The 121,896-nt window shown below is 32.4% G+C and overlaps 3 protein-coding genes, 1 long non-coding RNA gene and 1 other non-coding gene across 9 annotated transcripts; 4 read left to right on the top strand and 1 right to left on the bottom strand.

The window, feature by feature from the left end:
- Nucleotides 1-3,831: 3,831 nt before the first annotated feature.
- On the bottom strand, nt 3,832-25,269 carry LOC127702718 (RNA-binding protein NOB1-like). The gene is made up of 8 exons (XM_052207023.1): nt 25,141-25,269; nt 12,889-13,021; nt 12,131-12,264; nt 9,891-9,962; nt 6,604-7,113; nt 5,150-5,247; nt 4,390-4,531; nt 3,832-4,129 (listed from the first exon to the last, which is right to left on the bottom strand). The coding sequence occupies exons 1-8, from the start codon at nt 25,207-25,209 to the stop codon at nt 3,863-3,865; spliced, it is 1,425 nt and encodes a 474-aa protein (XP_052062983.1). The 5' UTR covers nt 25,210-25,269; the 3' UTR covers nt 3,832-3,862.
- A 191-nt stretch (nt 25,270-25,460) lies between these two features.
- Nucleotides 25,461-77,429, top strand: LOC127702713 (NEDD4-like E3 ubiquitin-protein ligase WWP1). 4 transcript variants are annotated; one of them, XR_007982549.1, is made up of 21 exons: nt 25,461-25,525; nt 34,784-34,868; nt 38,995-39,142; nt 40,107-40,231; nt 42,265-42,411; nt 42,989-43,147; nt 44,411-44,633; nt 45,510-45,605; nt 46,247-46,476; nt 48,647-48,731; nt 50,614-50,742; nt 55,845-55,998; nt 59,945-60,033; nt 60,563-60,722; nt 61,829-61,962; nt 63,651-63,791; nt 64,629-64,749; nt 65,944-66,048; nt 68,893-68,989; nt 71,383-72,941; nt 73,053-77,429. XR_007982549.1 is itself a non-coding variant. In XM_052207005.1 (20 exons), the coding sequence occupies exons 2-20, from the start codon at nt 34,808-34,810 to the stop codon at nt 71,553-71,555; spliced, it is 2,577 nt and encodes an 858-aa protein (XP_052062965.1). In that variant the 5' UTR covers nt 25,461-25,525; nt 34,784-34,807; the 3' UTR covers nt 71,556-77,429. The 4 variants fall into 4 exon arrangements, 1 of the variants encoding a protein (XP_052062965.1); XR_007982548.1 differs by having other exon boundaries at nt 72,998-77,429; XR_007982547.1 differs by having other exon boundaries at nt 71,383-72,997.
- Nucleotides 54,887-54,959, top strand: Trnat-cgu (transfer RNA threonine (anticodon CGU)). Its single transcript has one exon. It is a non-coding gene; the product is annotated as a tRNA-Thr (tRNA).
- A 58-nt stretch (nt 77,430-77,487) lies between the features above and the next one.
- Nucleotides 77,488-80,479, top strand: LOC127702728 (uncharacterized). Its single transcript, XR_007982557.1, has 2 exons — nt 77,488-79,534; nt 79,932-80,479. It is a non-coding gene; the product is annotated as an uncharacterized LOC127702728 (long non-coding RNA).
- Nucleotides 80,480-92,770: 12,291 nt separating this feature from the next.
- Nucleotides 92,771-107,100, top strand: LOC127702717 (solute carrier family 52, riboflavin transporter, member 3-B-like). Of its 2 annotated transcripts, none has more exons than XM_052207021.1 (3): nt 92,771-92,853; nt 102,549-103,819; nt 105,480-107,100. In XM_052207021.1, the coding sequence occupies exons 2-3, from the start codon at nt 102,566-102,568 to the stop codon at nt 105,678-105,680; spliced, it is 1,455 nt and encodes a 484-aa protein (XP_052062981.1). In that variant the 5' UTR covers nt 92,771-92,853; nt 102,549-102,565; the 3' UTR covers nt 105,681-107,100. The 2 variants fall into 2 exon arrangements, with proteins under 2 accessions (XP_052062981.1, XP_052062982.1); XM_052207022.1 differs by lacking the exon at nt 105,480-107,100 and adding an exon at nt 104,110-104,211 and having other exon boundaries at nt 102,549-103,745.
- The last annotated feature ends 14,796 nt before the right edge of the window (nt 107,101-121,896 follow it).

Below are 121,896 nucleotides of genomic sequence, written 5' to 3'. Positions count from 1 at the left end.
TGAATGGGTCTATGAATACATATGCTACAGAAATTTACCCAAAGGAACTTACTTTAAATAAATAAAATATAAACAGTTATAACGGTCCTTTCTTAGATTTAGATATTTAGTTTTACGCAAGAAACTCTACACTAAAATTTTCGACAAAAGGGACGATTTTTCGTTCCCTATTATTTTTTTCCTTTTTTGGACAGTGATGTTCCTTTGGCACCATCTTACGGTGTTTATATATCACAACTAGTTCGCTATGCCCGTGTCTGTTGTGACGTTTTGGATTTCAATGAACGTTATCTATGTATTACTGGTAAATTATTAAGTCATGGATGTCGTTACCACAGATTACTTAAAACCTTTATTAAATTTTTCCATAGATATAAAGATTTGGTTTGGAAGTTTGGTTGTACCTGTCGAAAACTTATTTCAAACGGGATAGCACATCCTAATTTTCACGGAGATGTTGTTTACCGAGCCCGAAAATTTAGATACGATCAGGGTAAAATTATCGAACCTTTAAATAATCTTATTCTAAAAGGATACCAATTCAACACTATAATCAGAGCTTTGAATATTGTTTTTATTGGTATTAATATTGATTTTGTTATAAGAAAATCAGTAACTTAAAATCAAACAATCATTTTGGGGCCCTTTATAGCTTGCTGTTCGGTGTGAGCCAAGGCTCCGTGTTGAAGGCCGTACTTTGACCTATAATTGTTTACTTTTTACACATTGTGACTTGGATGGAGAGTTGTCTCATTGGCACTCATACCACATCTTCTTATTTCTAAATATCCTTTTTATATACATATGCACATTCATGGCTCTACAATACCTGTATATTGGCATTGCACAAAGTCATGTTTTTCTCTGACTGTTAATGACATCTTAACACTAAATCCATTGGATGTTGGATGTGTACTGATTGATATTTTAGTCTTGGATGCATGATCTTTTTTATTAGTTGTTATTGGCTTTGAACTAGCTACCGGTAACTGCAAGTACTCTCAGATCCGTACTTTAAAGTCTTTTTGTTGTGGGAATGTATAAGTACCCTGCCGCGTCCATTCTTTGTTTTTATGCTTTGTATCCGTCTGAAGAGTTGAGCCCTTTTCAACTGATTTTAATAGTTTGTTCTTATGTTGTACATTTACTCCACTGTCCGAGGTTAGGGGAGGGTTGGCGCCTTCAAACTAGGTTAACCCTGCACATTCTATATGTGCCTGTCTCAAAGTCAGGAGCCTGTAATTGATTGGTTGTGGTTTTTTGCTGTTTATCATATTTGTTTTTCGTTCATTATTTTGTACATAAATAAGGCCGTTAGTTTTCTCGTTTGAATTGTTGTACACTTGTCATTTTATAGCTGACTATGCTCATATTTGTTATTCGTTTATTGTTTTGCATAGTTTGTTCTTATGTTGTGCCGTTGCACCACTGTCCCAGGTTAGGGGAGGGTTTGGCTCCAACAAACTAGTTTAACCCTGCGACAATCTGTTTGGCGTCTCAAGACAGGAGCCTGTAATTCAGTGGTTGTTCTTTGTTGCTGTTTATCATATTTGTTTTTCGTTCATTATTTTGTACATAAATAAGGCCGTTAGTTTTCTCGTTTGAATTGTTGTACATTTGTCATTTTATAGCTGACTATGCGAAATGGGTTTTACTCATTGTTGAAGGCCGTACCGTGACCTATAGTTGTAATTTTCTGTGTCATTTGGTCTCTTATGGAGAGTTGTATCATTGGCAATCATACCACATCTTCCTATATTTAAATATATATAGCCCAGTTGATACGATATTCCAGAGCTTGCATTTTTCCTTGATAGAGGGTTGCTCTTTACAAGGAAGCTATTATAAAACCAAGAGTTCCTAGTGGTCTCATCTCTTTGAAAATTGACGGACACCATCACATCACCTCACATAACATAGTTTTGTTAATAAGGGGTTCGTGTTTCTCTTGTTTTTCTTTGTGCTTTTTACTTTTTGAAAGTATGTGATGTTTATAGCAGTAACAGACTTGTCTACCCTTTGTCGTGAAAAAGTTAATTTTTTATTAAATTTTCACATTTGAGTAAGTTTCAGGGTTAGAAAATTTAAATGAACAATGGTTTATGAATTTGGTGCTGTCTTAGGGTTAGCTATGAGTCAATCACCAATCTGCTATTTACTGATGCCTAATCACTTGATAGAATGTATCAACATATTTTATAGAAGTAGTATAGCAGGTGTAACATGTGGAGCAGGATCTATTTACCTTTCCAGAGCACCTGAGATCACCCCCAGTTTTTGGTGGGGTTCGTGTTGCTCAGTCTTTGATTTTCTATGTTGTTTTGTATATTGTTGTTTGTCTTTTGATCGTTTTTAGGTTTTTTGCCATGACATTGTCAGCTTGTGTTCAACTAACAAGTTTGAATGCATGTCCCTTTGGTATCTTTTGCCTCTCTTTTAATAGTCAATCAAAATTGAAGAAAACTGTGAGAACTATCTATCACTTCAGATTACCTAAAATTTATTTTTAAATTAAAATTATTTTTTATCACGTTGCAGATTTTACCGTGTTTATTTAAAAGGTGGTTCCATTAGGTATAATGTTAAAAATAGCAAGTTTAATGAAAAGAAATGGTGTGAATTAATTGACTATGACAGCAGCTGGTCTGGTTCATAATTCATTTTAAACAACCATACTTTAAAAGAGAATTAAGGCCATCATTGTCAAGGGTCTTTTATTAGGCTCAATGACACAATTATCTACCTTTGATTTTAATCTACAAATATAGTCCCTAGTGTGGACAGTGTATTACTTGCAAATATTTTTTCATACACCTTTCTAATCTAATTCTTCATGTTTTATGCCTAAAATAGGGGGAAGCAATTACAGTGTTAAAAATGAATTTTAAGATAAAATAGTGATTTGGTCAGTTGAAAAAGGTCAAAAGTTAGTATGCCTGAAGCTGTCAAACAGAATTCAAGACCCCCCTCAACATAAAATTGTCTATATTTTGAGTAAGAGATGACGAAGTTTTTTATCATTTTGATATTATTTGTCCTAAGAGTAGTACAATACACTGTTAAATATTTTTGAAAAAGCGCAGGTGCGAATTTTTTTAATATGCATTTATTGTTCAATGATGCACTACAACTAATTGTGTTAGCAGGCCATTATATTTGTATGTGAGTAAATTGTATTGTTAATGTCAAATGAATGGCTGTTGTAGTCATAAACTGTGCCTCCCTCTATAAAGGCATAAATCATTTAAAGATGAATACCGGTAAAGGTAATAGATATGGAAATAGGGCTGGTAAATTTTGCAAAGGTAATGGTTAAGTGTCTCCTGCTTTGCCTGCATGAACTGCCATGTGAACCTAGACTATTGTAAATAATATCAAGATAGGGAATAAGACACAATAAAATTTACAGATATGATGACTGTATCTTCGGGTCTAAAACCATAGTAACATGTGTGTTGTGTTAAGGGCATGAAGTATTTCAAAATTTACATTTTCATGGTCATTGCATCTTGGTGATAACTCAGATATCCTCTGACCCCATTACCATAAATATTGATTTTCCAATATTCATTGTTTATTTGCACTTAATGTATACTTTATAAATGAGTACCGGTATAAAGAGAGAAAATCTATATGCTTCTGTCCTATTGTCATATTCATGATGGTGATTAAAGGTGAATCTTAAAATCATTTCCACAGAAAATTATTCACAATCTCAAAATGTATTTCCTACCTATTTTATTTTCAATAGAAAAGGCCCAACTGATTGTTCTTAGGACAAATCTGATAATACAGGCTTACACTTTGAATGGTAGGAATTTAAAACTATAATACCATAGGTAAATATTTTAATTACATTCGATTATTTTCTCCGTCCATAATTTTTCCTGACTTCATTAGGATTCCTCTTGTTAAACTGTCCAGTTCTACCACTTCTGATTCCCAGTTGTGATGCTCTACTAGTAATGTCAGTAACAGCAAAGGGAGAATACCCCGCCACATAATCTGGGTCGAACACATCAAGTTTCTGCTTTGACTTTTTTGTTGTTCGCTGCTGTGGAAATGGTTGATCAGCACACAATATAGGATTCTGGGAATGCTTACCTCCCTTTGGTAGTGGTAATGCATACTGAAAATATATTGAAATTTTTTTTGAAATTAAAATGTATTTTTTTAAAAGTGTTTCAAAGACTGTAATATACATGTATACTTTTTTATTTACAAGAAAGACAGGACAGTCTAACTTAAATTAAACATTATTTTACAATATAGGCACTTCTTATATAGTAAAGAAAAAAGAATCACACTTTTAATTTAGAAGTTGTATTTCAAAAACATTTTCAATTTAAAAAGTTTCCTTTTTTCAAACTAAGATGAGTAAAATTTTACCTTCAAACCTCGAGTGTTTGCAGGTTTCCGTCTGGATAGAAAATATCTTATACTGCCATCTTCTTCTACTATCATGGAAACCTTTCTTAATGCATTGTTACCACAAAAGGGACAGAACTCCTTCAGCACGTTGGTCGTCACCCTGTAAATATAGAACAAGTATACACTGTAACACTTCATAATATACATGTCAAAAATAGTGTGCTTTCTCAAGCTAATAAAAATGAAAGGATGCACATCTTATAGACATATTCTAATAAAAATTATGCTTTGTAGTTCTTGCTTGTTAACAAAATAAAATCTGTGGAGAAAATGTTTGGTCATACTTGTATTAAAATTTGCAAATTTAGATGCCAATTTTGCCAAACACAGACTTTTATCAGTAATATACAAGCAATTTGATAAAATGTAACAAGTTAACATCAAACAGGTATTTTTTTCCTGTATACAATACTTGATATAACTGGCCATTCTATCAATTTCAAACAAATCAAATCTACGGGACGAGTGAAATTTGACCACATTCTAACTTAAAAAATTAGACTTTTGGAATTAAGGTTATTTCCAGGAAAAGGGAGAAAAATTATTGTTTTGAAGTTGGTACTTCTCAGTCGTTTTAGTGCTCCTGTTTTAATTGAAGTTTTACATTTTTAACTTTCATTTCTAACAATGGGCTGTAAAAGAAAACTCTTAATTTGTAAGAAAAAAAACACCTACAAAACTAAGAAAAATTCTTTCATTTTATTGCACATATACTTACTTCATACAAGCACTGCATCTAAGTACATAACTTTTTGCTCTTTTTATCAAAAGGCCATCTACTGATATAACATTGAGTCCCATCTGAATCAAAACATTCTGAAATATAAACAACCTTATGTTAAAATATAAACACATGTAAAAATCAAATCATAGACTAATACATTTGTACATAATTTGAAATAATTCAATACTGATGAAGAATATCTGTTATCCAAAATATTTATTGATATTTGTATTTATTTACATTTTCCTTTTTTGATATTGGTTTTGTTATACACTTTTTAGATGTGTACTAAATTTATTTGTTGTGTAAAGTATCGTTTTTCATTATGATCCTATGCCCTTGTAAGATAGATTGTTAAAGTCACATGATCATGATGATAGTCTAAGCACATTTTTGGGTACTAAATATATCCTGTATGTAATATTCTAATGGATTCTTTTTTAACGAAAATCTCTTAACAATATGCAAGACTTTCCTACTTAATAATTTTTATAACAATAGAAAAACATTGACATGGTATATCTACAAGATGGAGACGTCTTATTTCCACAACAACCACTAACTGGATTCAGACTATTTTTGATAATTGACTTGTCATTGTGCATATCTTATTTTTGTTTTGATTATTCAAATAATATTTGGGTGGTCCATTTAATAAAATGCCTTGGCAAAAGTATGGAATTATCATCTACACATGTGCAAAGGTAGTAGGCATATCTTGTATCCTCAACCGATCTTTAACTAGTGGTTTAATTTTAAAGAAGCTTTTAAAGAATCTTTAAAGTGTGGGTGCGTGGTTCAGTGGTTAAGACCTTTGGCTAGAGTACTGAGAGTCCCGGGGTTCAATCCGGAGTCTGGGTGTTGGAAATTTCAGTACATTAGAAGGGTGATTTTCATCTTCCCACACACATCTCTTGTACCTAGACCAGAATTTAAACCAGCTTTGACCTGGAGATCAATCTGTAGATATCTCTTTGATATGTCTGTTTCCGCCCAGGAGCCTGGTGCTCTCCAAGAACTTTGGCTTCCTCCACCATAATAAGACTTCACGGTGTCCTAATGCTCCTTTGGTGTTGGGTTGGGTTTGTCCGTGGTGGTGGGTTGTATATAAGTTAGTAACACATTTCAATTTATCCTTATAGGGAGTGTACACGGATTCCACTGTACCCTCGTAGCTCTTGAGGGGTGCTTCGCATATCTGAGGAATTTACGTAAATACATACAATACCTAATCTTTGCATATCATATTCTATTTTCTGATCGGAGTGGTATTTGGGGTTTCCCATACCAAAACGTGGCCTTTGTGAAATCTAAACAAATGGAAGTGTGTTTTATCACTTTGTTAGCTCTACTCACAGTTTTTCATGGGTCAAATCATTAATTTAAAAAGTATTGAAAACATGTTTGCTTTATATGCCAATCATACTAATGTACAGTAATTTGCCAACCTGAATAGCAAAATCCATGGTGAGACATCCAACCATGACATCAGCTTCTTCTGAGGGTACTTCTCCCATCTTCTGTTTAACTTCTTGTATATTACATGGTGTTATCCAACCATCATCATCGTCATCACTATCATCCTCATCACTCGGTTCCTCTTCTTCCTCTGAATCCCCTTCCAACAATGTGCCCTGAATTATCTCCCCTTCAGATGGAAAAGCTTGCACTTCCTCTTTATCCTGTACATTGTCTAAATTCTCACTTACATTTGTGCTTTCTGATAAATCAGAATTGTTAATGTCTTTTGCATCTTTAATTTGTACTGTCACGTTTTCTTTTAAATCTGGTTCAGAATTTTCTTGATTTGATCTGTTGTCATCTGACTCATTATGTAAATCTGATTCATTATTTCTCTTTACTGTATCACATGACTCCTGGTCTAGACTTTCTTTAGGAAGACTTGACTGTGTAGATTTTTCAGAAACTGATGTTGTTCTTGAATTACCAGCACTTTTCTGGAGAAAAAAATTTATGTTCTGAACATACATAGTTTACTTTGGAATCAGTTAAATCAACGGTTACAAATATCTAGTAGCAATAAGTGATCATGCAAATAAAGTAGTATACTACAACTTTCAGAACTATTTACATTTTATTTGCCTTTGCTATATTTTATCCATATTTCATTAACAGACATGATCATTTCAATATCCCAATATTTTAAGTAGAAATACAGCTAATAATCTACAATTTGTACATTTTCCTATTGCTCTTATTGCCTAATATTTTTTCAGATCCTGGACAGCACCTGATACTGGAAAATACAAGGCAATGACATCAAGTAGAAGTGCAGCAACGTCACATGTCAATCCACTTCACTTCATCAATGAAATGTATGTGACTTCATTCATACAATCATTCAACTATCACAATGTTTTGTACGCATAAAAAAGTTTTACTACCTATTTCATTTTATTTCATATTCTCAACACAAAAAACATATTGTTAAAACAATTTGCTGATAAAAAATATGGATTTTTTTTTGTATACCGACTTCCATCAGCTCACCCTAGCGTGCTCACTTGTTATTCTTGTTGATAAAGTTAGTATCAAAAGCAAAAGCACTGTTTTTCTATACATCTCCTGCGTAAGCTGTATACATCTCAGCGTCAATTTTCTGTGCAGTTTCCTTGACAGAGTGAAACAAACTACTCTGTCAGGGTTGTATCATCACTGAAGAAGTTTTATAGTTGTCTTCACCAGTTAACTACAGGACTTTATTAATGAGATAACAGAAGATATTTTTCCTTAATGTTTCTATATTGGATTTGACTTGTTAACAGTTCTGACTACAGGGCAATATAACAGATACTATGAGTAAGTTAGGTTATTTGTGGGAGTTTGTTTTGCCTAAAATCTTTACATGATTAACTTGAGCTAATCTTGATCTCTTTTAGTCACTTTATTACCCTTCTTGTCGCTACTCAAAGTATGCTACCATTGGTTAATTTACTTGAAGGTGTTCATACAAAATGTCAAGCTCTAAAACATTCAGTCTAGAGTAATTAAACAACTATCAAAGTTCTATCATAAACATTAAAATCTGACATAAGACAATTACCGACAATATTCCTGACTTGGGCCAGGAACAAAAATATATATAATAGGTTTAACTCAGTTTATTTAATCTCTCAGCCTTCTTGAGCTCCTGATATCATAAGAGTTTGTTTTGCCAAAGCTTTTGTTTGCAATGTTCTCTGTGCTAGATATAAGAAGATGTGGTATGAGTGCCAATGAGACATCTCTCCATCCAAGTCACAATTTGTAAAAGTAAACCATTATAGGTCAAAGTACGGTCTTCAACACGGAGCCTTGGCTCACACCGAACAGCAAGCTATAAAGGGCCCCAAAATTGACTAGTGTAAAACCATTCAAACGGGAAAACCAACAGTCTAATCTATATAAAATAAATGTGGATAGTGTCCACATGTGGACACAGATGATGCCCCCGCTTGCATATCATATAGTTATAAAGGGACATAACTGAAGAACGGTAAAAGTGACGCTAACCAAATTTGAACATGATCTGAGTTTTGTGGTAATAAGCATTGTGTGTAAGTCTCATAACATTTGGTTGAGGCTAACTTAAGAAGTAAAACAGAAACTAAAAATTCAGCAATTTTTCTATTTTTAAACAGGCATAACTCTAGAACGGTTGTGTATAAGTTTTATAACATTTGGTTGAGACAAACTAAAGTTAAGAGAACGGAAACGAAAAATTCAGCAATTTTTATGTTTATAAAGGGACATAACTCAAGAATGGTAAAAGTGTAGCCACCAAATTTTGTACTTAATCTGTATTATGTATTAATAAGCATTGTGTATAAGTTTCATAACATTTGATTGAGGCAAACTAAACTTAGAAAACGGAAACAAAAAATTTGTTCTTGATCTTAGTTTTGTGGTTATGAATATTGTGTATAAGTTTCATAATGTTTGGTTGGGGCAAACTTAAGTTAATGAATGGAAACAAAAAATGTTGCAATCTTTCGATTTATAAAGGGGCATAACTCAATAATGATTAAAGTGACACTACCCAAATTCAACTTGATCTGTGTTTTATCAGTGAAAATCAAAATTAAACATTGCATTATATAAAGCATTGATTGTAGTTGATTTTCCGTAGAAAAGAGAGAAAATTTATCAATAGAAGTTGTAAGGATTTTTATTCATTAGGAAATCCAGGCCGTCCGTTTGGGAGTCCGGGATATACACATACGCAGTCACGTTCGGTCAGAATATGGACGTTAAGTCTGATGCCTCGCATAGAGAGAGTGTCATGCAAACTTTCAATTAAACAATCAATCAATCAACCAACCAACCAACCAACCAACCAACCAATCAATCAATATGTTTAATACGTGGTCCATGATCTCATTTGTTTCTTTTTCGCTGGTTCCAAGAGACCCTATCCCATGTGTTTAATTAGTATATCAGTCAACCAACCAACCAACCAATCAATCAAGCAATCAATGTTTCGGAGGGGAAAGACTGTTAACAATTGTTTTTAAAACAATTGATTTATATTTTTATAAATATACCCAAGTTTGAAGAGACCAACAACTGTACAGAAGACATGAATAAAATAAGATCTTCAGATGTATAAAAACATATTCCAGTAATATTTGGATTACAAGTACATGTGGTCAAGGGCAGTGACGGTACTGATGAAAATCTGTAGTTAGTATTGTTTTAAATATGACTAATGCTGCTATCTAATAATATTTCTTACTGTTTTAGACAAATAAAAGCCTGCTATGTCTGTAGGTTTCTCCAACATCTTTGTTGTGGCATTCCACTCAATCTGGAAAAGAAAGCAATCATCACCTGAAGCTAGTTATTTGCATTACAATTCACTATTATTGGTGATTAATATTAACCTTATTTTGAGATTTCTACAGCAAATCCACTTATTAATTAATAAAGTAATTTCAAGTTTACAAAGGAGTTGGTTCACTAACTCATTAGTTTGGACCTAAAAATCTGAAAATTTCTAATTGTGATAATGTTGTGAAAATTTGATGAAAACATATCTTAAAGTGTCTTATTATTACAGTTAAAGAAGATTTTAACCAATTAAGTCACCAGTGATGTATTTGTGACTTCATAAATGCAGGTGAATTTCTTTTAAAACTTATTCTTTGCATAGTTTTGAAAAATCGATGATAGTTTTCTAAAAAATTAAGTGACACCTTGCCAACAATTATTCATGCTGAAATATTCTTTTTATATACCATATTCCTTACTTTTTAAACAAAATTTCAATGGGCGAGGGGTGGCAACACATTCGAAATCATGTAAAAAAATGTCAATAGGGTGACATACTTTTATAATCAAAGTGCTTGTGAGCACTAAAGGGTAAAGATTGTTTTCATTTTGCAGTTGGAACTTAAAATTATATTATGCATTGAATGCAATCCTATGAATTGGTTCAACTGCAATTATGGACAAAGGAAGATAACTGCAATCTTAAATGTTACTTTAACAATGACATGGTTGATGTTTATAGAACTAATGAAAAAGGTGCTATTATTAAAAGTGTGAAACTAAAATTTTAAAGTGCGTTAAATAAGAGAATATTAATCTCTTTCTCTTAAAGTGGTTCATATTTGCATACTTAATTTAATCATTAAGGCAGAATATGAAAAAATGCTGACATCTTGTAAAATATGAAATTGCCCGCCCTTGACCCTTCACCATACATGCCATCATTTGACAGATATTGCACCATACGAATATTTGACAACCAGGCAAAAAAGATAGTACAGATGATATGCTTTGGAATGATATATGATTTAGCCATAAATTAGGTGAGTGCATTAAAGTCTAATTTTATATAATGAAATGTTATGGTTAAAACTTGTCTAATACATACACATTAGATTAACATAAAAAAATTAAGTTTAAAAATACACCTTTACAGGGTGTTTGTTTAATCAAGTTTAGTATATTTTCTTCTCTTGAGTCATTAATACCATAAAGCTCCATTATAGAAATAATGAATCTCTCCAAATAGCATAAATAGAGATTAATGAACTTTAGGCATAAGTTAAAAAGGTCACTGTAAAATGACATTATGAACATAGCTGTAAAAAAATTGTTTAAAAGATAGAACTTCATCAAATTTGTTCTTATTCATGTAATTTTGGACTACTGTTAACTTTTTAAAAACTTGTTCATGGTACTATTTTTTAAGCTTTTACATGTATTACAACAATGGTGGAAACAGAAAATCCATATCAACCTCTACGCAGTTAGCAATAATTTCAATTTGCAACCACTTCTTCATTCAATTATTTATAGAATAACTAATCGAAGAATTCAAATAGAGAAAAATATTCGAGTGACCGAACAACACATTAATTCACGAATGCGCATAGCGCATGAGTTAATTATCAGTGTTGTTCGGTCACGAGTTGAATATTTTTCGATATTTGAATTCTTTGATTAGTTATTCTTTTTATTACATTGGAAAATGGCTTTTTGTGAAATTAAAGTAGAAAATGTAAGGAACTATATCGTTTTCTACGCATTCACAATTTGTTTTGATCCGATGTTATAGACGTCTTGACAACGCCTATTGTTGTATGACGTCAGAGGAGTGAAATAACCACGTTTATTTCACATGTGAAATTATCGGTTTTTATTTCACTGGGTAATCAATGTAATTCATTGCAACCAATGTAATAATTTGTTTTTAATTACAAACTACTTTTTAGGTGTAAAAAATGTTGTCTTATGTATTCGATGTCAGTTTTAATGATAGTGTCTCATAAGCCGTTTTCCGCTTGCATCTTTTTAGGTTTTTATGATATTGTGTATATATATAAATATTGTGAAGGATGGTGACACTTTAATAAAAATAAATTATCTATCTTATCTACATGCTTTTTCCATTTTGTTTTGTAATTAAGGCATAATTTTTTTTAAGAAACAATAAAAAACATTAAAAAAATCTAAATTAATATATACCTTTCTTTCTGGAACAGTTTTGATATGCTCTGATCCAACATGTTCTTTTTCTAACTGATAAGTCAAAGCCATCACTTTGATATCAACTGCTGACAAACTTTTATAATCACCAGTCTTCTTGGAAAAATTACTTACTGAAAAAAATTAAATGACAGATGTGTCTCAGATTCCCTGATGGCCTGTCTTTACAGCATAACACAATGAATATAAATGGAAGACATAATAAAATAAACTGCTTCGCTGAGCACAGCTGGATACGACCGCAGAGGTCCAACCCTGAACAGTTGGGGTAAAAATGGACACAATATTCAAGCTTGATACAGGTCTGAATTTGGATTGTAATTAAATATTTTACACATTATATGTTATACATGTTATAGGTTTCTGACACAGAATAAATGTAGTCAAAGAACTTGAAATTGGTTATATGATTTGAATTTATATTCAATTGAAGATTTCTTGCTGTTGTGCAATACACTATGCTGTTGCGCAATATTTAGTAAATCTGTTTTCAGACTATATACAAAGAATTAGCAAAATAAATTGTGACCCACAATTTTTTTTTGGAAAATTGACAATCCAAACCTTTCTTAAGTGGTATTGAACCTTTTGGTAAAATTTCATAGAGATCCATACACTGAAACTTAAGTTATTGTCCGGAAACCAAATGTCTTCGGACGACGACGACATGATAGCAATATACGACCCCAAAATTTTTTTGCGGTCATATAAAAATAAATCTACAAAATAAAACCTACCAATCTGTAAGCTTTCCTGTGATGGTGTTCTGTACTCTATTTTGTATGGCAGGACCTGTAATCTTTGAAGTGTAGCTTTATCCTTGATTTCCTTTACCACCTCTGGTATTGTGTAAATGTGCTCACCAATGCTCTGTTTAAAATACACACAAAGAGTTTTAATCATCAAGTTTATCAGTAAATTAAACCTTTAACCTTAAATATATATATAGATGTACACAAGGTTGGGTACCATCCCATGTATTTACCCATTAGCCACTAGTCCAATGCCCCAGAACATTAAAATTTTATGACGGTGACCTAAATGTATAGTTGTTAATTTCTGTGTCATTTGGTCTCTTGTGGAGAGTTGTCTCATTGGCAATCATACCACATCTTCTTTTTTATAGTAAGTTTTGGAAAATTTGTTTAGACACATAAGAAAAATGTCGGAATATTGGTCTTCAGACTAGTAGTCGGAAAAGATTTTGCTGCAGACTGCAGACTGCCCCGGGAAATGGTACATGTATTTACCGCCCCAGTCAATACTTCTTAAGTGTTCAATACTGACCATGCTGACAAATACTGGTCAATTAAAATCTTATTGTTCTTTTAACAGACGTTACAATATATTATTAAATTTATAATTAAGATCCATTTATTACATCGGTGATCCATTTATTTGGCAATCGCCAATGGCAGTCAGCAGGGTTTAAGAACATTTGTTGTTCGACCTGTTAGTCAAATGCGTTTTGTTAAAATATACTTTTTCACTTTTTTGGTCTTTTGGAAAATGTTGTTTGTGCTGTATTTAGACCCCTCTAACAAGAAATTTGTTTTGCATGCACACGTATAAAAATTGCGGTTTTTATCCAACGCAATCATAGGTTTGAACGTTGTTTTCAATTTAGACTTGTATATATATATATATTTATATATATTTAATAAAATGCTCCGCAGGGCGCAGCTTGATACGACCGCAGAGGTCGAACCCTGAACAGTTGGGGCAAGTATGGACACAACATTCAAGCTTGATACAGCTCTGAATTTGGATTGTGATTAAATATTTGACACAGCATAGGTTTCTGACACAGAATGAATGTGGTCTAAGAACTTAAAAATTTTAAATTGGACATTCACCTATTATGGTCCAACATCCAAAATCTAAATATATGGTTAGATTCAGCATATCAAAGAACCCCAAGAATTCAATTTTTGATGAAATCAAACAAAGTTTAATTTTGGACCCTTTTGACCGCAATGTGAACAAAGTTGATAACGGGGCCCAAAAATCAAAAATCTAAATACATGGTTAGATTCAGCATATCAAAGAACCCTAAGAATTCAATTTTTGTTAAAATCAAACTAAGTTTAATTTTGGACCCTTTTGACCTTAATGTAGACCAATTTGAAAACGGAACCAAAAATTAAGAATCTAAATACACGGTTAGATTCAGCATATCAAAGAACCCCAAGAATTCAATTTTTGATGAAATCAAACAAAGTTTAATTTTGGACCCTTTGGACCTCAATGTGGACCAATTTAAAAACGGGGCCAAAAAACCTCATTGAAATTGGTCAAGAAATAAGCAATTTATACGAAGTATCTTTTTTTGCACAATACTGTGCAATTGAATATTTCTTGCTATTGTGCAATACTGTACAATTGACAATTTATTGCTATTGCGCAAAATTGTGCTATTGGATATTTCTTGCTATTGCGCAATACTGTGCAATTGAAGATTTCTTGCTATTGCGCAATACTGTGCAATTGAAGATTTCTTGCTATTGTGCAATACTGTGCAGTTGAAAATTTCTTGCTATTGCACAATACTTATTATATAATAATTTACACATCCTGTTTGGTGTGTATCTCCTACCATATCATTATTATTTGCTTTTAAATATAAATCAGAAATAACCAACTTAAAATGGAAAATTTTAAAAGAAAAAAAAAAAAAAAAAAAAAAAGAAAAAAAAGGAAAAAAATAAAATCCCCCCCCCCCAAATTTTTTGAACCCCCTTATGATTCATCACCCCCAAACTCAATCTCAGCCTTCCCTTTGTGGTATGGTACCTTGCAGTACAATTTCAGAGAGATCCATACGCTTGAACACAAGTTATTGTCTGGAAACTAGAAAAATGTGTTTTTTGGCCCCTTTTTGGCCACAAATTCCTAAACTTTTAGGGCAATTACCCCAAAACTCAAACCAGCTTTCCCTTTGTGATATGGAACCTTGTAGTACAATTTCAGAAAGATCCATACACTTACACACCAGTTTTTTTTCCTGAAACTAGAAAAATGCTTGTTTTTTGCCCCTTTTAGCTCCCTAATTCCTAAAATTTTGAGGCAATTACCCCCAAAATCAATCCCACCATTCCCTATGTGAAATGGAACCTTGTGGTACAATGTCAGAGAGATCCATACACTAACACACAAGTAATTGTCTGGAAACTAGAAAAATTCGTAAGGGTTCCGCGGAACCCAGTGTCTTGCCTACTTTTGCTGTTAATCGCAGGCTCAACAAAAATGAGGAAAAAAATCAATAAAAATATTCCTTTAGATAGTATCTTTTGATTGTAAGAAGCTTCTGTCAAAGTTTGGTATAAATCCAGGATAGTTTATGAATATAATAAATGTTTTAAAAACTTTAACTGCAAACTGTATTTAATGTTAACTGGAAGAAAAACTAAGTCCATTTATAAGTAAAATACGGATAAACAGGTACTAATTTTAACAAAATTTCCTTCTAGATACTAGCTTTTGATCATAAACAAGCTTCTGTCCAAATTTGGTACAAATCCAGGATAGTTTAAGAAAGTTATTAAAATTTTAAAAACTTTAACCACAGAGTGAATGTATTGTTTCCTGGCAGAAAAACTAAGTCCATTTATAAGTAAAATACGGAAAAAATTAAATTTTTTTTTTAACAAATTTACTTCTGGATACTATCTTTTGATCATAAACAAGCTTCTGTCCAAGTTTGGTACAAATCCAGGATAGTTTAAGAAAGTTATTAAAATTTTAAAAACTTTAACCACAGAGTGAATGTATTGTTTCCTGGCAGAAAAACTAAGTCCATTTATAACATGTATAAGTTAAATACGGAAAAAATGAAATTTTTTTTTTTACCAAATTTACTTCTGGATACTATCTTATGATCATAAACAAGCTTCTGTCCAAGTTTGGTACAAATCCAGGATAATTTAAGAAAGTTATTAAAATTTTAAAAACTTTAACCACAGAGTGAATGTAATGTTTCCTGGCAGAAAAACTAAGTCCATTTACAAGTAAAATACGGAAAAACAGGAATTTTATTTTTACAAAATTTACTTCTGGATACTATCTTATGATCATAAACAAGCTTCTGTCCAAGTTTGGTACAAACCCAGGATAGTTTAAGAAAGTTATTAAAATTTTAAAAACTTTAACCAGAGTGAATGTAATATTTCCTGGCAGAAAAACTAAGTCCATTTATAAGTAAAATACGGAAAAAATGGAATTTTATTTTTACAAAATTTACTTCTGGATACTATCTTATGATCATAAACAAGCTTCTGTCCAAGTTTGGTAGAAATCCAGGATAGTTTAAGAAAGTTATTAAAATTTCAAAAACTTTAACCACAGAGTGAATATTTGTGGACGCCGCCGACGACAACGACGCCGGAATGTAGGATCGCTATGTCTCGCTTTTTCGACTAAAGTCAAAGGCTCGACAAAAATGCTTATTTTTGGCCCCTTTTTCCTAAACGTCTTGGGCAATTACCCCCAAACTCAATTCCAGCTTTCCCTTTGTGATAATGAACCTTGTAGTACAATTTCAGAAAGATCCATACACTTACACACAACTTATTGTCATGAAACTAGGAAAATGCTTGTTTTTTGCCCCTTTTTTGGCCCCTTATTCCTAATATTTTGAGGCAATTACCCCCAAAATCAATCCCAGCTTTCCCTGTGTGATATGGAACGTTGTGGTACAATGTCAGAGAGATCCATACACTAACACACAAGTTATGTCTGGAAGTTACAAAAATGCTTATTTTTGGCCCCTAATTCCTTAACTGTTGGTACCAAAACCCCCAAAATCAATCCCAACCTTCCTTTTGTGGTATTGAACCTTGTGGTAAAATCTCATAGAGATCCATTCACTTAAACTAAAGTTAGAGTGCGAAAACCAATGTGTCTTCGGACAACGCCGGACGACGACGCCAACGTCATACCAATATACGACCGCAAAAATTTTTGCGGTCATATAAAAATTATAGTAAAGATTTATAGATGGGTTTAGTTTTATAAACTATATTCCTTTGGCGCGCATTATTCATTTAATAAAAATTCGTAAGGGTTCCGTGGAACCCAGTGTCTCGCCTACTTTTTCTGTTAATTGCAGGCTCAACAAAAATGAGGAAGTAAATCAATAAAAATATTCCACTTGATACTATCTTTTGATTGTAAGAAGCTTCTGTCCAAGTTTGGTAAAAATCAAGGATACTTTATGAATCTAATAAATGTTTAAAAACTTTTAACTGCAGACTGAATGTAATGTTAACTGGGAGAAAACAAAATTTCCTTCTAGATACTAGCTTTTGATCATAAACAAGCTTCTGTCCAAGTTTGGTACAAATCCAAAATAGTATAAGAAAGTTATTAAAATTTTAAAAACTTTAACCACAGAGTGAATGTGTTGTTTCCTGGCAGAAAATCTAAGTCCATTAAAAAGTAAAATAAGGAAAAAATGGATTTATTTTTTTACAAAATTTACTTCTGGATACTATCTTATGATCATAAACAAGCTTCTGTCCAAGTTTGGTACAAACCCAGGATAGTTTAAGAAAGTTATTAAAATTTTAAAAACTTTAACCAGAGTGAATGTAATATTTCCTGGCAGAAAAACTAAGTCCATTTATAAGTAAAATACGGAAAAAATGGAATTTTATTTTTACAAAATTTACTTCTGGATACTATCTTGTGATCATAAACAAGCTTCTGTCCAAGTTTGGTAGAAATCCAGGATAGTTTAAGAAAGTTATTAAAATTTCAAAAACTTTAACCACAGAGTGAATATTTGTGGACGCCGCAGACGACAACGACGCCGACGGAATGTAGGATCGCTATGTCTCGCTTTTTCGACTAAAGTCGAAGGCTCGACAAAAATGAATGATATTTGTATGATTTATTATCAACTAAGATGAATATTTACTAATATTTAATTCTAGAGGTAGTGATATTGCATACTTTAGATGATATATATACATTGATATAATTGCTATAGTAATTATTTTAACATTTATAAATAAAGATATATATTTTCTTGAATGTTTTACAGGTTAAAAGAATTAAGTGACTAGATAACCTGTGCATTAACTATGGCTAACAAGTGTCAAAATTTAATTTCTATAATCAGGGAAAGTGTGATAAAAAAGATTTTTGGAGACTGCTTAATAAATTATTTCCTGACTTTTTTTAACAGCACGATAAAAATATTCTAAATTCAGGAAATGGAACGCTTGAAGAAATTATACCCTTCTGTTTTTATCTTTTACTTCAGGATTTTATTCCTATAAGTCATTGTCCATTATGCATGCCATGTGTCCATATAGAATTTCAATTAATATAAGAAAAGAGAAGATTTTTAAAAAAAAGTGTCTAATATTGACTTCAACACCTTCACAATTTTTTTTATTAAGTCAATATGTGTATTTTTTGAAACTATTACCAATATTATATATTTTGTTTACATGTACAGCTATCATGGCTATTGTGAAAATAAATACATGAGTTATCAACTCTTTTATTTTGTTAGTTGTAATATCATTATGTCACCTCAAATAACTCTAAACATGCTAAAGGGCAACATTAATTCTTCAACAATAGACTTTATATGTATAATAAACAGCTATTTTCAGGTAAGGGCTCCAAATCATCCATTTAAATTTTTAATGGATGCCATTGTGATTTGGTCGACTGTTATATGTGTCACTGATTGTCATATGTGTCACTGATTCTCATATAAAAGAAGTTCTTTCATTATATAAGTTCCAAGTGGAAGAAATATTCTGTAATTATTGTGTAATATAAGTTCCAAGTGGAAGAAATATTCTGTAATTATTGTGTAATATAAGTTCCAAGTGGAAGAAATATTCTGTAATATTATTTCCACTGGAATTAATATTACAGCATTTTTTCTAAAGGAATAAAGGATATTGAATATGTGTTCCAACTGGAACAGATATCATGGCACTGTTATAACAAAGATTCCAGGGTCACTTCTGTTGAACAGAACAAATATACTTGGACATAACGAGTCATCCATCTCAACTTATAAGCGACAAGCAGAAAGAAACAAAGACAACTTGTCGATCAGATCGTTTTTCAACTAGGACTCAACTCCGTATTTTTTAATTTATAAATTATAATATATTTCTAACCACTGACAACTTTTATTAGAAAATCTGATGATTATTTTGGGAAAGTTAAAGAATGTATAACATAACCACTGTAATTATGACCTTTAACAGATCTAAAAATAGATACAAGTTCTTAACTTAATGTAACTGTGGCACAATTCAATTTTGCATCTTTATTGGACCTATCTATTGAATTATCTAATTTGGAAACCGAATATAAGCTCAATTAAAATAAGACCAATTTATTTGTGGAATAGTTGTATAAACATAATTTATTTAAAAGATAGATTGACTAAAATTCGAATCGTTTATAAGTTAGAAAGTATGCCGATGTAAATGTTATCTAAATTGAAAGCAGATTTTATGCTACAATGTACAGTTAAAGTGCCTAACATGATTTTGTGAGATAGACGAATCTTGTCTTAAAATGATCAAATTGACTTTTTATGTACAAAAATAGGCAGATCAGATTTTGACTTTATTAACTCGTAAACTGCTTTCATTTGGATTAAATTGGACTGATAACAGTTAATGAGACTTAAAAATGCTATTTTCTGTTAAAACAAACAAGCTTTTTACCTTGTGTAGACGTGCGTAAAATATATTTCAATGTCTTTCTTCAAAATAATATATTTTTCAAAGAATGAAAACGCATGCTCTGTAAAGTTTTTCAAATTTCTGAAGAACGTGCTATTTCAATAATGTAAAAATTCACTGTATTACAAAAAATCGTAAAAAAGTAAGAATTGCAAAATCTAACCTTTCATACCTGTTATTTCATTCACAAAAATATCATGAACTCGTCCAGAGTAGAGTTTGATGGTCAATTATTTGAACCACACACATGTGTGTGTAAAAGAAGTGTGAATTAACCAGTTTTCAGATATACAGAATATAATTATACTTTAACATGTTTAAAGGCATTCAGATTAGGAATGTCCAGCAAAGTTAAATTGTGACTTATTAAGTATGAAGGTCTGGATGGGAATCTTCATTTCTAATATATATTCTTCAATTTTTAAGACATTTTTCTTTTTTCTTCACTGATGTTGCCCATTATTCTCAAGACTGACTATAACATATACAGGCTCTAGTTAAAGAACATTGGTTTCATCGTTTTTATTAAAAAAAATAATAATTAAAGTTCGACTTGACCTTTTAGTACAATATTAAGACAGAAAACTACAGACAAACCATAACTATAATTGTATATATATCAACAAACAAGAGTAATTTTATAATTTCTTAAAAGATTTTTTAACTTCGGAATTAGAGTTGCCATCCTTGTCTTCATAAACAATAATTATTGTTACATGTACGTAATAAAATTTTGTGTGCTCAGGACAAATTTGAACAGATAACAAGTAAAGATGAAGCAATAATAACTTTATCCAATCAAATTGCAAACAATTTAATAACAATTACCAGTCCATATCAAATTAAGTGTTAGGGGTAAATTGGGAAGGGAGAAAATGAGAGATTTTTTAATACAGTTTCTTGTTAATACTGCAAAACACTCATTGCCCAAATTTTTGTTAAAAATTCAAAAACCTATATGTCTATATTGGCATCGTTTTTATCGATCTCTCCTTAGTGTATTTAAAGCAATAGAAAGTTTGGGCTTCAAAAGTCAACAAAATTATTGACATTATACAGAAAATTAACCTTCTTCAAGCATTAATTTATTAACATATAAAACACAGGTACATAGCAAAGTCGTTTTTGAAAATACTGCAAAAAATCATTCTGATTTATTCAGCAGTATTGTCATGAAGTGCGTTTAAGCCATCATGGTATGGCAATGTAGAAAACATCGAATTCCCTCACAAAATCTTACAACACACTATAAATAAAATAAGATATTTTTACGGGAAAGTTAAGGAATTGTATAAACTTTATTAAAAAGAAAAGAAATTTTCTTCCAACCACACAGTTTGCAACTTTTAGCATAGATTCATGATGAAAGCATATTTGACAGAAAGACATAAACTAAATGAACTTATTTTAAAAACATTGTTTTACTCGAATTCTGTTAAAATTGTTAAATTAAGACGTATTTTGTCTTTGGCTGTCCTCACTTCTGATATTAAAATAACACAAGAGGGCACATGCTGAAATGTCTCGCCTGCTTTACAAATAATTGATTTTATGTTGATAGTCCTAAATATAAAGCTTTACTACAAGTATCACATAAATTTAACATGATTCAAGAAAATGAGGACAAGGTCAGATAAACCAAACCAGAAATACATGCACAGTCACCTTACAATCATCCATACACAAATTATAGTTGACCTATTGCTTAAATAGTTTCTAAGAAACAAACTTAACCAGGAAAATTTAACATCGACCAATGAACCATGAAAATGAGGTCAAGGTCAGATGAACCATGTCAGACAGACATGTACACCTTACTATCAATCTATGCATTAAATATAGTTGACCTATTCCTTATGGTTTAAGAAAAACAGACCAAAACAAAAAAACTTGACACTGAGCAATGAACAGTAAAAATGAGGTAAAGGTCAAATAAAACCTGCCAGACTGACATGTACATTGTAAAATATTTACATACACCAAATATAGTTGATCTATTGCATATAGTATTAGAAAAAAAACGACCAAAACACAAAAACTGAACTTTAACCACTGAACCATGAAAATGAGGTCGTCAGATGACACCTGCCAGTTGGACATGCACACCTTACAATCATTCCATACACCAAATGTAGTAGACCTATTGCTTATAGTATCTGATATATGGACTTCATCACGAAAACTTAACCTTGTTTACTGATCCATGAAATGAGGTCAAGATCAGATGAAAACTGTCTGACAGACATGAGGACCTTGCAAGGTACGCACATACTAAGTATAGTTATCCTATTACTCATAATAAGAGAGAAATTGACATTACAAAAAAATCTTTTTTCCAAGTAGTCAATGAACCATGAAAATGAGGTCAAGGACAATGGACATATGATAGCATCTATATACAAAGTATGAAGCATCCAGGTCTTCAACCTTCTAAAATATAAAGCTTTTAAGTAGTTAAAGCAGCCACTGCAGCCGCCGGATCACTATCCCTATGTTGAACTTTCTGCGACAGAAATCGCAGGCTCGACAAAAATAGGCAGACATAGCATTCACTTCTACCATGTCTACTCTTTACAATCCACTGTATAATCCTCCGAAGTAGGAGCAATCCCATATACAATAACGATAACTCAATTATAATTTTTCCTAGTATTGAAATACTTACTCAAGATCAGTCTGCATACTTGTAACCTTTAGAACTTTTGCGTCTAGGTCTTTTGGATAATGGTGCAAAGTTAAGAGGGTCTTGGTAGGGGTCGGGTGAGGGGCTTGGGTCATCATTTTCTGTATTCTTTATTTACATACAAGTTTTCTATATTCTGTATATTTGAGCACCCATTATTTTTTCTTCTTAATTTTTTTGGCCCATTTTTTCTCAATTCTTTATTCTAATTTTTAAACATTTTCTCTATTCAGTAGTATATACATCAGTGTTCTCCCCAGACCATTAAAGGACCACGGGCCCGCGATGTATAATTTTTTACCGCGGTGGTATCGTTCTTACCGCGATGTATAATTTTTCTCCGTGGTGCTAAAATTTTCAGTTAAAAAATCGTAAATCGGTAAAGTGTTAAACGACTTGTTTAATCTTTTCCGTGCGGTATAAAATTCCAGGTGAAATTTGACCAGTTCAAACCAGTTCAACACGGATTGTTTACACCACGTGATCGATTTACTTTTATGAAGTTAACCTTTGTTGATTGGATTTAATCGATGTAATTAACACTTTTTACATGATTCTTTTGTGTTTTAATTTAGAAATCATAACTTTATGATCATAGATAACTATTTTAAGGCTTCACTCACCACCTGACAAGTCGGCAAATACTTTGTACACAAACCGTGTTGACCCGATAGTTGTACACACGACGGTACATATTTTGTACATTATAAAGTTAGCTCAATACTTATATTATAGTTTTATATGTCTCTGATTAAACCATGGCCAAAATTATCTTTAATTATGACATAGTTATTGCATGATATTCCGGTTTCAAACTGTCAACAAGTAATTCAAAGGGGAAGGATCCCACGACCCAGTTAGTTCATGTAGAATATTCAAAATTATTTACAATTAACTGCAATCTATTCTATTTTATAAATAAAATGCATGACTGTACCTTCAAACTGGATATCTATATCCATATGATCATTAATGAATAACAGAAGTGATCTTGCAATTTTAATCCATAAGCACATGTTAAATCTATTTATATCTACTTCCTGTCATTTAGGCGGGAAAATAGGGAGACTTTGTTGTTGACATTGAATATGTTACTTATAGATCTATAGACCTAAGATAAATTTATAGATTTAGGAATTCTTTTTAAATGGATCATGACAAATAAAGATTTAGATTTCAGTGCAGTATTAAGTCTGTATCTATGTTTGATCATCACCAAAGACAAGAAAGGTTAATATTTACATGTACATGAAATCTATGGCAAAATGTTTTAAAATTTGTGAAAAATTTCTTTTTATTTTAAATTGAACATTTTTGTTCTCTTTTGAATCTGGGAACAGTATATCTAACAATATATATGTTCCTGTTTGAATGATATTTTATTTTTATTGATCATGGATAAAAGAATTAATTACTTTAAATTTAGATGAATATTATGTAATGAATCATGTTTTATTTATTTTCAAAAAATATTAAAAAGAATACAAACTGTTTTATTGATCTTTTTAACCAATAATATTCTGACATAACACAGTACCACAGTATTAAAACAAAACAAGAGACATAAAAACTGCAGTAACTAGAAATATAGCGACGCCACGCGACACAACTGATTGTATGAATCATTTCACCAAGCTGTTCACACGCGTTACCCTGGTGCTATCCAAAAATCCTGGGGAGAACACTGTACATGATATACAGACCATAAGCTAATTTTAAGGACAGGAACATTGGGCAACATAACCAACTTACTGATCATGAGCAAGTTTCAGAAACAGTTACAAACAACGTTAAAGCATGTTTTGCAGATTTTATAATATAATATATAATCAACAACAACTTGAGCAATATTTATTGTCATCATATACAGAAAAACACATTGTGAACATGTGATAAATAGCCACAATGAAAACACACAGAAGCATAGACAACAAGTAAAACTGTGAGCTACTGCTCACTGATGATACCCCCGCTGTAATATTTTGGTAAACAGGAAGTTGTTTCTGAAAACGCTTCACACAGTAAAGCTGACTTATATAAACCCTGAAACCATGTGTAAAATAATACAAGTGTTCGGTAAACAGGAAGTTGTTGAGTGATGAATCTGAAAACGCATCACACGGTTTAATTTACTTATATAAACCCTGAAACCAAATTTCAGAAATCCTTGTCAAGTAGTTCCTGAGAAAAATGCGATGAAAATATTCATGGGACGGACGGATGGACTGACGGATGGACTGACGACAGGACAGACAGAGGTAAAACAGTATACCCCCCTTTTTTAAAGCGGGGGTATAAAAAAATTGAGAAGTGCACTTTCCAAACCTTAAAAAGTGCCCTGCCCTCCACTGACACCTTGCCCCTTTAAATTTCTAGCTGGAGCACTGTCTATCTTAAAATATCTTTAGCACCATGATACTATAAGGCAAGAACACTGCTGGAATCTGGTATTATAAACCGAAAAGGAGAAGGCAATATAGGGAACTTCAGGTGTTTCCTTTATTTTTTTGGCAATTCCGTGTGTAGAGTTAAAAAACAAACATCCTGGTAGATATAAATTAATCGTAATTGTTTATTGTTTGTACCTGTAATGGGGCATTTCGTATGAAAGCCCCAGCATCAGCTATCACATGCTTTACACTTTTATGTGACATTTCTCAATTTGTCGTCCACATGAGATTCAATGTCAAAAGACAACTTTGTTTTAGACATTATGTGCTATATTTTAAAACGTTTGAATGATTTTAATTTTTAACAAAATATCTGAATATAAAATTTTAAAGTAGAAATAGATATTTGTTGCAAAAAGCAATTTCTTTAAAACAAAAAAGTGGAAATAAGTATAATATTTTTTAAAGAATATAAAATCACAGATGCATATTACAACTTTATACGTCATTGATCACATGACCAATAAGAAATGGTGGACATCAAACTGTTTTGACAGTGCTCGTTCGTAACCAAATACAGGTCAATATTGTCAAAATGCACATTACAGGGATGTCCCAATACAAATTCTCACACATATCAAAAAGTTTTGTGTAAAAAAATATATCAAATACTTCGGTCGAAAAAAAGAAAACACAGCAAATCGTCAAAGTTGTCACAGCAAACTTAACAACATCCTGCTTTACTGACACAACCGTTAATAGTTCATGTAAAATGTTGTCATTAACGTTTAATCTGTTAATCATTGGACATGTACTGTATAACTTCATGTATTAGGGTGACAATTGAATAACTTTAGTTCAAAATATTCCTTATAGTTATAGACTGTTAATGTTATATATGAAAGCTTTTCCCATTACATCATGTGACATATTTCACAAGTATTAATAACATGGCTAAGGTAGATTATAAGACAATTTTAGGGGGGAATCATAATTTTCCTAGTTACAGTTTACAGTATGAAGTTAAATAGATATCATGAGCATTTTTGATATCGTAAAAATATATCTGTATTTATTAATCAGTGACACATCTTTTGAAGCAAATAAAATGTTTTCCAGCAATATCAAGTGTCACAACAAAACAATCTATGTCATATATTTTAAGTGATAGTTGTGCAAATGTAATTTGGTCAAGTGAGATGAAATCCAAGAACAATCAAAATCAGATATTGAATATTTTTCATTCATGGTTCAAGACTAGTTATTTTTGTGTGTGGAAAGTTGAAGCAAAAAATTTCCAATGTTCTTTTAACTCTAAGCCAAAAGTCTAAAACAAAAAAATGTCCATCTTAAAGCCCCAAAACACCCAGTGTCAGTAGTTCATTCTTTGTGAGGGGGGGAGGGTGACTAAAGTGTAACTAGCCAAAAAACAGAATATTAATGGGTCTTCACTGAATACATATCCAGCATTGTACATATATTTCTCAACATTAAGTTTTGCCTTGCAATTTTGTCCACGTTTTATAACAAATGACCTAATTATGTATACGTAAAATCCTGCATTCTAGCATTTCAAAGCATTCTTTTCACTTTTCCTTCAGGGTATCTTTTCATAATTGTTTGAAATTTCTGTTGTTTCTGAATTTTGGGGTAAGATTTTGTTTTTAATATATAGAGTTATACATGTAGCTTTTACACACAGCAGCCAGATTGTCTGAAGCTGAAGTCATCTTACTTGCAAGTCTGATAAGATTGTGAAGCATTACAAGTGAGACTGACACTAAATTTTTAAAAACAACTATTTTCTATAACCCTATTCAGCAATTGTTTTGATATATTTATATTGCATGTGTTTGAAGTCATAAATGTAAGGCAAGTCAAATGATCTTGAGCCATGTTAACCAATCAGCACCAAAGTACCGTTAAAAGGCTTGTATAGTCTGCGGTTTTATTCTCCAAAATTGACCCTGACAGCAGGGGTGCGAACTTTAGAGTACAATAAGCAAGAAATAAGAGAGAAAATTTCAATTCCGCGATGTGGTTTGTTTACGTTCTGCCATGTTTGTTATTGACATTGTAGAGGGCACTCATCATTTTTCAAACCAATAATTTTACCCAATCCATATAAGTTATTTTTATTTAATATCAAATTAATCCTGATAAATTTAAAAATTAAATGTTTCATTACAAAATTCTCGTTTCTTTTCAATGCATTGCTAAATATAAACTGGTATTAGTAAAAAAGAAAAAGTAAAAAAAGACGACCGTAAACCAGCTTACAATGTGCAGTCAGGGGACTTACTTAAATGAGTGATTTTCTAAATCACTGATTCAATTAACATTATGTCCATAAAGGTTTGAAGTAAGAGTTGTCTTTCTTTAATAATCACCTATTTAAGTAGTACAAATTAATCACTAGACTAAGTGATTTAATTTTATTGTAGCTTTAAATATAGAATACTAATGATCCAGGGACTAATTATGTTGCTAAAATTATCAGAACCAACATTTGTGTTGATAGGATGACCGGGTCATGTCAGGTGATGACCTTGTACTAAATCTAGGATAATGACATAAAAATCACTTGTTTAAGTATCGTACCTCAATTTACTTCCGAAAAATCACTTCTTTAAGTATCATTATTTTAATAACCCCACTAATTTCAACACCCCGAACAGTGAAATTTTGATCGCGAACAGTCATGACAGTAGAATTTTATTACTAATTACACCTTATGTAAGAATCCTGGGTTTTGATTGGTTGATAGCCAGTGTATTTTTCACCAATTTACTGTTATCAAATGAATATCGTTCATTTTTTAATGCCGCCGGGGTATATGCAAAAAGGATATGCCTTTTTTACCCTCTCTGCCGGGGTATTTGCCAAAAAATACTCTATCCGACTGGACGCTTGTAACGTCACGATCATCAATGCGTTTTTGAACATTAACATTCGGTATAATTAAACAGATATAGCATGTTCTTGAGGGGTATTTGCGAAAAATACCAGTCTTGAGAATGAATTTCCCTCGCCTTACGGCTCTCGAAATTTAACATTCTCTCGACTGGTATTTTTCGCAAATACCCCTCCTTAACATGATATATCTGTTCAATAATCTATAAGATGAAACCTTGAATTTTACAGGAAAAATACTCCCACTGCTGGGAAAAATCTGTTTAGAAAGTATCAGTTCATTATGTAAAGCCATTTTTATAGCATTTTTTCAACTAAAATAGAATTTGCAGCTAAATGATTGCATCAAAGGCATAAACCTTGCAGTTTAAAAGAGCAAAAAGTTCATTTTTTTCAATTTTACTAATGAAAAGATATTATCTAAACCTATATGTTTAAAATTTTGGTAAAACTACAAAATCACAATTAGTGACAAAACTTCGAATTTGCTACTTAAATAAGTGATTTAAAAATCACTTATTTCAATAAGTCCCCTGACTGATGTGTAAACTACAAAACGTAATCGGTTATTATTCGTTCCGTTTTGGTGTTTCCTATTGACAAATATGTTTTGTATTAGCTTAAGACCCTTCAAACATTAATGTGATAGATATATTAAACACTGTTTTACATAAGGAGGGAACTGTTTTACTTTGAAAGTCGTATTATAGTGATATCTATTATGTACGGATTTCGACTCTCACCGGGTTTTTTCATCTTTTACACGTGCTTTTCAAACTTCCAGTTTAAACATACATAAGTTTCTTAATTGTTTTTTGTGTGATTTAGACTTATTTTAACCAGCGTGAAGTGTTTTAGAACCATTTTCAAGCAGTTTCAGCTTCTGTTTGGTGATGGAAAATAGGTTTTTCCAAGAAAATACCGCAAACGACCACACACGATTTAAAATTACCGGAGTTTCATTAGATCTTTTTTAACAGTTACAAAAAGTTTTTTTACCTGAAATTTCGTGGGGGGAAGGGGGTGCGGACTATGTACCAGTGCGAACTATACAAGCCCGATTACGGTACTAACATATTGAAGAAACTCGGTAAGCAAATATAAAAATAAGATGCAGTATAATTGCCAATGAGACAACTCTCCATCAGAGACCAATGGTGTGGAAGTTAGCAACTAAACTAAAAGGTCCTCAGAAGGCCTTCACCAATGAGCAAAAACCATAAGGCATGACAACCTATATAAGCCCTGAAATGACAAATGTAAAACAATTCAAACTAGAAAACTTAAGGCCTGATATGTACAAAACAATAAATGAAAAACATATATATAATATACAGCAACAAATAACAACCACTGAATTACAGGCTCCTGACTTGGGACAGGCACATACAGAATGTGGCAGGGTTAAACATATTCATGATATTAGTGTTCACCAACCCTCCCAGAACTATCGACAGTGGTGCAACAACACAATAACAAACTAATTAAAATAATAAACATGATAGACAGCATCATAGAACAGCCACTCAATTAAAGGTTCCTGACTTTGGACAGACACACATAGCATGGGACTAGGTTAAACATGTTTGCAGGTATCCAACCCTACCCCTAAAGGGTATCTAAGACTAAAATATCAACCACTGCACATCCAACATCAAATCGATTTAGTTTGGTAAACTTTTAGAAAAAGTTTATTTAAATGGATAGATAAGTCTACAGGATTGTATCTAGATTTACAGACTCAATAAACACAACATAACTGTTAAAATTAGTATGTGCTTTAAACATGTTAAATGTAAAAAGAACTTGACAAACTATATAGACACATGTTGATGTTTAAGACTACAAATATGTAGACCTTAAATGCCTTCCTTTTATTTGTAGAAGGCATTGTTGTCTTGTTGACATTTTGTACCCTACACCTCCTTTTAATCATATTTTAATATTAGTAAATAATACATTATAGAATATTTTGAATTATGATTTTAAGGACAATATTTTCATGATTTTGTGGAAAGAAAAAATATATTTTTATACACCCGTTTACGGGACGTATTATGGTATACCTCTGTCCGTCGTCAACATGTCGGACATTAATTCAAAAACACTTTAACCAATATGCATGAAACTTTGGTGAATTGTTCATATCTATTGACCTGAGCTCCCTTTCGTTTTTTATAAATTTCGGATGTACCGTTTTCGAGTTTTGGGGTTTTTTTCATTAAAAAAGGGGTGATTTTCCAGTTTTCAGACAATAACTCAAAAAATATATCACCAATTTGCATGAAACTTTTATGAATTGTTTATATCTATTGACATGAGCTCCCTTTTGTTTTTTATAAATTTCGGATTTACCGTTTTTGAGTTTTGGGGTTTTATTCATTAAAAAAGGGGTGATTTTCCAGTTTTCAGACAATAACTCAAAAACAATTTCACCAATTTGCAAGAAACTTTGGTGAATTGTCTATTTCTATCGACATGAGCTCCCTTTTGATCTTTATGAATTTCAGGTAATACGTTTCTGATTTATGGGGTTTTATTCATTACAAAAAGGGGGGATTTTCCAGTTTTCAGACAATAACTCAAAAATGCTTTCAGCATTTTTTTATGAAACTTTTATAAATTGTTTATATCTATTTTTGTAAGCTCCCTTTTGATTTTAAAAATTTTTGATTTTGCGTTTCCAAGTTATAAGATTTTATTTGTTTATAGTCTGACAACAGATTTACTAAGTATTGCGCAACAGCACAGTGTATTGCACAACAGCAAGAAATCTTTCATATAACCAATTTCAAGTTCTTTGACTACAGTTATTCAGAAACCTATAATATATCAAATATTTAATTACAATCCAAATTCAGACCTGTATCAAGCTTGAATATTGTGTCCATTTTTGCCCCAACTGTTCAGGGTTGGACCTCTGCGGGCGTATCCAGCTGCGCTCAGCGAAGCAGATTATTAAGTTAGCTACCCGGTTACAGTAATACATTGTCATAAGCATTGATAAGACTATCAATTTTTTATACGACCGCAAAAAAATTTTTGTGGTCGTATATTGGTATGACGTTGGCGTCGTCGTCTGCGTCGTCCAAAGACACATTAGTTTTCGCACTCTAACTTAAGTTGAAGTGAATGGATCTCTATGAAATTTTACCACAAGGGTCAATACCACAAAAGGAAGGTTGGGATTGATTTTGGGGGTTATGGTACCAACAGTAAAGGAATTAGGGGCCAAAAATAAGCATTTTTGTAACTTCCAGACATAACTTGTGTGTTAGTGTATGGATCTCTCTGACATTGTACCTCAAGGTTCCATATCACAAGAGGAATGCTGGGATTGATTTTGGGGGTAATTGCCTCAAAATTTAAGGAATTAGGGGGCAAAAAACAAGCATTTTTCTAGTTTTATGACAATAACTTGTGTGTAAGTGTATGGATCTTTCTGAAATTGTACTACAAGGTTCCATATCACAAAGGGAAAGCTGGAATTGAGTTTGGGGGTAATTGCCGAAACGTTTAGGAATTGGGGGCCAAATGGGGCCAAAAAACACATTTTTCGAGTTTCCAGACAATAACTTGTGTTCAAGTGTATGGATCTCTCTGAAATTGTACTGCAAGGTATCATACCAAAAAGGGAAGGCTGGGGGTGATGATGGGGGTAATTGCCTCAATATTTTAGGAATTAGGTGCCAAAAAGGGGCAAAAAACAAGCATTTTTCTAGTTTCAGGACAATAACTTGTGTGTAAGTGTATGGATCTTTCTGAAATTGTACTACAAGGTTCCATATCACAAAGGGAAAGCTGGGTTTGAGTTTGGGGGTAATTGCCCTAAACATTTAGGAATTTATGGCCAAAAAACACATTTTTCTAGTTTCCAGACAATAACTTGTGTTCAAGTGTATGGATCTCTCTGAAATTGTACTGCAAGGTACCATACCACAAAGGGAAGGCTGGGATTGAGTTTGGGGGTGATGAATCATAAGGGGGTTCAGAAAAATTTTTGGGGGGGATTTTTTTTTTTCCTTTTTTTTCTTTTTTTCCTTTTTTTTTTCTTTTAAAATTTTCCATTTTAAGTTGGTTATTTCTGATTTATATTTAAAAGCAAATAATAATGATATGGTAGGAGATACACACCAAACAGGATGTGTAAATTATTATATAATAAGTATTGTGGAATAGCAAGAAATTTTCAATTGCACAGTATTGCACAATACAGTAGACTCCACCTAATCGGATATCGGCTAAACGAATATATCGGCTATTGTAATATTATTTCAAAACACAAAACCCTTCCCTATATGTTTAATGTTAATTGTATCGTGTAATCGAATATCGGATATAAGAATATATCGGCAAATCGGATAAGAATATTCAGGTCATTTTGTTCAAAACCATGCACAATCGGATATTTTCAATGTTTTTCTGACAGGAAATGGACCCGGAAGTTACAAATTTACAATCTTGCAGACAAGAAGATTTTGTTTATACTAAATAAAAGGAACTATTCCTTAATAAATTGTTGTCTTTAATCATTGTCTTCCTTTGTCATGTGAATTAGATGCCCTTTTACTTCAAATGGTTTGAATTCATTTATAAAATATGCAAGACTCAGTTGACAAGTTGACGTTGCTGTTTGGAGAATTTTGATTAAACTCTAAATGTTCACAGAATAAGAAATATAATCTAAACTGAATGTACCTCCTTCTGAATAATTTATTGCAATATAAATATAAATCCCTTTTGACAAGAGAAATCTGACTTTTGTCAGATATATTTTTTTCACATGTGCAAAAGTAACCACGTCATGGATGCCATTTTGGATGTTTACAAATTTGTGAGGAAGCCTCTAGAACTATGACCTAAATATAAATAGTCTTCAGAAAACGTAAACTTTATGCAATAATATTTTATCAATCATGATTATTTTCATAAATTTAAATTTGATTATTTAAAGAAATAAAATTATAACAAATACGATTTTAGTTTGGAGATTCTACACAGACATGCTTAAATCTATTTATAGCCAAATTTGTTTACCTGTGTGATAATGTAAATGATGGATATTAATTTGCTTACAAAACAAATAAAGACAAACTATGGATGGTAGATAATAATTCACATAAATATTTCAGGATATTTGATTTATTTTAATAAATAAAGGATTTAAAAACTGCAAACAAATTTAATCATTACATAATCAGCTGATCATTTTTTACACAAACATCGTGGTGATGTAACTGATAAAAATCACTCCATCAATCCTCCAGCCCTTTCACATATTTAGCAATTGTCAGGGTTAGTAACATCTCAGGATTATATCTACTCATTATTGCAGAATATTCAATGAATATACATTCATCGTCTAATTGAATATATCGGGTAATCGGATATTTTTAGCTGACATTTTGGGTATCCGATTTGCCGGAGTCTACTGTAGCAAGAAATCTTCAATTGCACAGTATTGCGCAATAGCAAGAAATCTTCAATTGCACAGTATTGCGCAATAGCAAGAAATATCTTATAGCACAATATAGCGCAATAGCAAGAAATTGTCAATTGTACAGTATTGCGCAATAGCAAGAAATATTTAATTGCACAGTATTGTGCAAAAGAAGATACTTCGTGTAAATTGCTTATTTCTTGACCAATTTCAATGGGGTTTTATTCTTGAATTCATTGGGTTCTTTAATATGCTGAATCTAACCGTGTATTTAGTTTTTGGATTTTGGGCCCCGTTTTTAAATTGGTCCACATTGAGGTCCAAAGGGTCCAAAATTAAACTTTGTTTGATTTCATCAAAAATTGAATTATTGGGGTTCTTTGATATGCCGAATCTAACCGTGTATTTAGATTCTTAATTTTTGGTTCCGTTTTCAAATTGGTCTACATTAAGGTCCAAAGGGTCCAAAATTAAACTTAGTTTGATTTTAACAAAAATTGAATTCTGAGGGTTCTTTGATAAGCTGAATCTAAACATGTATTTAGATTTTTGATTATGGGCCCAGTTTTCAAGTTGGTCCAAGTCAGGGTCCAAAATTAAACTTTGTTTGATTTCAACAAAAATTGAATATATGGGGTTCTTTGATATGCTGAATCTAACCATGTATTTAGATTTTTGATTTTTGGGCCCCGTTATCAACTTTGTCCACATTGAGGTCAAAAGGGTCCAAAATTAAACTTTGTTTGATTTCATCAAAAATTGAATTCTTGGGGTTCTTTGATATGCTGAATCTAACCATGTATTTAGATTTTGGATATTGGACCATAATAGGTGAATGTCCAATTTAAAATTTTTAAGTTCTTAGACCACATTCATTCTGTGTCAGAAACCTATGCTGTGTCAAATATTTAATCACAATCCAAATGCAAAGCTGTATCAAGCTTGAATGTTGTGTCCATACTTGCCCCAACTGTTCAGGGTTCGACCTCTGCGGTCGTATCAAGCTGCGCCCTGCGGAGCATTTTATTGCCAAATGAATTGGAATTCACATGTACAACTAACCAGAACAAATTATGTTATAAAAAATAATTTTCAAAGGAAACTGTATGTTTATTGTTTAACACATCAGACACATTTAGTAAAGAATAATGCATAGAAAGGGATAACACCAGTCTACATTCACAGCACAGTAAAACAGACAAATCAACCATGGATTTGGATACAAAAAGCAGTAATGGAAAATCATTTGTGTTCATGTTTTCCAAAATAAACTTGTAAATTGTAATAAAAAACAAACAATTTTATCCTGTTTATTGACATGATTGTAGACTTGCTGAAAATTTGTTTTGTAATCATTTTCTCTATAATTGGTTACCGATCGTGACCTTCTGCATCTACAAATGAAATTGTAACACTATAAATATTGATAAACAGTCGCTTTATTTGTATTTTTGAGATGATGAATGTGGTTAAATTTTATTACAGGTGTACATGTGACACTTCCAAATAATGGGAGAAGCAGCCTCTGCAGCACAAGGAAATGCTCAGTTCTCACAGTTACAAGTAACTGGTAAATGTTTTATAGTATTCATGTTTATTGTTTTACCCTATAAATCTGTTGTCAAATCTACAAAAGGAATATGAGTAAATTCAACATGTACATTGTGATTCAGTTAAAGAATGTTCTCATGGTGAAGTTTCACAAAGAATGTAGTGATTGGCAAGATATATCTCTGTAGGGCTCACACTATATCAGAATCTTGAAGAAATGACTATTTGTATAACTGATAAGGAGAAGTGGTGAGACCTAAAAGAGAATTGATAGGTGACTTGCAGTGCTGTAATGTTTGTTTTTGTACTGTATGTATCTTGTTAATGATATCTGTATTCTTGTTTGTACTGTACAAATCCAATAATGTTTGTTTTGCCCTGAGAATAACATTACCATGATTACAGTGAGTTGTCTCAGTTTATGTCTTGAATTGTAATTTATAGATTAATAGGCCAAATAAAAATATATGAATAGTTCAAGTTACCTTACTGTGTCTAGAATTTTTTTTTGCACTTCTGAATAATAAATTTTGAATGATCCCATTTTGTGGAATGTGAAATTCAATTATTATTATTAAACATTTAAATAATACTCAAAATTGACAACAACACTTCAAATGGTCTGCAATTTTATTTGCTATGGTCTACATGTTATACCTGCAGGGCAGGCGTCATCAGGACAATTTTCATACAGAAATTAATTACTGAAGTACTCAAAGTGGTACATTGAATTTTGGCGTTGTCATGGTGAGAGAAACAATGAAAAGTGAAAGTAGCAATAAAGAGTTATAAACAGATAATATAAATATAGAAAAATAAGGTTTGTTTACAATGTACATGATGTAAATTGAGTTCGTTTTACTTTTATATGATACATGACATTGTTCTAAAGGCTTGGTATCTAAATGGACGATCTTCCCATGGTTCCTACCACTTCGCATTAGGCTTCTCTTCCAACCTGGCCATTGTTGGATGTTACTACTTCCTGGCGCGTCGGCAACAATGGGAAGATTTTGGTCGCCGCTAATGGAAAATGTAATTGTCAAAAATTGTTCCCTTGTTAATTATTTGGTATATATATAATTTTTGATCGTCTGCTGTAGTTAGTCTGTTTATCGGCATGGTTGTAAATTTATAGTTCATTTATGATCGGCACCCGCGTGGTGTGTGGTCCATTTCTTCTGCTATCAATTTATAGATGTACATGTATGTAAGGTGGTATCGGAAATCTTGGTAATCTTGGTTCAGTTGTTGTTTTGTCGCACATATGGAATAATCCTTGGTCCATGTATACGCTGGTGGCCTGTAGATCGGCGCTTGTAGCAAGGCAGTTCCTTTCGGATGCAGGGGTTTATTATTAAACATGTTAAATTGACAGACTTCTGTCATCTGCATGACTGAATTCCCATCAGAAGTATCTACTACGGCTAAAATGCAACAAATCTTAAACTAAAAATGTAACACATCTTTTTATTTTACAGCCAAACAGCTATATAAAATAAAATATAAAATGCTGAACATTGGGTAGGGGCATGTATATTACCGTAACCAAACTTGGTGAAGATACAATTTGTTCCAGATTTTGACAATCCCCTGTGAGCCCTGTCTCGGTATGTTCAATAGGTTATCAGGAAATATATGGAAGAGCCATATTATCATGATTATTCTGATTGTTATCATATTCAATTACCAGCAACCCCAGAGATTTACTCAACACTTTCAAAGGCTTTTTGTCTCGCCTGCCATTCAGTGACAAAATGGGAGACATAAGAATGCTAATCCAGGGGCTTGACAGCATAAACAATTGTTGTAAGGCTTTATATTTCAGAAGATAGAACATAGAAGACCTAGGTTCTTTATATCTGTATACAGATGCCTTCTGTTAGGAAGTATCTTTCTGTCATATGTCTGTTGTTCTTTTCATGGTTCTATAAGAAATAAATCAAATATATATTTGATGAATGGAATAATTTTAAGGTGACCATGTCTATCTGCCAGGGTTTATCTGACCTTGACCCAGTATACATAGATCATCGATAATTTTTAGTTCATGTCATACTGGTAGTAAAACCGGTATCTTAAAGATTTTCAAATAATTATGATCACTATCAGTAAAGAAGTTGAGACATTTCAACATGTGCATTCTTGTTTAACTTACACCTTGTGTGTAATGTATTGCAGTCTTCCAAGAATTATATGCTAACGGTCCATTCTGTGTCCAGTATACCCTTTCAATCAAAATTCAGTCAAGTTATTCCATAGTCAATATTTTCAGAAAATTCCATTTCCAGACATTATCGCTTTGATCCATAAAACAGATCTTAACCAATCTTTGGTTAATAATGTGCTGAAGGGGTAAAAAAAGGCCACTATTTATTTTAATGTCAGACTCACTGAAATAAGCAATAAAGCAGCTGCTCTTAATTTTTGGTCAACAAGGATCAACTCAAACTTATAGAAAAAGACTGTCAATACTCAAACAAGTTCTTCATATTCCTTTACAAAAACTGCTAATTTCTTAAAACATTTTCTTTAACAAAAACTGCTTATTGTATATAGTATATATATACATGTACTAGAAATGAATAATTAATTCCTTTTATTAATAGTTAACGGCTAATGAAGAGATTCATATGATTACATCATATTTATTGATAATCAATCAGTAATTGAAATATAGGTATGAACATACCATTCATGTAATTGATTATATTTAAATGGAAATTTATTGTAATTCACATATTTTATTCAAAATACAAACATACAGGACAAAAGAAGCTCACTTTTAGAATTTTCTGAATTGTAAGAGAGAACAACATTTCCCTGTTTGGTATCATTTACATACCGACCAGGAAATGTTGCCTCACACCATGTGTAATTGAACTGTGTATTGTTGATACGAGAAGAATAATTGTTTTTAACAGTACTATAGCAACATTACAGCACACAGGCAAAAGTTATTATTCTTTCAGTTTTCCCACATATTTCAATTAAATCAATAGGTTTAACTAAAAATTATTAACTCATATATGCTTTAGGCTTTTATCATGTTTATTGTCATGATTGTAACTATCACAGACTTTTCTAAATTTTGATTTTCATGAATTAATTATTGAATTACAAACTTCAATTTTAACATTTAATTACAAACTTCAATTTTAACATTTAATTACAAACTTCAATTCTAACATTTAATTACAAACTTCAATTTTAACATTAGAATTTTGCTACATTAAGAATTGTGTTAGCAAAAATAAAGTTAATGTTAACTTATGAATATTTTGGAAACTCAACGTTAAAGAAAGACATTTCATAAGAAACCATGTTTTTTTTTTGAATAAATCTGAGTTTAATGGTATGAAAATATTGTTACATACAATTTTATTGTCATTAATATATATGTGCATGTGCATTTTTCAAGGAAAAGTGTTGTCATGGTTATAATCACATTGATTTAAACAAAAGTCATGCTTTAGTACTCTCTTCCTTTAGATTTTGAACTGTTATTTTGGATTTACTGAGTAATGCCTTATTTAGTTTTTGAATTGTAACTTTATTTGATTGGGTAATGTCTTCATTTACATGATCTAGGCTTGAAAAGTAACTTTGATTGATTGGGTAATGTCTTCATTTACATGATCTAGGCTTGAAAAGTAACTTTGTTTGATTGGGTAATGTCTTCATTTACATGATCTAGGCTTGAAAAGTAACTTTGTTTGATTGGGAAATGTCTTCATTTACATGATCTAGGCTTGAAAAGTAACTTTGATTGATTGGGTAATGTCTTCATTTACATGATCTAGGCTTGAAAAGTAACTTTGATTGATTGGGTAATGTTTTCATTTACATGATCTAGGCTTGAAAAGTAACTTTGTTTGATTGGGTAATGTCTTCATTTACATGATCTAGGCTTGAAAAGTAACTTTGATTGATTAGGTAATATCTGTATACAGGCTTGAACTGTAATTTTGATTGATTGAGTTATGTCTTTATTTTGGTTTGAATTGTAATTTTGAGAAGTTGGCTAGCTAAAATTAAACAATTCTCTGCGTCAACAGCATTGCAGATAGTATAATCATGATAAATGACCAGGATGACTGCAAAATTTTTACACTTAATATGATTTTTTTTATATCTTTTAACAGTTTTATCTTCAAAGCTTTCTACAGTTGGTGGACTTGTTCCTTCAAAACCTGATCCATATGCAGAAATTAGTGTTGATAGTCAGCCTCCAAGGAAAACAGAAATCTTAAAGAAAACATTAACACCAAAATGGGATGAAGATTTTACATTGTAAGCTATAAATAAAGATTACTGTAAACATGAAAATTTTCATGTGGGGTTATTTTCTTTTATTTGTCCTGATCACATACAATGCACAAAAATATCCCCAGCGCAAATAGTTTATAGAAAGCAACAAAAACATTGCAAAGTCTGAACTTATTGTTGATGCAAAAATTTAAACACCTGTGTGAAGGGTTTATCATGTTTATGTATTGAAATAAAAAAATAATAACCCCAAAAAATATTCACATTTACAGTATTAAGAAAAATAATTCAGTCTATCTTCTAAAGATGGCACAACTGCTTTTCAAAACAATTTCTAAGATACTTCAGAAACATTTCTTTGTATAAAGATAGAGATCTTAATATATATAATCATGATGGTTACCCTCCGAATATGCAGGAACTAACTAAGAAGTGAAATATCAGAACGGAAAATAACATTTTAATCAATAGAATCCTGGCAAATAAGTTTATTGAAAGTACATGTATGAGTGGTGATGTGTTTTCAGAGAAAATCATATGCATCAGATTTAATTACCATATTATTATGAACCAGAAGATTACAGAATATGAAAATAAGAGGTGTGGTATGATTGCAAATGAGACAATTCTCTGCAGAGACCAAATGACATAGAACTTGTAGAAGTTAGCAACTATAGGTCACTGTATAGCCTTCAACAATGAGCAAAACCCACACCACATAGCAACCTAATAAAGGTCCTGAAATGACAAATGAGAAAACTAACTTTATGTTATAAGATAAAAATAGTGGTAACCTAAACAAAAAAGATACAGAAATACAAATTTTTGTCATACTGAGTAAAACATATATTTTACAGCGTGGCCATTATTTTTGTCTATTCGTAGTAAAAAGAGTAGTAAGAAGACCTAAATTTGAATAGGAGTTATATGTACGCATATATGTAAATTGTTTTTGGTTAGTTAATAAAATATGTGTTTTTATCTTCAGGTTGGTTACACCTTATTCCAAGTTAGATATAAAAGTTTTTAGCAACAACACATTCAGAGCAGCTACCTTAGTCGGTACAGCATCAGTTGAATTGCATGGAATACTTCTAGAAAATCGGGGCAAATGTAAGTTCACTAAACATTCTAAAGACTTTGGGACTTCTATGTCCTAAATATGGAGTATTTTTAGAATACCTCTTAAAAACATTGTTCTTATGCATAGAGTTATTCTGTTCTCTTTTCATTAGTATCACATAGTTTTTAGACAACCAGAAATTTCTACTAGACAAACCTAACACAATACAGTATATGTTTGATTCAGGAAACCATGTTGGTTGCAAAATGATTTTCTTACAGAGATTTTATGTCTGCAGGCAGATAGTCTACCAATGTCCATCAAACTATCAATTTGAAGTAGTACAACAGCTAGCTATCCTGTATTGTTCTTGTGCCTGAAGTACTTATAAATTGTGGTCGACAATCACAAACTCATATTCTTTTTTGCTGCACCTCTGGATATTCAGTTATTTCTGTTTATGTAGGTGTACATGATGATATAAGAAGTGACAATGCATGCTGTTTTACCCTCTTTATTGGAGTTGTTGGCCTTGTTCACATTTTATTTGCAGTGAACTGGGACATTCCTCATTGCTCCTTTTGTATGATCATGATAGTTTATCACATAGAAGCAATGGTTTTGTTGTATCACAAAATTTTTATGCCCCATCTACGATGGTAGAGGGGCATTATGTTTTTCGGTCTGTGTGTCTGTCTGTTCGTCCGTCCGTCTGTCCCGTTCAGATTAAATTTTTTGGTCAAGGTAGTTTTTGAAGAAGTTGAAGTCCAATCACCTTGAAACTTAGTGCACATGTTCCCTATGATATGATCTTTCTAATTTTAATGCCAAATTAGAGTTTTGACCCCAATTTCACGGTCCACTGAACATAGAAAATGATAGTGCGAGTAAAGTTTTTGGTCAAGGTAGTTTTTGATGAAGTTGAAGTCCAATCAACTTGAAACTTAGTACACATGTTCCCTATGATATGATCTTTCTAATTTTAATGCCAAATTAGAGTTTAGACCCCAATTTCACGGTCCAATGAACATAGAAAATGATAGTGAGAGTGGGGTATCAGTGTACTATGGACACATTCTTGTTTATCTGTTGGTTTTTATACGAACGCCAAAAATGGTTGCAAACTCCATTGGAAATTTGAATTGAAATTATGACCATGACTGAGGGAAAGAATTTTTTTGGGGGGGTGGGGAGGTTAAAAAAAATTGGAGGGGGGGGGGGGGGTAAAAAAACTGGTGGTGGGGGGGACAATTTTTTCTCCTCAAGATTTCAGAAATCAAAAAGAAAATCCTTCAAATTTTTTTTTTGAAAAAAAAGGGGGGGGGGGGGGGGGAGAGGTCAATTCGCAACAGCATAGTGTATTGCACAAAAGCAAAAAATTGAATATAAATTCAAATCATATGACCAATTCTAGTTCTTTGACTACAGTTATTCTGTGTTAGAAACTTTTTATGTGTCAAATATTGAATTACAATCCAAATTCAGACCTGTATCAAGCGCGAATATTGTGTCCATTTTTGCCCCAACTGTTCAGGGTTGGACCTCTGAGGTCGTATCCAGCTGAGCTCGGCGAAGCAATTTATTCAGTATTTTTTTAATGAATTTTGATTGGGTTCTCATCCAGATTTGGTGGTTATGTAAATTTTATTCTTCTGGTCAGCCATTCAAGTTTGTACTATGAATGCATCTTTCATGTGATCACATTTAGAAATGTCTGCTACTGGCTAATTTGTGCCTAAACTGAAGTATTTTCTACAATATATTGATGGTCATGGATGATTGGCTACCCTCTAAGTATAGTTAGGTTGTTGATTTTAATGCTTGGGTGTCAAACATGTCTGTAGACAATACCAGCTGGTCAGTATATTTCCGTCTAAGAATAAAGAAATGTATGGATAGATAAAAATTGAACTGTGACTTTTGTTCCATAAATTTAACCCATTGATGTTAGGTGTATAATTTCAGTCCCAATATTAAAACTCTCTAGTGTCTTCATGCCATACAATTATATTCCATAGACATGATAGAGTCCAATATCAACATTTGAAAAATAATTTCTGATATGGTGATTTTTTTCTTGCAGTGGAACATGTTACAAAATCAACAGAACTTACTTTGGAAGGGAAAGGGAAAACAGGGGAGATTACTCTTACTCTACATGGCATGAATGTCAATATGACAAAGTTTCCAAAGAAAAACCAGAGCAGACATTCACAGTCTCAATCCAATGGTTTGTATATAAACAACTTCATGATTACTCTGACATACTTAAAACAAGTAAAATATAATTATTAGATGCATCAAGCTTGTGATAGACAAAAAGAGATGCAAAGTAGACATTAATGAAACAGCAACCGAGTAAAAACCTAAAAGATATATAGAGGTTCAATGATACATGTTCTTAACATAACTATAAAATATGTGAACGAAATCAATCGACACATATATCGCCAAATATAATGGGAAAAGACACACAAAAATACAAAATTGTATTATAGATGAGTAAAGCTAAATACTATAGTCATGACTCAAATATGCTACTAAATAATAATTATCAGAAGTAGAAAATTTCTCTGAGGTGACTTTTTGAAAAGGTCTTGTTTTAAGTACTTTTTAAGAGATATCTTTATTCACATTGATAGACAATTCTTATCAACCTTATTCACAAGTTTAAATCTACAAAAATTTAAGGTTTTAGGCTTAAAATGTATTCATCTGTGTTTTGACAGTTCTGGAAATTTGTGTTAAAATGACTATGATCTAGAATTGAGCACTGTCTTATATTTGCACTATTGGTTGAATTTTAGGTCAAGTTGCCAGTGGAAGTAGTACTAGTAGTGGCAATACCCCCAGACGCCCAGCCAATGCTGAAGCTGGTAGACCTTCAAATAGAAGAGCTCCACCAGTTCCGCCACCACCCAACAGAAATAAAACAACCAGTTCTGGGGCAGCCTCAGGGTCAGCTAGTAAGTACAATTTTAGAGCACTTTACATAAAACCATATCATAACTACAAGATTGTAGATTCTCCAATAAACTCTATTATCGCTATTTTGTGAATTTTTCCTTTGATATTTTTTTTGTGATAATTTTTATACGCCCGTTATGGTATACCGTTGTACGTCCGTCTGTCCGTCCGTCTGTCCGTCCGTCCGTCCGTCGTCAACATGTCGGACATTAACTCAAAAACGCTTTAACCAATTTGCTTAAAACTTTGGTGAATTGTTTATATCTATTGACATGAGCTCCCTTTCGTTTTTTATAAATTTTAGATTTTACGTTTCCGAGTTATGGGGTTTTATTCATTAAAAAAAGGGGGATTTTCCAGTTTTCGGACAATAACTCGAGAATGCTTTCACCAACTTGCAAGAAATTTTGGTTAATTGTTTATATCTATTGACATGAGCTCCCTTTGGATTTTTATAAATTTTAGATTTTACGTTTCCGAGTTATGGGGTTTTATTCATAAAAAAAAGAGGGATTTTCCAGTTTTGGGACAATAACTCAAAAATGCTTTCAGCAGTTCTCATGAAACTTTGATGAAACGTTGATATCTATTGATGTAAGCTCCCTTTAGAATTTTTTAAATTTTAGATTTTACATTTCTGAATTATGGGGTTTATTCATTAAAAAAGGGGGGATTTTCCAGTTTTCAGACAAAAACTCAAAAATGCTTTCAGCAATTCGTATGAAACTTTGGTGAACTGTTTATATCTATTGATGTAAGCTCCCTTTAGAATTTTATAAATTTTATTTGTTTATAGTCTGACAACAGATTTACTAAGTATTGCGCAACAGCACAGTGTATTGCACAACAGCAAGAAATCTTTAATTGAATATAAATTCAATTCATATAACCAACTTCAAGTTCTTTGACTACATTTATTCAGAAACCTATGATAGATGTATGTCAAATATTTAATTACAATCCAAATTCAGACCTGTATCAAGCTTGAATATTGTGTCCATTTTTGCCCCAACTGTTCAGGGTTAGACCTCTGCGGGCGTATCCAGCTGCGCTCAGCGAAGCAGTTTATTCATATTATGCTCCTCGCTTGAGATACTAAGTGGAAGAGTTAAAGGGTCCTTTATAGCTTCAAAAACCTCACAAGTTTAAAAAGCTTGAAAACTCAGAATTTCCATGAAAAGTATTATGCATGTATATGTGTAACAGGTTTAGAAGAAAAACCTTGAAAAGTTAATAGATCTTATGTTGTTATGTTCTTTTAGATACAACACCGTCCACAACAAATAGTCCGTCATCAAGACCACAACAGAATGGTGACGTCCATGGAGCAGGAGCATCTGATGGTACTGCTGGTGCAGCACTTGCCCCTCCACCAGGGAATCCTCCACCACCGTCTGCAGGCAATCTACCTCCGCCAGCAGGGGACCCTCCATCACAGTTGCCAGCTACCAATAATAACAATGAGGAAGAACCACTTCCTGCTGGGTATGTATATTGTTCAAAAGCATGGGAAAGACCCATATAAAAAACCCTGGTTATTGGGATAAGGGAATTTAAGCAAAATACACAGATAATAGATATAAGAAGATAAGACAACAGATTTTGGCTGACCTTTGCATATTCAAATCCTAATTTTAAATAAATAAACACCTATTTAAATGTATGAATATTCTTTTCAGCATCAATGTTTCAAGGTAATCTTGAAATGTCTGTTACTTTGACACCAGAGACTTTTGTACAAAATAGGCATATTTTGAAGAAGGAAAATAATTTGTTTTAGCAATTGTAAACCAAGTTATTTTCGTGGATACTTTATTTAGCGGTTAATCCTTCCCAATCGACTTCACGTTGATTTTTTTCACGATTTTTATACGCCCGTTTACGGGATGTATTATGGTATACCGTTGTCCGTCAGTCGTCAACATGTCGGACAATAACTCAAAAACGCTTTAACCTATTTTGCATGAAACATTGGTGAATTGTTTATATCTATTGACGTGAGCTCCCTTTCGATTTTTATAAATTTTAGATTTTATGTTTTCAGGTTGTGGAGTTTTTTTCCCAGCTTTCAGACAATAACTCAAAAATGCTTTGAACAGTTTTTATGAAACTGGTGAATTGTTTATAGCTCTTTATTCTAATTTTCGTCATCTAATTACATAAAGGAAGACATACATTTTAATTATTCACAACGATTTATATCCCCCTTATTTTCCTACTTGCGAAAGAAATGTTCACAAAAAATTAGTTGATTTACAGTATTTTAAAGTAAAAAAAGTTATTTTTAGATCCATGCAAGTTATTAGAGTTATTTACATGTATATGGTATCACAATGGTCTCTTATTTTCTTTTAATTTTAGTTGGGAAGAGAGATCAGATGGCCATGGAAGAAAATATTATGTTGATCATAATACACGAACTACAACATGGGAAAGACCACAACCATTACCTCCAGGGTAAGACTGTATCAAGCAAAACTATTTTTCCAAATGATGTTTTGAATAATTAGGATAATTATATTTTTATTAATGTATCTGTTCTCTATAATTCTGGAAAGAACAGGGAAAAATGGCATCAATAAAATTAAGATTTCATCAAAATTTTTATGACACTATCCTAATATAGCAAATGAAGGCAAATTTCAAACATTGAAACTTGTCAAAGGAAGAGCTGGAACCCTATTTAATTACAGAAATTTAATGTTTAAATATGACCAAAGAGGTAAATGTATTTCGGGAAGGCAAGATCTCTAAGTCTTGCACTTTATTAAGCATCATGGCATTGTATAAAGATTGAATCCAATTTAGTTTTGAGTTCAAATTTCAAGTTTATATGATTTAAGAGGTTAATGATGATGGCATTTTAGAACTCCAGTCTTGCACCCATTTACAGCGAAAACCGTTGAAGGCTTTTCAAACATCAGAATTTTATAATTGGATTAAGGAGAAATAACCTTTCAAAGTAAGGGGGGTTATGAGGGGATGCTCTGCTGTGCCATTGACATGACCATTTTCCTCAATCTTCAGTAATCCAATGTTAACAGTTAAACTCACAGTATATGAACTTTTACTAATTGCATTGAAACCTATATTTACAGATGGGAAAGGCGAGTGGACAACAGAGGTAGAGTATACTATGTAGATCACAACAGTCGAACAACAACATGGCAGCGACCTACTACAGACATTATCAGTAATTATAATCAATGGGATTCATGGAGGAATCAAAGAAATATGGCATTGGAAAATTTACAAAACAGATTTTTGTTTCCTAATCCAGCTACAATGGTACAGGATGATCCTTTAGGAACACTACCAGAAGGCTGGGGTAAGCTTAAAGTATACAATGAGAGGAGATATGGAGTGTACATCAAAGAGAAAACCCAAAACGAACAACAAATAAAAAACAATTTAGAGCTCAACAAAGATGGTCTACACAATATGTCAACTTCTATCTCTAACAAATTTAACAGAGACTATCAAAGTTCTTCAATCCTAAATGACAAAATAACATTTCAAAATTCTGCAATCCTAAATGACAAAATAACATTTCAAAGCTGCAATCCTAAATGACAAAATAACATTTCAAAGTTCTGAAATCCTAAATGACAAAACAACATTTCAAAGGTCTGCAATCCTAAATGACAAAGTAACATTTCAAAGGTCTGCAATCATAAATGACAAAACAATATTTCAAAGTTCTGCAATCCTAAATGACAAAATAATATTTCAAAGTTCTGCAATCATAATTGACAAAATAACATTTCAAAGTTCTGCAATCCTAAATGACAAAGTAACATTTCAAAGTTCTGCAATCCTAAATGACAAAACAACATTTCAAAGATCTGCAATCCTAAATGACAAAACAACATTTCAAAGGTCTGCAATCCTAAATGACAAAATAATATTTCAAAGTTCTGCAATCCTAAATGACAAAATAATATCTCAAAGATCTGCAATCCTAAATGACAAAATAACATTTCAAAGTTCTGAAATCCTAAATGACAAAACAACATTTCAAAGGTCTGCAATCCTAAATGACAAAGTAACATTTCAAAGGTCTGCAATCATAAATGACAAAACAATATTTCAAAGTTCTGCAATCCTAAATGACAAAATAATATTTCAAAGTTCTGCAATCATAATTGACAAAATAACATTTCAAAGTTCTGCAATCCTAAATGACAAAGTAACATTTCAAAGTTCTGCAATCCTAAATGACAAAACAACATTTCAAAGATCTGCAATCCTAAATGACAAAACAACATTTCAAAGGTCTGCAATCCTAAATGACAAAATAATATTTCAAAGTTCTGCAATCCTAAATGACAAAATAATATCTCAAAGATCTGCAATCCTAAATGACAAAACAATATTTCAAAGATCTGAAATCCTAAATGACAAAACAACATTTCAAAGGTCTGCAATCCTAAATGACAAAGTAACATTTCAAAGGTCTGCAATCATAAATGACAAAACAATATTTCAAAGTTCTGCAATCCTAAATGACAAAATAATATTTCAAAGTTCTGCAATCATAATTGACAAAATAACATTTCAAAGTTCTGCAATCCTAAATGACAAAGTAACATTTCAAAGTTCTGCAATCCTAAATGACAAAACAACATTTCAAAGATCTGCAATCCTAAATGACAAAACAACATTTCAAAGGTCTGCAATCCTAAATGACGAAATAATATTTCAAAGTTCTGCAATCCTAAATGACAAAATAATATCTCAAAGATCTGCAATCCTAAATGACAAAACAATATTTCAAAGATCTGCAATCCTAAATGACAAAACAACATTTCAAAGGTCTGCAATCCTAAATGACAAAATAACATTTCAAAGATCTGCAATCCTAAATGACAAAATAATATTAAGATATAACTGTAGACAACTGCTTCCTACTTTGGACAGGATAATGAACATTTGGCAGGGTTAAACTAGTTTTTTGAAAATTCAACCCCCCCCCCCCTCCCTTTACATCTAAATCGCTGAAAAACAAACAGTGCATAAAAGAACGTATGTATCTAGTATTATTAAAAGTTCTGTAAATAATTGCAAAAATTAAATGTTGAAATGTGCAAATAAACTGAAATAAATTTTATAGATGGAATAATATATCTTGGTTATTGATTCAGAAGAAAAAACAAACTATTTGGCAACTGTTTACATAACATGATAGAAAATAACATTTAAATTCATGAGTGTTATTTCAATTGATTAAGTATTTTCTTAATGAAAACAGGTCAAATTGTAAGCATAAATGATGTGTTGATATAATATATAGAGGATATTTAGTGGACATGCAAACAATTTTAGAGTCATTCTGGTATCAAGGTAGAGTACTTTAAAAACTTTATACGTCATGTTACAATTTTATTATGAGTATTTTTAGACAGTAATCTCCTTCAATTAGATCTCAAACTTTCTATGTTTAAGCAGGCACATTCGTAGGATCATGTTTAAAGTATAATATTTTGTTTTGTTTACAGAAAAGAGGGTTGATCCTAATGGAAGAGTATATTTTGTTAACCATAAAAATAGAACAACACAGTGGGAAGATCCGAGAACCCAAGGGTAAGTTTATCAAATCACTTGAATCTAGATCCTACTATTATTTATGGTTTAGTAAATCATTGTACTTGTAAAAGTTATTTTATAATGATATCTGGGTGTCCTTTGTTGTTTTCCCTTGACTGTGTAAGTAGTGGCAGAGGGAGAAGGTATTTGTTTATTGAATGAAAGAAACTATAGAAAATGCTGAGAATTATGTTAAATTAGTATGTTTTGTGCTTGCTGTATTTCCTTGCAAATTTTCATTCACTGCATACCATTATTTTCAAATGCAAGGTAATGGTTGTTCCAAAATTTATAAGGTGGGGGGGGGGGGGGGGATTGGAAACACTCAAATTAAATAAATACAAGTGCTTCTATTTTTATACGCCCGTTTACGGGACGTATTATGGTTGACCGTCCGTCGTCAACATGTCGGACATTAATTCAAAAACGCTTTAACCAATATGCATGAAACTTTGGTGAATTGTTTATATCTATTGACGTGAGCTCCCTTTCGTTTTTTATAAATTTCAGATTTACCATTTCCGAGTTTTGGGGTTTTATTCATTAAAAAAGGGGGGATTTTCCTGTTTTCGGACAATAACTCAAAAATAATTTCACCAATTTGCATGAAACTGTTGTGAATTGTTCATATCTATTGATGTGAGCTCCCTTTCATTTTTTTATAAATTTTGGATTTACCGTTTCCGAGTTTTGGGGTTTTATTCATTAAAAAAGGGGGGATTTTCCAGTTTTCAGACAATAACTCAAAAACAATTTCACCAATTTGCAAGAAACTTTGGTGAATTGTTTATTTCCATCGACATGAGCTTCCTTTTGATTTTTATAAATTTCTGACTATAAGTTTCCGATTTATGGGGTTTTATTCATTACAAAAAGGGAGATTTTCCAGTTTTTGGACAATAACTCAAAAATGCTTTTAGCATTTTTTATAAAACTTTGGTAAATTGTTTATATCTATTTTTGTAAGCTCCCTTTTGATTTCTATAAAATATAGATTTTATGTTTGAGTTATAAGATTTTATTTAAGGAATGACTGTAATATTTTTTCTGTCTATGAAGAAATAACATTAAAAATGTGGTGCACACTGAATAACCCGCATAGTGAGTTTTTTTAAAGTGTGCACCACATTTTTTATGTTATTTCGAATAGACAGAAAAAATATTACAGTCATTTCTTATAATTTAATTCTTAATTCCATTTAAACCGGAGTAAACCATGAAAAAACGTTGATGACGTCACGGTCACATGACAAAATTATGTCTATGAGCTGATTAACAAAACAACGTCAGCCAATCAGAGGACGCGTTACATCCAAAATTAAATTATTTGTTTATAGTCATAAGATTTTATTTGTTTATAGTCTGACAACAGATTTACTAAGTATTACACAACAGCACAGTGTATTGCACAACAGCAAGAAATCTTTCATATAACCAATTTCAAGTTCTTTGACTACATTTATTCAGAAACCTATAATATATCAAATATTTAATTACAATCCAAATTCAGACCTGTATCAAGTTTGAATATTGTGTCCATTTTTGCCCAAACTGTTCAGGGTTGGACCTCTGCGGGCGTATCCAGCTGCGCTCAGCGAAGCAGGTTTTTTTTTTAAGAAGTTTGTAAGAATTTCAAGTAAAATGAAAATTTTTATTTTATTGGTGGTCAGGGTCTAAAAAAATGCCTCCATTCCCCCTTACATTTAATTCTTGAAAAGCCCTTATTTTCAAATATCATCCTATTTTGAATAAAAATTACATGTAATATATCCCACCTCTCCAATATGTTTTCTGTCGGGGCAAATCTTATTTACATGACCCTTTTAGTTAAAAGCAACATTGTACAACTTAAAATCAATAAATATATTGTTTGTTACAGTATTATACAAGAGGATCCTTTACCTGAAGGATGGGAGATGAGATACACTTCAGACGGCGTCAGATACTTTGTGGATCACAACACAAAAACTACCACATTCCAAGATCCACGAGGAGGCCAGTCTAAAGGGTGAGTAGATTAGTTTAATTAATAAGGAGAGGAATATACAGTATGGATCTCTATGAAATTGTACCACAAGGTTCCATATCACAAAAGGACAGATTTTTGGGTTTATTGTCCAAACTGTTTAGGAATTAGGGGCCAAAAAGCATTTTTATTCTTTCAGGACAGCAACTTGTGAATAAGTGTATGTATCTCTATGAAATTGTACCAGAAGGTTCAATATCTCAAAAGGAAAGGTTGGGATTTATTTTTGGGGTTATGGCCCAAATGGTTCAGGAATTATTGGTCAAAAAGCAAGGATTTTCTGGTTTCTGAACAATAAATTGAGTATAAGTCTATGGATCTCCATGAAATTGTATCACAAGGTTCCATACCAATAAAAGGAAGAATGAGATCGATTTTGGGAGTATTGGCCATAACTATTTAGGAACTAGGGGCCAAAAACAATACTTTTCTAATACTTCTGAATTGCTTACTTCTTGACCAATTTCAATTGTGTTTAATTCAAAGTCTTGAATTCTTGGGGTTCGATATGCTGAATTTAGCTATGTATTTAGATTTTGTATTTTGGGCCTAGTTATCAAATTGGTCCACATTTAGATCCAAAAGGTTCAAAATTAAACTTTGTGTGATTCATCAAAAGCTGAATTTTTGAGGTTCTTTAATTTTGATATATATGCTGAATCTAACCATGTATTTAGATTTTGGATATTGAACCGTAATAGGTAAATGTCCAATTTCAAGTTTTTAAGTTCTTAAACCACATTCATTCTGTGTCAGAAACCTATGCTGTGTCAAATATTTAATCACAATCCAAGTTCAGAGCTGTATCAAGATTGAATGTTGTTTCCATACTTGCCCCACCTGTTCAGGGTTCGACCTCTGCTGTCATATCAAGCTGCACCCTGCAGAGCATTTTATTCTGTCATGGTTGTGTATATGTAAAATTGATTTTAGAGTTGTGAACATTGGTTAATTCCTATTGCCAAGATGTATCTTTTATGTATTAAATAATAAATTAAGAAAGTGTGAAAAAAATTATGCTGCAGTTCATCAATTAAAATTATCCATATAAAAATGAGAGGATGTGGTATGATGTAGACCTAATAAGTAAATATGCCACCTCCATCCTCCTAGGTTTTATCATTCTTTAAACGAAATGCCAACTCAAAAATAGTAAATGCAAATCATGTGAATGGAATTAATGTATATTTGGTTGTACGAGTAACACGCTTAATCATCTCAAATTGAAACATCTGAGACACCAGAGAAAATCTTTAAAAAATCAATGGTTTCAGACAATGTCAACTTGTTGAGATAAAGAAGATTTTCATCTTCTCAATCTGAAGTTACATACTTCGTAGTAGATACGGTAATTATTAAAAGTAAACTTCACCAGGAATGCTCAAAGCCTAGCCTTATAATGCCCAAGGATAAACTTCAGTTTGTCGTATCATAAAAATGTATGTGTGAAGGGTACTATAGATATTGTCTTTAAACATCAACTTAACTATCGGTTAACCGTTCGAAAGATTATCTGAGTAACAGGTTATGCAAACCTGTTCGATTTGACAACACAAATATAAACAAAATGGAAGTAATTTCATGTCAAAACAATACTTAAGCCTGGCTTGTGCTGAAGGAATCATCATACGTTAAATTGAATATAAGAGTTCAGAAGAAACTAGAAATGGCAACAAGAACTTGCTTGGAAGATTGAATACTCAAGTGAAAACTTCATACTCAGATACTTAAATATAATTTGATATTTTCATCTCAACAATATTTCCATCTGAGTGTACATACAATGAATACATGGTTTGTATTTTCCCTTAATCATGTTAATCATAACATGAAAAGATTTCACTGTTGACTTTGATTGCAAGACAATAAGTTCATTAAAATTGCAGTCAAAATGTCTCAATGACCTCCTTCTTTGTGAATCTCTACTAAACAGATAAGCAGGACGAGTTGGAATTGAAAAATTTATACTAGATTAGGACAACTTATATCCTGATAAGAGTTCCTGTCAATGTTGGTGTGATAAAACCACAAAAAATCAGTGACTATGACTTATTTAAAGATGTCTGTTTGCAGTATCTGTGACATCCGTTCCTTCCAAGAAGATTTTGTTATCTCCTGAATTCATTAAAACTAAGCTACCTAATAGATGAAGTAGTCAAAATTGTCTTCTTGAATAAGAACAGAATAAACTATGATGAGCCTCATTGGACTGATCATTAGACACTGTGTCTAACTCTGATGTACAAAGATTGATGGTTCATGAGTCGTTACCTTTTGTAAATATCTTTGATTGTGGATGTAATAAAGTGATTAACTAAAATATTGTTTTATTGCTCAAAGTGAAGTAATTAGATGATCTGAATGTACATGTAATAAAAGAGACAACAAAATAAAAAGGCAACTTTACAGGATATTATCGAGTAAAGAGTACTTGAGTATTGATTCCCCAAAAAATTCCCATCCCTAGCAAAAACAGGTACTTATGATCTGAGCAACAGGCAAATATAGCCTTCTCTTTTTCAGATAAATTTTTTATCATACAAAACAAATATTCAACAAGGATTCAACAGTGATTACAGGTGCTAAAGCTTTTATTTCACATCAAAATAACCCAAATATTTCCCATATTTTAAATATTAGAGCTATGCATAGGAACTATTTTGTTTAGAATATGCTCTACTTTCTTTATGTTCTGCCTGACCAGGCTGAATTAGTGGTTCTGGTTCTGGTATTTTGCTAAAGTAATTTTCAGGAGTTCCATGTCTGATCTTTTAAACTGTTTATCTGACAGTATACGCCAGTGTATATTATGAACACAACCTCTCTGATCTCTACCCAGTATTACTTGATAGAATATTTAGAGAGCAGATAAATGTTAATTCAACTTATTACCTATAACCATTATTTTTCAAAAGTTATTTTTCATGAATTTAGGATCATGACATCAGTTATACAAATAACAATTTTACTATTCTACAAATCTGCCTTAGACAATTTATCAGTTACTAATAATGTACACAAAGAATATTTAATACAGACTATTATTACAGTTAGTTAACTTATTTGTCTATGGAGTTTTTAAGGCTAAAAACTTATTTCGTTACTTCCTCTTGTTGCAGTACAAAAATTTAAAGTTGATGCAAAAGTATACTTGCTTTATTGGTTTTACAGTAATTTTTATGAGTCATAGCCATTTTATTAATTTTCTATTGATTGGAGTATTGTTTTAACTAACTGTCTAGTTTATGTTACATGGTTTGTATTAAAACGTTATTGTAATGTGGAACGTATATGATATGTGATAATTAAACTAGCAACCAGAAAATATTGTCCTTTCTGTAAATAGTGATCACAGAAGTGGTCCTACTTTTTGCACCCAAAATGTTAATGTTATTGCATATTTCATGTCACATAGAACACTAAAATTGAATAAACTGTTCTCTTGAACACTTTGAATAAATTTACCTCTTCTTAACTTGTATCTTACCATTTTCTTACTGAATAAAAATTATTTACAAAAAGGTGGTACATGATTTCATTTTCCTCAATGAAATCATGACAGTTATTAAGGATGACATTATGTTTTATTGTGAAATTACATCCAATGTTTTTTTTAAAGATTTCATTAAACCCTTGCGGTTTAAATGTTAGTAGTGGCAAGGAAAACATAATTGAAAATATAACTGTTGTGTAAATTATAGAATAGTTGTTGTAATTAAAAAAACGTTTTTTCTCCCATTACTTGAAATTTACATTTTATGTTTTTAGTTATGAAATCAATACTTCCTGTCCTATACATAACAATTACATTGGACTTTTGACTTATCCTGGTTTATGTAAACTTCTTGGTTGGCTAATTGCCAAATGAGGTTATTTGTATGTTAATAAATCGTGACTAAAGGTAGAGGCTTAAGACTAGTTTAAAATGTAGAACTAATAAACCAATGACCCTTTTTCTGCATGACAAAATTTAAATGCTTTAAAAATTGATATAATGAAACAGACTATAGAATTAATGTCATACTCATCATAGCTCTGAAATGAACTATATGTAGATAAATATAGATTTAATCAATAATCTATTATAAATGTATGTATAGCCTTGATAAGCTTGGCATACATAACTGCCCCTATAGCTCAGTGGTTAGAGCACTGGTCTCGTAAACCAGGGGTCTTGAGTTCGACTCTCAATGGGGGCACATTATTTTTGGGTGTGGTTTTTGTTTTTGGAATTGATTACAAGGTTGAAATAATCAATAAAAATCGATAAAACTATGTATTAGGTAATGAATTACAATGTACAATAAAATCTGAAAATTGATTTTCAAATCACTATCAGAAATGTTTTGAATGCCGAGGTATAAGTCGTGTTAGTTAACATAATTGAAAAAAAAAGTGAAATGGCATAATTTCAGTACACAATGGATGAGAGAGTTGGAAATCAATTAAGTCCTATACAATCATTGATTTTAAACAGGAAAGGAAGAATTTCAGTATTGCATTTGTTCAGTGTTTTCCTAACTGGTAGTATATTTGTAAATGTGACCTTTGTCTTTGAACAATAGTCAGCACTACAAAAATTTGATATTAATATATGCCTGGGCATCCAAGAATATATGCCTGGGCATCCAAGAATGAATTAGTAAACAGTTTGTAAAGCCTAATTATAATGCATGTTTCAATGAACAAGATTTTTGATGAAATTTAGAACACCATTTCTAGCATATGTCATCCACAATGTGATGACCAATATGGACTCTAGTCTTGAAGGTGACAACAAATTACTGGTAATTCCTGTCAACATTTATATTAGATCATATTTCATACTCTTTTAAAAGTTTTAAGAATACAATTTTGCACATCTAATTTCCTCAGTTTTTGCGGTAATTTGGAGGAAAGAATTTTAATATTCTGTAATGACTGTATCAAATACATTAACCATGTTAACTGCAGTTCAAAAAATATTTTAGGATGACACTGAAATCTACCAAAACACTGTCCATTTTTAGAGATTTAAAATTGAATTAAAATACAGTTTTCTTCTAGGTACTATGAATATAATGTTATTCATCTTCTCTTTTTAGTCCCAAAGGTGCATATGGTGTTCCAATTCAGTATGAGAGAAGTTTCCGCTGGAAGTTAGGACAATTTAGATACTTATGTCAATCCAATGCTTTACCAGGACATGTTAAAATTACAGTTTCTAGAGACAATCTGTTTGAAGATTCTTTTGCTCAGGTATGTAAGCTGCCACTAAGGGGTATAAAAACAAAAACATGCATGATTAAAGTTCGATTTCACAATGAAAGCAGTTTTTATACGACCGCAAAAAAATTTTGAGGTCGTATATTGGTATGACGTTGGCGTCCTCGTCGTCGTCGCCATCGTCGTCCGGCGTCGTCGTCCGAATACACAATGGTTTTCGCACTCTAACTTTAGTTTAAGTGAATGGATCTCTATGAAATTTCACCATAAGGTTCAATACCACAATAGGAAGGTGGGGATTGATTTTGGGGGTTATGGTACCAACAGTTAAGGAATTAGGGGCCAAAAAGGGGCCTGAAAATAAGCATTTTTGTAACTTCCAGACATAACTTGTGTGTTAGCATATGGATCTCTTTGACATTGTACCACAAGATTCCATATCACAAAGGGTCAATGCTGGGATTGATTTTGGGGTTAATTGCCTCAAAATTTTAGGAATAAGGGGCCAAAAGGGGGCAAAAAACAAGCATTTTTCTAGTTTCATGACAATAACTTGTGTGTAAGTGTATGGATCTTTCTGAAATTTTACTACAAGGTTCCATTTCACAAAGGGAAAGCTGGAATTGAGTGTTGTGGTAATTGCCCAAAACGTTTAGTAATAAGGGGCCTAAAAAGGGGTTTAAAATAAGCATTTTTTAGTTTCTAGACAATAACTTGTGTTCAAGTGTATGGATCTCTCTAAAATTGTATTACAAGGTACCATACCTCAAAGGCAAGGCTGTTATTGAGCTTGGTTTGGGGGGAAAGGGGGGTGGGGGTGATGAATCATAAGGGGGGCAGGGGTCAAAAAAGGGGTAATTTTTTTTTTTCATTTTTTTTTTGTTTAAAATTTACATTTTAAGTTAGTTATTTTTTATCACGAAGAGAAAGTAGGAATTGAGTTTTGGGGTTAATTGCTCAAACATTTATGAATAAGGGGCCAAATATTGGTCAAAAATAAGGATTTTTTTAGTTTGCAACAAAAACTTGTGTTCAAGTGTATGGATCTCTGTGAAATTGTATTGCAATGTACCATACCACAAATTGAAGGTTGTGATTGAGGTGGGGGATGATGAATCAAAAGGGGGTTGAAAAAATGTGTGGGAGGTAGGATTTTTTTTTTTCCTTTTTTTTTCTTTAAAATTTTCCATTTAAAGATGGTTGTTTCAGATTTATATATGAAAGAAAATAATAATGATACGGTTATATATCATGAGGAATTGAAATTCAAAATTATGTATATTGGAAATTTAAGTTACATTGGAAAGTAATAATTGGCTTTGGGGGGGGGGGGGGGGGGGGGGGGGGGGTGGTTATGGCTCTAATGTTTAAGGAATAAGGGGAAAAAAGGTTAAAAAACAAGGGTTTCCATTTTAATAGACAAATAATTGAGTAAAGAACATTATTTAAAAGCAGTGTAAGGTTGGTAATTCAAACTCATTTAAATATCTCATCTACACTGCTTTTAAATTATGTAAATTGGAAATTTGCCAACAATTTTAGTGTAATAAACTTCATTGGAAATTTGCCAATATAAAATTTTGCTGATGAAGGTATTTTGTTTACCTTTAGCCTTGACTATGAAGTCATTTTCTATTTTTATAGCCTTATGATGTAGTTGAATTATTTAATACTTTTATGATGTGTTTAAATGGGGTTTTATCATGTTTATGGTTGCAAATTTATTGTTTTAGTATAATAAACTCCATTTAAAATTTGCCAATAAAAAAAATTTTTGTTTATTTTTAGCTATGATTATGATGTCATTTTCTATTTTACTTTTATGGTTGCAAAGAAATTTGTATTTTTAGATATTACTGTTAAATGATGCTGATTAAGGTTTTTGCTATGATTAGCCATGACTATGATGTCATTTTCTATTTTAATATCTGTTATGATGTATTTAAATGGGCTTTTATGGTTACAAAGGAATTTTATTTTTAGATATTACTATAAAATGTTGCTGATGCTGATTAAGGATTTTGTTTATTTTTAGCCATGACTATGATGTCATTTTCTATTTTAATACCTTTATGATGTAATTTCCATTTTTAGATATTACTGTTAAATGATGCTGATTAAGGGTTTTTAGCTATGTTTAGCCATGACTATGATGTCATTTTCTATTTTAATATCTTTATGATGTATTTAAATGGGCTTTTATGGTTACAAAGGAATTTTATTTTTAGATATTACTTTAAATGTTGCTGATTAAGGATTTTTGTTTATTTTTAGCCATGACTATGATGTCACTTTCTATTTTAATACCTTTATGATGTATTTAAATGGGCTCCCATGTATTTAGATTTTTGATTATTTATACATGTTACCAAATTGGTCCACATTGAACAAAAACGGTCCAAATTTCAACTTTATTACATTACATCAAACATTGAATTCTACATATTCTTTGATATATTGAAATTAACAAACAATTTAGTTTATGGATATTCCACCATAATAGGTAAATTAAATTTTTTCCAGTTCTTACACCACATTCATCCTGTGTCAGAAACCTATGCTGTGTCAAATATTTAATGACAATCCAAAGTCATAGCTGTATCAAGCTTGAATTTTGTGTCCATACTTGCCCCAACTGTTCAGGGTTTCGACCTCTGCGGTCGTATCAAGCTGCGCCCAAGCGAAGCATTTTATTAGTTTTGAAATTTGCCTAAGCTATTCACATACAATGTGATAATTATCACCTGTTTATATGTCAAAAACACTGACAAACATGTTACATGAAAATGATGACGTAAAAAACACTGACAAACATGTTACATGAAAATGATGACGTAAAAAACACTGACAAACATGTTACATGAAAATTATCATGTCAAAAACACTGACAAAATGATCATGTCAAAAAGACTGACAAACATGTTACATGAAAATGATCTTTTCCAAGCTCATATAACAAATATTTTAGCAGTTATCTATAGATGAACAATCACATTGTGTTCAAGAACTGTGGACTGTTAGTAAAAGAAGTAAATTTATTGATAACCAAGATGTGGGGTATTTATCAATTAGACAGCTATTCCAACTCCTTAGCAATAGACAGATATACAATATGTCAAGGTTTAAATTTCACTGAGTCTGAAAAGTTTAAACTGAAACAACTACTGTAAATTCAGAAATTATTGCGATGTTTTTATTATTGCGAAAAATGCGACAGAGTTATAATCGCAATAATTTAAACTCGCATTTTGAAATTTTTTATATGAATTAAACAGGATTTGTCTCAATATCGCAAAAAATAAAATCGCATTTTAATCTAAAATGACAGGGTCGCAATAATAAATGCACGCAATAATTTCTGAATTTACAGTATTAAAGAATACCATCAACACCTACTTCTCCAAATAACAAAAATCCTCAAAACATTATGATACGACATTTGTATATAATTAACTACCATTAGGTTCTAGACATGAATCGATTCATACAGTTATATTTTTAAAAGAATATCCAAGACAACTTGAGTATATATTTCAGATGAAAATTCGAGGTACCTGAATATTAATAAAAAGTTTTGTGTAAATGAATGTTGATTTTATTTTAACATTTTAGTTGAGTGTATCAACAATCTGATTAAAATATAGATCCTGTGTCCATGCTTTGCTTACAAGGATCTGACAATGTTCAGCCTACTTTCTGTTTTAAAGAACTTTCAAGATCCTAAGGTTTTATCCAAATGATACACACCTTCAAAAATGTGGAGGCAGAATTCATAGGCTAATGTAAGAATTAACTGAACAGAAAGTAGAGATTAATGTTGTCAGACTTTTAAGCAAAGCATGGACACAGAATCTGTATCATCAGATCTTAGAACTAAATATCAGTTACAATTAAAAATTTGTAAAAATAGGAAACAGATTTAGGAACTGTTATGTACTGTTTAAGGAATTTGGAATGTTCAATATAAATTTGTTTTTAGATAATGAGGTTACAGCCATTTGACCTGAGAAGACGGTTATATATAATCTTTAAAGGTGAAGAAGGTCTAGATTATGGTGGTGTAGCAAGGTTAGTATATAATGAACTGGAAATAGTTATGATGACAATAGTTACAGCAAGCAATATTAATAAGAAATACACAAGTTGAAATCAGATACATTACAATAATCACATTTCTGTATGGCTAGATACATCATATTCAAACTTCATATGACTACTTGCTGTGTTTAAATAACTCTAGTTTTATAACAACACTTATGTGAACTGCAAATTTAAGTTGTCGACATGTTTCGCCATAAGATCAGCATCAGGATCTACATCTAGTGGTATTAAATTAAGTTTATTTGACAACCTTGCGTACCATTGGTATCCACTTAAAGGATCTCTACCAATACGAAAATTAAGAGGTGTTTGTTCAGCAGTTCTTTATTTGTTGTGTGTAAGTAAATGAATACTAATTTTTTCAAGACAAAGTTTAAGAAATTCTATTATGTAAGTAATTTTACAACCAAAATACTTGGCAACCGACACACAAAAATTCTTCCAAAGTGTTTGTTTCATTACATAACAAAGTAATGATCTTTTTTCTTTCTTTCAGAGAATGGTTCTTTCACTTGTCACATGACGTATTAAATCCGATGTATTGTTTATTTGAGTATGCCAGCCATAACAACTATTGTCTTCAGATTAACCCTGCTTCTAGTATTAACCCAGATCACCTTATATACTTTAGATTCATTGGACGGTTTATTGCCATGGTCAGTTTCTTAACAATATTCAAGAGTACTCTAATCTTAGAAATAAAGCAAACACTTGTTTGATGAAACAAGAAGTAGAAATTAAAATTATTGAGAGTTTGTATGCAACCAAATGAAAAAGGAGTATTTAAATGAAGAAAACAATGAACAAATAAAACTAAGCATAGTATAATGAAATAATACAAAACAAAATTCACAACTGACAAGTTTCATAGATATGTCTCTTACCAGGAATTAAGTTGTACCAGCTCGAAGATTTTGTTTGAGCTATACACAGTAAGCAGATTTCTTGAAAAGTGGTGGTCCAAAGGTCCTGACCACAAAAAATTGCAAGGGATCGACACAATTTTGATATTTTGCAATAGAAATAATAGTAAGGACCAGCAGATTTTCTTCAAGGACCACCAGGGAAAAAATATTTTGAGAAATGAGCAACTCTGTTAATTAACATACCAGCTTTGTTGCTTTCAATGACAAATGAAGAGTCTACAGTAGTACACCAATATTCAAAAAGTAGGAAACCCATTTTTAATATACAAATCAAGATATGAAAATAAATGAGGGAATCTCATGCATTATAAATGGAGCAATATGGAATTAGATACAACTTGTAAATTAGCAGATCAGCCAACTTTTCTGGTATTTCAAGATTTAAGATGAGGAAAACATGTCTTTTGTAAGTCGAGACACAACCATGTTTTATCTGTCAAATAATTCATGATGGTGACCGTAAAACTTGTATAATGTGGATTATAGTCGTTCTTCCTTGTAAAGGTGTTGGGAGTGTCAATGTGTTATGAGCACACCATGCACACCCCTGAAAATAAGTTCTGTATAATGTGAACAGACAAGTGTGTAACATAATATTTAAATGCGAAGCTGTAGTCAATTGAGAAAGAAAGTGTAGAAATATCAAAAGTTTATTATATTATTTACAAAGCAGTGTTTCATGACTCATTGATATTGATTTGACATGCACACACTATTTCTTATGAAGTTGTTGCATATGTTGATGGTTACTATGGACACAGTAACCCAGGTTATAATAAAAAAAGTAATTTTCCAAAGATAAATGTAGCATTATATGTTTGTATTTCTAATTGTAGGCCTTATATCATGGGAAGTTTATTGACAGTGGATTTACATTACCATTTTATAAGAGAATGTTAAATAAGAAGATTATGTTGAAAGATGTAGAAACTGTAGATTCAGAATTCTATAACTCATTAACGTGGATCAAGTAAGTGAAGCATGGAAAGCTTGGTGTGATAAATTTGAGAACATTTGATGACGTAATTAACTTTTGTAATATTCTTCTACTGAACGATTTGCTGCTGATATTGCCATGTTATTCAAAGAATGATAGATGTTTTAGCTTTAAATTACACGCCAAAATATTTGAGAATAAATGATTACAACATCTATTACAACTTTAGTAATTTCAAGAAACAAAAAAAATCTTTCAAGTTGAATCATTTTTGGGGAATTTATTCAAGTCTAAAGCAACTATAATTGAAAGTTAAGATCTAATCATGAAAACTTTAAGAATTAAAGAGTTCTGCATAAGGGGAATTTACTGGGACATACAGTTTGCTATATTGATAATTGACAGGACCCCTAGTGATTGATATACTGTGGATTCATTATTATTCGTTTGATACCAATTTTCGTGTATTTCGTGGGTGCAAGTGAACCACGAAATTATATATTCAACGAATGCCAAACTTCCTATAGACTTGTATACAGACTTTGCCAAAACCACGAAATTAAATATCCACGAATATGCAAGTTTTTCTCAATCCACGAAAATTGGTACCCACGAAAATAAATGAATCCACAGTAATGGGAATTGACTGGGCCCTTAAAGTTTGACACAATGGGAATTGACTGGGCCCTTAAAGTTTGACTCCATGGGAATTAGCTGGGCCCTTAATGAATGACACAATGGGAATTGACTGGGCCCTTCGAGTTTGACACAACAGGAATGGAATGAGCCCTTAGAGTTTGACACAATGGGAATTTGCTGGGCCCCAAGTTTGACACAATTAGAATTAGTTGGGCCCTTGGAGTTGGGCATAATGAGAATTGACTGGGCCCTTTGAGTTTGACAATGGGAATGGAATGAGCCTTTAGAGTTTGACACAATGGGAATTCAGAGTTCGCGAAAACTTATTTTGACCCGTCGGTCATGGGACCGACAAAGCATGATTGTCAGTCCTACAAAATTTTAGCCAGTCCTACAAAATCTCTCAATTTTATCCTGAAAAAAATTGATAACATATTTTATCGAAAAATAACTTTATTAATATTAGTTTTATTCTTCGCACCCACAGGCAAATTAACAATGAAAGACCAGTTCAGGTCTTCTGATTGTTCTTATTTAAAGTCATCTTCACTATCCATTTCATCATCTGAATCACTTTCTCGGCTGTTACAGTATTTGTTTGCTCCATTGTAGGGTTCAATCGCCGATTGTTTGCCAGGGATGGCTCTATGGACAAATTAAGTAGGCCACGTGTAGATCGCCGCTTTGGTTTGTTTATAATAAATGTGTAAACCAGTACCGGAAATTGGCAGCGGATACATCTGATAACCGATGTAAACACTTATTGGAAACAGTTGCGGTACATCTAATAACCGATGTAAAAAAGTGCCGAAATATGCACTACAACGGCCGTTTTTACATCGGTCATTGGGACCGGCACTAGCCTTCAAAATACTGGTCCGAGCCTCATTTTGACCGACAGGACCGACAGGACCGACCATTTTCGTGAACTCTGGGAATTTGCTGGGCCCTTAGTTTGACACAATGGGAATTAGCTGGGCCCTTGATGTTTGGCATAATGAGAATTGACTGGGCCCTTAGAGGTTGACATTATGGGAATTGAAAGCAGTAGACTGATATTATAAAAAATTGTACATTTTCAGAGATAACGATATTGAAGAATGTGGGTTAGAGATGTATTTCTGTGCGGACTTTGAAATTCTTGGTAAAATTGATCAGCATGAATTAAAGGAAGGAGGTGCAGATATTAAAGTAACAGAAGAAAACAAAGAAGAATATATTAAGTAAGTAAATGTGAAGGAAACCATCAATATTTTCTGAATAAAATCACCTGTTTTACTAACAGGTTATCCCCAGCCAACTATGTTTATAAATTAAAACAGGACCAGATAAGTACTTCTGTGGTAAAACATATTAGAAATTTAATGATTCAGCAGAAATGTTTAACTGTGATCTCAAGCTTAATTGATTATTCATTTACTCCTAAGCTATGCATTAAATATTTACTGCAGAATATGGAAACTTTACAATACAAATACATTTGAATTTATTAAAAATATTTTTTATAAATTTTTTTTTTTATTGGAGCAAAAAATGACATGATTGATTTATCATCATTACATAATTAAAATGTCGTTAGTGCAAGGATTTATGTGATTTATTCATGTGAAAGTTTAAAGAATCGTTTAATAGAAATGCAATTATTAGATAACATGTACTGTTAGCAGTGATAGCATCTTTATTTCCCCATTTGTCTGTTCATGTACATAGAGAAATCATGTACATTGTATATATAGAAATAGCAAAATTCATCGTTTGATATAGGAAACTTCAAAAGTCATTCTGATAAATACAAAATAAAATTTATTAGATAAAAAGTTTACAAGAGTTTCATTAAAATCCTTTCTCGGGTTTTAGAAGAGATACTGTTAAGGAAGTCCTGTCCCCTTTTTGAAATATTCTGTTTGCAGTGTCCTTTAAATTTAATATAAATTAGAAAGTGTTAAACAAATTATTTTATATATATGTTTCGAAGGTATTAAATTATTCATTAGTTCACCTACTTAAAATTCAAAGAAAACCTTTTATCTCTGTCTATGATCAACCTGTATTTATTTCAGCCTAATGACCCAATGGAGATTTGCACGAGGAGTAGAAGAACAGACCAAAGCATTCCTGGAAGGATTTAGTGAAGTTGTACCATTACAATGGTTACAATATTTTGATGAGAGAGAGTTGGAGGTAGAAACACACATATTTTCTTTTAGAAATGTCAAGTCATTGTTTTAAAATAAGGATAAACTCATTTTTATACGACCGCAAAAAAACGTATATTGGTATCACGTCGTCATTGTCCGAAGACATTTGGTTTCAGGACAATTACTTTAGTATTAGTAAATAGAAATCTATGAAATTTAAACACAAGGTTTATAACCACAAAAGGAAGGTTGGGATTGATTTTGGGGGTTATGGTCCCAAAAGTTTAGGAATTAGAATAAAAAATGGTGGTGGGGGGTGGAGACAATTTTTTCTCAAGATTTCAGAAATCAAAAAGAAAATTTCTTCACCTGGGGGCCTCTCTGGCGGATTGGCCTAACTAGATCCATTACTGCATCTCTATGCTGTCAACAGCTAGGTTGAGAGTTTGAACCCCACACATGGCAGGTGCCTTGACCTTTATATTAATTGATTAGGATTGGGATTGTCAGTTTTCCTGCCAAAGGTCATGGTTCTCTCCAGGTACTCTGGCTTCCTCCACCAATAGAAAATAGCCATTGTGTTGAAAATTGCATTTAACTACAAAAGTCAATCAATTATATAATTGACCTGCTGTTGGCCATGACATGAGAATTGCTGTGGATTCATTTTTATTCGTGGTATACCAATATAAGATAACACACGAAAATCTGCAATTTAGACAAGAATAGAAGATAACGCACACAAAAGTCTGCTATTTAGACAAGAATATAAGATAACTCACACGAAAGTCTGCTATTTAGACAAGAATATAAGGTAACACACACGAAAGTCTGCTATTTTGACAAGAATATAAGATAACACACATGAGAAGGTCTGCTATTTAGACAAAAATATAAGTTAACACACACAAAAATCTGCTATTTAGACAAGAATATAAGTTAACACACACAAAAGTCTGCTATTTAGACAAGAATATAAGATAACACACAGGAAAGTCTGCTATTTAGACAAGAATAGAAGATAACAAACACAAAAGTCTGCTATTTACACAAGAATATAAGTTAACACACACAAAAGTCTGCTATTTAGACAAAAATATAAGATAACACACAGGAAAGTCTGCTATTTAGACAAGAATAGAAGATAACACAAATTTAACTTATATTCCTATACTGTATGAAATCTTAAATTAGTCCTCTTGCTTTTAGGATTTTCACCATTTTATATTGCTTTCAGTTGATGTTGTGTGGTATGCAGGAAATAGATGTTGATGATTGGGAAAGGAGCGCAATATACAGACATTATCAGAGAAACAGTAAACAGATTATGTGGTTCTGGAAGGTAAAGTTATATGAAGAAGTATTCTAATAGTCAGGTGTCCGAGTGGTCTAAGTAGGTTATCTGCTGTATCACTAGCCTGTCATCACTGAAGTGAGTTCGAACCCTGCATTTGGCAGGTGCGTTGGATTCCAGTCTTAATGGTTTAGCATTGCTAGTTTTCCTGATGAAGGTCGTGGTTCTCTCTGCAAACTCTGGCTTCCTTCACCATTAAAACTGACCGCCATGATAAAGTCAATATAGCTTAAAGTGGCGTTAAACACTAACATTCAATCAATCTAATATATAGTATTGAAAAGGGATTATAGAAAACTGTCAAACTTCAGGACTCATTGATACTTTGAAAACAATTGTGTAGATTTTATACCCTTTATTGATCAGGTCAAATGTGTTTTCACTCTTGATATCGTGCCAAACCCTTTTATAAGAAATAAATATTAAAATTATAGAACTTTTATACGTTAATGGATGTTCACCAAGGTACGAAAAATTTTAAGAGAGGAAGTACATTTGAACTTTCAGGTGCCAGTATTAGAAGTTTTATATGCTTTACATGCAAGTATTTTCTAAATCCAAATTAATTTTGTTGGAACATGGATAACTAAAATCAATAAATATACATATTATACAAATGTGTAGCACTGAATATCTGGTTAAACTCATTCCTTATGCTGTAAATTGATTTATTACTGGAAAAAATGTCATCTTTGTTTTAATATGCTTTACATTCAAAGGGAGACAACTGCTAAACTTTTGGCATTATATATTTGTTTTATTTTTAAAGATATGTGATATTTCATGTTTTTATACGACCGCAAAAATTAAAAATTTTTTGGTCGTATATTGGTATGACGTTGGCGTCGTTGTCGTCGTCGTCATCTGGCGTCGTCCGAAGACACATTGGTTTTCGCACTCTAACTTTAGTTTAAGTGAATGGATCTCCATGAAATTTTACCATAAGGTTCAATACCACGAAAGGAAGGTTGGGATTGATTTTGGGGGTTATGGTACCAACAGTTAAGGAATTAGGGGCCAAAAAGGGGCCAAAAATAAGCATTTTTGTAACTTCCAGACAATAACTTGTGTGTAAGTTTATGGATCTCTCTGACATTGTACCACAAGGTTCCATATCACAAAGGGAAGGCTGTAATTGATTTTGGGGGTAATTGCCTCAAAATTTTAGGAACTAGGGGCCAAAAAAGGGGCAAAAAACAAGAATTTTTCTAGTTTCATGACAATAACTTGTGTGTAAGTGTTTGGATATTTCTGAAATTGTACTACAAGGTTCCATATCACAAAGGGAAATCTGGAATTGAGTTTGGGGGTAATTGCCCGAAACGTTTGGGAATTGGGGGCCAAAAAGGGGCCAAAAATAAGCATTTTTATAGTTTCCAGACAATAACTTGTGTTCAAGTGTATGGATCTCTCTGAAATTGTACTTCAAGGTACCATACCACAAAGGGAAGGCTGGGATTGAGTTTGGGGTGATGAATCATAAGGGGGTTCAAAAAAATTTGGGGGGGGGGATTTTTTTTTTTCTTTTTTTTTCTTTTTTTCCTTTTTTTTTTCTTTTAAAATTTTCCATTTTAAGTTGGTTATTTCTGATTAATATTTAAAAGCAAATAATAATGATATGGTAGGAGATACACACCAAACAGGATGTGTAAATTATTATATAATAAGTATTGTGCAATAGCAAGAAATCTTCAATTGCACAGTATTGCGCAATAGCAAGAAATCTTCAATTGCACAGTATTGCGCAATAACAAGAAATATCCAATAGCACAATATTGCGCAATAGCAAGAAATTGTCAATTGTACAGTATTGCACAATAGCAAGAAATATTCAATTGCACAGTATTGTGCTAAAGAAGATACTTCGTATAAATTGCTTATTTCTTGATCGATTTCAATGGAGTTTTATTCTTGAATTCTTGGGGTTCTTTAATATGCTGAATCTAACCGTGTATTAAGTTTTTAGATTTTGGGCCCCGTTTTTAAATTGGTCCACATTGAGGTCCAAAGGGTCCAAAATTTAACTTTGTTTGATTTCATCAAAAATTGAATTATTGGGGTTCTTTGATATGCCGAATCTAACCGTGTATTTAGATTCTTAATTTTTGGTTCCGTTTTCAAATTGGTCTACATTAAGGTCCAAAGGGTCCAAAATTAAACTTAGTTTGATTTTAACAAAAATTGAATTTTTAGGGTTCTTTGATATGCTGAATCTAAACATGTATTTAGATTTTTGATTATGGGCCCAGTTTTCAAGTTGGTCCAAATCGGGGTCCAAAATTAAACTTTGTTTGATTTCAACAAAAATTGAATATATGGGGTTCTTTGATATCCTGAATCTAACCATGTATTTAGATTTTTGATTTTTGGGCCCCGTTATCAACTTTGTCCACATTGAGGTCAAAAGGGTCCAAAATTAAACTTTGTTTGATTTCATCAAAAATTGAATTCTTGGGGTTCTTTGATTTGCTGAATCTAACCATGTATTTAGATTTTGGATATTGGACCATAATAGGTGAATGTCCAATTTAAAATTTTTAAGTTCTTAGACCACATTCATTCTGTGTCAGAAACCTATGCTGTGTCAAATATTTAATCACAATCCAAATTCAGAGCTGTATCAAGCTTGAATGTTGTGTCCATACTTGCCCCAACTGTTCAGGGTTCGACCTCTGCGGTCGTATCAAGCTGCGCCCTGCGGAGCATTTTATTGGAATTTGGAATATTTTTAATTATTTCAAGAATTGTTAGAATTTTAGGAATATACTATATGGCTTTACCTACCTCATCTGACAGTTCTCACATTTCTCTATGAGTTTTTTTACATTTTAGTTTGTGAGAGATATTGACAACGAAAAAAGAACCAGGTTGTTACAGTTTGTAACTGGTACATGTCGACTCCCTGTTGGTGGATTTATGGAACTTATGGGTAAGGAACCAGTATCAGATTCATGAATGAAAATGGATATTTAGTATAGCCTGTATAGCTATAGGATTATAAAAAAAATCAAAGAAATTTACTAAATAAAAAAGCAAAGATTTCATAACTGAAAATGTGATTCTCATCTTCTGTATGTCCTTTTCAATGTCTATATTTTGATTTACCACATTCATGAAGAAACTTATCCCATACAAACTAAGTTACACACACATAAAGATCAAGTTTATGAGAAATATAAGTTTATAAAAATTTTGTTGTGATAAAGGTTTTTGTCGAGCCTTCGACTTTTGTCGAAAAAGCGAGACAAAGCGATCCTACATTCCCTCGTCGTCGTCGGCGGCATCCACAAATATTCACTCTGTGGTTAAAGTTTTTGAAATTTTAATAACTTTCTTAAACTATCCTGGATTTCTACCAAACTGGGAAAGAAGCTTGTTTATGATCATAAGATAGTATCCAGAAGTAAATTTTGTAAAAAAAAAATTCCATTTTTTCCGTATTTTACTTATAAATGGACTTAGTTTTTCTGCCAGTTAACATTACATTCACTCTGTGGTTAAAGTTTTTAAAATTTTAACAACTTTCTTAAACTATCCTGGATTTGTACCACACTTGGACAGAAGCTTGTTTATGATCAAAAGCTAGTATCTAGAAGGAAATTTTGATAAAATTTTGTTCCATTTTTTCCGTATTTTACTTATAAATGGACTTAGTTTTTCTTCCAGTCAACATTACATACATTCTGCAGTTTAAGTTTTTAAAACATTTATTAGATTCATAAATTATCCTGGATTTTTACCAAACTTGGACAGAAGCTACTTACAATCAAAAGATAGTATAGAGAGGAATATTTTTATTAATTTTTTTCCTCATTTTTGTTGAGCCTGCGAATAACACCAAAAGTAGGCGAGACACTGGGTTCCGCGGAACCCTTACGAATTTTTTTGTCAGTAATTTCATTTAGGTTTCTTGAAACAACTGGTTTCAATTTTAATACAGTTATTGCTATACTGTGAAAGTACTTTTATTCGTGGGTATCAATTTTCATGGTTTGATCAAAAGTTACATGTTCGTTGGTTCTTAAATTCATGGATTTTAGCTACAGTTTTCTGAAAAAATCTAGTGAAGAATTTGAAGCCATCAGAAACAAAGATTCTTGAAAAAAATCTTATGTTGTTTTATAATGATTTGTGGGACATTGCAAAATAAGGTGTTCATTTCCACTTACAACGTTCATGTTTTATTACTGATAATATTCGTCAAATTATGAATAAAATAATAGCTTTCTGAAATAAGCTGATTCATCTATGCCTACAAATAGACAACTTTCGAGTTCGATGCATTTCCGTCAAAAACTTTGTTTTAGTGAACATCATTCGTGCGTTTCGGGGCATCGTCACTTCCGTTCCCATGTTGAGCGAGTGGTTGGAAAACTATGATGCTATATTGCACGTATTATTCAGAAAATTGAATTCTCATAATTGACAATCAGCACTGCTGTCATTAGAAAATAGTGATTAAGTACCTACAGAACAAACATTATTTCTAGTTTATCCTGCACAAGGATGATCACTAAGACGCTTGATGAACGTTAATAGTGCAGGGATACAGGCGATCCCCTCTATCTGGTAAATGACGTCATAAAGGCGTGCATAATTGACGAGTTTTTTCCGGTGAAGGACAAACTCGAAAGTGGTCTATTGTCTTGATTGAAGGAAATTATAAAGTAAACATTTTGATTATAACACACATGTAATTAGAAGTGATGACACAAGTTAACCTGAATGGAAGGATCAACAAACTAACAATCATCAAAGGTGTTAATCAGGCCATAAACATGTCACTTACAGAAACGGTTACCTAAAACAAATGCTACAAATGTACTTTTGAGTTGAAGAATTAATTCTTATGAAATAAAAAAGAAAGCTTAATATGAATTTTTTTTTTCTCATGAGTATTATGAGGAGATAAAATGAACACTTCATCATCGCTTATCATCACCGAAAGTCTGACTTTCATGGATCAAAACTAATTTTTCATGAAAGGTTAAAAGTTGTACTATATATAATCAGTTTAGGTTTTTAAAGATTAGAAAGGTTAAATCCTGTCTGAAGTTATCTAGTTCAAAGTGAGTTTGCTGCAATTGGATGTATTCTTTAAATTATATGCTCGTATACATGTAGTCAAATCTACATTGGGAACTTTCCATGTCCTGATTTGGACAACAGTGGTTATATTTCGTTGGACACTTAAATTCGTGGATAAAGCCATCCAAGAAAACAAGGAAAATTTGTACCCCACAAATAAAAGTACTTTCACAGTAGTCTATTTTTATGTATTCAATAAAAAAGTATAAATACACAATCTGAATAATTTTGTAGGGAGCAATGGACCACAGAGGTTTTGTATAGAGAAAGTAGGAAAGGAAACATGGCTGCCTAGAAGTCATACATGTTTTAATCGGCTGGATCTTCCTCCATACAGAAGTTACGAACAATTAGTAGAAAAACTGACGCTAGCAATAGAAGAAACTGAAGGATTTGGACAAGAATGAGAAGAGGAACTCATAGTCTTTCTAAAACATTGTAAACAATATGAAATTTAATGTTAGAGGCACAAGCCAAAAAACCAAAGACCTATTTTCTTGTATTTCTGTGCATGGTAATTGTATGATTCCATATGTTTACCTTAAATTGGACTATAATAGAGTAAGAAGTTCTCGGTGATTGATGTGGCATTTTGTTTTGCAATTGATTTGATTTGGTTTTTTCAACTTTGAAAAAAATCTTTTGACAATAAGATATAATTTCAACTTAATATAGAGAAAAAGCTGAGCAATTTAGAATGAAAGGTTTTTTCACTTTTTTTCTTAAGCTAAAACATAGATTTTGTACATTTCAGATTTTGTTGTTGTAGTAAACTTGTGTTGTTTAAGAGATAATATTTCTACTGAGCTTTAGGATAATATTGTATGGTTGATCTTGGTTGTAAAAATACAAGGAAATATAGTCTGATTTGGTAGAAATATCAGAATGTTCATATTATTCTGCTAAATAGGATTTTTTAGTACTGCATTCTCATATTTATGTGCTTGCCAATCTCATACTGGTTTGCTTGCCAGCTGATTAAAAAGCCTTTCGTCACTATTACTAATTAAAATTAAATGATCTGTTTTTAAGTGTCATCAGAAATTGGTTTTAGATATTAGGACTTCCTTTTTTGACTGCTGATTCTATCTCTCAGGTACTAATTGAAATTTTATTTTATTTCATTACCAAGTATTAATAAGGTGCCTTTTCCCAGTGCTTGAACTAGATAATTTGCAAAAATAAGCTTTAATCTGGCAATTGAAAAATAAATCTTACCTAAAAATGGCTACAGGAAATAGTAAAATCAATAGACAACTTTCGAATTCATGAACTTTCCTGTAAATTTCCTATGTCACAATGCTTATGTTATAAGCCACAGTAAGAACCGATTGTTCAATGACATCGTTTTAGCCGATTGACGTCAGGTCAACCGGTGTAATTCATTCATAAAAAACCTCTCCAGATTGGTATTTTGTAGAGAATTGTGGGATACGAGTTCTAAATGATTCTGATTGGTGGGATAATCATGAAAATGGTTGTTACCTCTACATTACTGTGATCTTAATTGTTAATTATTGTTGTCTTATCTAACTTCAACTATACAAACTTATAGTCAGATCATGATCAACATTTGTTTTACTATGTAAATGTGGTGTTGAATGCTATTAATTGGAGGGTCTGTCTCCATTGCAGGACTTACTGCTAGTATGTTATATTGGACTTTTTAGATATTTTGAAGGTTTAAAAAATTTCTCTTTCAAAATAATTGACAAAAACTATACCATACAGGGTAAGTTTTTGAATCCGGATTTTTTTGTTGTATGATTGAACACAGGAAATGACAATAAAAGGTTTAGTGATGGGATCTTACAAAACTTCAGAAATACACAGGAAATGACAATAAAAGGTTTAGTGAGGGGATCTTACAAAATTCAGAAATACACAGGAAATGACAATAAAAGGTTTAGTGAGGGGATCTTGCAAAACTTCAGAAATAGAATATTTACCAACAGACCAATAGAAAACAGCGTTAAAGTTATTATTATTTTTTTTTAATTTTATAAATTGCATGATTTTTTTGTAATTATCATTGATGAATGAAACACTTTCATAGCTATGTATTATGTACTATTAATGAAATATATTTTACTTTTGTTGACATAACTTGAATACATGTTGTGTTTTTTTTCCGAAGCTTAATATGCAAAAAAAAACCAAAACATTTCATATGATTAAAATTTGAAGTATTCATGCATTGTTAAGAACTAGAACTGGAAAAAAACTCCAATAAACCCCAAATAATTAATTGCTACATTAACAGATACATGATTTTATTAGATAGTTTGTTTAGTTGAAGTCAGATAGGTTTTGTTTTGTTATGTTGTTGTTTAATATATATATATATATATTGTACATAGCTTTTTGAAACTACTTGAGGAAAGCTTAGAAAACTGTAATTAACTCTTCTTTTAAGTTGTATTTGGTGTGTATCATTGTTTGGTCTATGCATGAATGTTTTCTGAATGAGGATGTGTAGTTTGTCAGGTGATTTAGGAAATAAATAATACATTGATTAAAAAATTACACTTTCTTCAATATAGTTCAAAAGGCTTTTGTCAACTATAAAAGATGCTGGTTCCTGAAAGTATTTGGGGCAGCATATTATCTCCCTTTTTATGGTAAATTTATCCATCAGTTTGTATTATTGCATGTTGAATTTGCTTTATACTTAAATGCATGAAGTTGCTTTGGCTGTTCTGATTTTAATTCTGAATAAGCATATGTTGTATTGAATTTTGTTTTCAAACCAGTTTTTATACTTCAAATTTTACTTGAAATACACAATTGTGTTACAATATGAAGAATTTTAAACTCAGTTGAAGTTTTTAGTAATATTTGTTGAGAGAATTAAACAGCATGTAACAACACTCTGTGGAATGAAAATAGGTAGAGATACAAATTAATTGTTCTAAGACCAACTTCCAAGTTTCTGGACATAACTAACTGGATTCTTGCAATGAATGCAAATTGATTTGTATATTCATTTAATAAATACTCCAGAAAATAAAACAGCTTCCAATCAACATAACAAATTAATTTAGGTTATAATTTTGTTTTAGATGTAGGATATGATTGATTTTCTTCTGATTGTTCACACATATCATGCTTTGTTTGTGATAGAGATTTCATGGGCATAATCTTAACAGGAAAGGAATACAAAAACATTTCATAGATCAGATTTTACCCTTTTTTGTTGATAAAAAGATTTATTGTAATGTTACTACACAATGATCAAAACTATTAAGCTGTGGTAATTTTACATTAGAACACATGAACATTTTGATTTTGGTTGTATAAAGAGGTGAAACTAGTAATGAAGTTGAAATTTAAGAGAAAAAATGTAAACATTTTTGGGGATGTTGAGATTTTGTTCTTCGTTGGAGATTATTGGATGCAGTTGAGGTTTGAAAGATCATATGGATTACTGTTATAAGACATACCCTATTGTTATTAACATCAAATATTTTAGAAAATCCTGCCAACTGAGACCACTACATATAAACATTTATTGTATAGGTACTTATAACAGAAACTTTATTACTAACAGGCAATGTTTTGTGTTCCTCTCATGTTTGGGTACATTGACTTCATGTGTAGATTATTTATTTGCTTAAGTATTTTGAGTAGAGTACAGTTTTATGTACTTCTATGTTTCATATCGGTTTAATGTTTTGGGGACATTAATTTTTACTCTTCTTCCTTTGATTTCTATATTTCCTTTTAACATTATTATGCTTCCATTTACGATCAAGTCATTTTCAAACTATTTTTTTATATAACAAATTAATTTCATTTGTCAGTAAATTAATTGAGTTTCTTTAAATAAGAAAATTTTATAATTGATTTGTATTTGTAATAAGAAAATCTGCAGTTATCTATGTATGTGCTCTCTTATAACAGGAAAAGTGAAATTTCTTTAAATGTTGTCTGCAAATTATGCATTTGTTGAAACGATGTGCTTCAAATGTCATCTAATTATAAAAGGTGAATGAACAGTTGTATTTTTTTTGTGATTTGTAAATAGATACAGGTATCTGATCATTGTATATATCATAACATCATCAATGTTATTTTGAAGTTTGAAGGGTTATTCTTTCTAGTCAAATGTTGCATTGGTCTTGAAAACATAGTTTACACACAAAGATGCCTTGTTACATTCAAAAGGCAGATGAAACACAATAAATGTTGTGGATATTAATCTGAAGTTTTTATGATGATATTGTAGACAGTATTTCATTTGAAACTTTCAACAGTTGTAATGTGTATTGTGCTTTATGGATTATGCAACATTTACTGAAAATATAACATTTTCAAATTTGTTCAATTATTCTTCTTTACATTATATACTTTAAATAACCATAATAATTCATTATGAATTTTAAATTTAAATGATGCTATAGTCTTACATACATAAATCTTTGCTTGCATTTGTCTGCCCTTGTCTGATTAACTTACTTGACAAGTAGATCTGTATTGTTTTGTTGTTCGGAGATAATTTTGTAGTTTTATTACAATCTGCTATTTAGCATTCCAAAATAAAATGTTTGTCTTCATTGAAGGCACTTTTCAAATTGCTGCTTTTGGTTGATGTATCAATATGCCACCATTTCTGGAATTTTTTTTTCTCCCATTAAAAAAATACTTGAAATTGCTTTGATGAATTTTTCTATTTTAAAAATGCTTCCCCCGGTATATTATATGCTTAAAACAGTAATTAATAATGGTAATGGCAGAGTAAATATGAAGACAAAACCATAATTCGGATTATATAATTATTTTAAAGGTAAATTTTTTTTAAGTACCCTGTTCATAAAACACTTTTATTTTTTATTAATGAACTTTGGTTATAATGATATGGATAAATATAGGTGTTTTAGACTTACTATAGTTGTGTGATCTGTTGGTATTTCATCTTTAAATTTATAACACTCCTTTAATAGATGGGTTTGGCCATTCTCTATAGGTCCATTCTGGTAGTAATACTCCTGCCAATATTGAAGTATTTATTCATCCTTGAATTTCAAATTTTAGGGTTTAAGGATTCCTGATGAAGGTTAATCCAGAAAATTGCTTCTACAATTTATCAAGTGTTATTGTCATGAACGCCCTAACTTTTTTCTTTCTTATACAGACCTGGCTATTTCCTTAATATATAAGTTTTATCCAACATTAACTAGCAAGCCAGAAAGTATGTATTTCAATGGTATATCAAGAAGAAAGGACAATGATGAGAGTCTTCAGTAACATTTCATATGTACTGGCACACCTTAAAGGTTCTATTGTAAATACAAATTTTATAAATGATGTTTTTATATAAACTGAGAAACGACAATACATTCATTTGATAGCTATGATAAATAAAGATGTACATGTAAAATATTGATGTAATATTTCAGTCTGTTATAAAATTATTGTCTGTTTAATTATCAGAAATCGTTCATTTGTATGTTTCTTTAAAAGTCCCTATGCATGTGTTTTATTTTATTTCCTATTTGCAATAGCATAATGAGTCCACTGACGAGAACAGCAACTGTTTATAAATCTTTAAATTTGCTAATTGTTCAAACAGAATGAGTTATAATAAACAGATAGAAGTTCCATAAGTTTCCTGAGTATTTGTTAGGTTCTCGCTCATAATCTCTAGTATTTATGTGAAGAGCAAGATGATGACAGAGCTTTCTCTTTTTCTGTTATTTCAAAACTTAAAACTACAATATTGAATGTATATAGTGTCTTATTCTAAAATAATTATAAACAAACGGTACATGCATTAAACTAACGGTACATGCATTAGGATTTGTAGAAATGTTTTTTCCGAATTAAGTACTATCTGAGCAACATTTACTCTCACTCTGTGCGCAACAATATATATTCTTAGGTTTGTTTTTTTTGGTGGTTTTTATTAGATAAAAGATCAATTTCAGGAGAAAAATGACAGAAATGTACTCATGTTTTTCTCCTCGCATTATTGCATATAATCAGATGAATAATGTAGACATTTGTCACAAACCAGGTGTTGTATTTTAAAAATGCTTAATTATGTATGCAAGCTATATGTAAGAACACACAAAAGGTGTATTGGGATTGGCACATTGTTATTGTCTAAAGGTGCCAAGACCATATACAAAAAATGGCCTTTGCATAGATTTCTTGTTTGTAATGTTTTCTTCATTGCTTGGGATAGGCATCATGATTTATCGTTATTTATTCATGTGTGATTCTAAGTTAAATTCTTAAGTTTTTCAAACAGACTGAAATTAAATATTTTATAAATCTAACATTGAATGTTTTTTTCTGCCCTGCTAGACCACCAACAAATCCCTTATAAGGACTCCTGGTTTTTATACGACCGCAAAAAAATTTTGTGGTCGTATATTGGTATGACGTTGGCGTCGTCGTCGTCGTCGTCCGAATACATATTGGTTTTCGCACTCTAACTTTAGTTTAAGTGAATGGATCTTTTTGAAATTTGACCATAAGGTTAAATACCACAAAAGGAAGGTTGGGATTGATTTTGGGGGTTATGGTACCAACAGTTAAGGAATTAGGGGCCAAAAAGGGGCCAAAAATGAGCATTTTCTAGTTTCCAGACAATAACTGTGGAACGGTGTATGGATCTCTCTGAAATTATACTACAAGTTTCCATACCACAAAGGGATGGTTAGGATTTGCTTTGGGGGGTTATGCCTCAAACCGTTTAGGAATTAGGGGCAAAAAAGGGGGAAAAACAAGGTTGTCCTGGTTAATGGACAAATACTTTAGTACAAAACATAATTTAAAGCAGTGTAAGGGAGATAAATCAAATACATCATTGAAATTATCTCCCTTACACTGCTTTTAAATTATGTATAAAGTAATGGTTAATGAACAATAAAGATAATCTAAAACAGTGTAAGGGAGGTAATCCAAATACAATGTTTTGGTTACTTCCCTTACACTGCTTTTAAATTATGTTTAAAGAAATGCATATTTATAAAGGAAGACCAGTAAAAATATCTGTAAATGTTTTCATCTTTTTTTTTTACAAAAAAATCCATATGAAAGATTTGACACTATATTTTTATTAATTCTATTATAAAATAGATTAAGTTAGCACTATGGTAAATTTAAATGGGTAATTATGGTTGCCAACTCCATTGGAAATTTGAATTGAGATTATGACCATATCTTGAGGGAAAGAATTTTTTTGGGGGAAAAAGGGGGGGGGGGATAAAAAGAAATTGTGGAGGGCCAATTTTTTCTCATTTCAGATTTCAGAAATTAAAAAGAATTATTCTTCAAATATTATTTTTTTTTCAAATTTCAAATATTGAAAAATTTCAAGAAGTAATCTTTAATTGCACAGTATGGCGCATTAGATTTGTAAAATCTTTGATCACATTTATTTATTTGTTATGCCGAATCTAACAGTGTATTTAGATTTTTAATTTTGGGTCCAGTTTTCAAATTGGTCTACATTAATGTCCAAAGGGTCCAAAACTAAACTTTGTTTGATTTTAGCAAAAATTGAATATATGAGGTTCTTTGATATGCTGAATCTAAACATGTATTTAGATTTTTGATTTTTGGCCCAGTTTTCAAGTTGGTCCAAATTGGGGTCCAAAATTAAACTTTGTTTGATTTCAACAAAAATTGAATATATGGGGTTCTTTGATATGCTGAATCTAACCATGTATTTAGATTTTTTATTTGTGGACCCTGTTATCTAATTGGTTCATATTGAGGTCAAAAGGGTCCAAAATTAAACTTTGTTTGATTTCATCTAAAATTGAATTATTGGGGTTCTTTGATATTCCAAATCTAACCGTGTATTTAGGTTTTTAATTTTGGGTCCTGTTTTTTAAATTGGTCTACATTGAGGTCCAAAGGGTCCAAATTAAACTTAGTTTGATTTTAACAAAAATTGAATTCTTGGGGTTCTTTGATTTGCTGAATCTAAACATGTGTTTAGATTTTTGATTATGGGCCCAGTTTTCAAGTTGGTCCAAGATAGGGTCCAGTATTTAAACTTTGTTTGATTTCAACAAAAATTGAATATATGGGGTTCTTTGATATGCTGAATCTAAACATGTATTTAGATTTTTGATTATGGGCCCAGTTTTCAAGTTGGTCCAAATTGGGGTCCAAAATTAAACTTTGTTTGATTTCAACAAAAATTGAATATATGAGGTTCTTTGATATGCTGAATCTAACCATGTATTTAGATTTTTTATTTGTAGGCCCCGCTATCAAATTGGTTCATATTGAGGTCAAAAGGGTCCAAAATTAAACTTTGTTTGATTTCATCGAAAATTGAATTATTGGGGTTCTTTGATATGCCAAATCTTACCGTGTTTTTAGATTTTTAATTTGGGTCCCGTTTTTTAAATTGGTCTTCATTGAGGTCCAAAGGGTCCAAATTAAACTTAGTTTGATTTTAACAAAAATTGAATTCTTGGGGTTCTTTGATATGCTGAATCTAAACATGTGTTTAGATTTTTGATTATGGGCCCAGTTTTCAAGTTGGTCCAAGTTGGGGTCCAAAATTAAACTTTTTTTTATTTCAACAAAAATTGAATATATGGGGTTCTTTGATATGCTGAATCTAACCATGAATTTAGATTTTTTATTTGTGGGCCCCGCTATCAAATTGGTTCATATTGAGGTCAAAAGGGTCCAAAATTAAACTTTGTTTGATTTCATCAAAAATTGAATTATTGGGGTTCTTTGATATTCCAAATCTAACCGTGTATTTAGATTTTTAATTTTAAGTCCCGTTTTTTAAATTGGTCTACATTAAGGTCCAAAGGGTCCAAAATTAAACTTAGTTTGATTTTAGCAAAAATTGAATTCTTGGGGTTCTTTGATATGCTGAATCTAAACATGTGTTTAGATTTTTGATTATGGGCCCAGTTTTCAAGTTGGTCCAAGTTGGGGTCCAAAATTAAACTTTGTTTGATTTTAACAAAAATTGAATATATGGGGTTCTTTGATATGCTGAATCTAACCATGTATTTTGATTTTGGACATTGGACCATAATAGGCTAATTAAAAAAATTCAAGTTCTTAGACCACATTCTTTCTGTGTCAGAAACCTATGCTGTGTCAAATATTTAATCACAATCCAAATTCAGAGCTGTATCAAGCTTGAATGTTGTGTCCATACTTGCCCCAACTGTTCAGGGTTCGACCTCTGCGGTTGTATCAAGCTGCGCCCCAGCGAAGCATTTTATATGGTTGTGTAAAAGGGGCTATTCCATTTGATACTGATTGAATGTTGGATGGATGTAAAATGTTGTGTCAGTGATGATAGGGCTATATCACAACAATAAAAACTAACTAAAGACAAGTTTTATCATTTAGTATGCCAGATGTACATTACGTCTAAATAAGTCTCATCACCTTATCATTTAGTATGCCAGATGTACATTATGTCTAAATAAGTCTCATCACCTTATCATTTAGTATGCCAGATGTACAGTACGTCTAAATAAGTCTCATCACCTTATCATTAAGTATGCCAGATGTACATTACGTCTAAATAAGTCTCATCACCTTATCATTAAGTATGCCAGATGTACATTACGTCTAAATAAGTCTCACCACCTTATCATTTAGTATGCCAGATGTACATTATGTCTAAATAAGTATCATCAACTTATCATTTAGTATGCCAGATGTACATTACGTCTAAATAAGTCTCATTAATGGCTATCAAATCTAAACAGTCTGTAGGCTAAATAAGTTACAAAGTTGAGGAGCATTGAAAGATTTAAATTCCAAAAATGGTTCAAACTAAACATGCCTGGGGATAGAAAAAAATCTAAGTGTTTAGAATGATTTTAACATTTTTGTAATAGTTAATTTACTAAAATGACTGCTTTGATATTTTAAGCCAGCACTGCTGATTTTTTCGAGGATGAAATGTCCACCAGCAATGGTATTGACTCAGCTATTGTAGATTCCAGGGTTATATTTCATTAGGCTAGACAGGGTTTTCATCTACACTAGCTGCAATATCACATTTCAAAGAAATTTAAAAACCGAACAATTATCCATTCAATAGTATGAAATGTAAGATTTAAAGCATTGGTGTTGTTTCTTAGATAAAACAATTATTTAAAGTTTATCATTTGAAAACTTACAAACAATCCAAAATGATAGTAAAACATGCTAGCAATTGTTATCCACTCAAAGTAATTTCTTAACCCAGAATTTTGAAATTTCTTCAAACATTAAGGATTGATAAAATCAAGGTATTTTTGATATGCACTTTCAATAGCTGAAGACAGGAAGGTGAATAAATACATTATTTGGGGAGGCAATATATTTAAAATTAGATGTGGGATTTATATCAATGAGACTGTAAAGGATCAACAAAAACAAGAAGAAGACATCTAGAAGTCATTGTATTGTAATCAAAAGGAGAGTATTGTTTGATATTTTTCAAAATCTAATTTGTCCTAATGTTTTTGAACTGTAATGTATGTCACAAGAGTAAACTAAATAAGAAGGTTATTCATTGTAAGAATATTTATTTTCATACACGGAAAATATGCTGTCATATTAAATCATTTATGAGGTGCTTGCATGCAAGAAAAGCTAAGTTAAGTAATAAATCCCCATAGCTAGTGCCAAAATCAAATTGAAATGGTGGTATTGTATGGTCAACCACTCATGATGACTTACAGTACTAGTTCATAAAAAATGTACTTGGAAAAATGGCAGATGTTACATAAAAGTAGCATGCATGGTATGTAAAGTTGCTAGTTAGCCAAAACTGGTCAAAGTCTCATAACTGCTGCAAAAATTGTCTCAAAAAAGTGTCAATATGGTATGGTCAACTACACAAAAGACATACAATTCATCTCTTACTGCACAATGAAAGAAATCTCACAAAGTATCAAAGCTTTCAATAACATGGCCTAGAAGGAGTAGCATTCACAAAATGTCATGACGCAAAAGGCCCAAATGGTCAAAATCCCATAACTACCACAACAATTTAACAAGATTTCCAATACAATATGGGCTACTATACACAATGAAAAACAATCTGACTTGGTATGAAATCATTCAAACACATGGTCTTAGAAGAGAAGCTGTGTTTACAAGGTGTCAACTATACATAATGACAACCCATCTGACTTAGTATGAAATCATTCAAACAAATGGCCTTAGAATAGAAGCTGTGTTCACAAGGTGTCATTATTCTATAGTACAGTAGACCAAAATGGTTAGAGTCCCATAACTCCTGCAAAAACTGTCAAATCAAATTGTTGATATGGTATGTTATACAATGTATAATGAAAAACAATCTTTGTAAATTCACCTGTAGTTATTTACCGATAATCTTTGTCCTTTGGTCTTCTGTGGAAATTTGTCTCATTGGCAATAATATCACATCTTATTTGTATACAATTATTATGAAGGTTTTGAACAGCACATATAACAAAATAATTATTCTTCTGTAGACCAAATTGATCTACACATGATGAAAAAAAATTCACGAAGAATGTGAAAGCTTGTCTGCAAACAGCCCGAGATATAAAGTGTTCATAAAGTGTTACATAGACAAATTGACAAGCAGAGTAACACCATTATGTTTCTCCTTCGTCGTGAGACATCTTTCTCTTGGTAACAAGACACTACGTACTGCATCAAGACATTTCGGCACTCTGTTCAAAAGACAATTAGTCAGCGTTTCGAACATTTCGGTATCAGGACATTTGGGGACCAAGACAATTTGGCCCTTCATTTTTTTCTATACAGTTGCTTTTTATTTATGTTCACTATGATTATAAAAGAAACAATATATTTGCAATAAAATAACCTAAACCAAACTTGATTATGTTCGTAGATGGTGATAGTTTGTTCTCTATACAATTATAAAGAAAACAGAATACCTCTAAAGTTTTTAGCAGTGAAGATCAAAATTGCACAGCTTGTGTTTGTAGATGGATATTGTGTGATCTCTACGATTCTAAAAAAAAAGGGTAATTGTAGTTTTTCGCAACGAATATCTAAAGTGCACAGCTTGTGTTAAACTTTATAGATGGGGATTATTTCCACCTGCAACAAATACTTTTTATACTTTAATATTTGTTCCTTACGGAATAAAGGGATTAGAATATTTGTTCCAGCAGGAACAAATATTATGGCAATTGTTTATAACAAATTTTCAGCTTTTGTCATTTTGGGTGACCATTTGTCTTGATACCGAAACGTCTTTCTCGGGTGCAAAAAATGTCTTTTACATGTGCCGAAATGTTCTCGTGCCGATTTTTCTTGGTGTCGAAGTGTTTAGAATTCCCCTCTCTCTCTTTTCATTCAGAATATGCAAATATTTGTCATACTTCATAACTGGTAATATTAAGGTTTTTGTTGGCAGTTAAACTGCCATATGCTAGCACCCTCGATTTGCCTTTTTCTTAAAGAATACAGAAATAGGTGCCATTGTTGTTATCTAGCAGACTAATAGGTTATTTATAACTAATTGGACACTTTTTTCATACTTTTAATTCTGGAATACAAAAAATATGACCAGAATAACCTTAATTGATCGTCGAACAACGTAAAAGAATTGACGTTGCACATAAGAAATAGTGCTCTACAGAAATTCGTACATTGTTTATTCATCCCGTGTGCTTTTGGTTAAGATGTCAAAGAACAATTGCATGAAATATTTAATCGCCGAAAATCTCTTAATACAAGTCGTTTACATTTCCCAAATGGCAAAAGGCGTAGGAATATTGTTTGGCGGCAACACGGAATTGTACATTTTTAAAGTAAAATGAGATTTTATAAAATAAATACTTACCATCATAAATTCTGAGTACATCCATCTGCGCAAGTCTGACAGGCGGAAAACCCCAAATAAAAATATCCAATGAGAAGAGGGATGACCAAGCAGTGCCCGTATAACCATGCCTTTATATCATCCATTTAATTTCCTAAAGTAAGCAAGAAGCCCCAGGAAAAAAACAGGGGATGAAGGGGAGGTTGGGAGGGACCTTTAATTTATGATGGTAAGTATTTATTTAATAAAATCTCATTTTACTTTAAAAATGAACAATTTTATGTCAATAAATACGTTACCATCATAAATTCTGAGTAAAATATAGAATCTAACGCAAAGCTGAATCCCCTGAACCAGAAGATGCAGGAGGAAAAACAACTCTTTGTGCGGAAACTAAAGGTCCTAAGTAGTACAAACTCTGAGCTTGAGTAGATAAAGACTGCAGACAGTGAGAGGTTCTCCAAAAACCTGCAGATAAGACTTCCTCTAAAGAAGCGTTAATAAAAAGGGCCCAGGAGGTGGAAATAGCTCTAACATCAAGGGCTTTAACATGCATACTATTCAAAAGTTCTTCATTAGAAGAATTGTAAGCTAATCGAATAGTTTTACAGATCCAATTTGAAATGGTTTTAGCAGACAAATCTTGTTTTCCTTTGTAAATAGGAACAAATAAGTTAAACCTGGAATTTCAGGAGGTGCGGAGACTCTGTGTTCTCTGAAGATATAAAAGTAAGACTCGGATAGGACAGAGTACTTTAGAACTTGAATCATCAGGAAGGGCTGGAATCACTATCGGTTCTGAACCTCTGCTCGGAATTTGATTTTTGGCTAAAAAAGCTGGATCCGTTAATAGAGTAACAGTTGACTTATCCCTATTAAAACGAAGGCAGTAATCAGCAGTGGAAAACGCATGAATTTCACTTCTTCTTCTACCAGAGGCTAAGGCAAGTAGAAAACAACACTTATACGATAAAAACTTGATTTCAACCTTTTCAGCAGGTTCAAAAGAATGGGTTTTTAAAGCTGATAAAACTACACTCAAATTCCAAGACGGGATTAAAACTCTCTGTCTAGGGCGTTCAAAAGTGAAATTCTTAACTAAAAGAGAAATGAATTCATTATTACCAAAGTCTGGACCTCCAGACAGTTGAATCGTCCTAGAAATAGCTGATCTAAAGCCTTTAATTGTAGAGGGAGATAATCCTTTCTCTTCAAAAAGGTGGATCAGAAAGTCTGCTAGTTGCTGTACAGAAATTTTGAAAGGATCAATTTCCTTCTCACTACACCAGCTACTGAAGATAGTCCACTTGGCATCATAGACGATGTTAGTGGAATCTCTAACTGCTCGGGAGAGATGTCTGGCTGCGCATTCAGAAAAACCTCTCTCCTTGAAGCTATTCCTGAGAGAAGCCACGCGAACAGATGTAGCTTCTCTGGATTGGGATGTAGAATCTTGCCCTTGAACTGGGACAGAAGGTTGTGTCGTACAGGTAGAACCAGTGGACGAGCACAAGACAGATGAAGAAGATCTGGAAACCAGGCTTGTTTGGGCCAAGCTGGAGCAATAAGAATGATCAACCCTTGCTCTGCTGAGATCTTCCGAAGAACTTCTGACAGAAATCTGAACGGAGGGAAGGCGTAAGCGAACATTCCGTCCCAGGGAACACTCATGCAGTCTACTGCGTAAGCTTTCGGATGTGGTACAGGAGACATGAACACTTGAACTTTGTAATTGAGGCTTGTTGCAAACAGGTCTACACGAGGAGACCCCCACTGAAGTGTTATTGCCTGAAATACTGATTGGAGAAGTTCCCACTCTGTATTGACTGGGGAAAGTGTCCTGGACAGAGCATCTGCTAACACATTGAGTTTCCCTGGGACATGACGAACTACAATCTGTAGGTGAAGGTGATTGCAAAGAAGGAGGATTTCTCTTGCTAAAAGGAACAGCTCGTAACAATGAGTTCCCCCTTGGTTTCGCAAATAAGCCACCACAGTGGTGTTGTCCGATGCTAGAACAAGAGATTTGTTCTGCAGTAGGGACTGAAAGTGAGACAGTGCAAGAAGAACTGCCTTCATTTCTAGTATGTTGATGTCTTCCTTCAAAAGATCTGGAGTCCACACACCTGAAACTGAAAGACCTTCCAGATAAGCTCCCCAACCGAGGTTGGAGGCATCTGTGAACAGAGTCTGATTTGGAACTGGAGAGGACAGAAGTTGGCCTCTCAAAACGTTTGCTTGAGAAGTCCACCAAACCAAATGAGGATACAGTTCCTGATGAATTATTGGAACTGGAAATTCCCAATCCTGTGAAGCTGGGAGCCAATGTTGATGTAGATAAAATTGAAGAAGTCGAATGTGAAGGCGACCAAGTGGAACAACATCTGCTAGTGAATTCAAGAGACCTAGCAGTTGTGAAAACTGGCGAGCAGTAACTGTTTTTTGAGATAGAAACAGAAGAATTTTTGAACAAAGATTCTGAAACTTTTCCTGAGAAGGTCGAACTATGCACTGATGAGTAAGGTAATGTTCGCCTAGGAAAATAAAGTCCTGAGACGGAATAAGGTCTGACTTTTTCCAAGAGATGAGAAACCCCAGAGAGAGAAGCAATCTGATGACTACATCGGTATTGAGATGGAGTTTCTCGGGAGAAAGTTCCTTGATCAGTGAGTCGTCCAGGTAAGAATAAATCTGAATAGCCTATAAATGAAGGTGAGCTATGGCTACCAGCATGAGTTTGGTAAAGGCTAGGGGTGCAGTTGACAGACCAAAAGGGAGAGCTCTGAATTGGTAAACCCTTTTGTTCCAAACAAACCGAAGGAATTTGCGGTATGAATGGCAAACTGGAACATGAAAATAAGCGTCCGTCAGATCCAGGGATGTTGTCCACATACCTGGAAGAATAGAAGCTCTGATTGAACGCTTGGTCTCCATTTTGAAATGGGGAATAATCATGTAAGAATTGAGGATAGACAAATCGATGACTGGTCTCATTCCTCCTGTCTTCTTCGAAACAAGGAAGAGACGAGAATAGAAACCTGGATCTATTGAAGATACAGGGACTTCCTCCACTGCCCTCTTTGTCAAAAGAGTCTCTACTTCTGTTGACAGAAGAAGAAACTTCTGTGATCTTGAGTATTGAACAGTGGGATAGGAACAGAAGAAAGAGGAGGTTGTTCTTTGAATTGAAGAGTCAATCCCCCTCGAATTACTGACAGAACCCAACAATCTGAGGTAATACTTGTCCATTTTTTTTAGAAATGAGTTAACCTCCCCCCTACTGGCAATTGAGAAAGAGGAGTTTTGTAGTACATCTCTGGATTGGGTTCTGACAGTAACGTACGAGGGGGCAACTTCCTAGGAAGAGGGATTGGCCCTCTTGCCACCTCTCTTAAAACTGTTAGGTTTAGACTTAGGGATTGAAGACTTCTTAGGTTTATTACCTCCATCATTAGTCATTTTCCTCCTCTTCTCTTGAGAATTATAAGATGAGCCTCCAGCGGAAGAATAACTACCTCGTTTAGAATTATTTCCAGAAAGAGATACAGTCACCTTCACTGGAGCTGGGGTTTGATTGAGATGCTTCTGTACCTCATTAAGTGGCAACCTTGACCTCTGGTGGAAGAGAAGAGTCTTTAAGGACTAGAGCAACTGCAGTTGAAAAGTGTTCAGCAGTGCCTAAAACATGAGACGCATTCTTGAGAAGGTTCTCTGTTTTGGACCAAACAGACTGAGAAAGACGCAGTCCATCGGCAGCCGCGTTTAGAAGCAATCGAAGATGAAAAAACCTTGTCACATTTGGGTACCAATTTACCCAAGGTAGAATCAAAGATATCATAATCTTTAGAACGGAACTGCTCAGTAAATGAGGCAAGCCCAAAACCACTCACTTGGGAAAATTGGGACTCATTAGCCACAATCCCATCATTGATGATCTGCAGAGAAGTAGACATATGGTTGGATTGTGGAAAACTAGTATGTGACTTAGCGTTGTCTATAGACAGACCACATGAAGTCTCGAAAGTAGAGGTAAGTCTCTTGGGTCTGGGAGGAGACTGACATGGTACCTTGTTGACGTCTCTCATAATGGTATAAACAGAATCTCTAAGATCCTTCAAAGTAGAAGGAGTATCTTCAGCCTCAGGATCCTTACTGGAATTGGTAGAAGAATGACCAATTACAGAAGAAGAGATAGACACAGGAACAGAAGGTTGAGAAACATTCTGAGAGACCTGAGCTGGATTATCACCTTCAGAAGTAAAACCTTCTTCCTGACTGCCTGGGGCCACCTAAAAGCGTTCTTCCTCATCACTGTCCTCCGGGTCACTTCCAATATTATGATCTGGAAGGAGTGAAATCACTGGAAAATTTGACTCATTGGCAATGTTCTCTAGCGTACCCAGGCGGTTGGAGAAAGACGTCAATTCAGAAGAAATAGACTGACGAAAGTCGTCCAGAATACTCTTGAACCCATCTAAAGAGGGGCCAGAGTCAGTAACCTGATTAAACTGATGCCTAACAGAAGAGGTAGGCAGAGCAGCAGGTACAGATACACTACTACAACTACTAGATGACACTGTTAAAGGAGGAGCAGGAACTGACAGATTAGATGTAGTACTCTGAGGAACAATAACTGGTGTGGTAATTGGTCCACAATAAGGCCAGAAACCTGGGAAAGGCTGACCAGGAACCTGACTAGGAAAAACCTGATTAGGAAACCCTTGACCAGGAAACCCTTGACCATGAAACACCTGACCAGGAAAGCCTGAATAAGGATAACCCTGAGACCAAGGAGGTCTAGACCAAGACATGGCGTTACTAGCCGAAGCAGGTAAAGTGAAGCAACAGTATGACGCTGGTGCTCTAGACCCAGGTAAGTTAAGACCCATAAAAATACCAGGGTAAGATGAAATAGACCCAGTGGTGTCAACTGGCCTAGAAAATGTGTGCGTAACAGTGGCAATGGTAGGGACACCTCCATGATAACCGACAGAACCTGTATTGAGGGTCTGTTGACCGGTCTTAGTAGTCACCGAAGTAAAAACGTCGGTTAGTTGACTACTAATAGGAGGAGTTCCCTGCCTTACCGTTGTTGCGGTAACAGTAAAGGGTAACGAACCGTCTAAAAAATCATCATTACCTGTAATGGCCTCGAAAGGACTGGAAGCATTAAACTCCATAATTAAATGAGTATGAAGTTAAATACTTATAAAATATATTATTATAACAACAATAATTAATAAACAATGGTATGGGGATATCTACAATATTCACTATCGAAAAAACAAAAAACTTAAAAGTCTTCTCTGTAACACGTGTGTCTCGATGCGCAGGCGGAAATTAAAAGGATGATATAAAGGCATGGTTATACGGGCACTGCTTGGTCATCCTCTTCTCATTGGATGATATTTTTATTTGGGGTTTTCCGCCTGTCAGACTTGCGCAGATGGATGTACTCAGAATTTATGATGGTAGCGTATTTATTGACATAAAATTACAGTAGTCTAAGTTGGCGGTAATTTTAACTTAGAAGACGAAACGTACCTTTTACATTTGGAGGATTCTGATGATGGAAAGGTAATTATTGTTAATAATGATATTCTTTTGTTTGAGATGATTGTGATTTTTTAATTGATTTCAATTAAATGTATGCACATTTGAATTCCTTCCTTTCATATTATTCCGTTTATCACATAACAGACCTTGTTAAATAATGAGGGGGGGGGGAGTAGGAGGGATCCTGATCCCGAAATCCCGGGCTTAAAAACATGGAATCCCGAGGTCCCGAATTTAAAAATATTTAAATCCCGTCATCCCGAAATTCGAAAAAAGAATTCCCGGATCCCGAAAGGATCAATCCCGAAATCCCGAGCTTAAAAACTACCGATCCCGGAGTCCCGATAAAGGTCCTACCTTTCTCATTCTTTTGTAATTTCCCGTGTCCAACTAGACTTCATTTCCAGTTTTCACGGCACAATAATTTGACTTTCACGTGTTACGCTTACAAAAAATCGGCAATCCCGCGTCACGCTTAGACCCCAATGAGACCCACTTTCAAGATGTCAAACTTGCCGAGAATGAAAGTAGAATGTGATATGGATTTTAGACTCAGAAAGATCGTTGATCATAGTAAGGCACAATGTAGAAAAACTGTTTATATAAAAATTAATAACACACCACATAGCATTAATAAGGGGTCCGACGACTTACAGAAAAGGGCGACGATTTACAGAAAAGAACAGAAAAGGACCGAAAAGGACGAAAAAGAATAGAAAAGAACCGAAAAGGAAATCATTTTTTTTTGCAACCGAAGGAGACTACCAAATTGCAAAATCATTAAAGTCTATAAATGAAAAGATAGTTTCCAAAAAAACTTTCTTATTAGGTTTTGAAACCTTGTATTGCGACAGGACTAACTTACAATTGAAAAATTACCCTCTTATTATTACAGGTAGGGTCGGATGCCTATCTTATATACTACAAATAGGGCTATTCAAATGAATTTTGAAAAAGCTCATACATTAATTTATATGTTATATCTATTTAAGTATTTAACAATATCGACTGCATCTTTCATCCGCTTTCTCTTCCCTTTCCCAATCTGGTGGATTTTTTGCCTCTCCAATCTGTATAGACTTAATCAATTTTCTATCTCCATGTGCATTTCCTCACTTTTTTCATTATCCTTAGATCTCTTGTTTAATTTCTCTTTCTACTTCATGCGTCTTACTATCTCTCTGGCACCCTTTCTCATTTAACTTATAAATATATAGACGAACTATTTACATATATATACATATAATTACATTAAATTGAGCACAGGTTTTTTTATTTGTTAATAATCTCCATGCACAAGTTATTGCTATTTAAAAAATATAATATGCATATAAATGATAATTTATCATACTGGTCCAATTTTAATTTTTTAAATTCGACCAGGCCTTGGACAAGACATTTTCGAAGAAAGAACTAAAATAACACAGAGGTGTACTTTCTAGCTCATCTAGCCTTAAGCGTCATGCCAAGTATTGTCATTACTTAAAACCATTGGATATCAAAAAACCATTAGATATCTTCTAAGAAACAATTTCGACACTTAAACGAAATCTTTTACTAATGATACTGGGAAGATCCATAAATAATTTACAGTTTTTGTGGTCAAACCCAAGTAAGAAATGACCACCACAAAGGAACATAAATAGAACCATACACATAGTACATGAATGCAGGTTGTCAGATACCATCTCGCATATTAAAATCACATCATGCAGAAATGACCTAATGTGTTCCTCTCCTAATTATGAGTTTTGCAGCAATATCCAAAATCAAAGTTGTGGAACATATTTTATTAGAATCGTTGGTAATGCATGCAATTAGACCTGACTTGCAATTAGTGTCTCCTCCATGAGAGTCTTGAACATTAAAACTAAATATTAAATAAACGACACTGCTAATGTTTAGTGTTTGGTACAGGTTGGCTATCACTGCACAACACAGTTTAACCATGGAAGTATTATATGTCAATATTATACTTCCATGGTTTAACATAGAACCCTATGGGAAAAACAGAGAACTATTTTTGTCAGAAAACACTGTCAAACATCCAAATATACTATCCACACTGATCTGTGTCCACACTTTTATAGTTTTAAAATAAAACGAAAAACGCAGAAAGGGAGAAAAATCAATATTTAAGGACAATTAATATTAAGGAGTTGATTTCTAATTAAGTTATCTTAACATATTTGTCGGTTGTATATGGCTGATCTATTTCCGCTAACATTTTCTTCAAATCTATAATACTTTTCAATAGTCAAAAATCAAGTTTACAGTTTATTTAATAGTCAAAAATCAAGTTTACAGTTTATTTATTTAATGACAATTAGCCGCATCTGGGACTTACATGAATAATACAGTCTCTTGGTCACAGGTTGTTAATTCCTTCATTTCTTTTTAAATTCAAAGACTAATTGCTAGTTTTATTTATAAACAACAACATTATTTTATTAAAATGCTTATTGTATTTCGATACTATGCGAATAAAAGTCTTTGATGTGTACATCAAAAGGCACATTTTGTTTTATGGTGTATAACAGGAGTGATTTATATTGTACAGTGTGCAAATGATTACTTGTACATATATAAATTTTTTTTTTACTGAATACCAAGTTATAATACTGTCTTTTTTTTTGTTTTTGGTGTCCACATATCCCTTTAAAATGCACAATCTAAGTTACAGTTATGCGTTCATTTATTACGAGGAATTGTTAACAATATCAAAATTTCGGGTGTATATAAATATGAAATATATATATGTGTATGCCCTTTTCGGTTCCTTTTCGGTTCTTTTCTGTTCTTTTTGGTCCTTTTCAGTCCTTTTCTGTTCTTTTCTGTAAATCGTCGCTCTTTTCTGTAAATCGTTGGACCGTTAATAAGCACTTGGGGACAGACAAGTTTTTAGTCCGCCCCCCCTTTTTTTTTCCTTCCAAATTCTGTTATTTTTTTCAAAGTTCTGATAATCAATGACCGCTGTGGATAGTAAACTAGAAAATAATAGTAAATAATAAATACATGTCATATCAAGTTTGTTTATGTTGATAAATGACAGAAAAACGTGAAAATAATTAAGAGAAAAACAAAAGCGGATTTTGGAAAAAAGGGGATGGTTTAAAAAAAATGACCTGTTCCTATGATACCTTGATGTCATTTTAAAGTATACAGTTAGGCTCATAAAAACTTATCTCTATAAATTTAATAAAAAAGGACACTTCCAGGTTTCCGAAATTTAAAGACCAAGTCCGTGTAAGAGTTTTTTTTATTATTTTATTTATTTATATTTCCGGCATGTGGAAAGCGGATTATTTTGATTGACTGTTGCGTAAGAAAGGTCATTTTTCACCTATAATTACTAATGAAAAAGGAGCAAGGTAACCATGGGATTATAAAGTTTAAAAAATGTCACTCAGTAATTTATTTTTACCAAAAATATGACAACAATATTGTTTTTTGCTTTTTAACGATCGAAGGTCAAAATTTATCTCGTGATGTCCGGTTCATTCATATATACTGAATAAAAGAGAAGCGTATTTATTGTTTCCATCGCGGTGGACATAGAAATACTTGGCATCGTTTTTCCATGCATGTGTGCGTTCGTCTGGTCTTGAGTCCCTGTCAGACTCACGCGTACACAGACACTGAGACAGTCACAGTGACCGATTGGAACTCTTTAACAGCAACAGAAGCCGAGGCTCACAGGCACTTGTCCCGAGCTTCCAGTCGGTTCCATGAAAGAGAGAAACATACGAAAAAACTCCACATAGGGGAATATATATTTAAATCAGGGCGTTTTCAAGAACTGGCAAGTCATGATACCCGATCCTGCGCCTAAACTAACTTTCAAAATACTGTTAGAAATTTAAGCAGTATAACACCATGTAAAATCTTGTTATCGAGACAAATCAGTTTGTTTTCGGGATCTTATTTTGTTCTTGTTGATCTCGGGAAATCATGGTACCCCATGAGAAATGGTGTACTGTTAGAGGAATCTATTGTACAAGTTGTGTCAATTTTTGACCTTAGGATCAGGATCAGGAAAATAATCCCAGACAGCACAGCTCGCTGCAGCTCCAGTCCATCATTTGACTTACTTGGAAAATGTGGGACTGGCAGACTATATAGAGAGTGTTGAAAGCTTCCTCTTGTATAGGATACCAAGAAACAAGCCTCGGCACAGGCACTTGTCTCTGAAAAAGATTACCTATTAATATAACCATGATAACACAAGGTACCCTACTCGTATTTTTGAGAAATGTCACCCGGTCACGAACTTCCATTACATTTCGAATCTGTGGTTGTCTATCCCACTGAAACTTGTTATCACGTTAATCTACACTAAATTATCTACAATATGGTGTATAACATGCATGTTTCTTTTGTAGGAATCATTTGCAACAGGACTTCCAAGTATGTCAACCGTAATTATTTCATCTTCTCACAGCCCAGTGGAAATGTTAATCATGCAGTGAATGATTAATTATAAAAAGTATTTCCTAAAAACCTGTTAGTTTTTCTCTGAATAGAACTTATCATCCAGATAGTAAATTTGTAAAAGATTCTGTGAAAGAAAATCTAATAAGTGTTATTTGAGGTATGTCTAAAGAGTTACGAGTTTCTATTTTTAAACTCAAATTTTCCACATCAGTCACGTCTCAGTCCTCATAGCTAAACGGACGTGCTGGATCAGCTGATGATTATCTGCTAACTACAAGATGTTACGCTGGCTGTATGGTTCAAAGACAAGCTTCTCCATGTCTACAGCAATCTAAATTAACACCCTACAGTACAACAAGTAAATGGTCCCCATCAGCATTTACACCAAAACCAATTGTGGATGGGGGAGTGTGTTGTTGTCCAGACGTCTGAGGGCCCTGTATCTGAGGTGTTCGGTAAAGGATTATTCGCTTGTAACAGTATGACCAATATCTGTTGCAGGCCACCTTTAACAGGCTTGCTGCAGACATCTAGAACTGTGTCCACGACTCATCCACCAGTAAAACATCGATGTGGTTAAGGAGATGCTCAGCTGATCAACAAGGCCCTGGTAACAGTCATGGTGAAAAGATCTTCATAGTAAAACCAAAATGACCGCCTTCTTCCTGACCAACTTACGACAACAAAAGCATTTTAATGCTCACCATATGCCTTAGGGCACCAAGCCGACTGTGCGAGGGGGTTAATAGCCAGTCAAGATTGTAAAACACACCCACCATGACCATCAAATTTTCCTATTCCACCAATGTCATTCAGACACTCTCTGGACTTTACATATACAATTGAGATAACTCAAAAAATATTTATTTTTAGCAATAAGATTGACCGATCGGAAACTGAGATATGTATAATACCAAAGGGACAATTATTAGTCCCCTATCAACGAAGTCAGGGGGACTGTAGGTTTGCACTCCATTCGTCTGTCTGTCCATCCGTCAGTCCGGCAAATCAGTTTTCCACACTTTTTTTCTTTGTGCTTCAAGATATTGATTTGATATTTGGTATATTGTTTTATCATGACAAGTTACAGATCAAGATCGAATTTTGTTTCGGTCTGATGATTTTGTGCAGAGTTATGGTCCTTGGACTTAGAAAATTCACTCAAATAATTTTTTCGTCATGCTTGAAGATATTGATTTGATATTTGTTATATAGTTTACACCATGACAAGTTATAGATCAGGTTAGCATTTTGTTCCATAGTAGGGGACTATGTATTGCCATGCAATACTCTCAGAATGCTTGTAATTAATCATTTACTACAAGATTAACATTTCCATTGGGATGTGAGAAGACGAAATAGTTATGGTTGACATACTTGGAAAGCCTGTTAAGAATGATTCTGACAATAGAAACAGGTGTTTTATACATCATTTTGTAGATAATTTAATGTTGATTTACGAGATAACAAGTTTCAGCGGGATAGACAAACGCAAAATCGATGTATAATGGAAGGTCGCAACCGGGTGACATTTCTCATATACGAGTTTGGTACCTTGTGTTATCATGGTTATATTAAAGCATATACATGTATGTAATTTTTTTTCAGAGACAAGTGTCTATGCCGAGGCTCGCTCCTTGGTATCAAATACAAGAGGAAGCTTTCAACACTCTCTTTATAGTCTGTCAGTCCCACATTTGCCAAGTAAGTCAAATGATGGACTGGAGCTGTGCTGTCTGGGATTATTTTCATGCTACCACCATGGAAGCCTGATTGGTTCAGGCCATATGAACGAAAAGCAAATGGGTACCCCTTTTCTTTCTTTATTTTTCTTTATTATTTCCTATCATTCTTATATACTTGCTTATACATTTTTGGCTTTACCTTATATGATAACTCTATCTCTTGTGCCCACTGGAAGAGTTGAGTATTGGTCAGGATTGACAGTTCAACGTTAGATGTAGATAATAAATACACTTCTTGCCAGATTTAATTTATATATCAGCAATGTCTCAGGCAAGTTTGAAAATTAGTGGTAATCAACAATTTTCAAAAGCCCCTAGGATATATAAATTATATGGAATATTGCATTGTAAACTATATCAAACATTTATTTCTTCTAGGATACTTATGAAATTTATGTCAAAGGTTAAATATCAGCAATGTAGGGGATGAGTTCGAAAATCAGCCCTGATAGATTAACTGATGAAATTATGTTCCTTTGAAATGTAAATTGTATGGAAAATTGGATTTCAAATGCTCTTGAGCATACCTTTCTTGTAAGATTTTTGAAAATTTAAATCAAAAGTTTTATTAGTAATGTCTTGGATGAGTTGGAAAATTAGTGCCAATCAACTTTTTTTTACAGGGATTATGGCCCTTTGACATGTAATTAATATTGAAAATTCCATTGTAAGCACTCTCAGATACATATACCCCTACATTTCTTGTTTTATATATTTATATATTTATATTGTGTATATCATGTATATCAGAGATTAACAATTTTGTATATCAGCAAGGTTTTTGACATGCATGACAGTAAAGATAATAAGCACAGATCAAAATTTTTGCTCTCCTTGAAAATGTAAATTTTATGGAAAATTGCATTGTAAGCAATCTCCCTACATATCTTGTAGGATATTTATGAAAAAGTAAAGAAGAACCAAAACAAAATTATATTGGAAGTTATTGCCCATGGTCATATAATATATATGCATCGATTGGTGGACAATTGCTGTTTGTTTATTTTGTATCTGTTCTGCATATGGCTATGTAGATGAGGTCCTTTGAAATACCACCAACAGCATACCTGTTTTTTTCTTCAAATTTTAGAAAGTAAAGTACTTATTTACCTAAATAATGTGCACAGCAAAATATAAACAAATTTATGATCATGATGATGTTTAATGGACACCATCATGAGTTGGTCACATGTGACTACAGATATGTTCCAATTGTTGTAGCCACAATCCTGTCATCAACAAATTTGTACTGACCATGAGTAAACAGACACATGCCATACATGTCTTAGTATCAGGATTTGTTTTCCCTTCCTTGTCAACGGAGATCACTCCCAGGTTCTTGGTGGAGTTCGTGTTGCTCCGTCTCTATAGTTTCTAGGTATTGTATTGTAGACTACTAATTGTCTTTTTATTGTTTGTCTTTTTTTTCCATTTAGTTTTTCTATGACTAATGGTTCCCTGTGCAACACAATGTGGGGGATAAGATACAAGATACTTTATTGTGCCAATAACAGCACCCATTACTGAGCAGAATAATCATCATTATTACAAAACAATAGACAATATTTTGAACTAAATAAAATAACAGGTTATTAATGATTATTATGATTGTTATAAAATAAGGTTTAATACAAATTGAATGTAGAAAAAATAAAATCATAAAATAATGCAATGACGAAATTGACAAAATTTTGTAAGGAATTAACTCACTACAACTTAGACCAAATCAGTCATGAATCCATGTGACATGACAAGGTAGAAATACTGGCATATGTATGTGAACCTGTATGTCCGTTCTTCCAAACACTCTCACAGGTACAATTCTCACAAGATTTTTATTATACGACCGCAAAAAAATTCTGCGGTCGTATATTGCTATCACGTCGTCGTCGTCCGAAGACATTTGGTTTCTGGACAATAACTTTAGTTTAAGTGCATGGATCTCTATGAAATTTAAAAAAAGGTTCAATACCACAAAAGAAAGGTTGGGATTGTTTTTGGGGGTGATGGTCCCAACCGTGTAGGAATTAGAGGCCAAAAAGGGGCCAAAAACAAGCATTTTTCTACTTTCAGGACAATAACTTGTGTATAAGTATTTTGATTGCTCTGAAATTGTACCACAAGGTTCAGTACCACAAGTAGAAGGTTGGGAATCATGTGGGGGTTATTGCCCAAACCATTCAGGAATAAGGGGCCAAAAAGGGTCTAAAACAAGCATTTTTCTAGTTTTCAGACAATAACTTGTGTTTAAGTGTATGGATGTGTCTTAAATTGTACCACATTTTACGAAAAGAAAATTTCTTCAAACGCTATTTTTTTGGAGGGGGGATAAAAAAAAAAAATTTTTTTTTTGGGGGGGGGCGATTTTTTTTCCCTCAAGATTTAAGAAACTTAAAAGAAAATTTCTTCAAATATCATTTTTTTGGGGGGGTGTGTCAATTTATTTTCCCTCAAGATTTAAGAAATTGTCAATTTTCCTAAGAAAATTGGGGGGTCACAATTTATTCTTTGTATATAGTCTTAAAACAGATTTACTAAGTTTTGCGCAACAGCACAGTGTAATGCACAACAGCAAGAAATCTTCAATTGAATATAAATTCAAATCATATAACCAATTTCAAGTTCTTTGACTACATTTATTCTGTGTCAGAAACCTATAATGTGTCAAATATTTAATTGCAATCCAAATTCAGACCTGTAACAAGCTTGAATATTGTGTCCATTTTTGCCCCAGCTGTTCAGCTGCCCTCGGCCAAGCAGTTTATTCAATTTGTATCAAAGGTTTATATTAGCAATGTTTGGGACAAATTTCGAAAATTACCTGAATTTTGAAGTGTGTTCACTCCACTCTTTAAAATGAATTGTTTTTCTCGTAATAACATCATTACTTTAGAATCCCTTACAGTAAGCAAACTAAATTTTTTATATAATCTATATTGTGATATAAGCTATTTTAAACTTTAGGAATGATAAATGAAATTTTTTTTTAAAGAAATTATCAGACAATTCAAGCATCATTGATAGTTGTGTTAAAAAATAGTCTTGCTCTTCTTTTTCATCTGTTTAAAAAAAGAATTGACCCAGAGTGTATAAACAGGCTTGGCAGGGTTAGGGGAAACCAAATTTTTGAATTTTTGAGTTAAATGTCCTTTGACAGATTGAAGTATATGAAACTGCAGGGGGGACATTGGAATGCTCTTGTTTTATGAATTTTGATTGACCCTTCGGTAACTTTTTCCTCTTTTTTTTCCTGCTTTATGCAGGAAGATTTTAAATCTGAATTTCCTGACCTGGAAAGAACAATAATTGATAATCTTGCCATGCAAAGGCAGGATAATTTTGAATATTCTGCCCTTCAAAATGAAGGATATATGATGATTGTGTATAAAATCCAAAAAAGGGAAGCCTGTCTAGCAACAAGTGAAAATGAATATTCTGCTCATGCAAAAATTCTCCCTCCCTCTAATATTCCAAACAGTATATAATTATAGTATATAGTGAAAAAACAACCAATAAGAGTCCAAACTAAAATTTGAATTTCTAAGAAAAAATGTGTCTGTTTTGTTCAATAAACTTTTGGTTATAAACTTTTCCAGCAAATAATTATTTACATTTTCAAGGGAAAAAAATAATCAGGTGTTCAACACTTATTTATCAATCAACCTAGTAATTTTACACAATGACTTGTCCTCCCTGGCATTTAGGAATAAGTCAATAATTAAAGTATAGTCATGACAGTGGAGTCACCACCTATTGCATTTGAAAATTTGTTTACATATGAAGTAAAAAAAAAACTATTTCCTGTCTCTTCTTATAAAATTTCTCTTTTTTGCAAAAGGTTAAAACAGCAATGCCTGTGCATTGCTTAAAATACTTGGCAGACTGCACATCTTGAATACATGTGAAAAAATTTAATGTTTGCAAAAAAATAACTCCTAAAAAACAAGCCATGATTGATCAGGTTGATAAACATGCTACATACATGACATGTAAATAGTGATCCTTTACCTTAACTAGTAAATAAGTAGATAAAAAAGTAACTAAGGACTATTTTTAGAGAGTTACATTGTAAATCTTCATTGGTAAAAATTTGGTATCTTAATGTTGTCAGACATGACTGCAGTCAATGTACTTAGGGCTGGAGAATCATCCAGTTTTTCCACATTATTACTTCTAGTAAATGCTTGAGATAACATAAGATTTATATAAACCATATTTTTTATCAATTTGAAAAAAAATAAATTCATAAATGTGATTTTTTGTTTTTGTCATCCCAAAGCAAAGACTTAACCATCATTGACCATATATCAGCTTATATAAGTTTGTTACAAAGTTCTCCTGGTAAACAGCATGACAAAATTAAAAACATTTTTTTTTTTTTTTTTTTTGTATGTGTAATTTTTTTAATTCATTTTACATGTGTTTAAGGCCCATATAATTAAATTTTGGTAGTAACACGTCTGCTGATTAGCTGAAGTTTTTTGTCTATTAGCTCATAGACATAATTTTGTCATGTGACCATGACGTCATCAATGTTTTTTCATTATTTACTCCTTAAAAATGGAATTTAGAATTTAAATTATAAGAAATGACTAATATTTTTTCTGTCTATTTGAAATAACCTAAAAAATGTGGTGCACAATTTTAAATAACCCGCTAATGTTTTACCAAAATTATTACATCTAAATATTTAGTAAAATTTAAAACTGGACCTTTTGCTTCTTTTTAAGTAGCAGTGTTTATGCCTTTGATGCAATCATTCGTCTGTTAATTCCAAATTTGTTGACAAAAATGCTATAATGAAGACTTTATATAATGATCTAATACTCTCTTAACAGATTAGAATATTTTTCCTGTAAAATTCAAGGTATCTGCTTTCCAATTATGTAATAAAATATCACGGTTTGCAACCAAAATTTAACTGTTCGTGGGTGTTGAAAAAAGGGGGGGGGGGGGGGGGGGGGGGTAATTGATAAAATAATATGATTTTTTGGAAGAAAATAGAAGTAATTAAAATGTCAATATCCCAGATTTAGTACAGGGTCATCACCTGACATGACCGGTCATCCTATAAACACAGATGTTGATTCTGATAATTTTGGCATCATAATTAGTCCCAAGATCATTAATACAAATGTATTATATATTTCAAGCTACAATAAAATGAATTCACTTAGTCTAATGATTTATTTGTACTACATGTACTTAAATTGGTGATTATTAAAGAAAGATTACAGGCCAAAAGTTTTTACAATAATGGTTAACCGTATAAATTTTTACACTAATGTATTTCTTTCTAAAGGAAAAATAACACTGCTGGAAAAGATTCACTGTTACATATATAAGTAATCAGTTAGAATGTGAATGGAAAAGATTCACTGTTACATATATAAGTAATCAGTTAGAATGTGAATGGAAAAAATTCACTGTTACATGAATAAGTAATCAGTTAGAATGTGAATGGAAAAGATTCACTGTTACATATATATAAGTAATCAGTTAGAATGTGAATGGAAAAGATTAACTGTTACATATATAAGTAATCAGTTAGAATTTGAATGGAAAATCACTGTTACATATATATAAGTAATCAGTTAGAATGTGAATGGAAAAGATTCACTGTTACATATATAAGTAATCAGTTAGAATTTGAATGGAAAAGTTTCACTGTTACATATATAAGTAATCAGTTAGAATGTAAATGGAAAAGATTCACTGTTACATATATAAGTAATCAGTTAGAATGTGAATGGAAAAAAAATCACTGTTACATGAATAAGTAATCAGTTAGAATGTGAATGGAAAAGATTCACTATTACATATATAAGTAATCAGTTAGAATGTGAATGGAAAAGATTCACTGTTACATATATAAGTAATCAGTTAGAATTTGAATGGAAAATCACTGTTACATATATAAGTAATCAGTTAGAATGTGAATGGAAAAGATTCACTGTTACATATATAAGTAATCAGTTAGAATGTGAATGGAAAAGATTCACTGTTACATATATAAGTAATCAGTTAGAATGTGAATGGAAAAGATTCACTGTTACATATATAAGTAATCAGTTAGAATTTGAATGGAAAATCACTGTTACATATATAAGTAATCAGTTAGAATGTGAATAGAAAAGATTCACTGTTACATATATAAGTAGTCAGTTAGAATTTGAATGGAAAATCACTGTTACATATATAAGTAATCAGTTAGAATTTGAATCGAAAAGATTCACTGTTACATATATATAAGTAATCAGTTAGAATGTGAATGGAAAAGATTCACTGTTACATATATAAGTAATCAGTTAGAATGTGAATGGAAAAGATTCACTGTTACATATATAAGTAATCAGTTAGAATGTGAATAAAGAATATCTGACAGGTTTTTTCAGACAACAATGTCCATGTTTGAAAATCTATGCTACATGTACTTTTTGTACTACCTACATACAAATACCAGTGCCACCTGTTGTTTAATGTAAGCTAAGCGTGCTCATACATTTGTACATAGTGTAAAATAAAACATAACATAATACACAGTGTATTGGTTTTATATGATAGCAACCAAGGAATATAAACTGATGTTTACCTTTTGTAAGTAGTAAACAGATTTCATTGAATGTTGATAACATTTATTGTACATATATGTAACTTATATGAAAAGATTTGATAGGCAATATGTTTTCTGAATTTTAAAATCCAGTTTGAATTTTACACGTTTTTAAGATTTGGTCATGCACAAATGATCAATCAATACATCATGTACACATGTACCTTGTAAAAAATGCATGTAAAAGTTGAAATATATATTTTTATGTCTAATATTTGTTTAGCTAAAACTAGTTATAATTGATTGACTGTATTGAAATTTTTTTTATTTTCAGGGGAAGTTTGATGCAACATGGCAGCGGATATTTTTCAGTGCAAAAACATAAACATCATAGTTTATGTTCTAGTAGCCCTGTTTGGTATTGGATCCTGGGTAGATATAAATGGATTATGGGTAGAACTTCCTGTGATGGTGCCACACCTCCCAGAGGGATGGAAATTACCATCCTATTTGTCTGTCATTATACAAATGGCTAACATTGGACCACTCTTGGTAACTGCAATGTATGTGTTTTGTAAAAGTTACATGAAAGAACGAGTTGCAGTTTATGCTGTCTTAGGCATCGGAGCAACCTCATGTTTACTGTTATCGTTTTTCTGGCAGGAAACAACATACATCGCTGGAGGTTTTCACAGCACAGCTTTATTAGTTCTCCAGTTTTTCCTAGCACTAACAGACTGTACGACATCTGTTCTATTTTTACCTTTCATGGCCACATTTAAAGCAGAATATATGACCGGTTATTTTATTGGTGAAGGACTGAGTGGACTTGTACCAAGTATTGTAGCTCTTACTCAAGGAGTTGGTCAACTTACGTGTAAAAATATATCTAGCTTGAATTCCACAACAAATGTGACGAGTTATAGCATACAACCTATTTATCATAGCATTCGTTTTAGTGTAGAAGAATTCTTTTATTTTCTGTGTGCAATGTTAGTCATTTCCATCGTGTCATTCACTATTTTGAATTACACATCATACTGTAAGAAGGAGAAAGTCAAACATCAAGATGACTATGAAGAAGTTGAGTCGAGCACTGATAATCAAATGATGAGTAGTTACGAACTGAACCCAGATCAAGCTTTTAGTATATCAGCACAAAATTTTGAAAATAATTCAAATGAATTTATAAATCCTTCTGCATTAAGTTCAAGAAATCAGCTCATGAAGAAGAACAAACAACTTGATATTGATTCAAAATCAGTAGATATAATTCAATTCCGTGAAATATTGTCAACAAAGCTCTTTATATATTATCTAGTCTTAACTGCATGGGTAAACTGTCTTTCAAATGGAGCACTGCCGTCCCTACAGACTTACTCAACCTTGCCTTTTGGGAATGATGCTTATCATTTGTCTGCCACTTTGGCAAATATAGCCAATCCTCTTGCCTGTATGGTGGCATTTTTCATTACAGTAAAATCAAGCATTGTGATCTCAGTTTTAACATTCCTAGGAACTGCCATAGCTGGTTACATTATATCTTTAGCTGTAGAGAGTCCTAATCCAGTCCTGTATAATACTACAGCAGGCTCTGTGATAGTGGTAAGTATCCATAGCAGGTTACATTATATCTTTAGCTGTAGAGAGTCTGAATCCAGTCCTGTATAATACTACAGCAGGCTCTGTGATAGTGGTAAGTATCCATAGCAGTTTGCATTATATCTTTAGCTGTAGAGAGTCCGAATCCAGTCCTGTATAATACTACAGCAGGCTCTGTGATAGTGGTAAGTATCCATAGCAGGTTACATTATATCTTTAGCTGTAGAGAGTACGAATCCAGTCCTGTATAATACTACAGCAGGCTCTGTGATAGTGGTAAGTATCCATAGCAGGTTACATTATATCTTTAGCTGTAGAGAGTCCGAATCCAGTCCTGTATAATACTACAGCAGGCTCTGTGATTGTGGTAAGTGTATAGCTAATTATAGGTTATTGATGGTGCAAACAAATTACTATAATGAAATGAGATGTATGGTATACATCAAAGAGAGCAACCTAAAGATTATTTAACCAAAGGACATCTAGAGGGCAACATATAGTTTAAAACAACAGACAAGTGTCTATATAAATTGTCAAGCTCTAAATCCTTCTGAGCATGCTGAGTCTTACTAATTAGTAGAAATCATCAAAGATCCAGCAGCTATTAAATTAACACTCAATTCTCCAAATAAAGAAGAAAATTAACATATGACATACATTTGTACAATTACTACTGAGAAAAGTCATGACTTGGGGACAGACACAATATACTATCCACCAAATATTTAAGATATCATATATATATCAAAAACCATGAAGACAATGAAAGAAGTTAGAAGAGATGATTCAATTTGTTGGTGTGTTTTTGAATTTAAGAATCTCCGTGTTATGAATACCTGTATTATCATGATCCTTTATATTTTCACCAGTCAGATATCTGCATGGAATCAATAATAACATGTAGAAATGTATCCTAAGATATTATTGAATATTTGTTTTAGGTCTTCAATCGTTTATGTGTACATGTTAACACTGTCACTCCAGAAGAGAATTTTATCCTTTCACTTGCTTTATATTTAGTGTGTGAAAAGTATGTCTAGTAATAAGGGACAATGTCTAGTTCTTAAAGTTGCATACAACAATATTTACTTCATGTTTTATTAAAAAAAATCAAGACATATTGTACATGTCATATGTCATTTAAACAGTTAATAGGAGGAAAAGATAAAAAATTATCTACATTCTGAAAAATATATCTTAGTATTTAAAGTACATATTGATTGCTTCAAAAGTAATTAATTTGCAATAATATATTATTGAAAACTTTTAATTTTCGATAAGGATACATTTTAGTCACTTCCATTTCAAGTTAAAATGTAGGTCAAAACTGTCAAAAGTCTATATTTAATGACCCTTGTTGACCTTGAACACCATAATACATTGTACTTAGGTACCAACAAATTTATGACCCAAAAATTGACATTAAATAAATTGAACACATGTACTACTTAAGTTAGCTGGGGAAATTTAAGTACCATTATATCAATATTATATATTATACCCCATATCCTTTGTTTTTCTATTGTGATCTCAAGTGTGAAAATTTTTCAAAACAAACCCCTCAATAAGAATTTATTTTTTAACATAATAACCATGATAACATCGTAAACTCTCAGCCAATATGTTTATGATTTACTTCACCTTGTTTATTTTCTTTATTTAGATTGCTGCCTGGATATTGGTTGTGTTCATATTAACCTTTATCAAAGTTTCCATTGCTGGAATCTTCAGAGAAGAAGGTAAAAAAGCTCTATTATGGATTGGTGGCATATCTCAAGTTGGTTCAGCTATAGGAGCAATAGTAACATTTGTATTGGTTAATGTGTATGAGATGTTTGAAAGTGCTCCTACATGTCCATCATAATTATACATCATGTACATGTTGTATTTTTCATTGTGTAAATAAATATCTGTTTTGTTTAAACAATGCTAAAAGGTGTATGTTTTTTTTTTACAATGAAAATTAATTTACTAGTCTAACATGTCTAAGGTGTATGGGTTATCTATTTTTCAATGATCTCATCTTTTTAAAAATAAGAAAAAATGCTATGAATATGGGATTGTTCTTTTTATAAATTCTCTAATATCATCAATGTCTAGGTAGTTCTTTTTCTATGTATCAAAATCATTCATATAATATTTTCTTTGCTTAAAGAGCTTTAGGTTGCACTTCTGTAAATATAGACAATGCAATTTCCCATAGGAACTCCTTTTACTGTAGCACTTTTACTATGAAGTTTCTTAAAAATTTATATCCTAGAATGGAAAGCTCATATGCACTGCTATTTTTTTCAAAGTCCAAAATATAGGGCTGTGCAGCATATTTTCAACATTTATATTATAGTAGGTAAACAAAACAAAATATCTATGAATATTATATATCTCCCCAAAAGAGGTGTGGTTTGTGAAACAGCTGTAATTACAAAGTGCAACCTATAAACAGAAATCATGAGAATCAAAAAGTAACAAATGTAGTACATGTCTAATGGTGTCTGTAGTTAGCTTTTATTACAATCATAAAGTCATTTGCTGTGACTTTATCTATAGATATGTAAAAATCATGATAATAGGACCAAACATCTAATGACAGGTTTATACCCACCATATTGTACAGCTATCTGGCTTTTCAGGGAATAAGATGAGTGTGAAAAGAATTTGGTTGCTGAGATCCGCATGGAATCTGATATGTCTTTGAAATTTGTTACTACTGACATCTAGTCTAATCATATTGATATTAGTAATGTTTTTTTTCTTCAAATTTTTAGAAGGGTTAGAATAAGATGTCAACCCATTTTGGATTAGAATTTGTAAAGAAAAGTTAAATTTCTTTAAAATTCAGTAAATTGGATTGGTATTTTTGAAAAATGACCAGGACAAGTACATGCAAAATAAATCTTCTTGAGGTTCAAAATCCATAGTTTCCAAAGTTGCTACTTATGTTAACGTAAACAACATACTTGTCAACCTAAACTATCGTCTTTCAAAATCTGAAAAAGAATGGGGTCACTCTATCCCTATTTAATTTTATATTATAGTAAAAGTGCTAACTTGCTGGGTAAACTCGTGCTATTTTGTATGATGCAGAGGTGGGTTTAGAGGGTTTTTCAGGGGGCGCGGGTCCACCTTTTGTGGGAAAAGTTTGGTTGATTATATAGGGAATCACTGAAGCATGACTGCAGCGGGCCTCCTCTTAGGCAGTCAGTGGGCCCCCCTTAATGAAAATTTCTGGATCCGCCACTGTGATGCATGCTAAATTATAGTTCACTCTATACCATGTAAGACTTTACTTTGGAGTCTTTCCTTTTGAAACGGTATACATTAGGGAGCTGCCATTTGGTTTTTATGGGGGGCTAGGATGAAAAATTTTGTCCTGCCTTTTTTTTTAGTTTTAATCTCTGTCCTGCCTTTTTATTTTTTCACTCTATTCGGTCCTGCCTTTTTTTTTTTTAGTTTATCCTGACTTTTTTTTACATAAATTGTCATCCTGCCTTTTTTTTTTGCAAAGTGTCATCCTGCCTTTTTTTTTTACTCAAAACTCCTGTCCTGCCTATTTTTTTCAAATTTCATCCTGCCTATTTTTTATGTACAAGTATGAAATATATAGAATATTAGATTTTGATATTTGAGATATAACCAAACAGTCATGTGACTCTTCTCTGCAATTATATGCTGTGTGCAATATGGGACCATATATATTTTGTAATTTTGATATCTATTGATAGCATTTTATTTTTATCAAAAGTATTAGACCATTTTTTTTGTGATTTGCTGATGTATGCATATGTGTAATTACCTGCGACGTGTACCAGTTACCTTAAAAGTGATTTTTGATTAAATGTAAAGCTTGGGTGTCGGGAAACATACAGTTTTTATTTGTAAATATTTTCAGAAAATTCGAATGAGGTCAGAGGCACAAATCTTCCAAATTTCCTAGTACTATCTTGCTCTTATGTGATGATGCCAGTTACTATTGTTTTGACATCAGATATAGGTTTGTATCTATTTAACTGAACTCAATTAGATAATGTAGCATAGAATAATTTTTTTTTTTCAAACACCCATTTTTTATACGACCGCAAAAAAAAAGTGTCGTCCGAAGACATTTGGTTTCCAGACAATAACTTTAGTTTAAATGTATGGATCTCTATGAAATTTAATCAAAAGGTTCAATACCACAAAAGGAAAGTTGGGATTGTTTTTGGTGGTGATGGTCACAACCGTTAAGGAATTAGGGGCCAAAAAGGGGCCAAAACAAGCATTTTTCTAGTTTTCAGACTACAACTTGTGTTTAGGTGTATTGATGTCTCTTAATTTGTACCACATTTTACAAAAAGAAAATTTAATACACATGATATTCAATGTATACAATTTATTTGAACTTTCACTAGTGACAATACTACAATAGAAGTTCTGACCATTCAGTTAAAGGGATAGAAATAAGATCTACACCAATTTTAAAGTTTGGCTAGCAATGAATAGTCTAGCTCTTAAACTATCAACAATAAAAGCACTTTTCCCTTTGTTTTTGGTTTGTCAAGTATGTGTACATGAATGTTGTGTTTTCAATTCATATGCCTTCCTGTCCTTTACCTAGTAGAGTTTGTCACTTTTGATATGTTGAGATTGTTTTCATACTAATTTATTTACATCTTGATGTGTTCCATGTTGTCAAAATGTTTTTATAATTTTACAGTCAGATTATTATTCAAATAATGACAGTACTTTAAATATATTTGTTGGATTTCTTTGCCATTATTTGCTAGTCTTTCATTTTATTTATATCATCTACATTTATATGTGTACTGGGTACTTCAAGGCATACATGTAGATATGGTAGAGTGATTAACATCTAGCACATAGTTCTGTAGTGAATTGACATGCAAGCTTTTGCTACATGTTTTAAAGGTTTTAGTATATCATTGTGATTATGAAATGAAGAACAACACGTTATGTCATTTGATTTATTAAGTGCATGTAGGAATTTATACATAATATCCATTCTTTTTCATATCAAATAATAGTTCTAATTAAAATGTTTTTGATAACTTTGCTCAAATGCATCTATTGACAAACTCAGTTATCTCATTGGCACTCATACCACATTTCTTAAATCTATCATATATACTGTCTTAAAACAATTCAGTGAGATGGGTTATTCCTATTAAATAAAACAGACAGGCTAACATCATATAATCATTTTTCTTTTTCCTTTTCTTTAATGTCACCCAAAGAAAGTAACAAAACAGTTAGCAGAATTTGAAGTTTAGTAAATCTGGACTACTCAAAAGAGGAATTTCAGATGTAACTCAAAATTAAAATAAAACTGACAGTTTAATTTGCCTTGAAATTGTCGAGCAGTTATAATGGTTTTACTTAAATGGTTTTACTTCGCAAAAATATACAGAAGATTTATACAACTGGCATGAAATCTTAAAACAGAAAGACAGAGTTAATGTAGGTGAAACCTAGCATACTAAACAGGGCAGAAGTCCTTTCAGTCGGATAACATTGTCTTGATTGTATGAAGGAGTTTGATTAAGGGAAAGATTTTGATAGATTTCAAGTACTGGTACTGTGTAAAATATGTCATTTACTCATTGTCTTTTTTAATTACTTTACATCTTTTGTAGACTAATGAGACACAGTTTCTGTGTTTGTTCATCATTTAACACCACATAGTTCTTTCCGGTTAACTTTGTTTTGGTGATGTTGTGTAGTGGTTTTCTGTCTCATTGATATTCCCACATCATCTTTAATTTCTAATATATACATGTATATATATATATTTATTGAACTAATGTTGTTTTGTTTTCAACATGAAATTGTTTTTGTTGCTATTATTGTAATATTGAATATTATTTTCAGAACAAATCATACAGTTTTTTTAAGATAAACAAATTCAACTTTCTGTCCACAATGAATCAAAAGTACAAACATTATTGTATCAGCTTATTCTAAACATTTTTCTGACTAATGTTTCATCAGTCATGTCAGTAACATCATCATAATAATTATAACAATTTTGAGCAAAAAAATCTGGACACCTTTTAAAGCACATCCACACACAAGCAATAAAAAACCAAACAAATCTCAAGAGGGACCTCTTTGGTGGTTGTTTTTTTATAGGAAAAATTCCAAAACAGCTTAGATAAGAGCAACGACTGGATTAATTATTAGTCCCCTACTGACGAAGTCGAAGGGGACTTTAGGTTTGCCCTCCGTCTATCTGTCCATCTGTCAGTCCGGCAAATCAGTTTTCCAGACTTTTTTTCTTCGTGCGTGAAGATATTGATTTGATATTTGGTTAATTGATTTATCACGACAAGTTACAGGTCAAGTTCAGTTTTCACGATTTTAGCTTTTAGCTTTTCTCTTTGTTCAGTTAAAGCCTTTTCCCTAGAATTAAATTTTTGATGAAATACTTATTAGTTAGAAGATTTCTGTTCAAAGGGAAATAACTAATTTTTTTCAAAGACAAAATGACATTTTGGATTTTTTTCCTTTTCTTTGGTAAATTGTTTGATGAATTTTGTGGTAGGTTTGTTTGTCATTCTCGAAGATATTGATTTGATAATTAGTATATAGTTTTATCATGACAAGTTACAGATCAAGTTGGAATTTTGTTCCAGTCTGATAATTTGTGCAGAGTTATGGTCTTTGGACATAGATAATTCACTTAAATAATCAGTTTTCAACAGTTTTTTTCGTCATGCTTGAAGATATTGACTTGATATTTGTATGTAGTTTACACCATGACAAGTTATAGATCAAGTTAGAATTTCGTTCCATTACAATGAATTTGTAACCGGTAGGGTACTATGTATTGCCATGCAATACTCACAGAATGCTTGTTGTGACTGTTATTGTCTACCAATTGCAATATTTTTACAAAGTATATGCTAATGGTATGGTGATGTTATACAGATGGGGAACAGTGGGTATCTAGTTTATGTAATGAACCACTGTTTTCGACCGAGATACCTGAAACTCTACAGAAAAGAAAAATGGCACACATGCTGAAGTTGTGCACCTGCTATAATGGAATTGTATATGGAAGTTTACCATCAAAACTTCATCATCACTGGTCATCAAAGTATTCCAAAGATGGTACCCGTTTTGTGTAATCAACTCCTACAATTAAACCTGGATCTCTGAAAATTTTCAAAAATTTGCTCTCATATTGAAGTTATACATCTGCTATTATGGAAGTGGTTGAGACATTTAGTCCCATTTTTCTGAACTTGGTCATTATCAGCAAAATTTACAAAAGGACTGTATCCTGTTATGTAATCAACTCCTACAGTTTTCAATCCAGATCCTTGAAACTTCTAAGAATGGTTGTACATATATTGCAATTGTGCAAATGCTATTTTATAATTGTGTAAGGAATTTTTTACCATTTTCGAGACTTTGGACTTAGTCATTTGATTCAGCAAAATATTCAAAACATGGTAACAATTTTTGTCAGAGTTAGACCAAGTCTAAAATCGATTATAGTTATGGTGATGTTGGGCGGAAGGGTGAGGGAATTTTGTGTAATCAACTCTTCAAACAGTGTTCAACTGAGATCTATAAAACTTCACAGAAAATATGCACACACAATTCAGTAATACACTTAGTATTACGGAATTGTTTAAGGAGTGATTTCCAATCTTTCAAGATTTTGGAACTTAGTCATTTCAACAAAATTTTCCAAATACGGTGCCAATGTTTTGTAATATCTATCTACAGTTGTCAACCCATTTCCTCTACATTTTACAGAATGGTTGCACATATATCGCAGTTGTGCACATGCTATTATGGAATAGTTTGATGATTTTTCCGGTTTTTCCAGACTTGGGAACTTAGTCATTTCTTTTAAAAAAAAATAAGAGATGGTTACAATTATTGTTTTTAAACTCAGATCTGTAGAACTTTACATAAAGTTTGCAAACCTATTAAGGTTTAGACCAAATAATGTAGATTTTAGAAACTAAAAGGTCGCAATACGACCTTCAACAATGAGGAAAATCCATATCGCACAGCTAGCAAGCTCTAAAAGCCCCTACATGACAAAATGTAAAACAGTTCAAATGAGAAAACCTGATGTACAAATCAGTATCAAAAATGTATACGCAAATAACAACAAACGAAAATCAAATATGATATACAGTTACAAAAGACAAGGACTGAATTACAGGCTCCTGACTTGGGACAAGCAAATTCAAAAGAATGAAGATTTTACATTGCAAAGGTAATCCGTCTTAATTTTTACAATTTGGCACAAACTAGCAAGGTCGAATTATCTATTTTCATCTTGTACAATAATTAATATTTCAAAATTTGGTGACTATGTTGAACACATCTATCCCATCGAACTTGAGATAAAAGGATACTACAGCTACACTTAAGTCTGCCTCCTATCTTGACTTACACCTAAAAATTGACAATGAGGGTCGGTTGAAAACAAACCTTTACGACAAAAGAGATGATTTCAGCTTCCCAATTGTGAACTTTTTATTTCTGTGTAGCAACATTCCAGCAGCGCCTGCATACGGAGTATATATTTCCCAGTTGATACTATATTCCAGGGCTTTTGTTTCCTATCACGATTGTCTTGATAGAGGGTTGCTGCTCACAATAAAGCTATTAAACCAAGAGTTCCAAGTGGTGAAGTTGAAACAATTCCTTCGTAAATTTTACGGACGGCATCACGAGTTGGTTGACCGTTATGGCATATCTGTTTCACAGATGACGACAGATACTAAATGTGTTCCAATTGTGGTAATTACAATCCCGTCCCCATTCCTCCGAATGTGACGTACCGAATAAGACATATCACCGGGTTTGTACTTACATGAACAACACGACGGGTGCCACATGTGGAGCAGGATCTGCCTACCTTTCCGGAACACCTGAGATCACCCCAAGTGTTTGGTGAGGTTCGTGTTACCCAGTCCTTGGTTTTCTATGCTGTGTTTTGTGTACTGTTGTTTTTCTTTTTCTTTTTTAGCCATGGCGTTGTCAGTTTATTTTCGACTTGTGAGTTTGAATGTTCCTTTGGTATCCTTCGCCTCTCTCTTTTTATATATTGACATTCATACCACAGGAAGATATTTATGAAGTATATCGATATTTGAATCCTGAAAGTCAATGAAAGTTGGGAGTTCGTTTAGTATGAAATATGATATAAAAAAAAATAAATACTAGTATAATAGATTGAAAGATGAACAGAACCAAAATTGTCTTAAAATTATGTTAAGATGTGAAAAAAGAATCCGAGTTTTTTTTTATAATTGGCAAATCAAGAACTTTTCTAAATCAAATGAACGGTGGTATTGTTTATAGAGCTTGTAGAAATCTTGAAAATATCCATGTTAAGTAATTGATCTTTTGAATAAGACAAGTATTATATTAGTCGTAGTAAAAATTTTTGACTTTTCATTTAATGAATTAACACATAACTAAATATGTATTTCTATACAGTTATGAAAACTTGTGGTCCTACATCCTGTCGATATATACAATGTACTTATGTGTTGGCATTGCACAATGTCATGGTTTCTCGGACTGTTTATAACATTACATGAACTACATGATAAAGGCATAGGGATTGACAATTCAGTTGGAATCTCAATATAGACGCAAACGACACTTATTTATTAACAAATTCTGAATAATCATAGGTATATTCTATGTTCCTTTGGAATTTCAACCAAGAACTGGATCTCCCTTCACTGTATTGGATAGTTATGCTAAATAAGTGTCGTTACAAAAGCATTATAATGATGGGTATTTCAATTGCTCCTTGAAACCTCTTTCTAAACTATTAACATCAATTTTGTCAGCCATCGAAGCAAGGCTTCCGAGTAAATGTGAAACTACTTGCTCTATGAATGATGTTAATTAGAAGTGGATACTAACAAATCCATAGATCTTTTACATTATATACAATCTAAGTCGCTTTCCTATTGAAATAGTATAAAAAAGTTTGACATTTACACCCTTTACATCAGTATTCTTACTTTCAAACCAAAAGAAAATTTAAAGAATTGGTTTTACTTTGTTTCATACAAAAAATGAATGGCCAATGTAGATACACATATCTTGTTTTAGGGAGGGATAAATCATTATTTGTAAAAAACACTTCAATTCAAACAAAAAATTCTCTCAAACTGAAATTATCAAGATGCTTGGTTTCTTGATTGACAACATATATTTGTTATCTTTTGAGGACGTGTTTTTTTCAACAAAATAATCAGCATTCCCATGAAAACCAACTGGGCTCCTCTTCTTTTCGTATTCTTTTATTCAAACGAGGCAGTCTTCATAAAGGAGCGTCGTAGGAAGATTAAAAATAAACTAGCGTTATCTTTGAAATTCACTTTCAGCTATATTGATAATGTCCTCGCACTAAATGATTCATTGTTTCGTGCCTATGCTGAATGCACCGTTGCAATCAAACTAGAAACAAGGGATACAACAGATACGCCTATGTCTGCCTCAAAACCTGGACTTACATCCACCTCACCGAAACTGCGTCCAATTTGATTTACGCTTGTATGATTTCTGTCGATGCTGACGATTCTAACGGTTGAGAATTAACGTTTAAGAGAGATAACTTCACCTTACCAATTGAGAACTTCCTATTTCTATGCAGCACATTCCAGCAGCGCTAGTCTTTGGAGTATATATCTCCCAGTTGATACGATATACCAGACATTGTATTTCTTATCATGATTTCTTTGAAAGAGGGTTGCTGCGTACAAGGAAGCTATTAAACCAAAGGTTAAGTGGAATTCATTCCTTCGAAAACTATAAAGACGCCATCACGAGATGGTTGACCATCTTCTTTTCTCGAATATGACCCACCGAATTAAAATAATCACCGGTTCATACTTCCATGAGCAACACGATGGGTGCCACATGTGGAGCAGGATCTGCTTACGCTTCCGGAGCCCCCTGAAATCACCCCGATTTGTGGTGGGGTCCGTGTTGCTCAGTCTTTAGTTTTCAATGTTGTGTCTTGTACACTGTTGTTTATTCATCGCTTTAATTTTTGTTGCCATGGTATTGTGACTTTGTTTTTGAATTTATGAGTTTGAATATCCCTATTGTATCTTTTGTCTCACCCTAGACGAAAGATCAAACAATAATTATTTGACGCATGGCCTCTAGATTTACACGTATCATGACAGCATTCAGATACATCACATACTGATAGTGCCACGCGAACATTAAATAGTGTTCTTTGATTAATTTACGTTTATTGTAATTCACGAAGAGGCAGCATGAGGACATTCCATACTCTTACCTATATATTCGTTGCTTTTTAAATATTCTGAAACATAAATTTTGAACTGACACGGTTTTTTTGCAGACTGTTATCAGTATATATATATTTATAAATAATAAATGTAATTAATTTATGGAGTTTTATGTTTGTATTAAATAATAGTCTCGATTAAAAATCCTCATCTCACGTGTAGATTTGTTTTGACCTTCAATCGTTTTATTTCGCACGAACCTGAAGAAGGTTATTCTTGAAACACGTTCCATGTGCACGAAAACCATTTGCATAATATTGGGGCGCGTGGTGCAGCATATCAGTCCTAATAGGAGGGTATTATCCGCCTGATTCTAGTAGCTAGTCATTCGGTACTAGTATACTATAAATGGTTTATATCTGTCAATTTCAGGTTAAAGAAATACTAAGAAATTGTAATACTCTCCCTCAAACGATGTTGAACGTTGACGATTTTATACGTTTTGTTCGACTTATTAGGTTTCTATATCATAAATATTTCATCTATTTGCCCTTTAAACATTTGATCTAGAGCGTACCTAATGTCAATTAGAGTAACACGTTTCGTGCTCACGAAAAATAAAGGCAACAGTAGTATACCGCTGTTCGAAACTCATAAATCGATAGTGATAAAAACAAATCCAGGTAACAAACTAAAACTGAAGGAAACGCATCAAATATAAGAGGAGAACAACGACACAACAAAAACACAACATTAAAATGTAACACACACAGAAACGGACTATAATATAACAATGGCCATTTTCCTGACTTGGTACAGGACATTTTAAGAATAAAATGGTGGGTTGAACCTGGTTTTGTGGCATGCCAAACCTCCCGCTTTTATGGCAACGTCAAACACAACACCAAAACGACAACATCACATGACAGAACCACAATACAAATAAATGGGAGAACATATAGGACAAAGAAACACACGAATAATAGCTAACAAAAGGTACTAGGCTTAAAATTCAATACGCCAGACGTGCGTCTCGTCCACACAAGACCAACCAGTGACGCTCAGATAAAAAAAGTTTGAAGCCAAAACAAGTAAAAGCCGAAGAGCACCGAGGACCAAAACTTCCAAAAAGTTGCGCCTAAAACGGCCAGGGTTTTCTGCCTGAGACAAGAACATCCTTATCATTTAGAATAATTTATAATTTTGCAAACAGTAAAATTTTATAAAATGACTAAAAAATAGATATACATGATAAAACCGAAGTGGGGGCTAACTACAGAATAAAAACGGATACATTACATAAAACAACTTAATCCAACACATAAAAATACACAGCCGAGTTAGCCGAAGCCTCAACGCACAAAGTGACGTCACATTTGAAATTCTGAAAAAAACACACAAAGTGACGTCACATTTGAATTTGTAAAAATATTTCCCAAAAATAAGATAGGATAAGGATTGATTCAAGATTAGATTTGTAATACTGACATTACATTTAGTAATAACAATCAAAATTACAAAACTTATTAATATCAAATTGTGGTAGTAATTAGATAATTAATTGTATTAATTTATCTAGCTATGTCGGTGTTTCTTCTGAATCAAACTGTAAACCAAATATATCGTATAAATTTCGTTGAACCAAACTAAAATCTAATAAATGAAGGGGGTGATTAATTATCTTTACCATAACACACGAATATAACAGAAAAGACGTTAAGACATTTGACAAAATCCGACGAGAATAACAAATATAACATCAAAATTAAATACATGAATTTGGGATAGAAAAGTACCGTGACACGTCTTATAGCAATGCGGTTTCACACTCAGCAAAACAGTCACATATGGGAATAAGTCACGTTCGGTAATGAAAAGATCAGACGACGTAATGACAAACCACAATCTAACACGTGGTAAAAATGTCCTTAGTAAGTTTGGACAAAGACACATCGTATGGATCAACCAATTCGTGATGGTGTCGTAAAATTTACGGAGTGTCATTTTTAATCTGTCCTCCTCATAACTTTGTTGGAGCAGTTTCTGCGTAAGGAGCACACTCCTGTATATGAAGTCCGTATAGTGTGAACAAGCACGAGAATAACGTATCAATTGAGATATGTAAACACCATACGAAGGGGCAGAGGGTATGTTACTGCTGAGAAATGGGAAATTGATAATTGGGAAGTTGAAATCGTCCCGTTTATCATAGATTTTCGTGTGAAGTCGTCCATCTGTGTCAATATTGAGGAAAAGATCAAGGTATGAAGCAGTCCTTCTAGAAGTAACACGAAATCGAATTAAAACGTTTTCATACTATACGACGTTTACTATGAAGGTGTGCCACACATGTTACAATATAACGGTTGTATTTCATGATCTATTTAGCCATTGAAATGTTTGATTTTTATGCCCGTAATAAAGCAGATTTGTACGTGAAATCCTTTTCTGATTCTAAACAATCGCAATTCTTTTTTTTTTTTGGTCTTGATTTGCAATTTTCATGTTCCTAAGTAAAGTGGTGGGAACATATAGCGTGAAGCGAAAAAAATCGAACTGAATGTCAAAACTTCATGATGAATAAATCGTTGTTTTACGTAACCATGTGACGTGAATGATTTACATTTTAGTGCACATGGTTCATGTCAATTTCAACGTCAAATATATGATATACTGAGGTGCCCCTTTCATCACAGATTTGTTACGTAACTGTTTTGAATCTCTGTTTACTGCTTAAATTCATAAGGACTCAATGAATCATTACTTTATTGATATTTTCAACAATAACTTCTTTTGTAGAGACGATATATTATCTGTAAAAAATCTATATATAATATGCCAATGCTTTTCATCCACCTCAAATCAATAGTCCTTATCTAATGTCAATAGTGATCATCTTAAACTAATGGTCAACTTCAGACCAACATTTAAGATAGACGGTACGAATTTTCTTATTCTGTTTTTGATTTACCTCTCTTTGATGGTTGTATTCTTAAAGAGAGAACATTTTGTATGTTGTGCTATATGCGCGTGTTGACAGTGTTGCCTCAGATTCCAAAGGACGTATTATTGCATTTACCTTGTTATTTCAACAAAAGGGTAAGGTTGACATATCAAAAAACATTGCCGTCCTGAACATGCATGAACTATTTGGATCAACAGTTTAAATTTTCGACAACATTCATATACAAGACATATTTTTAATTAATTGTTTTGAAAATAGATGAATCTATTTTTGTTTGTTTGTTCGTCATCAATGTTTTTTATTCCCTCATCATAGGCAACGGGGGCATTCTGTGTAACCCTTGACCGTCCTTCCATCCATCCTTCCGTCTGTCCGTCTTTCCGTCCGTCCGTCCTGTCGTCTGTCCTTCCTTCTGTCCGTCCGTCCGTCCTTCTATCCGTCCGTCCGTCCGTCCTTCCGTCCATTCGTCTGTCCTTCCGTCCGTCCCTTTTTTGTTTCCGCACTCTAACTTAGGTTTACCGCATCCAAACTTTATGAAATTCATGCACAATGCTAAGTCAGAATTTGAATTTAGCCTGTTAGTCACTTACCGTTCTAGAGTTATGCCCCTTTATAACTTGGATAATAGCAAAGCTTCAGCGAGGCATTCGTGTCCTCAGACACATTCTTTTTTTATTTTCGAAACAATTCAATGATTTCCGAAAAAAGTCATACAATTCAAATATTCAGTCTCAGAGTATGCCATTCACCTATTATCCAAAGCTTCACTTCTGGCTCGATTTAGTTTTTTTAACAAATTCTTGTTGTGTTGTGTACGTTTAGTTTGAAAAAAATGAAGAAAATTGCAATTGACGCTACATAAGACACACATCATCTTGAACGAGTTTACTTGTTCTATGAGGGTCATTTTGGGGTATAATTAACTGTTTCATGTACTGAAACGGTATCAAACAATTTTTTCTCTACCGCTAGTCGCAATCTGTGCTCTGCTTAGTAGCTGTTCTTTTCTCTCTGTTAGATTCAAACATGTACCATGTACTGATTCTTATCCTGAACATATCTATTAATACGTTGTATTGTTGTGTTATATTGCAAATTACATAGTATTATGTTATATATATGTGGTGTTTTGGTTTAAAACTGCTTCCTTAAAAAATCAAGTATCGTCAGTTTGGTGGAATAAATTATCACCAGACTAGCTACTGAAGATTTATTCTATCTCATTACATTTTCATGTGTGTTTAATTCTATTTTAACTTCTCTGTATCTTTTGTTCTTGTATGGTTTTGTAAGAATAAACGTATTGTTTATACGAGAAAAAATGTCGAATATTAGTTTTTGACAACAGGTACAATTTGTTTTAATTCAAAGACACTCTGAACCAGATACTAAACCAGCGATGAAAAAAATATCCTCTCCATTTAATCATAACTGACAAGATATGTTTTATTTTAATGAGGTGCTTTCTGCATACAACATACATAATAGAAGATGCTGAAGTATTGATTGAAATACATTTATTATTAATTATGTATAAAGGCAACAATAGTATACCGTTGTTCAATATATGAATTAAACTGAATGTAGCATACCATAAACTCTTTTTCGTCTACGAAATGAATTTCATCTTATAACGTTAAGATATGTTTACATATTTCGTCAAAGATGTAACAGAATGTATCTTTTAAAAAGAGGTGGAGATACCAAAGAAATTTTCAGACTCATTAGTCGACGAAAATTTCACAGCTCAATGACAAAAATCAAAAACAAAATAAAAAACCGATCAAAACAATAGTATACAAGACACAACAAATAAAATAAATCAAAAACTGAGAAACACGTTCTAACCCCATCAAAAACCGGGATAGTTTCAGGTGGTACGAAAGGTTAAGCGGATCATGCTCTATTTGTGGCATCTGTCGTGTTGCTCATGTATGTTCAAACCCAGTTATAAGTCTCATTCGAAGATGTCACATTTTAGGAAAAGCGAATGGGATTGTAGCGATAACTGATATTCGGGTTTGTTTTATTTATACATGTCCAAACTTAAAAGCCGAGTCATGTACTTGGAGCCAAATAATCAATTATCATCATTTCGTTTTTTTTTTTTTTATTCCCAGACAAAATCATAAGGAAGTGATAAATAATTCCTCTTACGTATACCACTTACGACATGTTACGACATGTTTTGTAGACAATACAGGAAATTGTCCGAGACAACTAAGATATAATTTCTCCGCATGCAACACAATACTAGATGAACATACTTTCGAAATATATAGATTTTAGCATTCGATAAATAACAGTTAACAACACGAATCGTCTGTATTTTGATATAGTATAAATGTATGATACCCATATGTATTTCATTAAACACGTCAACGTTCAATTTTTAATAGTTTTCTTTTTCTGTGTAATCGTTAAAAGACTCCTGAAACGTCGGGTAATCAAGATCTGCGGTGAAATTTACCTTTGTAAATAAAAAAATATTTGGTCTCATATGCATTCATCTCATATCCCTTTCATTTTTTCAACAACCGCTCTGAGTATGAGTTGTAAGCTTCACATATCTGAGGGGCGTCAGCCCGGAAGATATGAGACGATCACATCTGATTTACATAGAAGTAATAAATAGATATTTGATCATTTCTCCTGTTCTAAAAACAGCAATAACATTTGATAAAACAAGAAAAGTGCCATTATCTCAAGATGCAGTAACACTTACAGAAGATGTTTCATAGTTATGGGTTTGGAATGAAATCTTCATTGCATCTATTTTTCTGTCATCAAATTGGTCACTTATCACTGCTTTTGTAAGGCAATATGAATCGGTGTACTATCTTATCTTTTTCTGGTTTAATTGCCAAAATCTGAACATTTTGCTGATAACTGATAACACTTCTTTGTAGATTTAGATACAATAAAAAAAATAGTGTTTGTCCAAGATCCGTCTTTTAATAATTGTTTTCCCAATAATATCAAACCAAGTTCCAATATACTACACAAATTTAAATTCAAAATCTCTTAGATTATTTGTTTAATACAATTTGTGTAAACACTTAATACTGTAAATGATCAAAAATAGAATTAAATCCCGCGAACGAGCGCAATTCAATATATAATATTGGTTAATCACAGATTTCCCTTGCTTGGCAAGTTTCTCATAAGTTAAACAATTAACATCCAAAATTAAGAATTTATTGCAGACTAAAACAATCACACAGCAGTAAATCAACAACAAAAAGCATGATATTATATTATCAATACTCTTTACATATCAAACGATGAGAATCGCAGTCTATCGAAAGGAGATGGTATGATAATGCTAATGTTTGGCCCCTTAAATTCGAAAAGCAAAAAAAGTATAACAAAAACTACAAAATAACATTTTTCAATATATTTACATTAACTATTTTTAATTATAATGCACGTATGTTGAAATTTGATTAGATATAAAAGAATCGTGTTACATAAATGATCTACATATGTTGAATACTTTTAAAATGACGTGAACAACTTCATACTTGAATTTACTGATAAGATGGGTAAACTAGTTTTGAAATGTACCAACTTTAATTTCATTATAAGAAATTTATTATATTACATTTCTTGGAGTATGTAGTATGAATAACAACAATTAAGTTTTATTACAACGCATGCACCATCAAATTCTGTGCATGCATACTTACCAATTTATTTTAATGACCGGGAATATTAAATCTTACTTATCTTTTCTTCCAGATTCCTTTAAATTTCTTTTTACCTTCTACGGGTTTTTAAAGTAACATCATTCCATCGAAATGTATACAAATACAGTGAAAACGTGATATTTTTAGTTGACTGTGGTTACTAGTAATTCTTATTGTGTG

The sequence above is a fragment of the Mytilus californianus genome, unplaced genomic scaffold, assembly GCF_021869535.1.
Source record: "Mytilus californianus isolate M0D057914Y unplaced genomic scaffold, xbMytCali1.0.p SCAF_5, whole genome shotgun sequence".
In the NCBI taxonomy this organism is placed as follows: Eukaryota; Metazoa; Mollusca; class Bivalvia; order Mytilida; family Mytilidae; genus Mytilus; species Mytilus californianus.
Note: the sequence above shows the minus strand (reverse complement) of the source record. Positions and strands in the feature narration are given on the sequence as shown.

Excerpts from the sequence above, each read along its gene's own strand:
- LOC127702717 (XM_052207021.1), top strand. The coding sequence starts at position 102,566 with ATGGCAGCGGATATTTTTCAGTGCAAAAACATAAACATCATAGTTTAT. Across the intron at positions 103,820-105,479 it reads CAGCAGGCTCTGTGATAGTG|ATTGCTGCCTGGATATTGGT; the intron begins GTAAGTATCCAT and ends TTCTTTATTTAG.
- LOC127702713 (XM_052207005.1), top strand. The coding sequence starts at position 34,808 with ATGGGAGAAGCAGCCTCTGCAGCACAAGGAAATGCTCAGTTCTCACAG. Across the intron at positions 34,869-38,994 it reads CTCACAGTTACAAGTAACTG|TTTTATCTTCAAAGCTTTCT; the intron begins GTAAATGTTTTA and ends ATCTTTTAACAG. Across the intron at positions 48,732-50,613 it reads GAAGATCCGAGAACCCAAGG|TATTATACAAGAGGATCCTT; the intron begins GTAAGTTTATCA and ends TGTTTGTTACAG.
- LOC127702718 (XM_052207023.1), bottom strand. The coding sequence starts at position 25,209 with ATGTCACATAAAAGTGTAAAGCATGTGATAGCTGATGCTGGGGCTTTC. Across the intron at positions 13,022-25,140 it reads TACGAAATGCCCCATTACAG|AGCATTGGTGAGCACATTTA; the intron begins GTACAAACAATA and ends TATTTTAAACAG. Across the intron at positions 12,265-12,888 it reads ACAGGAAAGCTTACAGATTG|TAAGTAATTTTTCCAAGAAG; the intron begins GTAGGTTTTATT and ends AATTTTTTTCAG.